At 39.6% G+C, this 130,642-nt stretch overlaps 3 protein-coding genes across 19 annotated transcripts in view; all 3 read left to right on the forward strand.

The window, feature by feature from the left end:
• FSD1L (fibronectin type III and SPRY domain containing 1 like) overlaps positions 1-553 on the forward strand; it is an 80,059-nt gene extending 79,506 nt beyond the window's left edge. For all 7 annotated transcript variants that reach the window (XM_045470438.1, XM_045470439.1, XM_045470440.1 and 4 more), the window contains one exon: positions 1-553. This exon is cut by the window's left edge and continues 5,483 nt beyond it. The gene's annotated coding sequence lies outside the window, so the exon portion shown is untranslated.
• A 5,778-nt stretch (positions 554-6,331) lies between these two features.
• On the forward strand, positions 6,332-90,184 carry FKTN (fukutin). Of its 4 annotated transcripts, none has more exons than XM_045467345.1 (12): positions 6,332-6,518; positions 18,953-19,140; positions 29,827-29,886; positions 35,693-35,896; positions 42,748-43,025; positions 43,679-43,811; positions 50,997-51,123; positions 55,985-56,118; positions 57,640-57,767; positions 76,217-76,314; positions 85,921-86,142; positions 90,136-90,184. In XM_045467345.1, the coding sequence occupies exons 2-11, from the start codon at positions 19,036-19,038 to the stop codon at positions 86,058-86,060; spliced, it is 1,407 nt and encodes a 468-aa protein (XP_045323301.1). In that variant the 5' UTR covers positions 6,332-6,518; positions 18,953-19,035; the 3' UTR covers positions 86,061-86,142; positions 90,136-90,184. The 4 variants fall into 4 exon arrangements, with proteins under 4 accessions (XP_045323301.1, XP_045323303.1, XP_045323300.1 ...); XM_045467344.1 differs by having other exon boundaries at positions 6,401-6,518; positions 50,994-51,123; XM_045467347.1 differs by lacking the exon at positions 29,827-29,886 and having other exon boundaries at positions 6,338-6,518; positions 50,994-51,123.
• Positions 90,185-90,568: 384 nt separating this feature from the next.
• On the forward strand, positions 90,569-105,475 carry TAL2 (TAL bHLH transcription factor 2). 8 transcript variants are annotated; one of them, XM_045468399.1, is made up of 3 exons: positions 90,569-90,644; positions 103,098-103,277; positions 105,206-105,475. In XM_045468399.1, the coding sequence occupies exons 2-3, from the start codon at positions 103,132-103,134 to the stop codon at positions 105,447-105,449; spliced, it is 390 nt and encodes a 129-aa protein (XP_045324355.1). In that variant the 5' UTR covers positions 90,569-90,644; positions 103,098-103,131; the 3' UTR covers positions 105,450-105,475. The 8 variants fall into 8 exon arrangements, with proteins under 8 accessions (XP_045324355.1, XP_045324356.1, XP_045324357.1 ...); XM_045468400.1 differs by lacking the exon at positions 90,569-90,644 and adding an exon at positions 97,289-97,358; XM_045468401.1 differs by lacking the exon at positions 90,569-90,644 and adding an exon at positions 97,309-97,375.
• Positions 105,476-130,642: the final 25,167 nt, after the last annotated feature.

Raw genomic sequence — 130,642 nt, forward strand, 5'->3', positions numbered from 1 at the left:
AAATGATTCAGCAGTTTGTTGACATGGGATAAATGATATCAGGTGTATGTGCCCACTTACCATTTGACAACTTTTTTTGCATTAAAAGATATGATGAAACATTTCAAAACTTTGCTAACCTGAATATCATTCAGTATCTCTCCTAACATTTGTTTTGCTTTAAATTGGATTTGTTAAATGGCTTACAGGTTATCTTAATCTGTAGATTATTTGGTGTGTCTATCATTTGGACATGGTTTTGCTATGCAGTTCTGATAATAAAAATTCTAATTCCTCAGGTTTAACCTTTAAGTTACGGATGAAGAACATTAATGGACACTTTTAATATACTCAGTTCTGCAAACTAGTCTTTTAATAAGCATATTGCCTCATTATCCTTGGAAACAAGACAAAGCCTTTTAAACTTTAAACTTTTTAACTTCAAAATAAAGTATTCAAAGTGGAGTAACTTGAATGTTGAAATGATTGTATGCTCTGTGTAGAATGACTGAGCCTAAGTTCTTACAAAAGCACCTGGAATATCTCCTCTAAAAATTAAACTTTTTCTGCTTTCCTTTGCTTCAGTGCTTGCATTTTTATCAATTTTCATTAAATATCTACAGTGTACTGTTGGGGATGAGAAGATTAAAAAAAAAGTCATAGTCCCTCTGCCCAAAAAGTTTATATTTTAGAGCAGTGCTGTTCAACAGAATTTTCTGCAGTGACGGGAAGTTCTATATTTGTGCTGTCCAACACAGTGGCCACTAGATCCAGGCAGCTGTTGAGCAATGTAAATATGGTGAGTTAAACGAAGAAACTAAAATTTTTATTGTGATTAATTTAAATGTAAAGAGCCACATCTTACTAGTAGCTATTTTACACAGTGCAGCTATAAATGGAAGGTGAAACATACTGTAACTATAAATCAAGCACTTACTTTTTCTGTCTTTGGAGCTTGTCACATTGTGGGTTACATTTTGGCAGATTGTAGCCAAAAAGAGACCAGAATCTAAATCTTTTTAAAATACTTTTAAATATTTTAAAATACTTTTAAAGTATTTCCTAACTTGAAATAAGTTTAGGAGAAAAAAGAAAACCAATCAATGACTAGATGAGACTGGAGCTCCTGTAACTAAGTGTTTTCACCAAAAGAATGAAGGGACACTGGATAGTCTTGAGTCCTAGGGAGAGGAGTGTGATGTAGATAGTAAGAAAACAGTACCTCATATAGAAGATGGAGTGGAGAACAGTTCAGCAATATCAAGATTTTAAATACACATACCTTTGAAAAGTTAATTCCATTTCTAGGTATTTCTCTTACATACCCACAAATAAGCCAGTACTCTTTGCAGCATTACAAGAGCAAACTACAAGCAACCCGACTGTTAATTGAAGAAAAGGATGGGCTACCACAATTCTGAAGTCTCCCTTTTTAACTTGCTGCACTGGCAAGCTACCATTGTTACATACTTGTCTACATATATTCTGCATGCCCTTTCCCCAGTAAATGCTATGAATATGTAGACCATTGTGGGAGTTGGTTTCCTCAATTAGAGTCCTTTCCATGGAATATCAGTCCTTCTGTGCCTGTCCGAATCTCTGTGGGATGAGAACTTGGGAAATTGCACTCTACTTTTCTGTCCCAAGTATTTCCCTTACTAAATCCTATTTTACATTTACGCTGCATGGTACTAGTAGTATGTTTATGCCCCTTTTGCACAAGGTCACCAGAATGATTAGATTATGGTGCTAAAGTAACCCTATATACCTGTTACAGAATATGCTATCAGTGGAAGGGTATTCATGATATTATGAAATAGAAAAAGCAAGTCCAGCAGTGTATATAGTATGACACCATGAGGGCGTGTGTGCACTTAGCCTTCGGAAAGAGGGGTCCCTGCACGGATCCTCACACTTGCTGTGCCTCTTCATGGAATGGAAAATTGAAGGAACCAAGGAACTGCACCCACTTGGATGGGTGCATGTTCTCTACCCATTGTGTACCAGATAGCCAGAGCCCTAGAATTCCCTGCCTGACCAGCCCAAAGCTTGATTCCAGAACAGATGCAGGCCTCTTCCCCAAATCATCCTGAAGACAGACTGTGCTACAGGTGTGTGTGTGTGTGTGTGTGTATAATATATATATATATACCTTTATATAAAGTATGTGTGTGTGTGTATATATATATATATATATATATATATATACCTTTATATAAAGTATATGCCTTTATACTTAAGGAGTGGCAGTTTTACGAGTAGTGTGGATGGACCTTGGATGTGCAAACAGGTGTGTACATGATGCATATCAGGACTCTTGTGGCAAGCTGAAGCTAGAAGTAAAAGAAGACAGACCCAGGACCTTGTGGGAAGAACAGGCAGACCTAGTTCTCATGCTGACTCTACAGTCTATGTCTGAGAATTCCAAATTTGACCCTAGATTACTGTTCCTTGAGAAGGAATATTTGCCAGGGTAGAAGGATATAATATGGTTAATTCTTTACTCAGACATTTAAAATATGTCAAACTCCATTTGTACTCTTGCCCCAGGACCCACAATATTAGGATGGGCCACAATGTGTGTGTGTAATCCCCCATCTGAGTGATTTTTAAAAGATGGATCTTTGCCTATAATAGAGGCTGTTTTACCCATTCTCATAACCTTTGTCCAACTGGATTGGCTGACCAAGCTAAAAGCATACTGACAGCCGAAGGCTTACAGCTGGGCTCCACTCTAGTACTGCTGGGAGAAGTACTGCTCCCACCAGTTTACCTGCAGTTAGCTATTTGTTCCCAAACCTGTTTGTACTGCTGGCAGCCATTGTAGTTCTATAAATATGACATAAACCAAAATGAAATACGAGTATGAAACATTGTAAAGAATGTAGAGGGAAACTTATAAAGAGCTTTAAAAAAGTCACAAGACAGTTGTGTCCAAGAAAATTGTAAATGATAGGGGAGTACTGCAAAAACAAAACAAAACAAAACAAAAAAAAACACAAAAAAACCCAACCTAGGACTGTTAAAGTTAAGATTCCTTTACTTAAGTTCCTGGTCTACTTTAAAATAATAAAGTAGGGGCGCCTGGGTGGCGCAGTCGGTTAAGCGTCCGACTTCAGCCAGGTCACGATCTTGCGGTCCGTGAGTTCGAGCCCCACGTCGGGCTCTGGGCTGATGGCTCAGAGCCTGGAGCCTGTTTCCGATTCTGTGTCTCTCTCTCTCTCTCTGCCCCTCCCCCATTCATGCTCTGTCTCTCTCTGTCCCAAAGATAAATAAACGTTGAAAAAAAAAAATTTTTTTTTAAAATAAAATAATAAAGTAGAAATAGTAGGTGATACAGTATGTCTGTGGCTTTTATAGGAGAAACAATGAGAAACTACTAATTGGTTGATCCATATTTTAAAAGATCTTAGCTGGGGCGCCTGGGTGGCTCAGTCAGTTAAGCGGCCGACTTCAGCTCAGGTCATGATCTTGCACTCCGTGAGTTCGAGCCCCGCGTTGGGCTCTGTGCTGCCAGCTCAGAGCCTGGAGCCTGTTTCAGATTCTGTGTCTCCCTCTCTCTCTGCCCCTCCCCTGTTCATGCTCTCTCTCTCTCTCTGTCTCAAAAATAAATAAACGTTAAAAAAAAATTTAAAAGATCTTAGCTGAAATCAAAAGATTGGCCAGTGAAATTACTTTGCTTTAACTGCCCTCCTCCCCGCCCCCCCCCCCCCCAGGTTTACATGAAACAAGATTAGTTTTGCATTTGAAAAGTATTTATTTCTCAACCTGATGAAAAATTTTCCCTTTTTTTTGTTAATTTTTATTATGACTTTTAAAATATACAGAGAAGTAGAGTCTATTAATAATGAACACTTTTAGGGGTGCCTGAGTGGCTCAGTTGCTTAAGCGTCTGACTTGGTTCAGGTCATGATCTCAAGGCTTGTGAGTTCCAGTCCTGCGTCAGGCTCTGTGCAGACAGCTCAGAGCCTGGAGCCTCCTTCGTATTCTGTCTCCCTCTCTGCCCCTTCCCCCCCCCCTCAAAAATAAACAAACATTTAAAAAATAATGAACACCTTTATGCTCATCACAGATTTACCAGTTATTAATATTTTGCCATATTTGTATCATCTTTTTTAAAGTTTTAAAACATTTCACCTTATAAGCACTGCAATATGCATCAATGATGACTTACTCTTTTAAACACAGCCACATTCCACTAACATTTTTAGCAAAATTAACAGCACTTCCTTAATATCATCTAATGGCTCAGTCTGTATTAAAATTTCAGTTGCTTCAAAAATGTCTTTTTATGGTTGCTTTCTTCATATCAGGATCCAGACAAGGTCTACACACTGCATTTCCTTATAGGTCTCTCAAGTCTCTGATGTTGTAGTAGTTCCTTCCCTCCCCCCTCTTTAAATACCATATACCATTAATGAAGAGACTGGGGTATTTATCTTGTAGAATACGGCACATTCTGAATTTAGCTGATTGCTTCTCTACACACTTTGTTAAATCTAGAGTTTTATTAAATGCAGGTTCGGTTTTTAGGCAAGAATCCCTCACAGGTGGTGCTGTGTTGTCTGTTCCATCCTGTCATGAAATACACGATTTCTGGTTGTCCCAGACTCAATCATAAGATTGATTACTGGGGTGGGTTCAGGTGGTACCAGCCTAAACCACCTATTCATAAGTTCCCCATCAAAAAAATAATTCTAAAACGTCCCCAGCAACATTTCACCTTAGTTTTAACATCTATTGATGAATGTTAGTTGTATTATTTCATTAGGAATAGCAAAATGGTGATTGTTCTATCATTCATTTATTAGCTAGAATTCTCATTAGGATTTTGGTTACACTGACATACAGTTCATGCAAGAAAGGATAAATATTTTTTTTAATGTTTATTTGTTCTTGAGAGAGAGAGAGACTGAGCACGAGTGGGGCCAGGGACAGAGAGAGAGAGAGAAAGAAAGAGACAGAATCTGAAGCAGGCTCCAGGCTCCAGCCTGTCAGCAAAGAGGGGACGTGGGGCTCGAACTCACGAATCATGAGATCACGACGTGGGCCGAAGTCGGACGCTTAACCGGCTCAGCCACCCAGGCGCCCCAAAAGGATAAATACTTGATGTTTTTCCTTTTATCAAGTTTTGATAGTGACTGGCAACCAATCACCCTGGAAACCTTCAATTATGACTAATGCGTTTCATTTTTAAAGAATTACAAAGAATTTTTACATATTTGCAGTGTTTCAATCGATAGCTCAATTCATTAGCTCAATCGATAGTTATTCATTTTGATGCTCAAAATTTCCCATATTAGGTCCATTAAGTTAGCACTTGTGTCCAGTAATCCCTTTAATCTTCGATAACTTCCTTCCTTTGGGTGTTACCTACTTTTTCGATTAATCTACCAACTACTAGTTCTAAGTCTATAGAACTAGTTCTAAGTAATAAGAGGACTTTTACAGAATAAGCTTGTATATACACAGAAAAGTTATAGAAGGAAAAACCAGAAACTTAACTTTTCAGGGCATTTGGGTGGCTCAGTGGGTTAAGCCTGGGACTCTTGACTTTGGCCATGATCTCACAGTTGGTGAGATTGAGCCCTGCACGTTGACGGCGCAGAGCCTGCTTAGGCTTCTCTCTCTCCCTCTTTCTGTCCCTTCCCTGCTTGCTCACACACACTCTCTCTTTCAAAATAAATAAACATTAAAAAAAAAAAAAAAAAACCAAACCTTTACATGCTGTTTCAAACAACAAAGTTTAGAAAACTCAAATATACAAAAGGAGTATTTTCAGTTTTCAGTATGGACTGATAATTTTGTATAAAGAACCTAAAATTACAGTAATTTATTTAGTGCTGTATAGTTTTTAAAATTCATGTCAAAATTGACATTTCTGGCCCTTAACAATTCATTGTATTACACTGTGAAGTTAAGAACTAGGCCGGAACTGTATGCGTGTATATTTCCAGACCTAAACCCGAGTGTAATAGTCCTATGGAGATGGGATGCCGTGCACCTCAACCTCGCGAGCAATATTAATCACAGCTGCTATTTCCCACTACATCCCCATCTCATCTAATGGTACCCAAACCAGAATTCAGGGTGTTATTCTGAATCCCTCTGTTTAGCCCACACGCAGTAAAAAAAAAAAAAAAAAAAAATTTGTTTATCTGAAATTCACATCTAATTGGCATTCTATATTTTATCTGCCAAACTCACACGCTTCAAGAAGCACAGCTCAGCTGGTGCCTGCAATTCTTGCTCCACTTCCTAAATTTTATGTCGCCTCGGTGCGCTACTGTAGTTGTTAGGAAGGCAAGCGCCGAAAGGGCTTTGGCTAAGTGGCCTGATACCAAAAGCTAAGAATCGTCAGGGATCAGTAAACTTCGGGCGGTGAAGTCGCAGGCGCCGCGGATACGCTGAGGTCCAGGACAGAACAGCAGGAGCGTCTCCCACAGCAACCAGAGAGCCACGGCTTTGCACTTGACGGCACCTTTTGCAGCGGTTGCTGTGAATGCCGTAAAGCGGAGTTGCCGCTGCTGTTGGGTAAGGTAAGGTACCGGAGACGCCGCTTGGTCCCGGTGGGGATGGGTGTGCGCCTTCGGGCTGGTATCGCCGGTGGCTCGGGTGCCGCCACCGGGCATTCCTCAGCATTCTGGGCACCTGTGTCCCCAGCCCCACAGTGGTCGGGGCCCGCCACGGGCTGAGCGTGCTCCGGGTGGAGGACGGAGGGCGGAAGGCGGGGGACGGGGGATGATACCCAGTTCACAGCCAGGGCGGTCCTTCCCACGTTCCTAGGCTTGTCAGCAAGTAGAAATCCGCATCTGGGGACAGGTTCAGTTTTGGAGGCCGATCGAAACCTTCGTAGACTCCGGTCGGGGTAGTGACGTTTGAGCAGGGTAGTGAGAGCCATCTCAGGATTTTGGGAGACGATAGGCATTGGGGGTGAGGGGTAGGGCGGAGCACTGCAGGTTGTGGGACCGATGTGTGCAAGGGTGCAGAAGCATGAAGGAAACTGCCAGGTTTTGGCAGTACCGCATGCTTACTGGGGTAGTGGCCGGAGCAATGGGTACAGGAAAGGAAAGGCCAGGAATGTGGCAGCAGCTAACGTTGGGTCTCAGAGGGGAAGTACTTTGATGCTCTGTGAGTGTGGTGTTCTCCCATGGGCAGTGGAGAACTACAACAGCCTTACAGAGAGGGATGATTTAATTAGCCAACTCTCTTTTTGATGCCTTCCCCATGGGTTCCACTTGTAGTTCATTTGGAGAAATATTTACTGAAGCGCCCCGGTTTTGTGCTTCATAATGAGTGAACGCAGCTAGCCATGCCCAATAAAGTTTCATTTGGCTTTGATGTCTGCCTTTTGTTTGCACTGTCAGTTGTGGGATGTTGGGAAAGACTGGATATATGTAGAAGGGGCTGTTAAACAAGCTTTGAATTGGAATGAGGAAAACAGTTTAGATTTCATCATCACCAGTTTCTCAAATAACATGAGGCAAGTCACTTCTGTCAGAGCCTTGGTTTTCTCAAGCATAAAGAGAGGACCTACATGATGTCAGGTTCTATTTTTGAAGATAGGTTTCCATAGAATAAACGTCAGCCTATGAACAGATACCAAAATGAGCGATGGAGCAGCACATTAGGAATTGGGAAAGAGGAAAGCCCAATAGAAAAGGCTGGTATACTCTGAGGATAGCTAGGGTTTGACCGTACCAAGAACCATCTCTGTTAAGCACCATGGATAAAGATAGAAAAGGCAGGAAGAGGCATTCCTATTTTAGAGTCTCTTAGGTTTCCAGGGCATAGAGGACTTGGGAAGGATGGCACTGGGTACCGAAGGAACCCCAAGTGGAAGGAAAGTGCAGTGTGCTCTGAAAAGGAAGAAAAAGGAATAAGAGAAATGTCAGCAATATATAGGACTTGGTTTCTTGGATTTAGGCGATCGATAATTTAGAACCTGGGTTTCTAAAAAGTGGATTTAAATGCGATTGACAAGACTGAAGAGTTCTGTCAGAATTCCAGCATGCAATAATGTATTGGAAGTGAGGTGATTCAGATTGTAGCTCTGGTGTTGCCAGTAATTAACCTCTGGGCTGTCATTTAATTCTTGAACCTGTCTTCTGTAAAATATTGTTGGATGAGGTGGTCTCTTTCCTCTAAAACCTATAAAACATGAATCTAAGAATGAAGAGCTACCTTCTGAAATGGGGGTGGGAGATAGTTGATGGCGAATAAAATTGTTAATTTTGAACATAACTAAATTTGAGGTGCAGGAAATAGACTTTAAAATATAGGCAGACGGAGTTCATAGATTGGAACTTAAATAGTAAGTTTTCTCTCAGAGGTGGTAGTTAAAATCTTAAATTTGCTTTGAGGAATGTAATAGAGTAGAGGATGTGCCCATGAATAGGAAGCTAGAAAAATGATTGACGGAGACGTGTGGCTCTCAGAGCAATGAGCAAGGAGTTCTTTTATAAAAGATTACATGTAGTAATGGTACATCATTGGGGTCGACATTATTGTTGAAGTAATTTAACAGCATTTGCAGCAAATATTAATCACCCGTTTCTGGGGACTCTGGCAGAAGACAAGTAACTCAAATAAATATAATCTCCACTGTCTTTCTAATGGTCCACTCAGAAGTGGTGAATATCACTAACGTATTTATTCAACAAATAGCATTTCAGCTACTGTTGGGTGCTAAGGATATACTAATGAACAAGGCAGATGTTGTTCCTCTTATTCCCGCATGTAAAGGCCTTAGCTTTGTAGGTCACTGTTTTTCAAATTTTAATGGACATATGAGTCACCTGAGGATCTTGTTAAAATGTAGATTCTAAATCAGTCTGTGGTAGGGCCTCTCTTTCTGTATTTTTGACCAACTCCAACATGATGCTGATGTTGCGGGTCAGAGGACCAAGCTTTTAAGTAGCAAAGATCTAGATCCTGTCTAGCAAATATGGCAATTATTAAGCCACTACTACTCCTGCTCCTCATCTGTTTTTGTTAATTCATTGCTTTTATGAAAATAACGTATGATCATTATAACAACATTGGGACAGTATAGAAAAGCATAAGGAACAATGTAAAAATCACCCAATTCCCCCCACCCCATTATTGATTTTCAGCGAATGTCCATTCAGATTAATATGTGTGCATATGTTTACACTTTATATGTTATCCCAAGTACTTGATACATTCTGAGCCCTGTGTTTGATTCTATTAGCTTTATAGTTTTACTAAGCTCAGTACCCAAGTGTCCTCAACCAAGCAATTAAGTACGTGCATTTCTGAGGGGAAGACTTTGCTCAGTTAAAAATAACTGGGTTTAACACCATTCTGTCACTCAAAAAATGGGTAGATATTAATATAATTGAAGCTCATAATGTGTGAGCTGTAGTAAATGAGTACTTGTTAATTGACTCATAGAATGAAAGACTTTTTAATTTTTTTTAAAACTTACTCTTTTTTTTTTTGTATTTGAAAATCAATTGATACTCCCGTAGGATAAATAGAAAAACAAAATACCTACACTCCACCCAACCCCAAAACAACCACTGTTCTTACTCTGATGTGTACGCTAACTAAGGGTGGTCTTAAATGAACCCATAGAATAGCTTATGTAAGTGTTTGAGGCAAAAGAAATCCTTGGTTCTTCCACGTTTCCACTGCCTTTGAAGTAACCATAATCTTTTGTCTATACTCTGTAGTCTTGTAACAGAGAACTGCTAGCAGCTTGCCCTGTGTCTAGTACCTAGGGCTCAGCAATTTTTGTGAAGTTAGTGGAAGAATGAATGAATGAGGTAGCAAACCAAACGGACCTGTGTGACATAAACTCTGGCTGTTACTCTTCATGTGCCGCAGCTTGCATTCGTCACTCATCTCAAATGCCTTTGTACTCTTCCAGCCACACACAACTCTTCTGGGGCAACAGAGGTCCATCGTATGTATAAAGTTGCTTTTTAACTCTAAATTTGTGCTTAAATTCTACTGTGGAAAAATTTGGAATGTGGAATACTGGGGGATACAGAAACATGAATGATAGCCTCCTGTCTCTGGGAACTATAATTTAAGACTGACTGCAGAATTAGTACAAATATACAGTGCTGTGGGAACATAAGGGAGGGGGACTTTAATTGTCCGAGAGCAGAGGGAATTATTAGTAGACCTTTAAGATGACTTATTAATGCTTGCTAGCATTACTGTGTACTCTGTGATGTTCTTAGATGCTATTCAGTGCTTTACATGTATTAATTTGTTGAATCCTCAGAACAACCTTGTGAGTTAAGTACAATTTATAGATCCTTTTTAAAGATGGGGACATAGAGACATAAAGTAACTTGCCCAAAGCCATACGGGCTGCAAGTGGCAGAGCTGGGTTTGAAGAGCCTATATTCTTAACTACTCAGTAGGCAGTGAGAGGGACCGGGAGGTAGGGGGAGAAAGCATTATAGATAGAAGGAGTAGCATAGGTGAAGACACGTAGATGAGATGGTACTGTACCAGTGGATTCATATAAAAGAATAGTACGAAATGAGCCATAGAAGGTCTTAAAGCAAAGGAAGTGACACCAAGAGGTATGTTAGAAGTAATTTGACGTTTACCCCTAAGATGGATATTTTGAGGAAAGCCTGGTAGTAGGACATTCATTCATGTAGGCAGAGGTAATAAGGCCGTTAAATTAGGCTAACTATACTGCAGATGGAAAACGGAAAAGAAATGATAGCTTTTAGAAGCACTGAGAAGGATATCCAGTTTGTTGACTCATTAGATAGAGAGTTAGAACCACAGAAACTGTTTTGAACATAAATCATTGAGAAATAGGGATACTATTAACAAGAATAGATGGTCAAGTCATGGAAGAGATCTGGTGTGAAGGTGGACAGTTACTTGTTTTAGGTGCTAGTGGAATGTTCAAGAAGACCTGGCAGCAGTCAGCTGGAATATTTATAAGTAATCCAGCATATTATGGGAAGTATAACTAATAAAATGATTAAGAGCAGGGGTGCCTGGGTGGCTCAGTCAGCTGAGCATCTGACTCTTGATTTTGGCTGTCATGATCCCAGGGTCATGGGGTTGAGTCCCATGTCGGACTCTGTGCTGAGCAGGGAGCCTGCTTAAGATTCTCTCTCTTTTTACCTCTGCCCTTCTCCCTTGCTCACTCACTCACTCTCTCACTCTCTAAAAAAATGATTCGTGCACCTGGGTGGCTCAGTTGGTTGAGCAGCTGACTTCAGCTCAGGTCATGATTTCACGGTTCATGAGTTCGAGCCCCACGTCAGGCTTGCTGCTGTCAGCGCCGAGCCCACTTCGGATCCTTTGTCCCCTTCTTTCTCTGCCCCTCCCTCTCATTCTCTGTCTCAAAAAAATGATTAAGAGCAAGAGAATGTAAATGGAACTAACATCTGGATTTTATATCCAGCAGAGAATCATAGGCATCTGAGACAACACCACTTCCTTCACCCTTTTCCTTTGCCCTTGTAATATCAGTCCCCTCCTATCTTTACTTCCTTTCTTGGCTAGCCTTTCTTATCTAGGTTACCAGACACTCTTTCCCAACACCTCATCACTCCATAGTCATTCTGTAAGGAGTCACTCACTATATATTTGCAACTTTCTGGAGCATCAAATGGAGAAAAAAAAAATTTATATCAGGTGTCAACATGTTGAGGTAGAGGTTATATTGCAAAGGGTTAAGAAGTGAATGAGTGATAAGCAGATAAAGAGAATTCTTAACACCTTGCAGTCTAATTTTAACTTCCAGGCTACTGATAACTCTCCAGAAGTTAGCTGTAAAAGGAAAGGAAATGAACAACATGAAGGATGGGCAGTATTTAGGGAAGATGGATAGCATCTACCAGGCCTTTTTTTTGCTTGTAGCAGCTGGATGTTGATTTTTTCATGTCTTCGTCTTGAATACATTTACAGAAGCATTTTCTCTTTATGCTTTCTAAAATGCTGCCTCATCTCTCTAATCATGCCTTTGCCTAATTACACTACCCTCTTCTCTGTCGGTTAGCCTCCTGTTTTATTTTGCAGTGCAAGCCACGTTTGAATCTCAGTTCTGTCTAATTCATACCACCCATGCCTCTCTCTTTCTCTCTAATGTCCCTGAATAAGTTGGGACATTGAGGGCATTGTCCCTAGCAGCAGCATTGAGGGGCTACATCTTATGAACCTAAATTAGTTATCAGGGCTGGTCATTTCTTGTTGGAGGGCCTCTGATGTCAAGAGAGGTGATCCAGAAGGCAGGAGTAGGGGAAAGTGGAATAAAAAAGTTAGGCGGTTAGACATCCTTTCAAACATCCCTAACCCAGATGATTCTCAAAAAGAGTGGTGGTGTTGTCATGGAATGTCAGGTAAGCCCAGGTGCCAAAGTCTTTCATTGCCATTACCTTCAAAGAACGAATGATGTGAAAGGGGCAAATGGGAAGCCAAAAGAGTATGAAATGCTGCTCTTGCCTTGTAGAGAGAGCCTTAGAACTGTCTTGAACTTCCCATTTTTCTGTCACCTTTGTGTATGGCTTTGATCTACCACCAGTTTTTTCCAACCTTTTTCATATCTTGACACATAGTGGAATTGATAATAAAGGATACAAATGTGTTTATTCTTGGCTGGAGGTGACCAGTCTTGGGCTCTGGCTATCCCAGGCCCAAAGACCGAGAGGATTGATGGCTCTGACACCCATAAGCCATGAAAGGCTCATTTGGGAAGCAGATCTACCCAATCCTTTCTTCTTCGTTGCCAAATCTTAGTTTATGGCACTAGTTACGGCAGGCTTCCATGTCATCTGAGACGAATCCTGTGCTGCAATATACCACACTCATATTAACTTCATGTTTTCATTAGAACTTAAAGATACTTGGTTTACTGAAACCTCATAACTCCCTTAGTGTCTGCATTATGTATTTTTCTGAAAACATTTGCTGTCTTTTTTTCCTTTATTCCCCCTGCCCCATTTTTATTTATTTATTTATTTATTTATTTATTTATTTATTTATTTATTTATTTATTTTAATGTAAGTAAAGTCTACCACCAACATGGGGCTTGAACTCACAACTCTGAGATCAAGACCCTCAGCTCTACCGACTAAGCCAGCCAGGCACCCCTCCCCTCATTTTAACTTATTATCTGTGCAATACTCCTTCTCTTTTCCATTAGAAATGATATACTGCCTTCTTTAGAAAGCTTTACCTAAGTAAGAAAATACATTACCTGTCCTCCCCAGAACTTTTATTATGATAGCTAAAATGTCCCATGTAAAAAGAAATGTATACACAAAAAATATTTTTATTTTGGTTCTATGCCATATTTCTCTCTGTTATTTTTAAATGTTTATTGTTCAGGAGGTGGAAAAAGTATGAGTTTTCAATTCTGAAAAAAAATCACTTTTTCATATTTCAGATTTTGCTTTATCATAAAAGTTCCTGCAGGACAGAGAACTTTTTAAAATAAAAACTTTAAAAAATGATTTGTGTGCTCTTGAGCACTGTGCCATGTATTTGAGTATACTTAGCACACATGTTACTTCTTGATATTAATTCAGTCAGTTTTAGGCTGCTAGAGAAGTGATTCGTACGTACTAATAGGTATAATTCAAAATGCAAAGTAGTAAAAGTGTTAGTGTTACTTGCCTCTCCTTGTGCTCCTATAGTCACTTGTGCTTATTCCTTCATGGCAGTTACACTATATACATTTCCTCCATGTTTGTCTCTGAGAAAGTCTATCACAAACTGGAGCAGTGGGTTTTTTTATTTTTTTATTTTTTTAATGTATTTTTATTTATTTTTGAGAGAGAGAGAGAGAGACAGAGTGTGAGCAGGGGAGGGGCAGAGAGAGATGGAGACACAGAATCCAAAGCAGGCTCCAGGCTCCGAGCCGGCGGCACAGACCCTGATGCGGGGCTCGAACTCACGAACCATGAGATCATGACCTGAGCCAAAGTCAGACGCTTAACCAACTGAGCCACCCAGGTGACCCTTGAGCGGTGGTTTTTAATTGATGTGGGGGTGGTAAGGAATGGGGCCTGTGCATTTTGGAAAACATTCCCCATGCTGTTCTTTAGGCATATCACACCTTCATCCCCATCAACCCCACCATTCTTCTTTGGGAAACTTATACTCATCTCTAAAGTCCTAGAAAATAGGAAACTGTACCTTATTTATCATTGTATCCCAGTGCTTAGTATTTTTGCAGCATCTATGCTGTTAAGATAGGCAATAAATGTTCCTTGCAGGAAGGTAAAACTAGGAGTTTGGAGGTAGGAGAAATTAATTGTGACTCGGAAGAGCATGATAGACTTTGTACGATGGTTACTTGAGAGGAGTTATGAAAAGAGGTGTAGGGCTGGTTTTATAGAAATGGGGGAAAACATTTCACATGAGGGAATGAGCAAAAGCAGACACAGGAAAGTGTGGTATGTATTCCAGGAATTCTTGGGCAAAAATCATAGAGTGTGTGAAGTGGAAGAAGCCTATTGAATTTGCCTCTAGAAGGCCATTGCATGGAATTTGAACTTTGTTTGTAGGTGGTGGGGAACCATTGAAGAAATTTTATCATGGCATAACTTGAATCATATGTCAGCAACTTGATATATCTGTCACTGTAAAGGTGAGATTATGGCTAGGTAGAAAGTAGAGATGGGGGCTCCAGGTAAAATGAGGACAATTAGAGTCTAAATTAGATTGATGGTGAAGAAAGAAGAGGGAGTTGATGCCAGACATATTTGAGAGGTAAAAATCAGTAAGCCACTCTTTTTTTAAGTACCACATTTTTCATTTTAAAGTCTTTTTTTTTTTTTTTTTTTTTTTTTAAGAGAGAGTGTGCATGCACATGTGCAGGAGCCAAGGAGGGGCAGAGAGGGAGGAAGAGAGAGAATCCCAAGCAGGCTCCATGCTGAGCCATGAACCATGAGGTCATGACCTGAGCTGAAATCAAGAGTTGGATGCTCAACCGACTGAGCCATGCAGGCCTCTCCTGCATTTTTCATTTTAAAGATCGTGCTAGCAAAGAAGAATGTTTTGACAGGCTAACACTCCTCCTTTGCAATTGAATTGCCTCGGCATTTATAGAAAATAATGAAATAAAGTTAATTAGATGTCATCCTGATAATATCAGTAGAGTTAAGTGATTGATGATATGTTGTGGAGGTTTATTTCATGTAAAAATTAATTGTAAATTATACACATGTCCAAAAAGAGAACAAGATATTAATTTGGTCTTTATGTTTCTGTCGTGGTTTACATAGGCCTTTTATGCTTTCTTTCTCTTTATGAATTCAGGCACAGAAGAGGCTAAGTGATGGTGCACTCTCAGTGCCACTTCAGAAAATTACATAGGAATCAGTAGACAATATGCTGATGTACTATTTACTAGAACCACAAGAAACTGAGCTGAAATATTGAAAACGAAGGACATTCTTCTTATTATCTTGTTAGCTGCCCTTATCAGAGTATTTGTTTTAGCAGCTTTTAGCTGACAGCAAAAACTAATACCATCATCAATGTTATTTTTTGTATGTTGCTAGTTTTCATTGTTTTAGGAGACAACATGATTATGACTTATTCAGTTGTTTTTGCTGTATACATCATCTGTAAATCAAGTGAATTATTCATATTACTGTTAGTATCATTTCTCTTAAGTAGTTTGTTGACTTTATATAATATAGTGCTTGCTTCATGTAGTCTTCAGCTCTGGAAGCTCATTTGTGTTGTTTTAAAACTCGAAACCAAGACTTTTAGTTTTTAAGATAGCAGAGTATAGGCATTTGTACCCCCTTCTGTCTGAAATTACCCTGAAACAACAAGGAGATTGAGAGACAGAGATTACATCTTTGGTGAGACCAGGAATCCTATAACCCAAATCAAAATATTTGAGAAAGTTTCCCGTAAGCAGGAAGAGATTGAAAGAGGATACTGTCGGGAAGAGATCTCAGATAGAGCTGGCAGTGCAGTCAGGGAGAGATCTTGTTTCCAGTAGCAACAGGATGCATAGGAAGGCAGTAAGAGCTTCCTTGGATTGTTTGGCAGCATGAACTAGCAGGAAAGGAAGAGGACATAAGAAAACATACAGAGAGACCCCATCTTTGCAGGAATCACTTTCTTGGTGAGGCAAGGAGTAACGGCCAAACGACTTTCTCTCACTTGTTCTCAGACACATTGTCTTTGTCTTTCTCTCACACACACACATGCACAAAACACTGTGTCATAAAATGCTTTCTTGTATATTAGAGACTACCTTCTAGTCCAGAACACAGCTTGTTTCTTCCTTCCACAGGCCTCTTGCAAATAACTGATCTCAGTAGAGTTCACATCATTTCACAGGTAAATAAGAAAAAGGAAATGAGCACAGTTATCTCCCCAAAAATGCTACCAGAGAAAAGGAAAAAAAACAGGGAAAAACAAGTGACAAAGAATCCATGAGAAAACTGTATTGGCCTAACAAATTTAATGAAACAGTCACTTCTTTAAATTTTTTTTAATGTTTATTTATTTTTGAGAGAGAGTAAGAGTCGGGGAGGGGCAGAGAGAGAGAGAGAGAGAGAGAGAGAGACAGAATCTGAAGCAGGCTCCAGGGTCTGAGCTGTTAGCACAGAGCCCGATGCGGGGCTCAAACTCATGAACAGTGAGATCATGACCTGAGCTGAAGTCAGATGCTTAACTGACTGAGCCACCCATGTGCCCCGAAATAATCACTTATTTAAAATAATAGACAAAGTTAATTAGCTAGGAAGAAATAATAAGACAACAGTATATGATAAACCATATACTGGCAGAGCTCAAGAAAGAAAGAAAAATAAAATCAGAGAAATAAAAGGCCATATGGGAAGCAAAAAGGAGAATTAACATTGTTGAAAAGTCAGTAAAGGGCATGACAACAAGCTTTTGGAAGTTGAACGAAGTGAAATGGGAATGAGAGGAGATGAAACATGCTCAGGTGTGTGTTCTGGAAATAAGAGAATTCAACATTAGAACAGAAGAATATTCAAACATATAACTTAAACTTCCCACTAAAAAAAGAAATCTTGGTTCTACAGATTGGAAGGACACATGATGAAGAAAAGCTAGTATACATTAACCCTTGAACAGTGTGAGGATTAGGGGACACCAGCCTCCTCATGCAGTTGAAAATCAGTATGTTATAGATGCCTCAGAAACTTAACTACAAATAGCCTACTGTTGACCTTACTGATAACATAAACAGTCAATTAACACATATTTTGTATATTATATGTATTATATACTATATTTTTACAATAAAGTAACCTAGAGAAAAGAAAATATTAAGAAAATTGTAAGAAAAAAATCCTAAGGAAGAGAAAATACATTTACAGTACATACTGTAAAGAATCCACGTATAAGTGGACCCAGGCAATTCAAACCCATGTTCACAGGTCAGCTGTACATTCATCAACATCATCACATAACCTAGTTTTGAAAAAAATTGGCTTTCATAGGTAAGGAATGCATTCTCTGCTCATCACATTAAAAGGGTCAACTTAAAAAAAAATTTTTTTTTAATGTTTATTTATTTTTGAGAGAGACAGAGACCGAGCACGAGCTGGAGAGGGCAGAGAGAAAGGGAGACACAGAATCCAAAGCAGGCTCCAGGCTCTGAGATGTCAGCACAGATCCTGACGCGGGGCTCGAACCCATGGACTGCGAGATCATGACCTGAGCTGAAGTCGGACACTCAACCGACTGAGCCACCCAGGGGCCCCTAAAAGGGTCAACTTTTTAATTGAAAAAATTTAAAGGGGAGTGCTAGGGGAAGGATCAGATATTGTCAGGGGATATTTAGTATTATAGCATTATTGTATAAAATCTACAAGTTGTCAGGGGGAAAGAAAGTGTGACCTCAGCACAACTATGAGTTGACAAGTGTTTTTGAACAATGTGAGAACTCAAGGTAAATAGTGTTTATAAGTTCTTTTTGATAAACTGTAACAAGATGAATATCAGCTATCCAGTAGATGAATAGAGAAAGCAGGAGGGTAGGTATAAATTTGCTGATTTCCCTTTATTTTTCAGCTGGAGAACAAAATCGTAGAAAGTTGAGATATCAAGGTGCACCCAGGTGGTTCAAGTCATGATCTCACAGTTTGTGAGTTCAAGTCCCACGTCGGGCTCTGTGCTGACAGCTCAGAACCTGGAGCCTGCTTCGGATTTTGTGTCTCCCTCTCTCTCTGCCCCCTTTTCTCTCCCTCTCTCTCTTCTCTCTCTCTCTCTCTCTCTCCCAGAAATAAACATTAAAAATTTTTTTTAAAAAGTTTAGACATCAAGTAATAGATGTGTTAGTCTATGTACAGGAATAAAGATAAACACTTGAAAAATTAAATGTAATATGTTTAATCAAAATCAGTGCAGAGGAGATACAAAGAAGTAGAACTATATTAAATTTCTTATCCTAAAGAAATAATCAGATGCAACCAAAGATGAAAGAACAAAACTTCTTGTCTTTACACTTTCTTTATATTTGCAAAGAACTGAAAACATGTATGGCATATTTATAAAAACTGGCCACATCCTAGATCACACAAAAACAACAAAAAGCTATCATACAGATGATGTTCTGTGACCAAACCTTTTCTCAGTTTCCTCTGTGGAAGTAGTTCTTAGTAAGGTCAGTAGCATCAGCAGAGCCTGCCAACTTGTCAGAAATGCAAATTCATAAGCCCCATCCCAGATCTACTGAATCAGAAACTCTGTAGGAGAAGCCCCCAACCCTGTATACGTCAGGTTTTTTACATATCCCATTTATGTTTGTTATTTGCAGTTGTTATTTGTAGAATTCCATGGTAAATATTTTTGTTTTTGTCATGTTTGGTCTCATATCTGATTATTTCTTCAGGAGAGAAAGTTAGCAATTCAAAGAATGTGCTATGGAACTTTAGGTAACTTTTTCTTTGTTCTGTTGCTAGTTATTAAAGGTGAAAAAGTAAAAATAAGTTTTTGTGTCTTTAGAAATATCTTTTTTGTTTACAGAAAACAAGATTATCTTCTTATCCAAAAAAGATGACACCAACTGGGTTACTCTCAAAGGACAACCAAGTGAGCACCACAGACTAATGAGTAGAATCAACAAGAACGTGATTTTGGCGCTTTTAACTTTGACAAGTTCTGCATTTCTGCTGTTTCAATTATACTACTACAAGCACTATATATCAGCAAAGGTAATTTTTTTTTGTGTTCCTATCTACATATTTTTCTGATGGTGTTGTCTTTCTTTAGATGCTGTGCATAGTTTTAAGGATGTTACACCTTTATCATATATATTTCAAACATTTTTCCTGGTTTATTAATTTGTCTTTCAACTTTATATTCATAGTATAACCCCCCACCCCCGGTACATTTGTATTTAATTTCTAGGTAGAAAAGATTTCTAAGTAGAAAACCTGTCAAAATCTTTCTTCCTTAGGGCATCTAGTTTTGTGTCATAAGTAGCCAAAGGTTGTGGAAGTATTCACCTGTATTTTCATCAAGTACTATTTATGTTTAATTTTTTTTAACTAAATAGAATTTATTTTAGTATGAGGTATGAATTAGATCTCTAACTTTAAAGTTTTTCCCAAATGGTTGACCATTTGTCCCAATATCACTTATTGAATTCCTCCATTAACTTAAAATCCCATCTTAATTATATGTGACGTTTCTACAAATAACTACTATTTTGACCCTTTCCCCTGGAATGCATTGTAGCTTTTTGTATGTTTTTAAGTAGGCTCCACACCCAGAGTGGAGCCCAATGCTGGGCTTGAACTCATGACCCTGGGATCAAGACCTGAGCTGAGATCACGAGCTAGACACTTAACCACCTGAGCCACTCAGATGCCCCAAATGCTGTGTAGCTTTAGTTGTAAAAAGCAGAAACACTACTTTAGGATTAAACCTCATTTATGCTGCGTATTAACTGTGGGATCTTGGGTAAATTACTTCTAAATGCTCTGTTTTCTCATCTACAAAATAGGGACGATAAAGATACCAGCTCGTAGACTTGTGAGGCTTAAATGAATTAATACACATAAAGCATTTGGAACGGTGCATGTCATAAAGAGATCAGTAAATCGGGGCACCTGGGTGGCGCAGTCGGTTAAGCGTCCGACTTCAGCCAGGTCACGATCTCGGGGTCCGTGAGTTCGAGCCCCGCGTCTGGCTCTGGGCTGATGGCTCAGAGCCTGGAGCCTGTTTCCGATTCTGTGTCTCCCTCTCTCTCTGCCCCTCCCCCGTTCATGCTCTGTCTCTCTCTGTCCCAAAAATAAATAAACGTTGAAAAAAAAAAAAAAAAAAAAAAAAAAAGAGATCAGTAAATATGAGCTATTATTATTATCTTCATATAGTGTGATCCTGGTTTCAGGAGTAGAATTTAGTGATTGATCACTTACATATAATACCCAGTACTCATTCAAAAAATTTATTTAAAAGTCACTGTTTGCTAAGCATTTTGACAAGGTGACAGAAACAATGAGAAATGTTTTTTTTCTTCCATATTTTTATAATTTGTTGGGGACAGATGCTAGTGGAAGTATAGATGCTTCCGGTATGTTATTAGTGTGAAGATAAAATGCTGTCTATAAGGAATACAATTAGTTTCTCTATCCCAGCCAGAAAAAAAATGCTTTATTTAAAAATAGTAAGTATAGTTAGAATAATAGACGTTATTATTTAAAAGCTCCCAACTTTTAAAATTTTTTCGATTTTGTTGAGGAAAATGTTTAAACTTTCAGCTTTTTATTAAACTTCAAGATCTCACTTAAACTTCAGGGAAATACGGATGGATCTCGAGTATTCTAGTATAGTTTCTTATAACATAGGAAGAGAATTCAGAATTCTGTAAACTTTGCTTACTGATTATATCTGAATTGCATTTCTCATTTGTTCAGTGTTCTCAATTGTGGGATATCCTTAGACAGAAAATTCACACAAAATGATTTCTAGTTCAATTAAAGTTGTTTGATTTATTAGCAGAAGAATGGAGAATGGTAACCTTGATCAGCACTAACTTACACATCAGCAGCATCAGCATAAAAACCATGATTTTAAGGACGCCTGGGGGGCTCAGTAGGTTAAGCATCCGACCTCAGCTCAGGTCATGATCTGACAGTTTGTGGGTTCAAGCCCAGCATCAGGCTGTCTGCTGTTAGTACAGAGCCTGCTTCGGATCCTCTGTCTCCCCCTCTCTCTGCCCCTTCCTGCATGTGTGGGATAAATAAAATAAATAAAACATTAAAAAAACAAACAAACATGATTTAGGTCAGGTTTGAACTTTCAGGCAATTCAGAAAGACACTGAGATTGTGTGTTAAAGCTAGGGCAAGAATGAAAAGTTGGTTTTATCTGTGATCACAGCCTACTTCTAGTAGTAAATGCCTGCAGTAGTAAATGTTGAGGACTACAAATCTTTTCACGCTCTTTAGGAGAGTACTCTAATATTTATCATAGGTTAGGGAAGAAAGGTTATTGATATCTTGGAGTTAAGGAGGCATATTTTTTTCCTAGTTATAGTATAGTATTGGTTTTAGGAGTAGAATTTAGTGATTCATCAGTTACATAGAATGCCTAGAGCTCATCCCAAGTGCCCTCCTTTTTTTTTTTTAATTAAAAAAAAAAATTTTTTTTTTAACGTTTATTGATTTTTGAGACAGAGAGAGACAAAGCATGAACAGGGGAGGGTCAGAGAGAGAGAGGGAGACACAGAATCTGAAACAGGCTCCAGGCTCTGAGCTGTCAGCACAGAGCCTGATGCGGGGCTGGAACCCACGAACCGCGAGATCATGACCTGAGCCAAAGTCGGATGCTTAACCGATGAGCCACCCAGGCGCCTCCCAAGTGCCCTCCTTAATGCCCGTCACCCATTTAGCCCATCCCTCTTCCCACCTCCCCTCCAGAAGCTCTCAGTTTGTTCTCTATAGTTAAGAGTTTCTTATGGTTTGCATCCCTCTCTGTTTTTATCTTATTTTATTTTTCCTTCCTTTCCCCATGTTCATCTGTTTTGTTTCTTAAATTCCACATATGAGTGAAATCATATGGTATTTGTCTTTCTCTGATGGGCTTATTTCATTTAGCATAGTTCCATCTACATTGTTGCAAATGGCAAGATTTCATTCTTTTTGATATTATATTCCATTGTGTATATATGTGTGTGTGTGTGTGTGTATGTATATATATGCATACACACATACCACATCTTCATTCATCAGTCAGTGGGTATTTGGGCTCTTTCCATAATTTGGCTGTTGTTGATAGTGCTGCTATAAACATTGGGGTGCATGTGCCCCTTGGAATCAGTATTTTTGTATCCTTTGGATAAATACCTAATAGTGTAATTGCTGGGTTATAGGGTAGCTCTATTTTTAACTTTTTGAGAAACCTCCACACTGTTTTCCAGAGTGGCTATACCAGTTTTCATTCCCACCCACAGTGAAGGAGGCCTACTTTTGACCACTTCTAGGGCCTCCCCACAGAATTCCTTTTGGCCCTAGCTGGTTAGACAAGTTTAGCCTTTCAATGATCTCCCAAATGAGGTCTGAATAATCCAGTTATTTGATAGCATTGAAGGTAAGGAATTTGTATATCTATTGGGTCAGCTAAAACTCCATAGATGGGTGGAGTTGACTCTTCAGATTCTACAACAACCCTCTAGATCTTTGAAATACAAACTCTTACAGGCCTTTGAAATACAAACTCTTGTGTGATGACCTTGTGAGCAATTTCTGTGAGCTCCGCCTTTCAAGCAATTGGCTGGCAGCTTACATCACAAAGGTTATCTCTAGGACCCCCTATAGAATGTCAGTTGTTCATTGTTTTTTGTTTTGTTTTGTTTTGTTTTTTACTGCACCAACCTAGACAATCTGATTATAATTATGTGTGCTCATTCAATCTGTATTTATTGATTACATGTTATATACAGGGCACTTTGCAGGAATACAGAGATAAATGGAACACAGGTCCTACTCTAAAGGAACTCATAATTTGGTAGAAGTGGCAACAGCATTAATTCTTAAGTTTGGGGCCTAGATAATCCTGAGTTTGACTCCTTATTTGGTTGTTTTTCTTAACAGCAAGTCACTTAACTTCTTTAAGCCTCAGTTTCTTTATTTTTTTATTTTTATTTTTTTTTATTTAAAAAAAATTTTTTTTTTCAACGTTTATTTATTTTTTTGGGACAGAGAGAGACAGAGCATGAATGGGGGAGGGGCAGAGAGAGAGGGAGACACAGAATCGGAAACAGGCTCCAGGCTCTGAGCCATCAGCCCAGAGCCCGACGCGGGGCTCGAACTCACGGACCGCGAGATCGTGACCTGGCTGAAGTCGGACGCTCAACCGACTGCGCCACCCAGGCGCCCCAAGCCTCAGTTTCTTTAAATGGGGCTACTGGCAGCTTTACTGGTTGAGATAATGTATGTAATGCATCTCACTTAGTGTTTGATATATGGTAGGTGCTCAGCAGATGGTAGCTATGAACAGTGCACACATTCTAGTCCTTTCAAGGTTTACATTGCTGCCTGATAAATAAAATTGGATTTAATTATTACAGGTTTCTCATTGCTCATTTTTTTCATAAATGAGTTATCTGGAGCCCAGATAAGTTAAGCTTCTTGCTGAAGATTGCCAAATTCAGGTCCCAAAACTTGTGTCCTCACTCATAGAGCTAGTCGCACATGTAAATACAAGTATGTTCAAACAAAATACCGTAACATTGATAAGATAGGAGATAGATAAGATGGCTCATTTTGAATCACAATAGAAAATTATAAAATATTGCTGCCTCAGTGGAAGGAAGACAAAGCCCATGAACTGTGTTTGTATAAAGCACTGGGTGAGCCAAACCTTAATAATGTCCTTGACTTAGAACTATAAGCAGCACTCAGTGCCTGCAGTATTCAGCTACTCTTACTACCTAGAAAGCCCCTTACAGGGTTCTGTGCTAGGATATCTTACTTTGCATTGTATGTACTTTTTTGCCCCTTATGACTATATTTATGTGTACACACATGCACACACACACTCGGCACTGAATGGGGAAGGAGTCAAAACAGAAAAGACAAGAAGCCTCCAAGTGGCACTGGCACAGAGGAGGAGGAGGGACAAAGGAGCGTTTGTCCCTACTCTGGCTCCCACCAGCAACCTCCTAATAGGAGGTGAACCTGAAGTTGGAAGAACAGGAAGTGCTTACTCTTTTAAAGGAAAGTGTCAAAAGACAGTCATTTCTCTTTAAAAAAGCCTCTTCCCTCTACTCTCTGCCCACTGCTAAAAGCCTGATCCCCTGAGCTGGCTGTCCTTAAGGCTGGGGCAGGACAAGATGGTGGGGAGTGGCCTAAGACCAAAGATCTGAAGTACCCAGGCCCAGAAGGGCTTATACGAAGTGGCTGCCGGGCTCAGGGGGTGATCCCCTCTGTGGTCCAACTGGTCCTGCCCGCGGGCAAACTTGGCCAGCTTGTTGAGCTCCTGGAACTGTCTGTCTTATGGCTGAGCAGTGAGCTGCAAAGTGTGTTTGGTTAGAAGGTCAGGAGGGAGTTGGAAGGGGAGTTTGGATTTCAAGTGTGGCAATAGTTATTCACAGTGAACAATTTCATATGCCATTATTAGAAATGGAAATTAATCTTGCAGCTATTTAGATCATGGCAACAAAGGTTTTTGAAATTTTTGAGTTGGTCAGTTGCTTGCTAAAATCATCTAAGAATCATGATTTTTAAAAACTCTCCTTTGACTACTGGCTAGTTCCCTTATATTCTGAATGATAATGTGCGGATCATTGCTGGAAGAAGAATATTCTATCTGATAATCTGATCTAGTGTGTAAACTTTGATAAATGCTATTGTTCCCCTCTTCTGATCCTTTCCCCCACATCCCCCGCCCCCATGACCACCATTGTTCAGGAGAATATGAAAGAATTTCTTCCATTAGAATTGAGGGATATTTAAAAAATACTTCTATGTATCCCCAGACTTTACACTCTATAGGTTTTCTGGCCAAGCAGTTTGGCTAATTAATAAGCAAAGTTTTCCCACTGTGTCAGATCATATTTATGAGTCCTATGCACTAAGAACTTCAGTGACTTGGGAGTAAGTAAGAGAGCAGTGCATCTACTATAAGGAAAGGCACTGAGATGCAAAAGGGGAATCTGCCTGGAGTGTTGGTGAATTTACCATGGTTAGTGTTTCTGATCCTTAGGATTACAAATTTATAAACAATTGAAAAAGATCAATTATTGAAAACTCAAACAGTTTTTGTAAGTATTACTGTTTGATTCTCTGTAGGCATGATTAATGATCATGCTGGATTAAGAATTCTGTTTTTGGGGGCACCTGGGTGGTTCAGTCAGTTAGGTGTCCAACTTTGGCTCAGGTCATGGTCTCATGTTTCGTGATTTTGAGCCCCACATCGGGCTCCATGCTGACAGTGCAGAGCCTGCTTGGGATTCTCTCTCTCCATCTCTCTCTGCCCCTCTCCCACTCACTCTTTCTGTCACTCTCAAAATGAATAAACTTAAAAAAAAATAAAGAATTGTTTTTTGGTTTCTGTAAGAAACGGATTGTTGGATAGTCTTTCAAAAAATGAAAGGATTTTTCCTTAAATCTTCACCTCCTATATGCTAAATACTTTCTCTTTAATGACATATCCCTTATTTTAACTCATTTATCAGTGGTGTTCAATAGCCACAAGACCTTTTCTACCCCTCCTTTTCGGCATCTGATTCCATCTTTCCATTTATTTATTCATTTCATTTACATTTTTACTCAATCCTATAGGAATATCTTTAGCCTTTAAAAAGAAAAACCACTTGATTTGATATAGCATTTCTTTTAGAACATTTGGTCATCTATTTGTCAAATGTTTGTCGAGTACTTACTATGTGCCCAAGTACAGTACTAGGCTATGAGATGAAATGAGAGTCAAGTGTAATCCTTGCTGTCTAGGAAGTCAGAAACTGGGGAAATTTGGGGTTGAAGAGAGAAGTTAAGAAACATATAAAGAGACATATAAGCAAATGACAATATGTTACTTCTTTAAAGCACATCTCATAAACCTTGTTCTGCCTACTTTTCTAGTTATAGTTTAAGAACTCTTCTTTAGTCTCTAGCTTTTGTAATCCTCTCTGTACAGCTGTCCCAGTTATTTTTTTTAAATATCTGATCAAGTTATTCTCTGCATAGCATACCTATGGAGTAAGATCCAGATTTCTTACCATGGTATGGTAGATAGTCTCTGTTTGCCCTTCCAAATCTTGTCTTTAATAGTCTGCGTCTCGGGGAGCTGACCTCAGTGGACTGCATTAGGTGAGCTCCCTTCTCTTTTCTAGTTGGAGGTCAGCCAAGGGGAAACATCATCTGGAGATTGAAGACCTGGAGGAAAGAGAGGTCATGTTATTTATTCTTTGGGTTCTCTATTTGTAGGATCATTGCTTGATAGGGACTACATTCCTCCTTTACAGCTATGGTTGTAGCCACTGGTTGCCAGTAACTGTACCTCACCAGAGGTAGATTAACCATTAAGATAAATGAAATTTATTTATTTATTTTTTTAATGTTTTCTTTCTTTATTTTTGAGAGAGAGAGTGAGTGTGCACGCGAGAAGAGGGTGAGGGGCAGGGAGAGGGGGAGAGAGAATCCTGAGCACGGAGCCTGATGCAGGGCTTGATTTCATGAAGGGTGAGATAGATCATGACCTGAGCTGAAATCAAGAGTCGGATGCTTAACTGACTGAGCCACCCAGGTGCCCCAGATAGATGAGATTTAAACCACAGGGCCCCTCACTTCCAAAGGCCCTTGAAGGAGGCTTAGGAATATGTTATAAAGCTATATATTTTGGTAAAGTTTGCAAAATATATTTTTGCATTCTGTTTATTAAAAAGGACCACCAAAATTGTATAATTGTCAGCCCCTATAAAACTGTATCCTCCTATGTCCTTATTCCTTGACCCTTCAAGCTTAGGTAAGTGCAAAGTTTGTAGGGAATGAAAATCTGCTGAATAACCCACTTAGGAAGGTTATGATTGAATATTTAATGAATGAAATAATATTTTGAGTTGGTTTTATAAAATGAGTGTAAATCCTCCAGGTATAGAAAGATGGGAAGGCCATTATAATAGAGAAAACAGGAGTGCCTGGGTTGCTCAGTTGGTTAAGCGTCTGACCCTTGATTTTGGCTCAGGTCATGATCTCACAGTTTCATGAATTAGAGCCCTACATCGGGCTCTGCGCTGATCCTGCAGAGCCTGCTTGGGACTTCCTCCCTCCCTCTCTCTTGCTCTCTCTCTGTCTACCCCTCCCCTACTTGTGCTCTCTCTCAAAATAAATAAACTTTAAAAATTATTTAAAAAATAGAGGAAACAGCATATTTGAAAAGAATGAGCTCTGTGGATATCTAGAAGAGGAGCATACTACCTAGAGACCAAAGGAAGCACGAAAGTCCCAAGTCCCAAGGCAGGAACATGTCTGGAAGTTTTAAGAACAGCAAAAAGATCAATGTGGCTATAGAGGAGTGAGAGTGGGGAAGAGTAGTAAGTAAAGTCAGAGAGTTTATATTGTTTAGGGCCTTGTAAACCATAAGGACTTTTGCTTTTGTTCTGAGTGAGATTGTGAGCCATCGTAAAGTTTGAGCTGATATGTGACATGATCTGATTTTTTTAAAAAGGTAGTAGAATGGATGCTCTGTTGAGAATAGATTGTAGGGTCAAGGGCTAAAACAGACTAGGTAGAAGTCTATTCTAATAATTTATACAGGATGGTGATGGCTTGGACAAGGGAACTAGTAGTAGAAAGTAGAGCTACCAGATTTTGTTCATGGGCTAGACGTGGGGTATAAGAGACATAAAAGAGTCAGGGATAACTTTAGTATTTGGGGCCTAGATAATTGGAAAGGGGAAGTTGCTGTTTACTGAGATGAGAAGCAAGCTTGAGGGATGGTTAGAGATCTGATGCTTTTTCCAGACATGTTAAGTTTCAGATGACTATTTGACATCCAAATGAAGAAGGTGAGTAGATAGTTGAATATATGTTTGGAGTTCAAAGGACTGGTGTGGTTGAGAATATAAATTGAGAGTGGTAAGCATACAGATGGTATTTAAAGCCATTAGAATAGATGAGGTACCAAGAAAGTGAACATAGAGTAAAAAGAGGGAGAAAAGTCTCATGATCTGAGTTTTGGGGGTCCCTCATACATCAGGGAGGTGGAAGAACTAGCAAAGAACAAGAAGGAGCAGCCAGAGAGAAATAGGAAAACCAGAAGTATGGGATTCGGAGAGCCATGCAACTAAAGTGTTTGAGACACAAGTGGTCAACAATTCTTGATAGATCAAATAAGACAAGGAGTAAAAATAATTGACCATTGGATTTAGCAACATGGAGGTCATTGGTGATCTTGATAAATAGTTGGCAGAGTGAATTTAAGCTCAAGAGCTTATAAGAGGAGAGGAATCGGATGCAATAAGAACAGACAGCCCATTAGGGGTTTTGCTTAAGGGGAAAATTGTTAGTTGGGAAAATTGTTAATTATTAGTTAGGGGGGGAAATTGTTAGTTGCATACAGTGGGTATGCAAGAGAGTTATTGCTTGTTTGTTTTAAGATAGAAATAATATCGTGTTTGTATACTGATGGGAATGATCCAGCAGAGAAAACAAACAGCTCAGAAATTCAGTCTAATTAACTCATGGAGGGCTATAATGAGTAACAAGGGCTATGTTATAGAGTTTGCAGTCTCTTTTCAAGGATGAAGATTACAGAGCTGTCTCTTTGTAGTTTGTTCTCAAATATCTCTTGCTATTAAAATGTTATTGTCTAAGTTGCAGAGCTTATGAGGAGAGACCACTTCTGGCTTTACCTTGATTACTCAGTATCTCTCTTCCTCTTTTCCATTCTCCTTCCCTCCATTTAGCAAACCACAATTAAGTATTTAGTCATTACCAAGCACTGTGCTAGGCACTGGCAATATAAAGAAGGATTGGACTTGGTCCCTGCCCTTGAGTTTGCAGTTTAGTGGGGAGATGAGTCTCCTTTTAATTTTTTTGAGTGTGATGAGTTTTGTTTTTTGTGTTTTGTTTTGTTTTGTTTTGTTTTGTTTTGTTTTTTGAGAGAGTGTGTGTGTGTTACGGGGGTGGGGAGGGGTAGAGAGAGAGGGAGACAGAGAATCCCAAGTGGTCTCTGTGCTGACAGCATCGAGCCCGATGCAGGGCTCAAACTCATGCACCATGAGATCATGACCTGAGCTGAAGTTGGACATTCAACCCACTGAGCCCCCGGTGCCGCAAGTCTCCTTTTTAGAAACTTGGGGCATATTTCATTTGTTGGGTAAGGCTATTCTTCTTGTTCTTTAGTATCCTCCCATCTGTCTTCTATGTAAAGAACACATTCAAGGCATAAGAAACTTCTTTGGATCTTCTTTGAGCTTGAAACATTCTTCCCATTGTCTCTAGACCATCAGACATTCTTTTTTCCTGTTACTTTCAAAGTATTTGGGGGCTTATCAGATGAAAACTGATAATGCTTTCTTCCTTCTGATTCTCTAGACCTGCCTTTTTTTCTTTTAATTGGAGTATAGTTCACACACAATGTTACATTAGTTTCAGATATACAACATAGTGATTCAACAGTTATGCTGTGGTTACCACAAGTGTAGCTACCACCTCTCATACAACAGTATTACAATACCATTGACTGTATTCTCTATGTATATTTTATCCCCATGGCTTACCCATTCCATAGCTAGGAGCCTATATCTCCCACTCCCTTTAACTCATCTTGCCCATCCCCCTCACTCTCTCCCCTCTGGCAACCACCAGTTTGTTCCCTGTATGCCAAGTAAAATAAGACAGAAAAAGATAGCTTTGAATTTATTAAAATGTTTTTTTGTTATCTTCTTAGAATGGAGCTGGTGTATCAAAATCTAAGGGAAACCGAATTGGATTTGATAGCACACAGTGGGTATGTAAGATAAGTATGAAATTCCTCATTTGCAATATTCTTTTAGTTCATTTGTGTATGTACTCAATAAGGATTTGTTGAATGATGACAATGATAATAACTACCTTGGTGGACAGTAGGAGTAGGTGTTGGAGGGGAAGAGGTAGGCCCTGTGTCAAGTACTTTACATGCAGTATCTCATGTAGTCCTTATGGAAACTCCATGAAGTCAGTACATATTGTTATCCTCAGTTCACTTAGAGGGTTTAAGGTTAGTTGGCTAATAAGTGGCTGGCTGAGTGCAGATTCTAACTGTTTGCCTTCAAAATCCTCACTCACTGAACTATGGTGCATCCCCAAATGAAAAAATATATGAATCAGAATTGAACTATGAATAAGGGAAGACAATGATTAGGAATTAAAATCTATTCAACATGTTTCCTTTTCTTTTTTTTTTTTTTAATATGAAATTTATTGTCAAATTGGTTTCCATACAGTACCCAGTGCTCATCCCAACAGGTGCCCTCCTCAATGCCCATCACCCACCATCCCCTCCCTCCCACCCCCCATCAATCCTCAGTTTATTCTCACTTTTTAAGAGTCTCTTATGGTTTGGCTTCCTCCCTCTTTAACTTTTTTTTTTTCCTTCCCTTCCCCCATGGTCTTAAGTTTCTCAGGATCCACATAAGAGTGAAAACATATGATATCTGTCTTTCTCTGTATGACTTACTTCACTTAGCATAACACTTTCCAGTTCCATCCACATTGCTCTAAAAGGCCATATTTCATTCTTTCTCATTGCCAAGTAGTATTCCATTGTGTATATAAACCACAATTTCTTTATCCATTCATCAGTTGATGGACATTTAGGCTTTTTCCATAATTTGGCTATTGTTGAAAGTGCTGCCGTAAACATTGGGGTACAAGTGCCCTTATGCATCAGCCCTCCTGTATCCTTTGGGTAAATTCCTGGCAGTGCTATTGCTGGGTCATAGGGTAGTTGTATTTTTAATTTTTTGAGGAACCTGCACACTGTTTTCCAGAGTGGCTGCACCAGTTTGTATTCCTACCAACAGTGCAAGAGGGTTCCCATTTCTCCACATCCTTTACAACATCTATAGTCTCCTGATTTGTTCATTTTAGCCACTCTGACTGGCGTGCGGTGATATCTCCATGTGGTTTTAATTTGTATTTCCCTGATGAAGAGTGACGTTGAGCATCTTTTCATGTGCGAGTTGGCCATCCGGATGTCTTCTTTGGAGAACTGTCTATTCATGTTTAACATGTTTTCTCTTGAAGATAAGGAAAACTAGCAATATGTACAGTATGTCCCTGTTTGGGTTTATAAATTTCAGAGCCAAACATTTACAAAATATGTTTTCTTACCTTTTTGTTAACCAAATTTAGAATGAAAAACAATGTTAGGTTACTTGTTACTAATAAAAAATTACATTTATCCTATTAATATACATTTTGGATATGACCAGTTATTTCTTGTGGATGCACTTCAGTCTTTGGTTTCTCCTTTTTTTTTTTCTTTAGAAGTATGCATTTCTCTTCTTGCCACATTTTAAGTTTATTTATTTATTTTTGAGAGAGAAAGAGAGAGTGCGGGGCATGGGGCCAGAGAGAGGAGACAGAGAATCCCAAGCAGACTCTGCGTCATCAGCACAGAGCCTGATGTGGGGCTCAACCCACAAACTATGACATCATGACCTGAGCCGAAGTCAAGAGTCAGACGCTTAACCAACTAAGCCACCCAGGCTCAGCACCCTTAGTCTTTGGCTTCTCTTTAACCAGAGACATGAAGCTTCAGATTGGAAGTGGGTTTTCAAAATTATGAAGCAGCAATAAAGGTGATAATTTTAGGTCATTGCTGGCACCAGTTGGCTTTGAACTACTGTGTAACAGGTAAGTCTGGGATATCCTATACCAGGCTCCTCAACTGTGAAGTATTAGGGTGAACTTTTAATTTATATAAAATAGCAGATGTTTTGCTCTATGAACTTAGGGTAGTCTGAAGGCAATGGAAAGACCCAACTTTTTCATTCAGGGAAGGATCTTTGAGGTGGGAGAAAAGAATGGATTTTTTTTTTAAAGGGTTTACTTTCAGGGTGCCTGGGTGGCTCAGTTGGTTAAGTGTCTGACTCTTGATTTTGGCTCAGGTCATGGTCTCATGATTGTGTGATCGAGCCTCCATGTCAGGCTCAGCAGTGGGGATTCTCTCTCTCCCTCACTCTCTGCTCCTTCCCCATTCACACTCTCTTTCTGTCTCTCAAAATAAATAAATGAACTTAAAAAAAAATAAATGGGTTTACTTTCAAGATCAGTGAGCAAAAATTAAAGAGCAGCTCACTACATCCAATGGGTTGTCTGTTAATTACATTGCATGGTACTAAGAATCACTCTTAGACATTTGCAGCATCACGTTAAAGGGGAGAAGTAATAAAATACTTTCGTTCTAGTATTTTAGAAGGAAGGTATAATGCCCCTGATTTCGAATCCGAGAGACCACCAAGGAGCAGGGAGGAATCCTCCCTGCAATTGGCGCGCAAGTTGGGCAGGCAAAAGTCGGGGTTTACATTCTTTAGCGGTTAGGGGTTCCGCAATCCTGTAGGAGCCGGTTTCCAGTAAGGGTGTGCTCACCGGCTTGACTAGGGTGGGGGTTATACTTGAGATGGTGGGTGTAGCACAAAATGGAGTTAGTCTTGCTCTGCTTGTCCAGGGGTAGGGGATTTTTGTTAAATTCCTTGGGTCCCACAGAAGGAAAGGCAAAATCTGATCAATAATGTGATACCGAGCCCTGACAAAATTTTAGAATGAGTTATTAAACAGATGCCTTGAGAGCACTTAGGAAATGAAATGATGATTATAAGGAGCTAGCCTTTCACTAAGAACGGGTCCCACCAAGCCCTTCTAGATGAACAGGCTATTAGAGTGTCAGTGTACCCTGTTTTCAACAAGACATTTTTCTTTCTTGTAAACAAAATGAATTACTAAAGGCCAGATGATAATAGTCATGTTGATTTAAAATTAATTGGCTTTGGAGTCAGTTGGACATCTGTTTCCAGGGATTACATTGATAACAATCTGGAAGGCATATTTAGAAGGTGAATTACAGAATTTCTCCTAGACCCTGCCCTAATCTATATTTACATCAATAATTATAATGAAGCCATTAACGTGTTCATCATGTTTGCATTTAACACTAAGCTGAATGAGATTTATTCAACAAACATTTAATAAGCACCTTATGTGTGCCAGTGTCGGTCATTTCATCATCTTTCTTCCAGAATCATTTCTTTTATTCTCCTGGTATAAAGCACAGAAAGCAACAACCATAAAAGAAAAATAAATTGATAAGTTAGCATATCAAAATTTAAGACTTCTACTCTTCAAAAGACACATTAAGAAAATGAATAGAAATGCCACAGAGTAGGAAATATTTGCAAAACATGTATCTGACACAAGATGGGTATCAAGAATTAATGAAGAACTCCTAAACTCAAAAACAGATACTTTTGTTCATACTCTTTATCAAATTGAGAAAGTATCCTAGTCCTAGTTCACTGACAGGTTTTAATCACTGATTAAAATAGGTATTGAATTTTGTTAAATACTTTTTCTGTATTGAAATTCTCATAGGGTTTTCCCCCTTTGTTGTGTTGATGTAGTAAATTTCATTGATTGGTTTTCAAATGCTAAACTGACCTTTCATTTCTGGGATAAACTCTACTTGGTCAGGATATTTACTCTTTTTTTTTGGGCTTTTTTTTTTTTTATAAAACTACTGGAATTGATTTTGTAGTATGTTGTTAAGTATAATTGCATCTGTGTTCATGTGGGATGGTGGTCTATAATTTTTTTTGTAATGTTTTTGTCAGGTTTTGTTATCAGGATTACACTGGCCTCATACAATGAGTTAGGAAGGATTCCTCCCTGCTTAGTTTTCTGAAAGAGTTTTTGTAGAATTGGTATTATTCCTTAAATCTTTGAGAGAATTCACCTGTGAACCATCTGAGTCTGGAGTTTTACTTCTTGGTGCTATTGTTTGATGGCAGTGTAAATAAATAAATAAATACATAAATAAATAAATAAATAAATAAATAAATAAATAAATAAAATATATACGAATATATAACAAATATATGTCAATACGTAACAAATATATATAAAAATTCAATTTTGTTCAAAGGTATAGGGCAATTCAGATTTCCTGTTTCATCTTGTGGTAATTTGTTAATTGTGTTTTTAAAGACATTTGTTAATTTCATCTAAGTTATTGAATCTTCTGGCATAAAGTTGTTTTTCTAACTAGCTTTTTACTTATAGATGTTTCTCCCACTAAGAGATAATAAACTCTAGAGCAAAGATTATTGTAGTCTTGGTATTTGCATACTCTGCCTTAAAAACAAATGGTAAGAGACTTATTCCTAGCTTTATCTCATTTTTTTCCTATCCTTAAAAGCCTTAATATCCTTATTTATTTATTATCTTATTTATGTTTTTACATATTTCTTCAGATTTGGGGAATAAGAGTTTACCCTTAATTCTATGAGGCACCTTTCTTTTTTTTTTTTTTTTTTTTTTTTCAAAGTTTATTTATTTTTGGGACAGAGAGAGACAGAGCATGAACGGGGGAGGGGCAGAGAGAGAGGGAGACACAGAATCGGAAACAGGCTCCAGGCTCTGAGCCATCAGCCCAGAGCCCGACGCGGGGCTCGAACTCACGGACCGCGAGATCGTGACCTGGCTGAAGTCGGACGCTTAACCGACTGCGCCACCCAGGCGCCCCTATGAGGCACCTTTCTGATGGGCATACATTCCCTTTGAAATCCTTGTTACTTCCATTAAAGTATGCTTTTAAGCAATGCTGTTATTCTATAGATCTTTGCTGCCCTTGGTGCTACTTACTCTTGAGTGTGATTATTGTGTTTCCCTTGTAATTTTGAAATTTGTTTTTTCAGTAGGGGACTCTACTCATTGCCCAAAAGAATTCTATTTTAAAATATTACAATATTGGGGCACCTGGGTGGCTGAGTTGGTTAAGCGTCCGACTTTGGCTCAGGTCATGATCTCATGATTTGTGAGTTCAAGCCCTGCTTTGGGCTCTGTGCTGACAGCTCAGAGCCTGGAGCCTGCTTTGGATTCTGTGTCTCATTCTCTCTCTGCCCCTCCCTACTTGTGCCCTCTCTCTCTCTGTCTCTCAAAAATAAATAAATGTAAATTTAAAAAAATTTTAAAAATATTAAAATATTATTAGAAAATCAAACTATATATGGGAATAGTCAAGCAGGCAAGATATTTTAGTTTGAATCTTTTGCTTATAAGCATTATTAAACAGTGTAACAAATATGAAGAAAAATGGTACATACGATTGATTTTGAATTTGAGAAGGTTGACATGACTGATTTTTAAAATCTGACAGATCTAGTATTTCCTCTTCCACTTTGGCTCAAAAAGTTGTAGCTAACACCAAGGGAATAATTTGTAAGCCCAAAGTTTCCATCTCAGATAGACTTCCTCTAATGAAGATTTTGTTATTCTTTTGATGTACAGTTACTTAGTAGCTGTTGCATATATTTTTATTAGAGAGTATTTTACCTTGCATTATACATATTTGTTCATGTTCCTCAGTCAATTGTGTATACCTTAAGAGCAGGGACCATGTATTATTTATTTGCTTATTTGTTGAATACAGTAATAAGCATGGTATCTATTGAGTAAACTTTCTATATATTCTTATAAAATTAATGAATAAAAATTTAATAAGGTAAATTGTTGTATTGGTTGAGAAGAATAAAGGGGGTTCTTTTCTTCTCAAACAGCGTGCAGTTAAAAAATTTGTTATGCTAACATCCAGCCAAAATGTACCAGTGTTCCTTATCGATCCTTTGATTCTGGAATTGATTAATAAAGACTTTGAACAAGTCAAAAATATTTCTCATGGCTCCACTTCAGAATGCAAGTTTTTCTGTGTTCCAAGAGACTTTACTGCATTTGCACTGCGGTATCACCTATGGAAGAATGAGGTAAGACGATTTGCTTTCAGATAACAGACTGTGTCTTTTACAAAATAGTATGGGATTAAACCAGTTAAAATGTAAAACATTTCAAAAAAATCTTTAAAACTTTTCATAAATTGTATTGGGAGTATTTTCAGCTATAAGTAACAGGAGACAATAATGTCCTAAGCAAATAGGGGGCTTATTTTTCTTGTGTAACAAGACTTTGAAAGATTGGTGCTGTTGACATTAGTTCAGCTGCCCACTATGTCAGGGCTGGCATTATTGAAGTTCTTTCTTCATTTTTCTCATCATTGCAAGACAGCTGTCCTGGTTCTGAGGCATCATATCCATGTTCAAGGCAGTAAGATGAGAGGAAAGGATGGTGATGCAATGCGTCCTTTGAAGCAAAAATTTTCTCAGAAGCATCTGGTAAACAGCTTCCAGCTCATTGTTCAGAACTAGACTCATATGTCTTCTTGTTGTGAAGGAGGCTAAAAAGAGCTATTTAGCACTTCCATCAGTGTAGGCAGGCAAGTAGAAAGGGATTTGGTGATGAACTTTCAGCATCTGCTAAATAAGGTATACATGAAGGCGATATCACTAGTCTACAGCACTGTTCTTTCCTCTTTGTAAGTGTGCAGTATGGTTTGATACTCAAATGGAGTGTGCTTCTTAAGCGTATCCAAAAAATTCAAGCGTCTGTTTTCATCCTGCTTAGTGGTTACAAGGCAAAAGTCAACCAAACATGCCAAAAATCTGCTTCCTTCTTTATCTGCAATACCTCTAACCACCCAAGTTCACTATTTTTCATTCTGAGGAATTATCCAAGTAAGAGTAAGAAAATTAGCACCAGATTAAATGAATTTAACTAGCTAGTCAGCCACCCATGGTAAGTGTGCACTAACTCTGCCGTGGGATCTGTTTAGTCGCCTTCAACCCGGATAGGTGGGCTTATGTCCCAGGACGATGGTGGGAAAGCAGTGTAAGCTGCACGGTCTCTTGATTGCCCTGGGCTTTCCCACAGGGCCGCTGAGACTGAGCTCCGACTGTTTTCTGACCTGTGGTTCTTTCCAGGCAATGATGCCAGTGATGAGACAGATGAAGTGTCCACATAAGTACCTGATTTTTGCTGGCATGGTTTTTTTTTTTTTCTTTCTTCCCAGTTTTATAGTTTGAAAATACTTAAACTTATGGAAAAGTTAGGATGTGGTATTTTCAATTTAATATTTATTTTTAATTAGACTACTGTGTTAAAAGTCAGATGGTGATGCAGAACTCATAAGGAAGAAGAGCAGTCTGCTCTTCTCTCTTCACCCCTTACTTCCCTTGTAGAGTCAACCACTCTCACCTCTTTCTACCTGCTTTATCTTCTCATTTACAGATGAAATTTTCTGCTTTTGCTTTTTTTTTTTTTTAATTTTTTTTTTTTTTCAACGTTTATTTATTTTTGGGACAGAGAGAGACAGAGCATGAACGGGGGAGGGGCAGAGACAGAGGGAGACACAGAATCGGAAACAGGCTCCAGGCTCTGAGCCATCAGCCCAGAGCCCGACGCGGGGCTCGAACTCACGGACCGCGAGATCGTGACCTGGCTGAAGTCAGACACTCAACCGACTGTGCCACCCAGGCGCCCCTGCTTCTGCTTTTTTAAATATTTCCTACTTACGTTAGGAATAACAAGAACTTAACTGATAATCTCTTCTGCCTCCATTTACACGCACATACACACTTTCTTCTCCCATCATCATTAATCACATTTTGTAGTTAAATTAGTAGTCAGTGTTGACCTTATGAATGTATAATCACCTGGATGCTACCTAGTTTAATCTCATCATATTCCTTATACAACTTTCTTCTCCTGTTTTGTTGGCTGGTTTTCTGTGTACCAATAACCTGTGTATAAACTCTGTAACAGAAACATAAAACTATGTTTTATAATCCATCACATCAGGTAATCTCTCAGTTCCATTTCTTTTCCCTTAGAGACATCCCTTCCAGAGCTTTTGCTCATTTTGCCTTACTACAGACTGATGTGCTGCGCATATATTGTTCCGTAAACCCCTTCACAACATTTTAGGAATTCCTTTCTGAGAACGGATGAATGGGAGGCTGAAACCTTGCATATCTGAAAATGTTTCTTTTTTACTTGCACGTTTGATTTCCAATTTGACTTATACAGCAGTTAGCTTCTGCTGTGTAACCAATCACACACTAAAGTTAGTGGCTTAAACAACAATCATTTGTGTCGTTTCATGATTCTGTGACAGTGATTTGGGTAGCATTTAGCTGGGCAGCTCTTCTGGTCTCAGCTAAGCTCAACTTCCAGTCAGCTAGGCAGCTCTGCTTCTTCAGGACGGCTGGCTGGCAGATGGGGCAGTGGAGTCCCTGGACTGCGTGTCTCTTTCATCATCCAGGCTAGTCTGAGAAAGCAAAAGCCTGAAAGGTTTCTAGATATTGTTAAAATATTAAGATTTCTTATCCATGAACATAAATATACCTCCTTTAATTCAAGTGTCCTTTGATGAGCTTTGTTAGAATATTGTAATTTTTCTTACAGATTTTGCACATTAAAAAAAATTTTTTTAATGTTTATTTGTTTTTGAGAGAGAGACAGAGACAGAGGCTGAGTGGGTAGGGGCAGAGAGAGAGGGAGATACAGAATCTGAAGCAGGTTCCAGGCTCTGAGCTGTCAGCACAGAGCCTGGCCCGGGGCTCAAACTCACGAACCGGGAGATCGTGAACCTGAGTCGAAGTCAGATGCTTAACTGACTGAGCCATCCAGGCGCCCCGGATTTTGCACATTTCTGATAAGATTTACTCCTTGCTATCTCATAGTTTTGTGTGGGGTGGGGACGGCGTGTGGGTAATGTGGATATTTTCCCTCTACCTTTTCTAATTCATTACTATAGGTGGATGGAAATGCTGCATCCTGTTTCCCAGCTACTGTTCTGAACTCTGCACTCTACAGATAAAGTCCAAAGTCTCTTCCTCCCAATCTCCCTTTCTCACCCCCTTTCCCACCTTCTCTTTCCTTTTCTCTCTTTGAATGCAATTGGTTGTATTTTCTGCATAAAAAGGCAATTTAGTCTCTTCCTTTCTAACCCTTACACCTAATTTCTTTTTCTTGTGTTATTGATTTAGGTAGTTATTGATTTAGATAGGAACCCCTCCAGGATAGTATTGAATAAAAGTGTTCTTTCTTTCTGAAAGAAAGAATTTTTTATTTCTTGGCTGTTGGACCTCTAGAATTGACTCTCTCATTTTCTTATCTTTGCTGTATGATTTTTCATCTTTTTCTAACTGTTCTACTTTTAAACAAAATCTTTAACAATGCCATTGATTTTTATCATATTCTTGCTCAAAATTTTTATATTTTTAAAAAAGTTTTGTGTATTCTTGTTTCTTATAATAGCTTTCTTGTTTCGCGGGTGCAGTTTTGTCTTTTTCGCTCTGTAGATTGTCATGTTTTTTGTTTTCTATTTAGTTTTTTTGCCCCCTGCTACATTTTGTTTTTCTAAATCCCTTGTGGGTGTTTATTTTTTGTTATGGTTGTTTGTTTTACTTGGTTTTCATGATACAGGCTTTCTGCAAGGTTAATTGCTCTTTGTTCAGTTCCAACTGAAAACCAGTTGGAAGCTTTTTGTTGTGGCCGTGTTTCATAAACTGGTGACTTTCAGCATAAGGTTGGTAAGGCTATGCCAACCTTCTCACTGACTGATTCCTAAACGTCAGTATTTGTTAGCCATTCCTACTGGACTAGGAATCGACATAGAAAAAGACTACAAAGCTTATAAACCTTTTCTACAAAGAGTATTTTATAGTGTTCCTTTATTTTCCCCAAATGAGGTTTATAGAAATTATACCCTACCTATATACATAATCCCCTAGATCAATATAATGTCTTAACTATAATATAAATTAGAAATAAAAGGAAAATGTGTATTTCAGCATATAAATGCTCAGTCATGACTACACTGGAAAACATAATGAAGTAATTCAGATGGTTGCACTTTTCGGTTAGATCATTGAATGCAAGTAGCTTCAAATATACAGTCATATTATGAATGATATTGTTAGTAATGTGGTTTTTTAAAATAGTGAGCAAGTTTCCAACAACAAAAACGTAAAATTGTCTCCCCTTTAACATGGCTATTGTATTCCTGGGAAGTAGAGGTCTCAGATGATTACGAATGAGGTTTTCACTACGGGACTGTCTGATAGAACACTTGAAATTACTCAGGACACAAGGCAGATTTTCATATTTTGGATTTTAGGGTGTCTCGTATTCTTGGCCTATGCCTCTAAATGCCAGTTGTGTCTTCCTCAATCATTATGGTAGTCAAAATATGCCCACAATTTTTTTAAATGACTGTTGGATACAGTAACACTGGCTTTGAGGACCAGTACTTTAGAAGAAAGGAAATAAGCTACAATTGGCAACACTAATATGACCACAGTCAGTGGAAGAAGCAGAAGGTCAGCAGTACCCAGAATAAGCACACAGGTTCACGTTTGTCCTTTTATACATATGACATCACATAGAGCCTTCCCAAACCCTAAACCTCCCTCAACCTTCTCCCTGTCCTCCCTAAACCTTCTCCCAAAGGTTAGATCTAGAACACTAGATCTAATTATTGTAGACATAAGTTGCATGTAATTATTCCTTATTATTACTATGACAATAAAGTGAACAAACGACTGCCAAAGGCAACTGGAAGTAGATTTGTGCAGTACAGCCTTGACCTAGGCCTTTGCTCTGTTTGATCAGAGCAACTACTTTGTTCTGACTTTTCTCTCACGATTATAAGATAAGCCGTTTCAGAGTTCCTCCTATCTTGTCTGTCAGTCTTTCTTCCCACAACCCAGGGTCTGATTCCCCTTCAAGGTCTGGCTGGCCTTTTAAATTTTTCCTGGATTTACCAACTTATCATGCATTTCTTTCATCCTGCACCATGGATTCCGTCTCTGAATTGGCTACTCTCACTCTCAGTCAGTACTTTCCACCTCTTAGCAGACCAAGTGAGAAAAGGAAAAAGAGGAGTCCCATAGTTGATCAATCTAATATAGGGATAATTAAGGTGAAATTGCATTAACGAGGGTAAGTTGCATTAGATGCTATTAAAAAACATCCCTAAAATCTCGTTGATTTAGCACAAGAAAGGAGTAATTGTCTTTACCTAAGTACAGTGTGGATATTCTTGGTCAGAGATATTTCTGGATGACTTCTCTCTAGAGACTTAGGGATATAGGCTGTTTGATTTGTGTAAACGGTTTTTCCACCTTGGAGTTCTTTGCTTCCCTAGATGCAGACGTAAGAGGGAACGCATGAAAGATTTTATGAAGATTGTAAAGCCAGGCCTGGAACTGTTATAGGATATTTCCTATATTTATATTCCTAAATACAGGATTTATATTTATTTATATTGCTAAATATAGGATTCCTATATCCTATATTTCCTATAGGATATTTCCTAGTCAAATTCCTTTGACTAGGGCACAGTTTAGTTCTTTATCCATAAAGGAGAGGACAGTTGTGACTGCTGTTAGCATTCTCTACTGAATTAATACTTCCTCTCATATAAGAGTATAAACACTAGTAACAACAAATATCTATTGAGCACCTCCTGGGTACTAGTCACTCTGTTGATTCCTATGGTTGAGGAACTTGCAGTTTATTGATGGAGTTTAAACAATTAAAAAGCAGTATAATCAATATTACGATAGGGGTCTATGTCTGCTATAAGAGCATGGGTGAGGATACAGCTAATCCAGATAACATTCAACAGCAGTAAGTGATGTGAATAAAGTACTCTTGAAGAATGTTTATGAATGCTGTGGCTTTTAAGACAAACTTACAGACACAGCTCCTTAATTTAATAATGTTAAAATCTGATATTACCACCTAGAAGTTTGTTTTCCTTAACTGTAGACTAGGTATAATAATATCTTCCTTGACGACCTCAAGTAGATTCTGGGGGCATCAGATGAGATAATGAATGCGAATGAGCTTCATACACATTATATAAATAGAGACTAGAGAGGTAGTATTAAGAATGGAAAGAACCTTGGATTTGGTTGCATAAGACCTAAGTACTGGCAGTGGCTCTGCCTGTTATTGTTTTTTTTTTTAAGGCTTCTATGAGTCTGTTTTTTAATCTATCATACCTATGCTACTTATTTTATATGATAGATGTCATGTAAATGCAATAATGTTTATTAAAGTTCCTTGGAAATTACAAAGCCTACTATTAAAATCTCAGGTGTTCTCAATAATTTATGCTGCTTAATCATCCATAGCACTGGTTGTTGGTCTTAGGACTAAAAATCTACCATATAGATTAATTTTACTACATGAGATTTATACTATAACTAATGATATTGGAAAATGCCTTCGTCTGTTTTCTGATGGTTTGCATCCTGATGGACTTCTATTATAGTAGCAGTTTAAGGCGTTGGGATACAAAGTATGAGAGGAAAGTACCACCCTTTTGAAGCACATTTGAAGATAGAAATTAATAGAAGTTAAATTGAAAATTACAAGTTTTATTTTAAGTGCTATCCTTACATTAACATTTGCCTTATAGATGCTAACCACAGAACACTAAAATGAGCATTCTCTCCAAGGAAGAAACTGATATTCATGTTCATAAAGGGTGTCTTTGAACATGTGTGCCGAGCTACGTAGTTTCCCTTTTTGATATTCTCCTTATTCTCCCACCACCACCTTCCCCGCTTGCCACCCTTAGTTTGAAATCTTTGGGCAAAGAGGAGATTAGCAAAATATGTGTATGGCTTGACTCAATGTAAGAATCCATTTAGTTTTGCTACCAGTGTTTGGTTTTAAATATTTAAGCTTGATGTTTCTTTGGTTTTAGGAGGGCTGGTTTCGGACGGCTGAAAATATGGGCTTTCAGTGCCTAAAGGTTGAGAGCAAAGACCCCCGGCTGGATGGAATAGACTCACTTTCGGGAACCGAAATTCCCCTGCACTACATCTGCAGATTGGCTAATCATGCCATCCACTTGGTGGTCTTTCATGAGAGGAATGGCAACTACCTCTGGCATGGCCATTTACGACTCAAAGGACGCGTGGACCGGAAATTTGTTCCTTTTCGAAAGTTACAGTTTGGCCGTTATCCTGGAGCTTTTGACAGGTAAATTCAGGATGTAAAGGGGAGTTCTGAAACCTGTATTGTCCAGTCATGAATTCTTACTCTTTTCCTACATTTTGTAATTAAATCTAACATGTAATTCACACAAATCAGTTTTGAAATGTAAATACCCAACAGCAAGAAACTCATGCACATGCGTGCTAGGAAATACGCATACGAAATACTAGAAACATTGTTTTTAATGCCCCCAGACTTTGTGTATTCATACCGTGAAGTATTGTAGAGCAGGGACATGAATGGATTAGTGCTCTGTGTAACAACGTAGATGAATCCCACAATGTTGAGTGACAGAAGCAATGCGTAAAACAATACAACTCTTGATTATATTCATAAAATGTGCAAACACAGGAGAAAGTATGTTCATAGATATATGCTTACATAGTAAAAATTGTCAAAACGTACAAACTTCCAGTTATAAGATAAGTAAGTTCTGGGGATGTAATGGACATTGTGGTGACTATAGCTAACAGTGCTGCATTGTATATTTGACAGGTGCTGAGAGAGTAGATCTTAAAAAGTGGTAACTGAGGAAAATATGCTTGACGTTTAACTTTTTTGCTTATGTCGTGTGTTTTGAAGAGGCTGCCAGCTTTCTGGGTTAAGTCCTAATAAGAAATCCTCACTTTTGTTTTCAGGCCAGAGTTACAACAAATTACTGTTGATGGACTCGAAGTTCTCATCCCGAAAGATCCAGTGCACTTTCTAGAAGAAATACCACACTCTCGGTTTATTGAGTGTAGGTATAAGGAAGCTCGAGCATTTTTTCAGGTTAGAAGTAATCAAATATTGTACTTTTTAAATTAAAAGAGGTATGTTTATTTTTAATGTTTCCAGGGAGGGGTAGGAAATGAAGGGACCTATAGAAAATAGGTAAGAAAACATCTTTTTTGATTCATTGTTTTTCTTCTAGATTGCTTTATTTGAATTTTTTTTTTTAAAGGAGAGTAAACATTAACCTTAAGAAACGATTTCTCTCCTAGTTGAATGGTGTGATGTTTATGGAGACGTTGTTTTATTGGGGTAGGCTCTGGTAGGTTTAGCACTGGCCTCTGCTTTCAGTTAGGATACCCCATAAACACTATCAAAGGTGGCGCATTCTTAAAGCGCCCCCCCCGTAGGATGAAGCCACTGTAGAAGATGGACCATGTAGATTTGGGAAAGGTTTCACGGAAAATGCAGTTTTTCTCAGAGGGCTGCCAATGCATATGAATGTTCTGTGTTTATGAAGGTTTTGAAGGTAAATGCTATGCAGAGACCAGTGCTTTTTGAACTTTACTTTATTCTGCTGCTCTCGCTTTCAATTCAATAAACATTTATTGAAAGCCATTTTCCCAGGAACTCTGCTGACCCTGGGGATGTAAAGATGATTTTGAGAGACATGAAGTTTCAGCTCTGAGAGATGACTTAAAACAGAAATACAGTGAAACCAGTCAGAATTTATGGTGGGGTTTTGGTACCCCGATCCTTCCACTTGCCCTTTTTTTTCTGGGGTTCCCTTCTAAGAAAGGTGTAGACACATGGACAGGAGTAGAATGAGGAGACGAAGTACCAGCTGTATAATCGCTGGCTAAGTGCCCTGCACCCGCAAATGCAAGATTTTTCTGGTAGGCGGTGCTGGTCCCTGGGACCAAGGCCTGACAGCCTTCCTGGTGGGTCTTCCCAGCCCAGTCTCCTTAGATCTGTAATTGTGAGCTGTGAAACATACCCAGTCAGCCTCATGGATGACAAGCTGGAAAACTATGTGGACGAATCTACTGTAGTCGACAAGTGCTGAGCATCATACCCCTACCACGAAGGAAGTAACAGGAAGCAGAGGAGATGCAGTCTGCTGCCTGAGCTTGACCACTTGCTCTTCTTGCCTTAAGGGAGTTTGCTCTGGTTACCACCTCTGTCAGAGCACTTCCCACAGTGAATTGCGAGTGTATGTCTTGTCCCCCTACTAGATTATGTGAACTTATTGATGGCAGGCTTGTTGTTCACTTCTGTAGCCCCAATATCTAGAGCAGCATCTGGCACAAAGAAAAGATCCTATAATTTGGAAAAATGTTTGGAGAATAAGGTGCTCATCTGAATCAAATGAATTTTCTAAGGACACTTATTAGGACTTCTCCATTCCCTAGCAAGCATTTGCCCAGGCTGATTTTGTCGATCTTTGTGAGAAGGCAATGTAAAATGTAAAATGATTCAAAATATTGGTACATCAGGGGCGCCTGGGTGGCGCAGTCGGTTAAGCGTCCGACTTCAGCCAGGTCACGATCTTGCGGTCCATGAGTTCGAGCCCCGCGTCAGGCTCTGGGCTGATGGCTCAGAGCCTGGAGCCTGTTTCCGATTCTGTGTCTCCCTCTCTCTCTGCCCCTCCCCCATTCATACTCTGTCTCTCTCTGTCCCAAAAATAAATAAACGAAAAAAAAAAATGTTAAAACAAAATATTGGTACATCATTAGGATGGTATCAGGTTTTTTAATTGTGTGTTTTCATTCTTGCTTTTGAAATTTTCAGCACAAGCCCTCAATCAGCTTTTGAGTAAAGAATATGGATGGCAGATGCTCAGAAGGCTTATCAGCTTATCATATATAGCCTCGTAGTTTTGGTGTTTAAAGCACCAGCACATAGCAAGACTACCATCCCGTCGGAGGTTTATATTTATAGTAAAATCGGGTGGAACTTTGTATTCATTCTTCATTACATTATTTGTGTCCCTTCACTTGCAGCAAGATATGCTTGTGATTTCTAATCTGCTTTTCTCTTTTTTATTGTATTGGTATTACTGATTTAGGGTGCCTAATTAAGTTGATAACTCTTTTATTCTTATTCTCTTAAATGTTTCATTCTTCATTATTTCTTACTATTAGAACCAAGGTCCCGTTTTCAAATTAAAGTGAACATATATAACTTTGAACACTTGGTGGCGCCAAACAATCTTAAATACAATGCCTGGTGTAAAGTAAGCAGTGAACTAATCTCACAGAACTCATAAAACAACCTTCTAACTTTCTATTTTTAATATTTTTTTTTTCTGGAAACAAACTTTCAGAAAAGTGGTAAATAAATACAAATAAATTTTTTCCTGAACCATTTGGAAGTAAGTTGTCGACCATATACCCCACAACCTCGAATAATTTAGTATTTTCCCCAAACAAAAACATTGTCCTACATTGTCTTAATACAGAAATCAGGATGTTAGATCACCATTTTAATCCCCATTCAAGTTTTGCTAATTGCCCCAGAAATAGCTTTTGTAATAAAAGAATTCAGTTCAGAATAAATTATAATAAAAGGATTCAGAATCACATGTTGTATTTAATTTTTTCATCTCTTCAGTCTCCTTCAGTCTGAAATGGTTTGATAGTCCTTTTTAAAGTTTTATGATTGATGCTTTTGAAGATTACAGGCAGATGTTTTGTAAATTGTCCCTCATCTAGAGGTTTGTCTGTTTCTCCTCATGTTAGATTCAGGTTATACACCTGTAGTAGGAACACCACAAGTGATTCTGTGCTCTTCTCATTACATCCTATCAGGTGCTGTGTGGTTGTGATTTGTCCCATTACTGCTATGTTACATTGATCACTTGATTAAAGTGCTGTCTGCTAGCTTCAACCCTGTGAAGTTTCTGTTTTTCCCTTTGTCATTAATAGAAATTTGGCATAAAGGTACTTTAAAACTATGAAAATATTGTCAATGTCATCATCAATCTTTTTTTCAATTTTATTTTAGAAAGAGAGCGTGCAAGTGGGGAAGAGGGAAAGAGGTAGAGAGACAGAATCTTAAGCAGGCTCCATGCTCAGCGTGGAGACCAAGGCAGGGCCCTGATCGCATGACACTGGGATCATGACCTGAGCCAAAATCAAGAGTCAAACGCTCAACTGACTTAACCACCCAGGTGCCCCTCATCATCAATCTTTTAATTATTCGTCTATATCAGTATGAACTCATGGTTTCCTATTTTATTTACTGCATCGTATTTTATTCACTACATTCATTATTTTCATTATCTTCAAATTGATTCATATTTGGCCAGTGGGAACCCCTTCATGATGACTTCTGTCATTTTGACATGTCTTCATCAGTTTTTGAGCACTTGTTTGCTCTTTGCCACAGGTGCTCTAGGTTCATCTTGTAATTTCCCTGCCACACACATGGAATCAGCCATTTCTTTAAGTCCTGGTTCCTTTTAGAAGTGAAGGTTTGGGGGCACCTGGGTGGCTCAGTTGATTAAGTGTCCAACTCTTAATCTCAGCCCAGGCCATGATCTCAGCATTCATGTGATCAAACCCCACGTAGGGCTCTGCACTAACAGTGCAGAGCCTGCTTGGAATTCTCTCTCTCCCTCTCTCTGCCCCTCCCCTGCTCACGTTCTTCCTCTCTAAATAAATAAATAATTAAATAAATAAATAAGTGAAGGTTTGGATGCCAGGTGTGCTCATTGCTACTTGGGTTTTGTTGCACACAGACCCTCTGAGTGATTGTGTGTGTGTGTGTGTGTGTGTGTGTGTGTGTGTATTTATTTCTATATCCATCTATCAAGATCCATGAATTCACACTGATACCACCAGCCAACTACTTTATGTTTCAGTTAAACATCATAGGGTTTATTTTCTTATTTGTGACTCCCTTCTCAAATAGTAAGAAACTTAACTCCTGTTATTCTTAATATATTTACTTACTTGTTTAGTCTCCTGTCATTGCTTCTGTCCTGTCTCCCACATGGATGCTGTCCTCACCCTGCTTGAGTGTTAATAATCTCCTACTGGGCTGCCCCCATCTACGGACATACTTCTCAAACTGCTCAGGCTCTGACTCCCAGCATTGGACACCTCCCTCCACGTGGTTCTCTTATCACTTGCTCAGGCTCTGACACCGGCCACTCATATGCATTTTCTTACTCTGCCTTACCTAATGGTTCTAATAGTGAATAGTTCAGGATGGGAGGGGGAAGAGAATGGGAAGTGTTCTCTTGACTTACTTACTTTTAATTATTTTCTCAAATCTACCAAGAAGTTTAGAAATAGGATAATTTACATTTTCCTCAACTTGATTTGTTTTAGCAGTAACCATCAAAAAGTAATTAATGAGTTCCAGTCTAGTCTGTTGAATTCCAGTGAAAAACCAGAGGGAAACATGGAAATATCTGGACACCTGGCCTAGAAATATCTACAAAACTATATTATCCTCCTCCAACTACTAATTTTTTTTATGAGACTTTGGGCAAATTTCTGAGCCTTAATTTCCTCATCTATAAAACGAATGGATAGCTTCTGTCATGTTACTTTCAGTCTATACTTGGGGGGAAGGTTTGTGGAAGGGTTGCCTGAATGGCAAAGATCAAATGGACATGATATTTAAATTGGGATTTTGTCTTTTTCCAGAGGCGTGGTAAGCCCAAGATTGATATAAGATATTTTTTTAAGTGGAAAAGATTATGCACACTCTAATTTTTAAAATCCATAACAGATGCAAAAGGTTGATAAGTGTATACACTTTAATACATATGAGAGTCAGTTCTGAGAAATGGGGTTTCTGGGAATGTCATGTTAGGAAAGGTACGTCAGAGATGGGAGTATGTCCATGCAGGAGGCAGCCTCAGTAGGACATAACTATCAGAGTAACGGGTTTTATCAATCACAGAGTTTTCATGTCTGTTATTTAGTTTGACCCTTACAGTCACTCTGTGAAATAAGGCAAGTATTTGCCTTTAACAGATTAAAAAAAAAAAAAAATGAGGTTTCAGTTTTGTGTCATTACTTTGTGTCAGTTTTCAGTCATTGCTGGCTGATCATTCACTAAAACCTGAGTCTCCAGTCTTTCCCACCACACCAAGGGTAAGAACATGTGCCCCTCATTCCAGTCATTTTTTAAAAATTTTTTAAATGTTTATTTCTTTTTGAGAGAGAGCATGTATGAGCAGGGGAGGGGCAGAGAGAAAAGGAGACACAGAAGCAGGTTCCAGGCTCTGAACTGTCAGCACAGAGTCCAACACAGGGCTCGAACTCATGAGCCATGAGATCATGACCTGAGCCGAAGTCAGACGCCCAAAACTGAGCTACCCAGGTACTCCTCCAGTTATATGTTCTAAGGGAAGCTATGACTCTGAAGATATTTTCATCTTGAAGGGATCCTGTATAATTTGTATGTTCTGGAGAAGGCAGTTTATCTTCTGGGAGCCCACTTTCTTCCTAGGGACACTTTTTTCTTAAGATCCCTAGAGTCCCAGGGCGCCTGGGTGGCTCAGTCGGTTTAGCAGCCAACTCTTGATACCGGCTCGGGCCATGATCTCACGATGGTGAGATCAAGCCCTGTGTCAGGCTCCCTACAGAGCGTGAAGCCTGCTTAAGATCCTCTCTCTGTCTCTCTCTCTCTCCCTCCCTCCCTCTCTCCCTCTCTCTCACTCTCTCCTTCTCCTCCACCTCTCCCCACTCTCGCTCGCTGTCTCTCAAAATAAATAAATAAAAAAAAAATCCCAAGAGTCCCTCCAGGAACCATATTTTCTCCTGTTATATTATGAAAGAATGACAGGATATTACAGGATATTATAGGCAGGGTTAGTGTAGGAGGGTCATATTCATTTATTTATTTACCCATTTTCCACTATGTGATGTTCACATATTATGTGCCAGGCATGATTCTAAATTTGTATCTACAGTGGTGGGGAGATTTAGTATGTGCCCTCCAGGAACCATCTTTATAGCCTAGCGGAGGAAACAAATAAAATAAAAAATGTGAATTAAATATGATAAGAATTATAGTCAAAGTATTTACACATGGTAACTATTACAACTCATTGAACAGATTCATTTGTCTTTGTATCTAGGACAAATACATTTTTTTCCCTGAAATGTTGAACAAAAGGGCAGTACTGGTAGAATAAATACATACATCTTCCTGGGAAAATTAGGGAATGTTTCTCAAAGGGTGGAACACAGACCTAAAAGATTTTGTTGGTCTGGAGCATTTCAGATAAAAGAAATAGTTTGTGTAAAGACACGGAGGCTCAAAAAGTTGTGGTATAGTGGGGGAGTTAGAAGTTACTGCTGTATTATGAAGTGTGAGGAGGGTAGAGATGAGGCTGGACAAGTAGACAGGAACCAGAACACAAATGTCCTTTTCTGCTATGCCAAGAAGTTTCCATTTTGACCCATAGGTAGTGAAGCATCACTGAAGAATTTATAGTGTTTTCCTCAGTCTAGAATAGTCTAAAAATGAAGAAACTTAGAAAAGCATGGCCAAGTAAATGATCATGATGATATTTGTATAGAACTTCATAGTTTATGAGACATTTTTCTGTCATCCATTGTCTTATCAAATCTTCACAGCAGTCCTGCAAAGTATAATTATTATCCTTCAAGTTACTGGTGAGGAAACTATATATAAGAGAGGTTTGTTCTCTCATTCCCTTGCTCATCAGGCACTGGAGATAAAGTGATAAAATGAAGTCACTTTCCTCATAGAGCTTGTGTTCTCTTCTGAGGTGAGATGCCCCGCATCACAACTGAGAAGAAGAGGGGCTAGACCTAAACACAGATAATCTGATTCAAAATCCCAGGCTCTTTCTACTACACTCTGCAGTCTCAAAAGACCAATTGAATCCATGAATCATGAAAACGTCACCGAATGCATTTTGCTCAGATATGCTTTTAGCTCTCAGAATTAGTCTTCTTTTCTCCTAACTGCCTAGTCTGCTAAATTGTGATGTGGAGGAGGGAGTGGATGAAGGTTTAAGTCTCATCCTTTGGGAATCCTGGTTATACTTCGTCCCCTTTTACTTGTCTTTCGAAGAATCTGCTCCTGTGGTCTTATAAAATAAATGTGCAAGTAACAAGGAACTCTGAAACTGGATTTTTTATAACAGAAAAATTTATAATATGGGGTTAATTTTCAAATTTAATTTAGATGTCACCAAAATATTTCTAGCAATTTAGAAATGGCTGTAATAGTTGACTGTTCTATCTGTAGCAGTACCTTGATGATAACACTGTGGAAGCCATGGCCTTTCGGAAGAGTGCAAAGGAATTGTTGCAGCTAGCAGCCAGAACGTTAAAGAAACTGGGAGTCCGGTTCTGGCTGAGCAGTGGAACTTGTCTAGGTAAAATTCTTTGTTGCTTTACATTTGTCTTTTTGTCATTTCATCCTCTTTGCCTTTAGGGATGATTGCTTGAGATGACACAACATCAGTGATATTTGAAGTGTCATATTTATAGACAGAATAAGCGTAGTGCATGGAACAGAAATTTATTGATTTCTTTAAAGACATTAATTTCAGAAACATAGAAGAGTTAGGAAGGCCATGTTGTGTTTACCAAAAACTGTAAGCCATGTATAAAATTTATATCAGAATGGGTAGACTGTGTTTGATCTCCAGGTAATCCTTAGGTTAGCATTTTGTTATTTCTATCCTAAAGATTGTTCTGCCTTTAAAAAAAAAAAAAACCCTCTATTCTGTTTCTTTACAAAAAAAACAACTTTTTTTAATGTTTATTTATTTTTGAGAGAGAACATGAGCAGGAGAGGGATAGAGAGAGAGAGGGAGACACAGAATCTGAAGCAGGCTCCAGGCTCTGAGCTGTCAGCACAGAGCCCGACACAGGGCTCGAACTCATGAACTGTGAGATTATGACCTGACCTGAAGTTGGACGCTTAACTGTTCTGTTTCTTTACCTACACCACACAAATGAGAGCAGGGCTAAAGGACATAGCATAAGGTATTCCCACAAATCTTTTCCAAGTCACTGATAGTATTACTGGTTGGGCATCACTGCCTTCCCACATTCTGTTCATTCTCAGATGGGAAATGTAGACTTTTCTAGAGTCCTCAGGCAAGTTGCTGTTAGAACCTAAGAAACATTTATGGGTCTCTTTCCACGATACATTGGATCAAACTCCTTTGCAATTTAGAATTATTTAAAACCTTAAGTTTTAATTGTTTTTATTTACTTGTTTATAACTGTAGTTGGTTGTAACTGTATTCTTTGATTATAACTTTATTTGTACAGAAATTAATTCAGCTCCTGTTTTTAATTATTTAAAAAAATTTTTTTAATGTTTATTTTTGAGAGAGAGACAGAGCATGAGTGGGGGAGGGTCAGAGAGAGAGGGAGATACAGAATCTGAAGCAGGCTCCAGGCTCCGAGCTGTCAGCACAGAGCCTGACGCAGGGCTTGAACTCATGAGCTGTCAGATCATGACCTGAGCCGAAGTCGGACACTTAGCTAACTGAGCTGCCCAGGCGCCCCAATTCTGCTCCCATTTTTATAGTGTTACTATATAATTTATTGTCCAAGAGACTCTTGAGAGTGAAAAGGAGTGCCATTAGTAATCATGTTGGTATGATAGACAGAAACTGGGATATATGATTAGGCTATCTGTTAGGCTCTATGGAAATTCACATGGTTCTTTCTGTCAAGGAGCTTGCACCAAGAGTAGCCAAGAAAAAGAGAGTACATCTCACACATTTATGTGATATATGCTTTAAGGTTTAACTTTTTGAAGCAAGATTGTGTTATAGATGATGTCATCAGAAATACCTCTTAATCACTTGCCATGATTTGTTTTGCATTTTTAGCCCCATGATTTTCTTCATTTAGGAGCAAAATGAGGGAGTTGGATTAGATGATATTTAAGGAGCCTTCCATTTTTAAGAGTTTATGTTTCTTTGCTAGATGTGGAGTATAGATTTTTCTCAACCTAGAGATAGACCCCATCCTAGATATTTAGATCTATGGTACAATGAAATTAAAGTTTAGAATTCCAAATAGTATTGCCCAATAGCAGTGCCTGTAAAGACAGTTGTAAACATTTATTTACTTTCTGAATAATTTGGATGAAAGAATTAGAAGGATACTAGGGGAGATCCAAGAGCGCTTAGTAGTAGTAAGGTTTTGGTTTTTTAGAACAGTATTATAGCACCTAATTAAGAAGTAGATACATAGTAAATATACCTAGAAATATATTTATTTATTTATTTTTTATTTTTTTTTCAATATATGAAATTTATTGTCAAATTGGTTTCCATACAACACCCAGTGCTCATCCCAAAAGTTGCCCTCCTCAATACCCTTCACCCACCCTCCCCTCCCTCCCACCCCCCATCAACCCTCAGTTGTTCTCAGTTTTTAAGAGTCTCTTATGCTTTGGCTCTCTCCCACTCTAACCTTTTTTTTTTTTTTCCTTCCCCTCCCCCATGGATTTCTGTTAAGTTTCTCAGGATCCACATAAGAGTGAAAACATATGGTATCTGTCTTTCTCTGTATGGCTTATTTCACTTAGCATCACACTCTCCAGTTCCATCCACGTTGCTGCAAAGGGCCATATTTCATTCTTTCTCATTGCCACGTAGTACTCCATTGTGTATATGAACCACAATTTCTTTATCCATTCATCAGTTGATGGATATTTAGGCTGTTTCCATAATTTGGCTATTGTTTAGAGTGCTGCTATAAACATTGGGGTACAAGTGCCCCTATGCATCAGTACTCCTGTATCCCTTGGGTAAATTCCTAGCAGTGCTATTGCTGGATCATAGGGTAGGTCTATTTTTAATTTTCTGAGGAACCTCCACACTGTTTTCCAGAGTGGCTGCACCAATTTGCATTCCCACCAACAGTGCAAGAGGGTTCCCGTTTCTCCACATCCTCTCCAGCATCTATAGTCTCCTGATTTGTTCATTTTAGCCACTCTGACTGGCGTGAGGTGATATCTGAGTGTGGTTTTGATTTGTATTTCCCTGATGAGGAGCGACGTTGAGCATCTTTTCATGTGCCTGTTGGCCATCCGGATGTCTTCTTTAGAGAAGTGTCTATTCATGTTTTCTGCCCATTTCTTCACTGGGTTATTTGTTTTTCAGGTGTGAAGTTTGGTGAGCTCTTTATAGATTTTGGATACTAGCCCTTTGTCCGATATGTCATTTGCAAATATCTTTTCCCATTCCGTTGGTTGCCTTTTAGCTTTGTTGGTTGTTTCCTTTGCTGTGCAGAAGCTTTTTATCTTCATAAGGTCCCAGTAGTTCATTTTTGCTTTTAATTCCCTTGCCTTTGGGGATGTGTCAAGTAAGAGATTGCTACGGCTGAGGTCAGAGAGGTCTTTTCCTGCTTTCTCCTCTAGGGTTTTGATGGTTTCCTGTCTCACATTCAGGTCCATTATCCATTTTGAGTTTATTTTTGTGAATGGTGTGAGAAAGTGGTCTAGTTTCAACCTTCTGCATGTTGCTGTCCAGTTCTCCCAGCACCATTTGTTAAAGAGACTGTCTTTTTTCCATTGGATGTTCTTTCCTGCTTTGTCAAAGATGAGTTGGCCATACGTTTGTGGGTCTAGTTCTGGGGTTTCTATTCTATTCCATTGGTCTATGTGTCTGTTTTTGTGCCAATACCATGCTGTCTTGAGGATGACAGCTTTGTAGTAGAGGCTAAAGTCTGGGATTGTGATGCCTCCTGCTTTGGTCTTCTTCTTCAAAATTCCTTTGGCTATTCGGGGCCTTTTGTGGTTCCATATGAATTTTAGGATTGTTTGTTCTAGTTTCGAGAAGAATGCTAGTGCAATTTTGATTGGGATTGCATTGAATGTGTAGATAGCTTTGGGTAGTATTCACATTTTGACAATATTTATTCTTCCAGTGCATGAGCAGGGAATGTCTTTCCATTTCTTTATATCTTCTTCAATTACCTTCATAAGCTTTCTATAGTTTTCAGCATACAGATCTTTTACATCTTTGGTTAGATTTATTCCTAGGTATTTTATGCTTCTTGGTGCAATTGTGAATGGGATCAGTTTCTTTATTTGTCTTTCTGTTGCTTCATTGTTAGTATATAAGAATGCAACTGATTTCTGTACATTGATTTTGTATCCTGCAACTTTGCTGAATTCATGTATCAGTTCTAGCAGACTTTTGGTGGAGTCTGTCGGATTTTCCATGTATAGTATCATGTCATCTGCAAAAAGTGAAAGCTTGACTTCAACTTTGCCAATTTTGATGCCTTTGATTTCCTTTTGTTGTCTGATTGCTGATGCTAGAACTTCCAACACTATGTTAAACAACAGCGGTGAGAGTGGGCATCCCTGTCATGTTCCTGATCTCAGGGAAAAAGCTCTCAGTTTTTACCTAGAAATATTTTTGATATTGTCAGGGTGCTGAAAATTGAGAATGATGCTGCTCTGTTTTTTTTTTTTAGTTGATTTATTTATTTTGAGAGACAGAGGCAGTGTGAGTCAGGGAGGGGCGAAAAGACAGAGAGAATCCCAAGCAGGCTGTGTACCATCAGTGCCCATGAAACCCATGAAACTGCGAGATCATGACTTGAGCCGAAACCAAGAGTTGGATGCTCAACCGACTGAGCCGCCCAGGCGCCCCTGATACTGCTGTTTTTTTATATGACCCATCAAACACAAGCTGTTCAGAGCTGTTAAGTTCTACAAATTACAGCTCAGAGAAAGGATACTGGTTAAGCAAAAGAATTAAATTATATTTTTTAGCATACCTTAAAGGCAGCCTTCATCATTAGGGGTTTCTGATCAAAATTCTCAAAAGTAACTTAATTTTTTTAATGGATGGCCCAGGTAACATTATTAAAGCCAATAGCTTATTTAGAAATTAAAATACATCATGAAAGTTTCTGAGGATGATGAGTGCTCAGGCCAGTAAAAATGAATGAAGAAGGAAGGAAGGAAGGAAAGAAGGAAGGAAGGAAAGAAAGAAGGAAGGAAGGAAAGAATGAAAGAAGGAAAGAAGGAAGGAAGGAAGGAAAGAAGGAAGGAAGGAAGGAAAGAAAAAGGTTCTTCAACAAGTGGCTTCTATAACCACAGATTTAATTTTTTAAAATAATTTTGGTAAAGCACTCTAAGTCTAATCTTATGAAATAAAATCCATTCTTAAAAACATCATACAGTTGTGACTAATTTTTTCTTAATTTAAGTTTTTAAAAAATGTTCTTGTTTCTCTTCTTTTTTATTTTTAGGATGGTATCGGCAATGCAACATTATTCCTTATAGTAAAGATGTTGACCTAGGAATTTTTATACAAGATTATAAATCTGATATTATTTCAGCATTTCAGGATGTAGGACTTCCACTCAAACACAAATTTGGGAAGGTCAGTAATAAAAATCTTCTTTACTTCATAAGTAATATGTCTTTTCAAAAGTAGAATTTGTATTAAACAGCTCAGAGATAACCGGTTAAGAATGTTGGATATATCATTTGATCATTCAGTATTAGCCAGGATGACTTCAGCAGAATCTTGTTATGTGACTTTCCACACTATTTAAGGAAAACTAGAAAATCTGTCTTTCTACTGACATTGAGAAGGAGAAAAGGATCTTGAACTCTTGCAGATGATTTTATTGCCATTGTATTCGATAACAGTATAACAGATAATTAATGTACCAGATAATATAAAATTAATACAATAATTAAGAATCCCACCTACCTTACCTGATGTTATGTTGTTTCTCATGAATCCTTTAATTTCATGTTCCCTTAGGCATTCTATTATTATCAACATGAAATGGTCCTTTGGTGGCTAAGGGTTAGAAATACAGAATCATTTCAAATAATTCTTGAATTTCATATTTACTTCATAGGTTCTGGGTCATAGCAATTTTCTCAGAGTTCAACTAGGAATAGGTCATCATGACTTACATGAAATCTCCTTTTAGACAATTTGATTTCTATGCTCTAAGCCCATGATTCCTTGCAAATGTCTTACTTCTTTTTTTTTTTTTTTTCTTCAAACATCTTACTCTTAATTTGCTTGTTCCCAGGGAGGTGTTGTCCTGGGAAGCAAGTAGAAGTATGGTTAGTCACTGAAAAATTACTTTTTCCATCATAATTATTCTGGTTTATTAAAAAATTTAGTAAAATATTTCCAGAGGTCACAGTCAAAGCAGGAGAACTCTAGGCGTACAGAGAATGTTTACTCAACACTCACTTTATGCCTGGCCCTGCGCTCTGCACCTGGGACCAAAAGATGCATATGTTATGGTACTTACCTTCAGGAGTTCACTGTCTAATTGGGGGAAAAACACATAATAATTATGTGATTAGTGCCATAACGGACAGATGCACCAAGTCTAATGGGAACATAATTATTTGTAGATTAAGTTTCTTTAGGGAAATGCTCCCAGAATTCTTTGTATCTTTAACTTTTATTTCTTCCTCTTTTCATGTACATAGTGTAATGATTTATGGGCTGTATATGAATTTCTATGATGTCATGTTTACTTAAGTACTCATTATTGATTCTGATGAGAGACTTATTTCCTAATAGTTTTACTTGGTTATTAAAGGGAATCATTTTTCTTTGGTTCCTTTCCTTCTTTAGTCAGAAAAGGGCTCAGGAACAGGATGTTGTGCAGAGTGGTAATTGGCTACTGTAAGTTATTTACTTTGAGTTGTCTTTAATTGTAAGAAGCAACATTATTTTGTATGCATTTAAGAAAGAAATCAAATGATGGTACGCTACCAATAAATCCCAATTTCAGAGGTGTTTGGCTTGAAGAAACATGTTCTCTTACGATCAATATTCTCCCTCTATAAAACACAATCTTTTTTTTTTTTAAAGAAAATATATTTCCTTCATTACAGTCTATGAAGGTTTTCATCTTCCCCTTAGGTAGAGGACAGCTTGGAACTATCTTTCCAGGGAAAAGATGATGTAAAACTCGACATTTTTTTCTTCTATGAAGAGACTGACCATATGTGGAATGGAGGCACTCAGGCCAAAACGGGAAAAAAATTTAAGTATGAACCAGATAAGTACTTATAAAAGGGGCTCTTAGAGATAACTTCAGAAGGTAGAAATAAGGAAGTAACTGAAAATGAAAAACAAGAGAATGTCAAGGCTTCGCTATTAGCTAATACTTTCTCAGTTTACCCATAAAGCCCAGTTATGTTTGGAAAAGTATGAACTACTTATAAGGACAGTGTAAGAGGAGGAAGTGCCCATGGGATGGGACCTCAGTCCAAATAGTCATTATGATTAGAAGTCCTTGAGTCATCAGAAAGGGAAAACCAAAACAAGGAACACAAAAACTAAGCCCAGAGCCTTAGCCAAAACACTGATTGGCTTTTAAAGTTATAGGAGCTTGTTAATTTGATGGAAATTGGTTAACAGTCAGTAAGAAGGAGATCGTCAAGGTGAAGTTTAAATGAGAAAATTGGGACTGAGCTGCGCTGAGGCCACCATACTGGGCAAGCTCTGGAATGTGCCTTCAGTATAAACTGAGGGCTAATCCTTCAAGGATACTCCTTGAGCTTAACAGCTGCCATATTTTGTCAAATGTAAGATGATATAGATTGTAAGATGCACTATTATTTTATGCGCTACTAAGAAAGGAAAAATACTGCCAATTATAATTCTAAAACACACGACTCACAGATGGAAAAATTTGGGTGGGGGGAAATGTCTCAGAATTGATGGAGTACAGTATGTCAGATTGACATTTTTAACATTTTTTTTTAATGCTGCCATAGTAAAACTTTGATGAGAAAAGACAAAAATGACAGTAGAGTAACTATGCTCTCCTTTGTGATGCAATCGACCTATTCTCAATTCTGAAAGAGAGAGAGAGAAGCGCAAATGAAGGGGAACAAGGACGAGCTCCCAAAGAGTTGGTCTTTGGAGTCATGCCGACCTGGGAGACCTTAGCTGCACCCTAACCCATGTGTGGCCTTTAGCTTTTCTGAACATTAATCTCCTAGTCTCTTAAGTTTGGGTAGTACTCCTGTGTGTTTGACTGTTATGAACATTGCACATGTGTTAACACATCTAATCATCAAAATAATCTTAGGAAGTAGGTATTCTGTGAGGCGCTGAAAACGTGAGTTCTTTGTTCAAGACCACACGGTCCATCCATCTCTTTAACCACTAACTCCCCACTGTCTCCCTAATACACCTGACATATGAGGCACTTGGCATAATGCTTAGCACTTACTAAGTTATCAGCAAATGGTGGTTATGACTGCTACTGTTTATTAGTAATATTATGATTACTAATGTGATTATTATCATTGCCGTCATTACTATCGTAGTTATATGAGCAGAAGCATAAATTTGCCTCACTTACCACTCAGATTGGAGCTTCTAACTTGGAATAAATTTGATCCATTGGGCAGATTGGGGAATATTCTGTAGCACAGAAGAGAAATGCCATATTCAGACTGCTTTCTCCTGGGTGTGTTGACACACCCTCTCGGGAGTGCTGAATCTTTATTTGCAGGCCAGGAGTCTTCACATAAGCTTAAATTCTGGAGGTTTGAGAGTAATCCAAACCTTTTTCTCAAAGTTGTAAAGTCTCCCCAAATTGACATTGATCCTGGTGCATATTCTTGAAACTTGTACTTAATATAAAAAATTATTTTGCTTTATGATAACAACACATTCATTCTGGGTTAAAGCTCTGATTAGAAGACAAATTAATGTTAACATATAACTGAGATTCTCACTTGTGGTTAGGTGAATGGGGGTGTTTATGACATTCAGCTATAGTTTGTTTATTCAAAATATGATGAAGCTGAATTTAATGTATAATTTAGAGGCTTCTTTAAAAACTGTAAAATAGTATAGCCTAGAAATTGAGGAGATGGAGCCAGTCTGGTTACTTTTGAATCCCAGCTTTATACTTTACCAGCTTTATGACCTTGGGCAAGTTAGTTAACCTCTCTGTGCATAAGTTTCCTCAAGTGTAAAATGGGAATAATAACAGAAATTGGCACATAGAATGGCGTTAAGGATTAGCTGAGTTAATACACAAAAAAGGGGGGTTTGAAGAGAATTAAGGATGTCCCGAGTGCCGAGTAAGTATTATTGCTATTATTAATAGTTATTATTAATTATTATTAATTACTACTATTATTAATACTACTAGGAGTAGCAGTTGTAGTGGTGGTAAAGAAAACTATTTCTCTTCTTAGTCTTATGAGAAATTGACAGATTAGAAGAAACCTATATAATTAAGTCAATATTAAACTGCCAAATCTATTCATAGAGAACTCATATGAGAATGTCACCTTTTTTCAAAGAAAGGTAATGTCTAGAGCCAGTAGTATAATTCTGTTATTCTTAGATTTCCTTCGGGGGCATAAACTTCTTTCTTCTCACTAACATGGTCTGAAACCCACAAACTTCAAAAGAACTCTTCATTTCTAACCGCTACATTTCTGCATAGAAAGAGCTTCTTTCATTCTGCTTTAGCTGCTCTTTATGGTAGCAGTGTTTGGGAAGTGTGAAATGTTCTGATTATTTAACAAGAGAAATGAGCAGTGATGGAACTGTCTGGACAGATGGTGTGAGTCCCAGATTTTCTATCCTGTTACTGTGACCTTAAAAGGCAGAGAAAAGAACAGGAATGGCTGTGTAGAGTAGTTTCTTTGGAAGATTCCCCCAGCCATATGCCATTTTCATTCTTTTCAGCACTATTTACTTGAAGGAACTATAGTATTTTCACCAGCACTATTCCTAGAGGAAAAAAAACTCTTAAAGCGAATCTAAAGGTCTTTTTATCTGTATATTTCACTTTGTATTCATGTTATTCATTCTGAGGAAAACTTAATATCATAGAATGCTTACGATTTTTTTAAATGTTTATTTATTTTTGAGAGAGAGAGAGCACGAGCAGGGGAGGGGCAGAGAGAGAGGAAGACACAGAATGTGAAGCAGGCTCCAGGCTCTGAGCTGTCAACATAGAGCCCGACACGGGGTTCAAACCCACGAACCCCGAGGTCATGACCTGAGCTGAAGTCAGGCGCTTAACCGACTGAGTCACCCAGGCACCCTGAATGCTTACAATTTTAAAAAAGGCTAAAGAGGAACTCAGGAAGGAAGAAAAAAGTTCCCCTTTTGAAACTTTACTCTGCATGCCTGCAGAATGATGTTTTTGGTCCTCAGATGTAATAATATTAACAGCAATGATAAAGGTATAGCTGCTAGGGCATCTTCTGGTTATCTGGCACATGATAGGTACTTTATGTTTATAATCTCAGACAGTCCTCACATTATCCCTGTGGGTTAGGTGTTCTCACTCCCAGGTAGATATGGGAAACGACCAGTTAGAGAAGTGAAGTAACTTGCTCATTAATGGCTGGGCCAAGATTTAACCCCAGTGCTATTGTACTCTTAATCCTAAATGCTTATTTCTAAGATTTAATAGGTTAAATGAACTAATACACGTAGTGCATTTGAAATAGTACCTGGCACACAGTAAGTGCTATATAAATATCAGCTACTGCTGCTACTATTGTTACTATATTATTATTTCCACTATTGCTATTGTGTTGCTCTGGCACAGAGCATAGTATCTTCAGCACAGTAGTAACTTGGATTCGTTACTCCAGTGGGTCTGGATTGTTTTATACTTATTTTTCTTCATCAGAGTCTCAATCACTAGCAATAAAAGGTGATGCATATAATAACTATGCCGCCAGGATGTGAAGTTTTTATTCTGTAACTTCACGGTCCTGTAGATGCTGCCTGGGTTTCTTGGGGTTGTTTTTTTTCCTTCCCATCTGAATCAGCTGTTAGTAGAGGCCAGAAGTTTGAGAGGTAATAATCATGGTAATAATAAAAATTAACTTTTATGGAATATTTACTACATGACAGGCACTATGCCAAACTTTGATATGCATCATCTCATTTAATCCTCACAAGTTTATAAGGGAGATTTTTTAAATTGTCACCTTCATTTTATAGACGTGGAAATATGGCAGAGCTGAGACTCAGACGTGGGACCATATCACTTCAGAACCTGTATTCTTACATATACATGATGCTAGTGTCAGCATGATCTATTATACTGTTAATACTCCCTCCATGAAAATAGCCCTTCTCCTCAATGTTATATTGTCAGGGTAATACAGCTACCTCTCTAACCTCTACTAGGAAACCTACTACCCAGTGGGCAAGTGGTGGCATCCTTATACCTTCTGATATTTGCAGTTGCTGCTTACTGTACAGATCTTCAGAAAATTTGGATTTGTTCTCTGTGGGACTAGACTCCCATCCAGGTGTGGCTCCTATATAACATTTCATTTCTTCAGACTTTATTTACTAACTGTTATGTGCAATGGATTCTAATGTAAACATACTTAGTTTCCTCTATCAGGGATCTCATAATCTGGACCATGAGATGAATTATTAAAGTACTTGATCAGCAGAACAGTAATTGAAGTCTGTGTCATATATAGTTCAGATACCAAATCAGAGTCTGTCCAGCAGCAACAACAAGGAAGCATGGCTTAAAAATAGAGAAGTTTGTTAGGTAGACTTGGTAGGATTGTGGAGAAAGGACTAATAGGTTTGCTTAACTATTTTTCTATTTAGACTATTCCTATTTTTTCTTCTTTTTATTTATTTATTTTTAATTTTTTAATTTAAATCCAACTTAGCTGACATTAGTGTAATAATGGTTTCAGGAGTAGAATTTAGTGATTCATCACTTACATATAACACCCAGCTTATTTTTTCTTCTTATTAAAAAAATCCTATGTGCATATTTTTACATAAAGTAAAAGCTTTATTAGAGATTGTTCCCTTGACTAGATTCCCAGAATTGAATCATTATTATTGTTTGTGCCGTTTGAGAAATAGAAAGGGTAAGTGAGCAATGTTCTGATACAGTAAAGTACAAGATTTTATTCTTCAGTCTCTTGTTTTTCCTTTGACTCTTTAGGACTCTTAGAAGTTATATGGACTTCCTTGTCAGCATGCTTTATCCTATCTTCCTTTTTTCCCCTTATTTTTAAAATAAACTTTATTTTATGATAATTTTATTTTTCATTTATTTTTTAAAAATTTTTTAATGTTTAATTTTGAGAGAGAGAGAGAGAGTGAGAGAGAGATCACAAATGGGGGAGGAGCAGAGAGAGGGAGACACAGAATCCGAAGCAGGCTCCAGGCTCCGCACTGTCAGCACAGAGCCCGACACGGGACTCGAACTCACGAACCACGAGATCATAACCTGATCCGACGTTGGTCACTTAACCAACTGAGCCACCCAGGCTCCCCTATGATAATTTTAGATTTATGGGAAAGTTGCAAAGATAATACAGAGAGTTCCTGTATACCAATTACCCAGTTTCCCCTAATGTTAACATTGTTACCATAGTACCTGGCTCAAAGCTGAGAAACTAACATTGGTGCATTATAATGAACTACATTCCAGATGTTATCTGGATTTCACCAGTTTTTCTACTAAGGTCCTTTTTCTATTTTAGGATCTAACCTAAGATACCACATTGTATTTAGATACCCAGCCTTTTGCAACCTGATTTTAGACCAAGATTTAAGCATGACACTGAGTTGTACCAGCTACGTCATCGCATGTCCCAGTTCTGCCCATTCAAGGGCATTGAGTTGCCTGTTTTTTTGATGTTGCTCCTCACTACCTCTAACTGGAAATAATCTCCCCTGACTCTGATTTTCCATAGATTTTGTTTTTGCTTTATTTTTCTCATGCCTTATTTGGGAACTTCTGCTGATTTGTCTGTCCTTTCTGAGTTCTAGATAGAATCAGGCCTGGTAAATCTGTTGGCCTGAAACCTGAGCCCCACTTGAAACTAAAATCAGTTCTTAAGTGCATTTGTTTTGTTAAGATGATAGGGTGATGATGCCACATTGATGTCTTGATCAAGATACCTTTGGAGAATCAGAGCCGTAAGGTCAAGTCACCCAGTTTTTAGTCACTCCATTTTACCAGAAGTTAAAGACCAGAGTTAGTTGTTGGATCAGAGGTTCTCTCAGCTTCATAGACTGAAGACTAAAAACCAGGTTCCCATGGTTTTAGCTCTCAAAAAATATATTTGCCTTTTTAGTACTTACAGCTGTGAAGCTAAAAAAGCAAATTTGAATAATTTCTTTAAATTAGTGTATTTAAGACATTGGCTTTTTAAAAAATGATCTCCTATTTCCTATTCTGTTTATACCTTCATATTTTACAACAGGTAGATTGTCTTAGGGTTCCTTAATTGTACTTCCAAACCTCTAGTGAGTAGCAGGCACTAATTGAATCATTGAGGGAAGAACTTTGAATGCATTTTATATGGTAATTATATACATATACAGTATACAGAAGTGGGAGTTATTTATGTAGTTAGCTTTGTTTGTTTGTGTGTTTTGAGAGAAGATTACGTCAGGGGTGCCTGGCTGGTGCCATCGGTACAGCGTGCAACTCTTGATGCCCCATGATGGATGTAGAGGTTACTAAAATAAAAACAAAATCTTTAGAAAGAAGATGATTACCTCAGAATGAATAAATGGCGGACCTTTCATTTATGTGAAGTAAATTATATTTCTTAAGACTGCCATGTGTCTTCTTGTTTGAATGTAATTCTTTGAAGTATTGTATAAGGTAGTAGTCCAAGAGATATAAAAACACTTTCACTAAACGAGTTGACATGAATGTGCATAGCATTCTTTTTTTTTTTTAAGCTTATTTATTTTGAGAGAGACAGAGACAGCAAGAGTAGAGGGAGGGGAAGAGAGAGAGAATCCCAAGGAGGCTCCAGGGCAGCGCAGAGCCTAGTGCAGGGCTCAAACCCATGAAGTCGTGAGATCATGACCTGAGCTGAGACCAAGAGTTGGATGCCTAACTGAGTGAGCCATCCCACCACCCCTGCATGGCATTATTTGTGGTAGCCAAAAACAAAAAACAAAAAACAAAAAACCCAACACAGAAACAACCCAACTGCATCTTCTGGTGACCAGATAAACAAGTTATAGTATGTTCAGACAATGGAACACTCAGCAATAAAGAGAAATGAGGTACTGATACATGCAATAACATAAATGAATCTCAAAAATATGCTCAGTGGAAGAAGTCAGATAGGAAGAGTTATACTATGTAACTGTACATATGTGAAGTTATAGAACACCAAAACCAGTCAAGGAAGTAGTAAGATCAATGATTGCCGGGGGCCAGGCTGGATCGATGGCCCGACTGCCCAAGAGCACAGGGAACTTTAGGAAGCAGGGAGGACGAAGTGTTCTGTGTCCTGCTTGCTGTGGTGGTTACACAGGTATATGTGTTCATCAAAACTTAAAGTGGCTGCATTTCATAATGTGTAAATTACTTCCCAGGAAAGTTTATTTAAGAAAAAAAAAAGTTTATTTACAAGGTTAAAAGAAAAATGACAACTTAGAAAACTGATGTGAAGAGAAAAGAGCTCAAGATTACAAATGTTGAAATAGAGAACTGGGACCAGAAGCGTTGAATTTGATCAAGGCAGGCCCAATTGCCGTGATAAACTCTGAGCTTTTTGCACCTGATTGGACATACTAGGTAATCTGAGTTCAAAATAAAAGAAGACTTTTTTATTTAGTATAAAAGTTGAAATTACAGTGTAATCTCTTTTTTAAAATTACCTGTTCTATCCAAAGAGAAATACTATTAAAATTGTCTGAGAGAAAGCAAGCACAGGTGAATCTAATTGGTTGTTGATTAGCTATAGATCAAATTTTGGGAAGTTATGCAGTAGAAATAAATGTGTCCTGAGGCTCTGTTTCTGGCATTAAAGAAAAGTTCTGTGCATGCTTTACACGGATGGTTTTTGATATAGTCATTATGCAGGTGCATTCAGGTGTTAAATGATAACAACTACCCATATAAGCTTTAATTTGTCTACTCACTGATGATATAAATTTGTTCTTGTTTCTCCTGTAGTACAGATAATCACTAGTTATGTCCTCTGGAGATTGCATAGCAGAGTTTAATAGTTGGTAGGATAGGTTAATCACTCAATTTATACTGGAAGTCAGTGGGAAAATGAGGTTCAGTGGGTAGAATTTTATTTTATACAACATGTGTATGCTGCATATATTGATTATATGTTAGAAGTTTGGGATAGCAGTGGAGTGTTGGATCAATAAAGACCTCAGAGATTATATTCTCGTTTAGGCTCTGAAAAGTATATTACCATTCCACTATTACCCTTTTTACTTCTGTATTATCTATAGTGGGATTGTGAGAAGCTTAGTGGAAGAGATAGTTTTAAAAAATGCTAGTAACCATACTATAACCTTGGCTTCTTTCTTTCTTTCCTTCTTTCTTCTCTTTTCTTTCTCTTTCTTTCTTTCTTTCTTTCTTTCTTTCTTTCTTTCTTTCTTTTAAGAGAGAGGGCACAAGTGACTACAAGGTGGAGAAAGAGAGAGAGAGAGAGAATCTCACAAGGGGCATAGAGAGAGAGAGAGAGAGAGAGAGAAGCTGGGCTCACCCGAACCAGGGCTCATGTTTTACCCGAAGCGGGGCTGGAGCTCTCCTGATTGGGGCTTGACCTCACCCGATATGGGACTTGAACTCAAAAACAGTGAGATCATGACCTGAGCCGAAGTCAGACGCTTAAAGACTGAGCCACCCAGGTGCCCTGTAACCTTGGTTTTCAAGAGTAGAGTGTATTTCTTAGAAAATTGGGCAAAATTGGTGGTGATAACTTAATGTGGCACAGTAATTCCTCACTTTGCCACATTCCCTTTGGTCCAAACACAAATCACTGATGAATATGTCTACAAGACATCGCTGGGGGCACCTGAGTGACTCAGTCAGTTAAGCAATCTCAACTCAGGTCATGATCTTGCAGTTCCTGGGATCAAGCCCCACATTAGGCTCTGTGTTGACAGTATGGAGCCTGCTTGGGATTCTCTCTCTCCTTCTCTCTCTGTCCCTCCTTTGCTGACTTGCTCACTCTCTCCCGAAATAAGTAAATAGACACTAAAAAAAAAAAAAATTAAAGACATCAGCATCACTCATCATCAGAGAAATGCAAATCAAAACCACAATGAGATATCACCTTACACCTGTCAGAATGGCTAAAATAAAAAACACAAGAAATAACAAGTGTTGGCAAGGATGTGGGGGAAGAAAGAACCCTCCTACGCTGTTGGTGGGAATGTAAATTGGTATAGCCACCGTTGAAAGCAGTATGGAGGTTCCTTAAAAAGTTAAAAACCAAAATATCATATAATCCAATAATTCCACTATTGGGTACTTACCCAAAGAAAACAAAAACACTAATTTGAAAAGATATTTTTGCACCCCTGTTTATTACAACATTATTTACAATAGCCAAGGGGTGTCTGGATGGCTCAGTCTGTTGGGCATCTGACTTCAGCTCAGGTCATGGTCTCACAGTCCGTGAGTTCGAGCCCCACATCGGGCTCAGTGCTGACAGCTCAGAGCTTGGAGCCTGCTTCGAATTCTCTGTCTCCCTGTTTCTCTGCCCCTCCCCGACTCACATTCTGTCTGTCTCTCTCTCTCCCTCTCTCTCAAAAATGAATAAACATTAAAAAAAAAAAAACAATTACAATAGCCAAGATATGGAAACAACCCAAGTGTGTCCATCAATAAACGAGTACATAAGGAAGATGTAATGTGTACACACACACGCACACACATATACACACACAGGAATATTACACAGCCATAAAAAAGGATGAGATCATGCCATTTGAAAAAAACATAGATGGACCTAGAGAGTATTCTACTAAGTGAAATAAGTCAGACTGAGAAAGACAAATACCATATGATTTCATGAATAAATGGAATCTAAAACAATCAAAACCAAATGAATGAACAAGCAGAAAGCAGAATCAGACCCATAAATATAGGGAACAAACTGATGGTTGCCAGAGAGGAGGGGGTAGGGAGTTCGGTAAAATGAGTGAAGGACAATGGGAGATATAGACTTCCAGTTATGGAATAAATAAGTCATGGGAATAAAAGGCACAGCATAAAGAATATAGTCATTGACAATGTAGTAGCAGTGTATGGTGATAGATGGCAACTACACTTAGGATGAATATAGCATGATGTATAAACTTGTCAGATCACTATGTTGTACACCTGAAACTTATGTAACATAGTGTGTCACCTATACTCAAATACAAAAAAAAAAAAAAAAAAAAAAAAAAGAATGAAAATAAAAATAAATAAAAAAATAAAAGACCTAGTGGAACTAAAACAGAATGGAATAAGTGATGAAAAGCAGTATTTAAACAAAATTCCCAAATTAAAGACAAGTGGGATAAATAATAAATCTACATCTAGATACTTCTTAAGGGAACTGTAATGTCAAAAACAAAAAAATTCGCAGGCTACCAGACAAAATAGATTGCTTACAAAGGAACAGCAAATATACCTCTGAAACAGTAGAGGCCAGAAGATAATGGAGGTTATAGCATCTTTCAAAAGCTGAGGAGAAATAACTAAGAAAGTTATATGTAGTTAAAACCAACATTCAAGAGGGAAGTCAAAATAAAGACATTTACACATATAAAAAGACTAAGAAAGTTTGTCTCAGAGACCCACGCTTAAAGATCTATTAAAGGACCCAGAAGGAAGACATAATATATATGAAATAATGGTGAACACAGAAATGGGTAAAATATGTCAGTAAATTTATGAGCCATTGCCTGTAAAAAATAAAATGACAATGTGTTAAAAAGAAAAGTCAAAAAAGGAGAACTGTTGGGGCACCTGAGTGGCATAGTCAGTTGAGCAACCGACTCTTGATTTCAGCTCAGGTCATAATGTTACGAGTTCGTGAGATCAAGCCCTGCTTCAGCCTCAGCGCTGGCAGCATGGAGCCTGCTTGAGATTTTCTCTCCCTCTCTCTCTGCCCCTCCCATGCGTGTGCTCTCTTGCTCTGTCTCTGTCTCAAAAATAAATAAATAAACATTAAAAAAAAAAAAAAGGAAAACTTTTTTTTGTTTTTTTATTTTTATTTTTTTCAATATATGAAGTTTATTGTCAAATTGGTTTCCATACAACACCCAGTGCTCATCCCAAAAGATGCCCTCTTCAATATCCGTCACCTACCCTCCCCTCCCTCCCACCCCCCATCAACCCTCAGAAAGGAAAACTCTTGATGATAAGTTGAGGAGGAGTTGATTTGTCAGTGTTCAAGGAGTAAAGTATATTTAAGTTCTGTGTGTAAGAAAAGGGTAGAGATTCTGCATACAATCTGTTTTTATTAGCAAATCTTATAGTGGCATATATATGTTAAAAGTAAACAGTAACTATTACAAACAGTATCTACTGCTAGTTAGAAATAGTATTTAAAACTTCCAGATAGGGGCATCTGGTTGGCTCAGTTGGTAGAGTATGGGACTCTCGATCTTGGGGTTGTAAGTTTGAGCCCCACATTGGGTGTAGAGATTACTTTAAAAAATATTTTAAAAAAACTTCCAAATAAACAGAACAAAAGGGAATTTATAAACATTTATCAATTAAAGGAAATTAGGAAAGGTGGGTCAAAGAAAAGGTATGGTAAGCTGAAAACATGTGAAGATAATCATAATAACAGCATTATAATAGCACTTACTGTGTATGTGCTAGATACTGTTCTAAGTGAGTACTTTACATTTATTTATTCATTGTATGCTGACATCTCTGTTAGGTACTGTTAGTACCCACATTTTATAAATGAGGAAGTTAAGGTACAAAGAAATTGACCAAGGTATTACAACTGATAAGAGACAGAGCCAGGATTTGAGCCCAGGGCAGCCTGGCTCTAGAATTCAAAAAATGTCCAAATATATAATTAACCACAGGAAATAATAGCAGATTAAGCTAATTCATATAAAGATTAAAATGCAATAGAAAAAAAAAACAAAACATACCTATATAATGCTTGGTAAAAGGCATACCTAAAGCAAAATCATACAGAAAGGTTGAAAAAATTAGAGATAGAAAAAAAGATATTCCCCAATACTATTAACCAAAGGAAACTGGTGCTAAATTAAAAGGCCCACAACACAATTTTACAGAGGGATGGTGCACCAAGAAGTGTTAGAGGACTTTAATAATGTTGTCTTTAAGTATATAAATCAAAAGCCGATGAAATTCTAATGAATATTGACATGTCCACAATTATGGTGGGAGATTCCGAAATACTTTTATTTTAAAAACTGCTGATTCAAGCAAAAAAGGAATTAATAAAACTATTGAAAATATGAGCAAAATCAACAAGCTTGATTTATCACATATATATATATATATATATATATATATATATATATATATGTAAAAGTCTTTACCCAACAAATGGTGGATATACTTTCTTCTCGGCTATAAATGGGACATTTACAAAAGTTGGTCATGTACTATATCATAAAGACAATCTTAATAAATTTCACATCATTAATAAAAATCTTCCTCTGTGTGTGTGTGTGTGTGTGTGTGTGTGTGAGAGAGAGAGAGAGAGAGAGAAAGAGAGAGAGAAATTCTGTTAACAGGTTAAAGGGAGAAAATATACATGTTTATTTCAATAGGTGGCATTGTTTGACCACAATGGAATTAAATTATAAATAAGCAATTAAAGACCTCTTTAAGATATATGGAAACTTTAAAATGCCCTCATTAATAACTAATGAGTTTAAAATGGAAGGTTGATGGGGGTTGGGGGAGAGGGGAAAGTGGGTGATGGGCATTGAGGAGGGCACCTGTTGGGATGAACACTGGGTCTTGTGTGGAAAAAAAATAAAAAATAAAAACCGAAAAAAAAAAAAGGGAAATAATAGTGGTATTTATAAAATTTTTAGGACTGAAAGATAATGTACTATACATATCAAAACTTGTAGGATGCAGTTAAAAGGATAGCGGTAAACCTGTAGCCTTAAAAACATTTAAATATTAAAAAATAGATTAAAAAAGCAAATTAAGGGGCACCTGGGTGGCTCAGTCAGTTAAGGGTCCAACTTCAGCTCAGGTCATGATTTCAGGGCTCGTGGGTTCAAGCCCTGTGTCAAGTTCTGTGCTGACAACTTACAGCCTGGTTCTGTGTCTCCCTCTCTCTCTGCTGCTCCCCTGCTCACATTCTGTCTCTCTTTCTCTCAGATGTAAACAAACATTAAAAAAATTATTTAAAAAAAACAAATAAAGCATTTAATTGAAGAAAGTAAAAGAATAATGCTGTCAGCCTAAGCAAAGTGAAGGAAGAAAGCCAAGAGAAAAAAAAATTAATAATGAAATAGAAAACAGTATCAAAGATCAACAAATCCAAATGCTCGTTCTTAAAAAAAAATAAAAACTAGCAAATTAAACTAGACATCTAACAAGATTGATCAAGAAGAAAAGAAAAAGGGCGCTTGGATGGCTCAGTCTGTTAAGCATCTGACTTTGGCTCAGGTTGTGATCTCACAGTTCATGGGTTCAAGTCCCATTGTCGGGCTCTGTGCTGACAGCTCAGAGCCTCGAGCTGGCTTCAGATTCTTTGTCTCTCTGTGTCTCTCCCCTGCTCACGCTTTGTCTCTCTCTCTCAAAAATAAACATTTAAAAATTTTTTTAGAAAAAGTAAAATTAAATATTGACTACTCTAACCCGAGAGCTTTAGAGTTTATGCTCTTAACTATGTTACACTGACTTCCAAAGGAAAATGTTAGGGACGTTAAATCATTAAATTTGATAATAAGGTGTAATACAAAAATGATAAAATTTTCTGGGCAAAAATAAATGTCAAAACTCAAGAAGATCTAGGAAACTTATACTCATGAAAGAAATTGAATTAATAATCAGAAATTCTTCTTTCCAGGGTGCCCGGGTGGCTCAGTCGGTTAGGCGTCCAGCTTTGTCTCGGGTCATGATCTCACGGTTCATGGGTTCGAGCCCCACATCAGGCTCTGTGCTGACAGCTCAGAGCCTGGAGCCTGCTTCAGATTCTGTGTCTTCTTCTCTCTCTACCCCTCCCCTGCTCATGTTCTGTCTCTCTTCTCTCTCAAAAATAACTAAACATTAAAAAAAAAAAAAAAAAAGAAAAATTCTCCTTTCCCCCTCTTGTCCCAACTGAAAGGCCAAGAAAGTTTACAGGAAAGTTTTCCATGCCTTCACAAAGTAGATTATTCCCTATATTATATCTCCTATTTCAGAAAATTTAAAAAGGAAAAATATGAAAAATATGCTTTAAGCAACTCATTGTCTGAGATTGATAGCGAAACTGGACTTGGACAATGCCAACAAAATTTTTAAAGGGAAATTACAATATTGTCAAACAGATGAAAATATCTTAAATGAAATACAACAAATCAAATTTTATAGTATCTATATATTCGTGTAATTCTCAACATTACAGGATTAAAAGATTAAAGGAGAAAAACCTTTGATGATTGTTTCAATAGATGACATTAAAAACTTTTGATAAATTTCATAATTAACCAGAAGGGAGGGGAAAGATCTTTTAGCAAGTTTGAAATAAAAGGGATCTGGAATTTCCTTAACCAGATAAAGGGAATATACCAAAAACCTAGAGTGAACAATCATATTTGATGGTAAACTTTTTAGAAGCTTTTCTATTAAAATCAGAAACAAACAAAAACTGTGTGCTATCCTTGCTTCCATTAAGCCAAATGCTAGAGGGCTTAGGCATTGTAATAACTCAAGAAAAAGAAATTAAGAATTAAAGAAGAGGCCAAACTGATACTGAGAGTAAACCATTTGTGGTGTTTTACAGGAAATTCTGTTTAAGACCATGGCTCTGCTGTTTTAACTTCAGAGTCTAATGCAAATTATGTTTAAAAAGGTCAGATTCAGTTACAATTGATGGTGTCTCTGTCTCACTTAGCCTAGCTACCTAGTAATAATAACAGCAATGTTTTCACTTAGCAATAATGTCTATAGGTTGTACAATTAAACTGGTGAGATTACTTTATCCCACCACCAGTAAGTGGTTTTACAGATTGTAAGGATGTCTGTGAGGAGAAAAAAATGGAAACGGTCTACTCCAACTAACTCTCTCTCTCTCTTTTTTTTTTTTTAACTCCCAACTAACTCTTAATTCTAATTACTATTTTATGCAAAGATAAAATGAATGTGGTATGAAATAGAAATGTGAAGGGAAGGATTTTTGTTTATGTGAAAAGATCCCTTGAACTTACTAGGTTCGAATTGAAATCTGTTCCCATTTTAGATCCTGTCTCAGAGCTTTCAAGTGCAAACTGCTTAGCCAAACCGAATCTTAGCTTTCAAAGTTAAGGTAAGGTCGCAGACCCATGGTGTGGTCCAGTCGTAGTGTTTACTGGTAACCTGGACAGAGCCCATGGCATGTGCTGTTCTCTGTCACCCACCCCCCCCTTCCTCTCCGCAGTCCCATTTCACAATCTGTTTTCACATTTTATGGTTTGTTTATCTTTCCTCTTCTCCTAGGAAGCTGGAATTTTCTTTTTGCTGATCGAATTGAAAATTATTTAAGTGAAAAGAAAACCACAAAGATTTAGGGGTATTTCCATTCAGGAACAAAAATGAACGTTTCGGTTAAATTGTCTTTGAATTACTTTTAACATCGCATACGTAGTTTTAATGTTTTGGTTTTGTTCATTCGAACATTTCGTTGTTTAAAATATTGCTGTTGTAAAATTTGTGGTATTCTCATCCACCCTGTGTATCCCAGACCTGTGATTTTTCTTATGTCCGCTTCTTTGATAGACTGTAGAGGCTAATATTTACGAGAGGTATTTCCTGGACTAGGTTACAAAATAGACCGTAATTTCTGCCTCATTTCAACCTCAGTGTGTCAACTTGATAGGAGGGGACAGGTGGACATTCTGGTGACCAGAATCTGATAGGGGAGGGTGGAGGCCAGTGATGGATGGCTGTGTCTGATGACAAAATAAGCATTTCCATGAATATGAGTGTGCAGAATAAAATTGGGACCAGCAGATGGTAGAGCTATGCTGTATCTTATTTCTTCCTCAGCTCTGAGATTTTCTGTGGCCGTTTTTTCACAGAAGCCAGCTGGGATTGTCTATTAACTGCCAGCACCCATGGGTTTGGGTAGAAGGAACTTGTTGCTTTCTTTAGAATTTGTTCAGCCTCTCCTTTTCATGTATGGCTTTATGTTCATCTGGTGGTAAAACATGATATTCAACCGCAGAATACGTGAGAACTGACCTTTCCTTGGAGAACATCCCAGCTAGATCCCATTTCTACAAAATGATTATGCTTTGACATCTGCCTTTTTTCCTGTTCCTTTTTTCTTTAATCCTCTGATATTTTAAATTTCTGTGATCTCTGCGATTGCCACTTCAGATCTCATTACTGAAAGTTCTTTTCATGTTGTGAAGAGAAGAAACATTCCTCAGAAAACATCAACACAGAATATAGGGCTGTAATATAAACTTAAACCTAATGAACCTGCTCATTTTAGCTTTCCTTTGTAATATATTGAATTTAATTTACTGATCCAGAGTTCACTTAAGAAACGTGTTTTGGTTTGATTTCTCAAACTTACCTGCTAGTTAAAATAGTTCTGCTATAGACAGAGTAAGATTCATTATAAGTAACATTGCCTGGGCTGGTGTCGAGATGTTCTTTAGCATTTGAGATGAAAGAAAGGCAGAAACTACAGATAGGTTTAAGGGACAGAAGCCTGGGAATGCATCTTGGAGTCATGCTTGCTGTATATCCTCGGGAAATCCAGGCTCTAAGAGAAAAGAAGATTCACCTCACACATGTGTTGCTTATTTTAGTGTTGTATAGTCGGCTTCTTTCAGTAGTAGTTTGAATTGGATGGGGATTTAATGATGTGTGAACTATTAAAAATAAGAAAGTAGGGGCGCCTGGGTGGCTCAGTCGGTTGGGCGGCCGGCTTCGGCTCGGGTCATGATCTCTCGGTCCATGAGTTCGAGCCCTGCGTCGGGCTCTGTGCTGACAGCTCAGAGCCTGGAGCCTGTTTCAGATTCTGTGTCTCTCTCTGTCTGACTTTCCCCTGTTCATGCTCTGTCTCTCCCTGTCTCAAAAATAAATAAAACGTTAAAAAAATAATAATAATAAAATAAAAAAAAATAAGAAAGTAAGTTTGTGGCTGAGAACAGAGATTTAAAAAAAAAGGAGGGGGGCAAGTGGTAAAATAACAGCAGGGCAGGAAGAATGGGTCTGTACAGCTGTTGTTAAGAGAGAGATTGTTGAAGTGCAGACAGCCAAGCATTAGACCTCGATTCCTGCGTTTGAGGAGGGGGCTGGTGTGTGAAGTTTTACTCAGAAAGCTGTCTTAAGTGTGGCTTGATTCAGGTTGTCTGGCTGACTAGAAAGGGTTTGTTTCCATTCTCACTTCTGTACATGCCTCCCCTCCATGTATGAAGAATTGCAAGTATTGGGGTGCCTGGTGGCTCAGTCGGTTAAGTGCCCAACTCTTGATTTCATCTCAGGTCATGATCGCACAGTTTGTGGGATCAGGCCCCTTCTCGGGCTCTGCTTTGACAGCACAGAGCCTACTTGGGATTCTCTCTCTGCCTCTCTCTGCCCCTCCCCACTGATATACACTCTTTCTCTCAAATAAATAAATAAACTTTAAGAAAAAATGAAGAAGTGCAAGTATTAGAAATGTTGTAAAAAAAAAAGGAATAGTTAACTAGAATTTAAATAAAACTTTGAGGAAACAAAGAATATCTATATATTCACGGATTTATTTACCTGAGATGTTTAACGAATGGCCACAGCTAAATCCAAGTCCTTCCCTGGGGTTTTCTGAGCTCTATCATTTTTCCTCCACTTTTTGGCAGCTTTTTGCTTTGACTTCATTCTCAGACAGGCTCTTTCTGCTAATAGATAACAAAGATGCTCAGCGTCCATCTCACCAGCTTAGAAACCTCAGCAAAAAAGAATGCCTGTTTCCTCCAGTAGTCCCAACGGAAATCCCAGAGCTGACTTTTATTTGCCTAATTTGTGTATATTCCCATCCCTGATCCAGTCACTATAATGTACTGGTTACGCCTGGGTCTTTGTATCTCAGGGGCCTGGGGGTTGGGTTAGCCCCTCCTAAACCATAGAGAATAAGGAGAGGGAAATGGAGGTGCTGTCAACATTAGAAGAGGAATGGGAGGGGCGCCTGGGTGGCTCAGTCGGTTAAGCATCTGACTCAATATCAGCTCAGGTCATGATTTCACGAGTCGATTCGTGAGTTCCAGCCCCTCGTCTGACTCTGTGCTGACAGTATAAAGCCTGCTTGGGTTCTCTCTCTCTCTGCCCTTCCCCTGCCCACACACAGGTGCTCTCTCTCCCTCTCTCTCTAAATAAATAAACTTAAAAAAAAATAGAAGAGGAAGGGGATGCTGGACAGTCAGAAACAACAAAATACCCACCATGTATGTCCCCAAAGCTATTGAGTGGGAGAGGCCTTTCCTTCAGCCCAAAGTGCACTAGCAACTGGGTTCCTGAGATAAACTTTTACTCTTGAGCCTAACCCCTCTCTGCATTGCCTCTGTTTTGCCGCAGGTACCTGTTTCCCAAGTTTACACTGTGCTGGACTGAGTTTGTAGACATGAAGATTCATGTGCCCTGTGAAACCATTGACTACATTGAAGCCAACTATGGTAAGACCTGGAAGATTCCCGTGAAGACGTGGGACTGGAAGCGCTCTCCCCCCAATGTACGGCCCAATGGAGTCTGGCCTATTTCTGAGTGGGATGAGGTTATCCAGTTATACTGAGACAGCAACTTGAAATGGTAGAATTCCTCGTCTGAAACAAAGGTGGATAACTGTTTAAGAAGATACATCTCTATGTGTCAAACGTAAGTAGGAGCCAAAGATATATGTCAAGTTTGAAGACGCAGAGAGTCTTAACCTCTGAGCCATCTGATTTAATCCTCTCATTTTACATTTGTTAAGGATCCCCCATGTGCCAGGTGCAGTGCTAGGTTACAGTGGAGGAGCAGAGGTGAGTGAGGCACATGCCTGTCTCTCTTTCCCTTCCCTTTGGTAAGCACCTCAATTTTCCTTGGAGGGAAACACCCTCACCCTTTGAAGAGCTCATACAGAATATGATGTTCTTTCAAGATTTTAGATAATGCCTGGACTGGAACACAGGTTTATTGGGCAAAGCTAAGGAGGGATATACTCATAGAAAAGAATAGCCCGTTGCTGTTATCAGCAGTGAAGCTTGTATGTTAGTGCTGCTTTTAAGGTTGTAGAGTCTGAGTTAATATTTAAGTGATCACACTTTAGATGGCCTCAAGAAAAGATGCTAGCAGATTCATTTTACAAGCAACCTGATATGGAGTTCATCTAGAGCACAGGGCACCATTCTATAAGAGAACAAGAGCTTCTTTTTAACTTTGTCAAAGATATGCAAATTTCCATACATTTTCTATTTTTATGTTTGAAATGAAAAGAAAGCTTATGCTTGTGTGAAGCTTAAATTTCCAGCCATTGTGAGAATATTTTCACTGACCTCTATAGCACTTGTTAACAAATCATTCAAGTGAGATCATGCTACCAGACAGGATTTTGAAAGGGTTGTCATTTCATGAAACTTATTTTCCTTATTTCTTTCCCAACCATCTGTTAGGTGGAAATATGAGCTATTCATAGAGTTTAATATTTTCTGAACTTATAATCCTTGTACTCCCAATTTTAATGTTAACACTAAAATATTAATAGAAATACCTCTAATTTTTCTAATTGTACTCTTCATTGTACTCATTGATCAGTTACAGTTCCATATCTTTCATTCATGGCCTATAAACAAATTTAAATGATATGTAAACCTACCTGTTCCTTTTCCTCTTCCAGTACTCTCTCACATCTCCAAAAGGAAGATAAATGGCAAACCTGAGAAATGCTTTCTCCCCTGTCCCACCCCCACATCATAGTGTCTGTAAAGTCTGTGTCCATTCTAATTCTATCTCAATGTTCCATCTGTTGCTTATTGATGGGACAAGAGCACAGACTTCCCTGCTTTATCAAGTACCACCCATTCTGAGACCCTTCAGGTTCCTTTTGCGCCCTCAGGATATGTTTCTGAGTGGGCTAGGATGACTCAGTCTCCCTCATCTCTTCATGGGTCACTTTAATTACATATTCCAAGTGAGAGGTAAAGGTGTACATAGTCACAATAAGCACTGCTCGCTTTTTCTTTGTCCAGGAAGGAGGCTGAGTCTTACATTTTGTCTAGGCTGCTTAGGACAACTTTCTGGGCAAGATCACAGATTTTCTTCTAAAACCAGAGAATAATAGGAGTGTCAGAAATGGAAACCAGAGGTCTGAGGGAATGGGCTTGACTGAGTTTTCCTAAAACAAAGTTGGGAAAAGTGACCAGCAACCACCCCACTCTATACTTTCAAAACATCAAAACCTTTTTTAAATAAATGGTAACCACTGACCTTCCTCTCTTGGGATGAGATTTCCATGCATCATCATTGGATCTTTTCATAACTAACATCATTAGGTTTTCAGGGACACGTATAGATTACCGGTAAACTTGTCCCCAGATGACAGGCCATTGTAATCAACTTTCCCTTTGCTGGAAAACCAGTCCATAGAAATCGTACCCAAATTCTAAATAGCTGAACCTAATTTAATTTTTCATGGTTGAAAAAATATCAGATAATAATAATAACGTTCCTGGCCAGAATCCACCCTGCTTAGTGAGGACCATTTGCTTGTGCTTAGCATCTAGAAGTGCATACAAAAGTGCATACTCATTTCTGCCCATTTCAAATTGGGGCTTCCACTGTTTGCCAGGGGCTCTTACCCGCTCCTATTTAGGTTATTTTTCTTTTATCTGTCCCTGGAGTCCAAGGTCTTAAAGTATCCAAAATCTAAGATGTCTTGGCCTCATTGACAGAGGTTCTATATCCTTCCCTCCATAGATCACTGGCAGCTAATGTACCTTTCTTGGCTACCTTCTGGTTTCACAGGCTTCAGCTCTTGGGTCCTACCCTAGTTTGAGGGAATGAGAGCTTTTCCCCATACTCTGAACGCCAGGCTTGCTTCTGATACAGATTCAGCCATACTTCATCCTGTGTTTCTTGACAGTTCTTAACTGTGCTGAGTGTCCAGAGACCTTGGTTTGGGTGAATCTACCATCACACCTCATCAAATCACTTTTTTTCCTTCACCTTAGTATTCCAACAATAGTTCTCCTAATATGACCACTTTGAGGTTCACTTTGTCTTACCAGGAGAAAACCTCTTATAGTAACTTGGAGGTTAGGCACCCATGGATGTCTCCAGAGAGATCCTGAGAGGTAAGATTGATAACCTCCCACTTGACAACAGGTGGCCACTCTTCCTTCTCAAGGCAGGGAGTACTTGGCCTTCTCCCCTCTGCTGCAGCTACTGACACCTGGCCCCTGGAATTAAACTGCAGTTCTCAAAATCAGGCATCCCTAAGAAGCTGGGCAGTGGGATGGCCAGTTTCTTTGATTCCCTAGCTACAAACCCTGAAATATGACCACTAGCTGGCAGAATGTCTACCATCCTCCCCAAACAAGTTAACTCTTGAGGGAAAATCATCTTGCTCTTGAGTCTTAAAGACTAGAGGGTCACATTCATTTTCTCCTTATTTTATAGCTAAATCAGCAAGCTATAGGAGTGATTTGATAAACAACAGAGGCTAAAACTCAGGAGTGCCATGACTTTGGGCCCTGTCCCTGTTTCAGTGCATCATGGCACAGCATCTTAACTCTGATTGAGATATTTGGCAGAGAAGTCGTCCCGTGCCTAGGGACTCGGTTTCAGGGTGTTTCTGCCATTCCTCACTTTAGTATCTTTCTGCCCAGATTGAGAACCCGAAGTGACAAAGAGATCAAGAAGGAGTGTTTCTTTCTTGTCCAAAATACTTACACTGCTTTCATACCTTTATCTGCAAAATGCCGTATCTCCAAAAGGTAAAATAGTTCATGTTTGGAGACATCAGCCTTTGGTCCTGATATTCTTAACATCCAGGAGTACCTGATCCTCTTAAGTTCAAGATGCATCCCATTGCTGCTTCACCCCATCCACCTCCCCAGGAAACAACACCAATCTGCTAAGCACCCACTTCCCAAGAGTCCTTCCTCCTTCCCTTATTGATACCCTCTTCTGGATACAAGTAGTTGAGAATAATTCGACTGTGCTCATTCCTCTCCTTCTTTGTGACCCCAAACCATTGTATCCAGTCTTACCATGGCTGCAAAGCTTCTGATGGCACATGGGACAGCAGGGTGTTGCATAGAAAAGCGGGGGTTTGTAGATTGGGGACCAGAGCTGCATCTGAGAAGCACACTTGGAACGAATTTCCACACTCCAGCCTAACACCTCACCCAGTATCACAAGCCTAAGAAAGTCTCCCCCAAGTTTCACCTCCTGGAAAATGAACGATTCTTTCATCCTCAGTATTATAAATCGCCATGGGAAATGTTCCCTCAAAATCTAGTCAGAGAAAGTGCCACATTCCCAACTCCTGATACTTAATTATCATGGGAAAACTCCACTTCCTGACCAGACAAAAGGATATCTTTGAAAAAGTGTCCCAGCAGGGGTTTCTCTTTCCTCCTCTTCTTCCTCTGTCATTAAGACCTGGGCTAGGACACCTCTAACATTTCACTTAGGGGAGTCAGCATGTTGGTTTAAAAAGACCACAAACTTCTGAATTAGGCCCAAGTTTGAATCCTAGCTTCATCATGTGGGATTTCTGGCAGAGAACCTCTCAGCCTCATTTTCCACAAAGTGAATTGGGGAGATGAGGTATATTTCTTAGGATTTTCACTTAGGATAAAATGAAATAAAGTGCTTAGCACTGGTACTAGTATTACTCAGGAGATGTTCCATTTCCTACTTCCAAGTCTCTTTTCTAATTATTTTTCAAATGGGATTGAAGTAACTATGGTTCAGAATATGAACCTTACTCAGGAGGTTGGGTGACTGAATTTGCTTAGGAAAAAAAATTGTTTCATTGTATCAAGGCATTAAAGGACAAATTATATGGCTCATGAATTCAGAGGCATTACCGAGTTGTCTCCTCTAAATAGAACTTGTATTTTCATTTTATTTGTCAAACTTTTGTCTCCTAAAGACTCCTTATATGATCCCTTCTGTTATCTAGTTCCTTCGTCCCAAGCAATTTACTCTCTCTACCTCTTTACATTTGGTACTTGCTCTGCCCCGGGCTTCTTCTTTAATATTCTAGTATATTCTAGAGATGAATTCTCATCTCCTTGTTAGTAAATCTCTACCCAGCCAAAATCAGATGTAAGTCATGATTTACAGAGGGAAAGAATTTGGAATACTTAGTTTCATATAACTATCAGTGCTGATGAATGTCTCTATCGGTATTTTAATAAAGGAGAGATGAAAAATACTCATTTCCACCTTTTTCCATCAAATTTGTATTTCTGTCCCAGGCAAGAATCAACAGGGTATGTGATGCTTTTGTAAGCTTCTCTGCACAGGCTAAAATCTAATGATAGTTTATAAGTCATACAGGCCAGTTCAATAGTGATACCTCTTCACAGGACCAGTACTAAAGTAGGCAAGTCTACATTTTCCTAATGACAAATCTCTGCTTCTGTATTTACAGAACTTCTAGGTTAGGATACCCCCCTTGGCCTCCCCCAACCCAACCCAATGTAGAGATTATGTGGAAACCCGTTAGCCAACCAAGCTGTTGTATACTTACAAGCAGCTCTCACAGTGGGTTTGAAAGGGAGCATGAGGAGAATTAGAAGTACTGTATTTTGTTACATAAAACAATGTACTGTCTCCCACACCATTAAGAAGAATTACAAGATTTTTTCGTCTTTTGATGACTCATTGAAAGCATGGGGAATAGTTCATGTGTTTGTTAAATGAAAATCCTATGTAGCTATTTGTGTGTCTGTTCCACTTTATAACCAGAAAAACATGATTGTGAATTTTTTAAACAAAGTGATATTTTAAACATGGGTAAATTTCAGTGTATGCTTACCAGTTTACTATTTGGTTTTATTTTCAGGTACAGGTAGTTTGTGGTACTACTGAAAATACCTTTAATATTATTATTTTGATCAGAATTTGTAATATATAATCGGTTTGGGATGATGAATAAAGTCTTTTTAATCACATGAGATATTTGTGTTTATTCTTGAAGTTTGCAGTAGATATTGTTACAGCCACTAACATTCATAAGCAACCTGGCAAAATAGTCCATCTTGCCACCAGTATAGTATTTCTAAAATTAAGGTAAAATGAAGTCATATGGGTGGATCCTAATCGAATATGACCGAGTCCCATAAGAAGAGATTAGAATACAGACAGGCATAGAGGGAACACTATGTGAAGATTAGAGAGAAGGTGGCCATCTATAAGTCAAGGAGAGAGGCCTGCAGAAGAAACCAACCCTATCAACACCTTGATCTTGGACTTCTAGACTACAGAACTGTGAGAAAATAAATGTCTGTTTTAAGCCACCCAGTCTTTATTAGGCAGCCCTTGATTAATGCAGTAATCAAGACAGTGTGGTATTGGTAAAGAGATAGACACATAGATCACCTGAAGAGAATAAAAAAGCCAGAAATTGATACACAAATGTGCTCACCAGGATTGTTGATCAAAGAGCAAAAGCAATTCAGTGGAGGCAAGGATAGCCATCTCAACAACAATAACAAAAATAACCTCAACTTGAAATTCATACTTTATACAAAAATGAACTCAGGTATAATGTACTAAAATGTAAAACTATGAAACTTTCAGGAAAAAAAATAAAATCTTAATGATCTAGGATTAGGCAGAGCTCTTTCTTAAGACTTGATACCAAAAGCACAATTCATAAAAGGAAAAATTGATAAGTTGGACTTCATCAAAATTAAAATTCGCAGCTCTGCAAAAGCCTACCAGAAAAGGATGGAAAGTCAAGCTACAGACTAGGAGAAAACATTTGCAAACAACATGTCTTACAAAAGACTGGCATCTAGAATATATAAAGAACCTGAACCCTCAACAGCTTAGAAAAATCCAATTAGAAAATGGGCAAAAGACATGAATAGACATTTCCCTGGAAAAGACCTACAGGTGACAAGCACGCTAAAAAGATGTTCAACATCATTAACCAAGCAGTCAAAAGCAGTAGCCAAAGCAATCCTGAGAAAGAACAAAGCTGGAGGCATTACACTTGCTGGTTTTACACTAAATTATAGTGCTATACTAATCAATACAGTACTAGCATAAAAATAGACACATAGACCAATGGAACAGAATTGAAAGCCTAGAAATAAACCCCTGCATAAACAGTCAACTAATATTTGACGAAGGAGCCAAGAATACGGAACAGAGGAAATACAGTCTCTTTAATGGGCTGGATGGAGTGCCTGGGTGACTCAGTTAAGCGTCTGACTTCCGCTCAGGTCATGATCTCCCAGTCCATGAGTTTGAGCCCTGTGTGGAGCTCTGTGCTGATAGCTCAGAGCCTGAAGCCTGCTTCAGATTCTGTGTCTGCCTCTCTCTGCCCCTTCCCCACTCATACTCTGTCTCCCTCTCTCAAAAATAAACATTAAAAAAATTAAAAAATAAAAATAAATAAGTGGGGCTGGGAAAATTTGGATATTCACATGCAAAAGAATGAAACTAGACTTTTATCTTACACCACTCACAAAAATTAACTCAAAATGTATTTGCATAAATGTGAGGCTTGAAACCATAAAACACCTAGAAGGAAGTGGGAAAAAAAACTTCCTTGACATTGCTCTTATCAATGATTTTTTGGATATGTCACGAGAAGCACCAAATGCAACAAAAGTGAAAGTAAACAAGTGGGACTACATCAAGGTTAGAAGCCTCCACAAAGGAAAGGAAACAACAATGAAAAATAACCTATAGAGTGGGAATAAATATTTGCAAACAATATATCTGATAAGAGGTTAATAGGCAAAATATGTAAGGAACTCCTACAACTCAATAGCAAAAAGTAGCATAATCCAGTTAAAAGTAGGCAAGGAAACCGAATAGCCATTTTTCCAAAAGAGATACTCAGGTGGCCAAAAGGTACATGAAAAGGTGGTCAACATCACTAATCATCAGGAAAATGCAAATCAAAACCTCACATCTGTTAGAATGGCTGTTACCAAAAAGAAAAGAGCCAAAAAGTGCTGATGAGAATGTGCAGAAAAGGGAACACATACGCACTGCTGGTGGGAATGTAAATTGGTGCAGCCACTAGGAAAATGGGATGAAGCTTCCTCAGAATATTAGAACTAGAGCTACCATACGATCCAGGAGTTCCACTTCTAGATGTTTATCTGAAGGAAATGAAATCATTATGGCAAAAAGATTTCTGCATCCTCTGTACATTGTAGCTTTACTTACAATAGCCAAGATATGGAAACAACCTAAGTATCCATCAAGGTATGAATGGATAAGAGGATGTGGTATATATAGAGAGACAATGGAATATTATTTAGCCACAAGAAAGAAGGAAATCCTGCCATTTGTGGCAACATAAGTGAACCTTGAAGGCATTATGTTAAGCGAAGTATCAGAGAAAGACAACTACTGTATGATCTTGTTTGTATGTGGAATCTAGAAAAACAAAACTCATAAACAGAGAAGAGATTGGTGGTTGCCAGAGAAAGAGGGTAGGGACAGGGATAATTGGGTGAAGGTGGACAAAAGGTACAAACTCCTAGTTATGAGATAAGTTCTTGGGATATAATGTACAGCATAATGAGTCCAGTTAACAATACTATATTGTATATTTGAAAGTTGCTATGAGAACCGATGTTAAAAGTTCTCATCATGAGAAAACAAAACCTTGAGCCATGTGAGGTGATGGATGTTAACTAAACTTGTCATCATTTCACAATACATATCATCTATCATATATTATGTTGTACACCTTAAACTCAAACAGTGTTATAGGTCAATTACATCTCAATAAACCTGGGGCAGATGTTGCCATTTCTGTTTGTCATAATTTCTTCCATGAACACCGCATGAGCTATTACTGAAGCAAATATTAACAAACCAGTCCTTGCTCTGCTGATAATTAGAAACCATCTTCTGTGCTGTCACTGGTATGAGAAGTGACTTCGGTCAGAGCTTGCAGGTGTTTCAGCCTGTGCCCCAGCTCTGCCTCATCACATTTTGTGTCTGGAGCTCTTATCTTTTTCTTTCTACACAAAAATGCAAAGTCTGCTGAATTTCAGCGTTTTCCTCTTCCGAAATGTATACTTTTCCAGAAATCTTGTGGAAATGCCCATCTTTACTAAAAGTTACTACTGCTTCTATTTCTAACCTAAATTTACACCTTTGCTGTTTAAGAAAGTTTCCTTTTGACTGTTCTTCTCCCCTCCATGTAACATACCCAACCTTCATATAAACTGCTGACCCAAGGTGCTAAGTGTACCAGCATTTTCTGAAGGGGGTAAAAGTTATCATTGTTAATAGAGGAGTAAAGACAGAAAGCTATAATACTGATTATTAATATAACGTTTTAAAAAGATGTTCAGCATCATTAACCATCAGGGAAATGCAAATTACAACCACAATGAGGTATCCACTGCACACCTGTTAGAATGGCTAAAATTTTAAATCATGGTAACACCGAATCCTATAGTTGTCTCTAATATGGTTTTCTTTTTGGATGTGTACTGTACCTCATTGTTTGTACTATGATTTTCCTAGAGAATGTCCTTCCACGTTTTACAAAAATTAATAATATATAAATAACATTCTTTGTTAAAGATTTAAAGGAATAATCTTGTCACAGTTTTTAGAAGACAGATTTTTAGGTTTTTTGCTTTTTCTCCTTCCTTTCCTCCAATTCTTCTTTGATTTGCTCTGTAAATTTAGTAATCCTCTTTAAAACTTATTTTCTCACTTATTACTCATTTGTATCCTTTATAGTTGACCATTCCCAATTTGATTTAGCAGCAAGAGCCCTTTAGCAGCTGGTATCATTATTCTTAGGCTTCTGCAAGTTTAATTAATTTCATATTTATCACCAGTTTTTTTTTCCTCATCTAAAACTCCTAGATTCAATCTTTCCCTCTAGTTTCAATAATTTGGAGAAAATTTTCTAGTGAATGAATATTGCAGGAAGGGTAATTGGGTGACTAATTTTCTGAACCTATATTACCACCATAGTCTGTCAGCTCTCTTAGAAGAATGATAGTTGGAGGGTGTACGAGTTTGTTTTGGAGCTTAAACTGTGCAAACCTCTAATCCAACCACATCCTGTTTAACAGAAAAACCAAAGGGTGACTTCACAGACCAAGGGAAAGCCTTTGCTTTTAGGAAGCTGTCCTCGCCTCGTGTCATGCCGGTTATCATTCACCATGAGCTGTCTTTCCTCCATAATCCTGTTGGAAGACGAGAACATGTGTAGCAGTACTGTCCAAATAGAGTATCCGGTGATGCTGGGAATGATCTCTGTCTGCACTGTCCAGTGCAGTAGCCACTAGCCACATGTGAGTATTGAGCACTTGAAATGTGGCAAATATAACCAAGAAACGGAATGTTTAATTTTAATTAAATTAAATAGCATCATGTAGCCAGTAGCTAGCAATATTGGATAATGCACATTGAGAGCGTTTGATGAGACCAACAAGGGCTTAGGAGTTGTACAAATTGAGACTCAAATCCAGGAGCACCACTTTCTAGTTTTGTGATCGTGGGCTAGTTATTTAACTTCTGAGTTCCAATTTTTTTCCAACTAATGGGGCTGAAGTTAATACCTAACCTCTAAGGGTTATTATAAGAAATACAGGGGGGCACCTGGGTGGTTCAGACTTGGGTACAGTTCTGCTATCAGCACAAAGCCTACTTCAGATCCTCTGTCCCCCCCTCTCTCTGCCCTCTCCCCTACTTGGCGCTCTCTCTCTGTCTCTTTCAAAATAAATAAATAAGTAAATGTAAAAAATATATATATATAGGAAATCTACAGCTTCTGGTAGATACTCAATAATGATAGATATTGGTAATATTATTATCTTGCTTTTATTTCTACTTTTGAAATAAATCCTATGAACATATTTTCCTAATAAACCCAAGGAATAATTTTTCTGTGAGATTAGATATTTAAGAGTTCTCCTGGTAGAGGGTCCTCTCCTGAGATCTGGTGATAACAAATGACCCTGATCTCAAAGGCACAGGTACATGCTTTGTCTTCTAGGGAGACAGGACATGGGATTAAAACAATACTTAACAGAATTGAGTCTGAAAGACCAAGTTTAGAAAAAGGGACCAAAGGTCCCAGACTTTGTGGAAGGCAGCCTGAGCATCCAAAGCTAGAAAAAGCTCTAGGAAGGAGGGCAGGGGAGGGACAGTGAGGTGCAGCTGGATCTTAAGACTTAATGAACAGAAAATTTGCATGAAGAAAGGGAAGAAAGCATTTCTGAAGAAAGGAAGTCAATAAAATCACAGAATGGGCTTTATAGGACACTACATAACACTGCCTGGCTGTAGTCTATGGCCATACTACCCTGAAAGCTCCCAGTCTCATCTGGTCTCAGAAGACCACCTGGCTATGTATGGATAAATAGTTTAAAGAAATACAACTAGAAAAGTGGGCAAGGAGCAGACTGGGGTGGGAGGGGGCCCTGAATATCCTGCTGTGAAGTTTGGATAAGAGAAAGTGTAGACACGATATTTGAATAAGAACATGATGTCTTTAATAAACACTCCTGGCTAAATTACTACTCGCAGGTACTGTGCTGAGAACTGAGGTTCATTTGTTGTCTCAACAAATATTCATGAAGCACCTCCAAGGCCAGGTGGGGATTGGGAGAATTTAGGTTCACTGAGACTGATCCCAGAAACCCTGGGATCCCTACAGTTGCAGGGACAGAGGACAGAGGCTTACCCAGGTGGACATAAGATGCCAAGTGTCTCAGGTAAGGTCACTACTAGAATTCCCAGCCATTGCCAGACACAGACCCAGGGCATCCAGGGACAGGAAGTGTTTGAGGCTGAGGGGCACTTGGTATTGGTCTGGGAAATGGGGCTGCAGGCCACAGAGAAGAAGTATTATGGGACCAATGTAGGGTCTTATCCAGAGGGTTCAGGGAATTAGAGAGCCAAGACAAAAGTGTAGATAAATTGGGGCAGGAGAGTTGGTAGTGAGGTCCTGGGTTCTGGAGAAGATTTGAAAGCAATTTCTGGAAAGGGGTAAAGGAGTGAGGACACACTGGTCAGTGTTAGACCTGAGGCAGCACAATCCAGCAATGTGAGAGAAGTGGGGAAGAGGCTGGAGCCATTTCTACACCTGTTGCTTCAGCTGGAAACCAGGACCGGTTGCACTGTCCATGTGCATCTTAGCTATGGGAACTGGGGAAAGCAGAAGTCAGGAAAGGAGATGTGCCCAGGAGAGATGTTAAATTATAGGTCTTAACTTGGTCCTCATTTCCCTGTTGTCTGTCTGCCTCTGGAGACTCTGGTCTCCAAAGTGGGAAGAGGAACTGTTCTAGTTGTACGACTGGGCAACTTGTGCTAACAACTGACTTTACTCTCCTTAGTTCAGGCAACTTGCAAGGAAGCCAGATCTCCACCAGCTAGGGAAGAGAGATGTGCTCTTGGGTAGTGCAGAAGTATGTTTGTGGCAAGAAATCAAGGTCTCCTCTGTAGGTTTTTTATTGGTTACATTTAAAATAACACCCTCTAATTGTCCTAAGAAGCCCCAGTGGAACCTCCTGAAAACATCTGCTCAATTTGAGGGTGAGGGGTGCATCCCTCATCCCCTCGATGTATGTGTTTGGTTCGGGATTTGTCAGCCTGGGAAGCTGAGGACTCTGGGCAGCTCAGGCCTGGCAGATTTCCCCCACCTGCCTAAAATATGACCCAGGGGGGCAGAGGCCCCTTCCCAGCCCAGTCCTGCGCCTCCACTCTCCAGCCCCTGGAGCTGTGGCCTTTATTTCAAGTCTGGTCCCCAGGGGGCTGAGTAAGGAATGAGGACAGCTGATAAGCCTGGCATTATTGACTTTATGGGGAGTATTCAATGAATTTACTTTCTGCGAGAAGGCTGAACTCTTATCTGCTGCCCACAGAGCGTCCAAATCCTCATCTAGGGGACCCATTTGATGAGTCATGTCTTTTATACAAAGACCAGAGAATATAAAGAGGAGAAGGAGAGTCCCACCCCACCTCTTTCTTTTCTCCAGTACTTGGTTCTGCTCCCCCCACCCCCACCCTTGCTTTCCCACTGCCCTTGGGGTTATTGGCCGGAATTAGCACTCTCCGCTCCAGCCCTCAGAGTGAAGGCCAAGCCAGCCTGATCCTGAGAGTGTCAGCAGCTGGGCACACCCAGGGCTGCGTGTCCCTCTAATTGTCACTATGGGAAGAAAAGCCCACTTGCCTGAGGCAGTTATGTGCCCTGCTTTCTGCTGCAATGGTCAACATTTGCTCTGGACAGGCCTCAACACCAGGTGTCCTGATGGAGATATGTGTGTGCATGTGTGTACTGGGTGTTACTAAGAGGTCCTCGGTCTGGGGAACTGGAGAGTGGAAATTAATTCTAAGAGGGATCCTGACGCTGAAGAGAGACTCTTCTTTCCCCTCCTTGGTATCTCCTTCATCCAGCTCTGGGCTCTGTTTGATTCAAATAGTGGAAGGAAATGAATGCTTCTTAGCAGCACAGGACCCAAAGCAATTGGAAGGAGGGAGGTGGGAGCCAGGATAGCTGGGTTGGGCAAATGAAAGAAAAACAGGAAAATGCCCCGTGGAGGATATTAGAGGCATGTGTTCAGACTCTCAATCTAGTTTTAGAATAGAGTTTTTCCTGGTAATAAAAATGAAAACAATTATTTATTGAGCAACTATGATTTTATTAGTTGCCTGTTATCACCGTTTTTAAGAAGCATTTACTCCAAATCACTCACTGAATTTTCACAGTAAGCCATGAAGCCTCGGCTTCATGAGAATGTTTCCAATTCGTAGCTGAGAAAATTGAAGCTGGGAGACTTTGAGTAACTTGCTCAGGATGGCAACGAGTGTCAGAGCAAGGATTCAAACACCAGTCAGTCTGCCTCTGCAGCTGATCAAAGGCCTTCTCTTAGCTATTACCCACTTGGTATTTCTTAGTACTATATCCCACTTAATTCCCAGCAAATCGGTGAGTATTTGTGATTCCTATTTGTTTAGAAAACAGCCTCAGAAGGGTGAAAAAAATTTATTTTGCAATTATTTCAGGTTTTTGTTTCTTCAATAAGTAGCCAGTTTAATTGAGAAAGTGACACGGCAGTATGGGCCTCTAAAGCAATTAATAAATTCCTCTACTTGCAATCCGGACCAGTGATCTTATCGTTGTACTTACCCCAGACAAGACACAGGATTAGACAGCAAACAGAGAAAACAGAGGAAATGAGAAAAGGCATCCAAAAGATAGTGTTACAAGAGTGCAGGAAACTTTGCAAATCTGATTGTGGATGGATCATTCAACACCCACCCCCCCTTCTCTATTCAAACAGGGCTTCACATTTGGATCCAGTTGAGGACCATCCCTGAGATTCAATGTTTTTTTTTTGTTTTTTGTTTTTTTTATAATATATGAAATTTATTGTCCAAATTGGTTTCCATAAAACACCCAGTGCTCATCCCAAAAGGTGCCCTCCTCAATACCCATCACCCACCCTCTCCTCCCTCCCACCCCCCATCAACCCTCAGTTTGTTCTCAGTTTTTAATAGTCTCTTATGCTTTGGCTCTCTCCCACTCTAACCTCTTTTTATTTATTTTTTTTTCCTTTTTTCCTCCCCCTCCCCCATGGGTTCCTGTTACGTTTCTCAGGATCCACATAAGAGTGAAACCATATGGTATCTGTCTTTCTCTGTATGGCTTATTTCACTTAGCATCACACTCTCCAGTTCCATCCACGTTGCTACAAAAGGCCATATTTCATTTTTTGAGATTCAATGTTTGATGCTTCTTCAATGCAGGATGTCTGCTAACTCAATGAGGCAGGCTGTGGCCACCTTCCAAGTAAGGATAACTGTGTTTACAGAGTAATATTGTTTCTCTTCCTTGGTCAGCTAAAGTCGCTGTATGCTGCAGGGGAAAAAACCCAATGTAAGAGTGTTTTTTCCCTCCTAAATCAATTTTTTCCTTTATTGTTCCTGTCTGTGAGTATGTCCAGGGCCACAAAGCCAGTATACATCCGAGATTCTGGTCTGCAGATTCTAGCATCTTTCCTTTTCTGTCATGACTAGGGAATGACTCAGGAGAGTCCAGAAATGACGATAAAGCAGCCAGATCTCTCTTTCCTTGTGAGAGAAGACCAAAGCTCTCACCCATCCAGCACCCTTCCCAGTGTTCCAGTAGAGATGTGGGCCGTGTCAGCTTATTTCTCCTTCCAGATGCCCTGGCTTTCTCTGTAGCCACTTGCTTTATTACTTTTTCATTTGGAGGAGGTTAGAGGAGAGGAGGCAGGAAAAGCCTCTAAACTAACCTCTAAGTGACTCTATGGGTCCTGTGAATGCAGTGACATTAACGTCCATGAGAATTTACAGCCTCCACTGGCTCTGGAATGACGTTTGTCTGAGAACCACTAGTAAAACAGCTGCATGGGAAGTCTTGCTTCTTTGGGCATACTTTTTCATATTTAACTTCTTTGGGAGCAATATTTTGTTTTGTCAAGGATGATAACTCATTATATAACTTTATAATCAAAATATATAATTTCTCACAATAAATGAAAAAAATTGGGTGTAATACCTTGCATGACACCTAGTACTTCGTGCTAAATAATGGGGTAGACGATTTGGCGTCTGGCTCCCCTAACTGGTGCTCAGTATTACCCCCAGGTCAACCCAGCACCCTCTCTCTTGTCACAGCCTGCTAGGTAGTCTCCTCACGTCTCTTCTCTCCCTCTGCGTACAGCAGCCAGAATGCTCTTCTCTTCTTAAAAATAAACAATCACCAAAACCTCTCCCGTGGCCTGGGAAGCATTCATTTCACAGCAACAAGCTATGTGTCTTCTGACAGAAAGCAGGGGAGGCTGGAGGCAGCCATTTGGAGAAATGAGTCCGAATGAATGCTGTCTTGCATTCATTCAACAAATGTCTTATCAAGCAGCTTTCATGGGCAGTGAACACAGCTTGTGGGGTTTAGCGAGTGACAAAGTTAAGTCCTTGCCCTCTTGACACTTAGTGTACAGCAGGCAAGCCAATAAGCAAGTAAACTAGAATGAGATTTGCCGTGGAGAATTCATCATGGCGATGGTGCCCCTTTACAAACCAGGGTGGCAAAGGAATTTCAATTTGCCAAATAAAGTTTCACAGAAAGATAAAACCTGTGTCACACCCACACAATGACAAATTCACTGTAAAAGAATGGACACTGTTTTATTTTGAGAATGCAGGGTAGGATGTAATAATATAAAATTCATGACGAAAGCAAGGCAAAGAGGGCCGTTTCACATCGCTATGGGGTACAGTTCTCTAAATCAATAAAACCTTCATGAGTCTTCATGTGTCAAATGCACCGTATCTTAAAATATAAAGATCTAAAGCAAATACTCCTGGACAAACCGAAAGGGAGGAACAAACATGAAATAGTAGAGGGAGATTTTCATATAACCCTGTCAAACAGATTAAAATAGACCAAAACTCCCCAGAAGAATGCAAAGGATTGACTTAGTGGATGTGTATAAAGACATTTTATTTTTCAAACAGAGCTATACCTCTACAGCTTATGGATTATTTGTAACAGTTGATCATCTATTTTACCAAAGAGAAGCTCTCAATAAATATCCTGAAGCAAAAAATGTATGGAGCATATCCTTGACTACACCACAATAACATTTGAAATTAATAGCAAATGGCTAACCAAAAGTACAACAACAAAGAAAATTTTGAAGATTTTCTTTAAAAAAGAAAAATTAAAATAAACAACAGATGTTAGAAACTAATGACAGCGATAGCATAAATGGAAACACAGGATGACACAAAAGGTATATCAGAAGAAAAGTCATAGCCTGAAAATTAATAAAATAAGCACTCAATCTAAGAATGGGAGGTGGAGAGAGAACAAAATAAATGTAAGCAAATGAGAAAAGCAGATTTAATAAAGATAGAGTAGACATTAATTGTATCACAGAGGTAGTTATCAAAAAGAACAATAAAATGCATAAGCTTCTGCAAAGCTAATCAAGTAGAGAAAGAAGTCATGAGCACATAACATGGGAATGAGAAAGGCAACACAAATACAGATATTTTTTTAAATCATTGAATATAATGTGTATATATATATATATACATACATATGTATATATATATAATATATAACACTTTATTAATGATTTTGAAAATGTCAAAGTTTATATGTCAAAGTACCAAAATTGATTTAAGAGATACAACACTTGAAGGAACAAAATCCACCTAAAGGGATTTACTAGTGAATTCTATTAACTTCATTCTATTAACTTCATTAACTATGAAGAACCAGCTAATTCATGTGATGAGTAAATTGATGGGTGCATACATAATAGGTGGATGGAAGAAGGGATGGATGGATGGATGGATGGATGGGTGGGTGGGTGGGTGGATGGATGGATGGGTGGATGGGGGGGGGATAGGTGGATGGATCAATGGAGAGATGGATGGTTGGATTGGGGCCTAGATATGCAGAATTGGGGATTGGGAAGGGAGCTAAGAATGAGGAGAGAGGAAAGGAAGTTTAAGACTGGATAAAGCTGATGCTTGACCTCCAGCCAAAATGACCTTGGCCCCCCAACAACCTGGGCTGACAGAAATCCCTTCTGAAAACCCCAGGTTTGGTCTTTCCTGAAGCTGACACCCCCTGCACATAGGACTAGAGGTCCAGTATTCACAGGCTAATCCAGACAGATCAATTAAGCCAGCAGAAGCAGAGAGCCTGACAATGCCCAGGCTCTCCTAGCGACCTGCCCTTCCCTCGCCAGGAGCCCGCAGGTGCAGTCTCTCCAGGGGGCAGTGAGAGCCATGAATAGTAAGGGTTTTAGCTTGAGCACACAGAGGCGTTTAGCTGCCCAAACTTAATCCTTCAATAATCGGATTATGCAAATTTCTCCTCCAACCCCTTCCCCTGGGGGACCAGGACCTAGCCCCTAACTTTCCACATTGGGAGACTGGAATGGGAGAGGGCCCATCATCTGAAGAATCACCGCTAAGTGGAACGGTACACCAAAATTGTTTCCCAGTTTTAAAAATGATAAAAGCAACAATAACATGTAAGACATTTTTGAGAAGAGAACAGATGTCAACCCTGGTCCCCATGTGCCAGCACAGCTATGCCCCTTTCTCTGTAATCTTCGCCTTTCTGTCAGCCCTTGTCCAGTTGTACACAGATCCCACTCTATAGCTGATTGTTTCATTTTGCATCACACATTTCTGATCATGCTACCCAGGTGCCACAATTCTTTTTTTTACAACCACAGAACACGCCATTAAGCAAATACATTACCTCACAGGTTTTTGGCTAAGAGGAAAGGTAATGTAGGTTCATGCTTTAAAATACAACATGTGGTCTATGAGAATTGTGACCTAACAAGGCGTGGCAGAAAAGCACAGGCCCTGGGAGGCCTCAATTCCCCTTCCACGTACATAAGACAGAAGGTCAGAAAGAAGACAAATTGGGAATGTTTGTTGGAAATATTAGGTTGTGTTTTTAGAGGTGCTTTTTGTGCACAAATTGACCAATTAATTCTCCCCAACTCACCCTCCAATGCACCCTTTGTGCTGCCACCAGAATGAGCTTTGTAACCTGTAAATCTAAACATATCGCTCCAGTGTCCTGTCCACCACTCCTACTGTGTAATTCCTACAGCTTTTCCCACCTTTCCAGCCAAGCAACTGGGACCCCTGCCTTGGGTCTGTGCTTTAGATGGCCCTCTACTGGCCCTCCAGTCCCCATCTGGTGCCCATTTCCCACATTCTGTGAGACTAACGCACTGCCTGCTGTGCTAAGGAGGCACCTCCATTTCCCACATTCTAGATCACACTCTGGGTATTCAGGACCCCTGGATTTCTGCTCAAATGGCCCTGAGCCCATTTCAGAGCCTGCACAGGGCTCTTTCTTGGGTCCGTGTGCACTGGGAATCCACATCATATACACAAGGCCCTTCACATAGCAGGACAGAGCTGGGCAGGGGGAAAAAAAATGAGTCAGGAGTCTCCATCTGTACCCTTGTCCTGGATCTCACAAATGTCAGAGGCAGCCTATGCCTCAGGGCTGGTTTAAATGCCATCCCTCTCACAAGCTGTCTCTGATCCTCCAGCTAGAATCTTTTGCCTCCCCAGCTCCAAGTTCGCACCCTCTGGCACTCTGGACTGTCTTGTATTTAGTCATTTTTGTCATGCCTCTCCCTCCCAAGGCCTGCGAACCCCTTGAAGCCAGATGTAGAGTTTTCTTTACCTTGTTGCCTCCTGAGAAACTAGCAATTCATGCAACAGATTTTTAAATTTATAATAATAACTGATTTTTTTTTTCAACGTTTATTTATTTTTGGGACAGAGAGAGACAGAGCATGAACGGGGGAGGGGCAGAGAGAGAGGGAGACACAGAATCGGAAACAGGCTCCAGGCTCTGAGCCATCAGCCCAGAGCCCGACGCGGGGCTCGAACTCACAGACCGCGAGATCGTGACCTGGCTGAAGTCGGACGCTTAACCACTGCGCCACCCAGGCGCCCCATAACTGATTTTTTTTTAAGGAGGGGGACAAACAACCACAAATTCTCAGTGGCTTACAACAGCAAAGATTTACTCTTCACTCATGTTACATGGGGGCTGTTGTGGTTGGTTATGGGTTTGCTCCATGGCTTCCAGGCTGAAAGAGCAACCCCAAACATAACCTTCTCATAGCTGAGCCCAACCAAGAATGGCTCTTAAAGCTCCCATTCCACAAACTGAGGGTAGATGGGGAGTGGGAGGGAGGGGTGGGTGGGTGATGGGTATTGAGGAGGGCACCTTTTGGGATGAGCACTGGGTGTCGTATGGAAACCAATTTGACAAAAAATTTCAAAAAAAAAAAAAAAAAAGGGGGCGCCTGGGTGGCGCAGTCGGTTAAGCGCCCGACTTCAGCCAGGTCACGATCTCGCGGCCCGTGAGTTCGAGCCCCGCGTCGGGCTCTGGGCTGATGGCTCAGAGCCTGGAGCCTATTTCAGATTCTGTGTCTCCCTCTCTCTCTGCCCCTCCCCCGTTCATACTCTGTCTCTCTCTGTCCCAAAAATAAATAAACGTTGAAAAAAAAAATTTAAAAAAAAAAAAAAAAAAAGCTCCCATTCCATCACCGTGGCTGTCAGGTCTGCTCACATTCCATTGGCCCATGCAAATCACGTGGCCAAGCCTGGACATGCAGTCCTCTCCCACCACCTACAGGGAGGCACTGCCAGTCACATGGCAGTGGGTGGGGCTATATAATTCTCTCCTAGGAAAGGGAGCCAGTAGTTGCCCTCACAATCCTATCACTGACCATATTTCACAGATAAGGAAACTGAGGCAGGGAGAAATAATATAATTTGCCAAGGTCAAGTAAGTGGGGTGGACCAGGGATTTCAATCTGAGTAATACAACTCCAAAGTCATTTACTCTTATCCACTAAGCTGAATTGCACTGTGAATTTATTGTACCAAATCCTATGCTGGGTCCTTCAGAGAATGTGATGTGTATAAATTCATTACTTACCCATTCATTAATCAACCGATGTTTGGTGAAAGCCTATTCACTGGGGTTGGGAGGAGACAGAATAAATAAGTAAAGCATTACTAAATGGAGATGAGCACTAAAAAGGAGAATAAATGGGGCGGGAGGGTGAAGAGTCCCTGTGTGTGAGAAGGTGCAATTTTAGATATTGTGCTCAGAGGATCTTCAGGAGAAGGTGACATGTGACCAAAGACCTGAAGAATGTCAGTTCCCTGAGGACAGGGATTTGTGTCTGTTTTGTTTGAGGTTGTCTCCCTGCACCTGAACAGGTGCTGCACCTTAGTAGGTGCTCAGTGACGACTGTCGAGTGAATGAAAGGAGGTATGTGTGAGGGGGAGCTATGTGGATAACTTGGAGGCAGAGTGTTTCTGGCAGAGAAAACAATGCAAAGGTCCTGAGACAGGAGGGTGTTTGGTGTGTTCCTGAAACAACAAAGGTCAGAGGGACTACAGTTGACTAAGCCACAGGGAGAGAAGGGACAGACAGGTCAGGTAAAGGGTATTCTAGGGGCCATTATGAAGACTTCAGGTTAGTTCTGAGTGAAATGGAGAGCCACCTAAGGGTTTTCATAGGATCATTCTGAGTGATGTTGGATAGTAGATGGAAAGAAAAAGCGTAGAAACAGAAGACCGGTTAGAAGGCCACTGAAATAGCGGAGCTCTGTGCTGGGCACCGTGAAACCTGAGATGCATAAATCCAGGCGTCTGCCCAGTGCAGTGACTGCTGTACTTCGCAGTGCGTCCTCATCTCCTGGAATACTTAGTTAAAACGCGGGTTTCGGACCCCCACCCCCAGAAAACCCGATCTAGCGGGTCTGGGTCGTGGGCCTGGGAAGCGGGAGCACGGGGACCCGGGAGGGACGGGCGGGAAACCCGGGCAGGAAGGGGCCCCGTGGGGCCTGGAGACAAAGGCCCGGGTCCTATAAAGGCAGCAGCGGAGGAGCGGCGTCCAGGCGAGGGCGCACACGGCCAGCGACCGCGACAACGACGGCGCGGTCTCCCGGCTCTTGGCGAGCAGGTGCGTCGATCCTTGCGGTACGTGGGTGCCGCCGGGGCCGGACTCATGGGTCGGCGGGTCTCCCGCGCAGCGCCGGGTCTGAGCCGTGGTCGCCCTGGAGGACAGGGATGTGGAGGCGACTTGGCCGCGGCTACCAAGTCGACTCAGTGAGACCTGGGGGCTTTCCGAGCGGTAGGGGTGGTGGCGGGGCTCCGGGGGAGCAAAGCGGTCCCCTAGTGCGTGTTGGCCCGGCCGCTTCACCTTGATACGGATGCTGGAGACACCCGGGAGCACCTCCTGGGGCCGTTTGGGTAGCTTCTGCATACCGGTGAGCTTACTCCCCCCGAACCTGGTAGGTGTGAAACTTGAGCACCAGATGCTTTCCGGGACGCCTTGTTCACACGGCCGGGCTCTGCAGGCCAGGGGGAGCGAAGGTTAAGAAGAGAAAAAGGGGGAAAGCCAGGAAGTGAAGTGGGCGAGGGCAGCAGGTCGGGCGGGGTGGGCAGGGGACGCAGGTGCATGGGGCAGTGAGGCGCGGGTGGAACTCTCCCAGAGCGCGGGGTGCCCACCCAAAGACTGTGATTCATGGTAAATGTAAGTATTTAGAACATCAACATGCGGGGTTATCTCATGAGAAAAGTAGCTTGCATAATAGTGTGTGTTCTGATTTTTAAACGACATACGCATGGTATATAAAGGATATACATCATTTATACACACACCAAACTGGCTACTGCTGGGAGAAAAAATTCAATAGATAGATAGAGAGCCTTGTATTTGTTTACCGTATGCACTTGTGTACAGCTTTGTTTTCGTTTTCGTTTTTTTTTTCTTGGATGAGCATGTGTTACTTCTATAATAATTTCAAAAGGCAAAACCATATCCAGTGTTGGAGGTTAGGTACCTTACCCTAACCCAACTCTATAAACTACCTTTCATCTCTCTCTTTCTGGAGACTATTTTCACTTGTTTTCAAGAAAAAGATGAAAGAAGAAACCAAATGACAGGAAGAGAAATTTAAAGTCTTATGAACAAAGAGCCATATGAATCTGAATGTCTGGGACAGGCCACCGCAGGAATGTTAGCTGTGACCCTTTGCTGCACCCTTTCCTGTGGCAGGGGTGCTCTGTGTCCAGACGCCATTGGCACACAAAAAAAGCAGCAACCCCTTTGGGGGCATAGGTCACTTTCTGTGGGGGCATAATTATCATTCTTTTCTCTGGTAACCTGTGACCTTCAGTGGTGGCACCATAATAGAAGTTTGTGCCCACCTATGTTCCTGTTATATTTACCATCACACTTCTCCTGCCTGGGCATTTTTAACCCCAGGTTCGTGACACCCACTCACCCAGAGATATATGAATAGAAATCAGGGTTCTATATATCTGGACGGGGAAAAAATTACATCTTTATTTCTAGTCACCTTTAATCTAAATTTTGCATTTTCTTTACTTATGGGTGATAAAAATTAGTACTGGTGACAACATCACCAACAAAAATCATAAATCCCTTCATCTCACAGATGTTGCAGATCTTTTGAAAAAATCGTTTACGTATCACCGTGTAGAAATTATGGTAGTAAATCATTTAATGTGTTTAAAAAAAGAAAGTGCATTATTACTGTGTTGCATTTTTAAATTATTTTAATAAGTATTAATTATAATTGGTCATTTTTATGTGTCCATGTATTTCAATTCATGCATTTAAAATAATTATTTTGAGAAGGGAACCAAAAGCTTTTTATCTTATGTATTTAAAATTATTGCTCTGGGGTAGAGTCCTTCCCTAGACTTCCCCAGACTGCCAAAAGAGTCCATGACACAAAAAAGGTTATGGACCCTGACCCATCAGGAGTCAGTGGTGATAAGATGCATAAATACAGAGGCATGGGACACAGGCTGTGCCACTGATTCCCTGCGTGACCTTGGGACAACATGCTTTACCTCTGTTTTGACATCTATCAGATGTCTTCTGCTTCTGTGGCATCTGGTGTATTTTTCAAGCTCTTAAATTATTCTGAAATCAAGCTTAGCAGTAATCAGTCCTCACAACTGGGAAAACACTAAATGCAATTTTCCTTTGATTTAATAAGTACTTTAGTAATTTTCCAGTGACCGCTGCTTTGAATTTTTCCAGCTTGTTAAATCGCTGATTTCAATTTCCCCCTGTGGAGGAGAGTAACACCCTTGAGGATAAATCAACAAGGAATTATTAAGCGCCTTCCAGGAGGGCAGGCTACATTTCTGAAGCCTATCTTTTCCTCTCCTTATTTCCTCTGTCTGCTTCTAGCACAATAGGATTGAGCCCTCTTAGAAGAGAACACCAGTTAGTTTATCCTGCCTAATCTTTTTCTTCCCAGCTTGAAAAAGATGGCCCCTGCCCCCCACCCCCGCCCCCGCTCCCCCAAGGGACTAGAGTTGACTTAGTGAGTGAGCTAAACCCTGTTTTGACAAGAGAAGCTTGAAAGTAACTTTGCTCCCACAGTCCTGGCTGCAAAGCAGCCGGCCTCGGTGTGAGCAAAAATGGATAGTTTTCTATCTTAAAATCCCGTGATTTAAACTCAGACTGTCATATTTCAGTTTTAGTTGGTTACAGTTCTGACAACACTGCTATTTTCATTGTAGGTGAAAGACTAGGTTATTTAGAAATAAGGTAAGTTAGATAATAAAAAGCAATAGGCAGGTCATTGTGGCACTTCAGAGCAGAAAGAGGCCTTCGGTATCACCTTGTGCACCCCCTTGGTCGGTCGGGAATCCCCCTGGAATGCCTGGGGTAGGTGCTGTTTCTCTGCCCCTACAGCCCCTGTGCTTCTCTCTCCATTCACAAGGCATTGGTTTCCTCGGCATCCAGCAGCCAGCACAGCGTCCGGCACACGGGGTCAGTAAGTGTTGATACCTAAGCTCGGAGCGCATATGATTGTAATTGGATCATGGGTCCTACTAAGAGTGTCTCCACAGAGAAAGGAAGTAGACCTGAGTGGCTGCTGGAGGGAGCCTGAAGCCAGCCAGTCAGCGTGGGCCGCCATGCTTCCCCTTACCACTGGTTCTCAGCACAGCAATCTGTCTCCAACCTAGGCAGAAACAGTAAAGGCAACAAAAACAGGGTTGGGGAAATGTCCTGGGAGCATGCAGGTAATTGAAAAATGCTATTCTTTGGAGTAATGACACTTCCCATCTGCATAGGGAAGAGAATCCTTGTATTTATTAGGCACCTATGTAGCAGGCACATACTGTCTCATTCATGTATTCGTATGCATCACATAATGTATTATTTAATCCTCACAAGAACCCTGATGATGGCTTTATTTCCATTTTCCAGAGAAGAAATCAGTTAAAGAAGTTAACTGATTTTTACAGACTCATATATCTAAGAAATGGAGAGCTGAGATTTAAAGCCAGGTCTTTCTACATTAAAGCCCATAAGCTTTCTTAGTTTTTTCCTATTATGAAGCAAATAATATATGAATCTTTTCTTATTATAAAAATGTAAAATGTTACCCAACTGTATCAAATAACACACACCCATCTCCTTTTTCTATCTTTTTTTTTTTTTAAGTTTATTTATTTATTTTGAGATGGGGAAGGGGGTAGCGGGGGAGGGAGGGAAGTGCAGAGGGAGAGGGAGAGAGACTCCCAAGCAGGCTGCACGCTCAGTGCAGAGCCAGACTCGGGGTTCTACGCAGGGCTGGATATGGGGATTGAACTCAACAACTGTGAGATCATGACCTGAGCTGAAATTAAGAGTTGGACACTTAACCAACTGAGCTACTCATGCGCCCCACTCATCTCCTTTTTCTGTCTTCCCCCAACCCCCTGCCCTCCCCCAAGGAACCATGTCAACAGTTTGGCCTGAATCCTTCTAAGTATTATGTTCTACATCCACACACACACCTGTATGTCCATATACTCTTACAGAGCACAACAAACAAATACGTAAATCAGGCTCAGACCTTTTCTATTACACTGTAGCTTCTTTATTAGGAAAAAAAAAATTGCTAAATTACAACGAACATTTACCTTACCCTGTTTTATTTGTCGAGATAATAACTGTAATCACTTAACATTTATTGAGCACTTCCTGTGTGCCATTTTGCTAAAGTGGTTTACGTGGATCATTTTATTTGTCCTCACAGGTAGTACCTGGAGTCACCCTTTACTTATGAGGCATTTGATGGACAGAGAGTTGAAGTAGATTGCTCAGGGTCACACAGCTAGGAGGAGTAGAACCTATAGCCAAACCGGGGTTCTGGCTCCAAAGCCTATGTTTCTAACCACCATGCAGATGCTTCCATTGGCGACTGACCCCTATAGAGTCAGGGCTCGATGGTAACAGTGTGGCTTGTTCTAATGAACTGAGACCATCATTTGGTCCCTACAGAAGGGCAGACGTGCCAGCACACGTGTAGTGAAATGACACCTGGGACATGTTGGCCTCCCTCAGCCAGTCCCAGCAGTGTCTATAGTACTGTCACTACAACCAACACTGCTTGTGTATGTATGTAGCGTGAGTACCTGGCACGAAACAAATGCTCTGTTTGCTCTTGTTTCCCTTAGTTTATAGTTCACAGAATGCTTTCACATGCAACATTCCCCTCAATCCTTACAGCAAGCTATGAGGAGAGGATGGTATAATTACACCCATTGTAGACAGCTAAGGAACTGAGGCTCAGGTTGGTGAAGTGACTTAGGCAGTGCCTCACAGCTGGTTGGTGTTTGGTGCTGTGATGAGAACACACACGCTCTGAAGGGAAGGGTGGCTCTTCCCCTATGCTAAACTCCTACTCTACCTTCCCCCAGGATTGCAGGGATCTGGGGAGCGTTCTGCTTCTTTATCGTACAGAGTTTAGATAGGGATGAGGGTGTTCCTACTTGGAGAGTAGAGCAGTGGTGTTCAAAGTCCGCCACATGCCAAGGTCACGGAGAGGTTTGTTTGTTGATGCGCCATCCGTGTTCCCATTCACACATGTTTATCCAAGCTGTCTGCAAAAAGGGGACCATGCCTCTAAGAGTTAAAAATGGCAAAGTAAGATTTGGCAGTAGATGGTGATAATCAACTGTCCTGGAGTTGAAAAGGTCACCTGAGTGCCGGCTCGTGGAGGCCCGAACATCTTCTACGGCATCCATGGTAAATCGTCACCCTCACTTTCTCTTTGTCCTTTCTTCTTGTCATGCTGAATATCCCCACTGTGTTTTTCATAAAAGAGGGTCTGAAGACTCTTCACCACTCTGTTCATACTCCCCTAAATGTGGTCCAGTCTGGATATTTTAGCTTTTGCACAGTGAGGTCCAACCCTCCAGGTGAGGTCTGCCAGCTAAGAGGAGAGCTGTGCTATCATCTCCATTCCCACAATTATCTAATTAGTGGAATCTAGAATCACGGCTTTTACTTTTTGAGAATCCATATTCGACTCCCTGTTGGCTAAATATAGATTTTATTTGCACAAGTACTTAAACCTATACTGTACCTGGTTCTGGACAATTAGGAAGAGTTGGTTATAAAAGCAGTAGTGAGGGTTCTGGGGTAAAATGACCTTGTAACAGGGGGCTTTGAAACAGCTAGGAAGAAAAAGGCCGAAAGGTATTGTTCTTACCCTGTCCTTTCTTCTGCCACATTTTCTTCCCTTACCCAAAGGAAGACTCAGAAAAACCTAAAAATGAGGAAGTGAATTTCCTAAAACCCGGGTCAAGAAGAACTGACATCCCAAATTCTTGGCAGGACATGTGATGCCCAATAGCCCTCTTATCAGGTATTGGCCCTTAGGGCCCTTTCTCTTTCCTGTCTCAGGAACTCGAACATGACCAGGAAGATCTTCACAAATAGCAGGGAGCGGTGGAGACAGCAGAATGTCAACAGCGCCTTTGCCAAGCTGAGGAAGCTCATTCCCACTCACCCTCCGGACAAAAAGCTGAGCAAAAATGAAACCCTTCGCCTGGCAATGAGGTATATCAACTTCTTGGTCAAGGTCTTGGGGGAGCAAACCCTGCAGCAAACGGGAGTGACCGCTCAGGGAAACATTCTGGGACTCTTTCCCCAAGGATCCCACCTGCCGGACAGGACTCTGCTCAGTGACTACCAGGTTCCTTCACTTGACCCAAGCCACCACATTGCATAGTGGGGCTCTGGCTGTCATCACCCAGCGGGGCACTTGCTCAGAAGCCACTGGCTAAGTGACCGCCTTTTGCATGTTCCAGAGTCAACCTGATGAATAAATTTGGGAGGCATGAATTTAACCCTCATAGAAGGTAGCTTGGGGCCAGCTGCAGGGAGCCAAAAAGAGACCATGAGGAGTGTGGCTTTGGAGTCTGTCACCCCCAGGGTGGGGGAGGGGGGGGGTGGGACACTTCAGGCGAAGCAGCCTGCCTCTATTTCATTTATCCAGGATCTGCATAATGTTTGGAAAAGAAAAGCATCGGTTAAAAACAGGTTGGAAAATCACTGTTTTACTCAATATGTTTTCAATTACAAGGAAGAAGTTTTTCCATAACAGATCTCAGGCCGATGAATAAAAAATGCTTCCCTCAGAACATATTTTAAAGTTAGTTTTGAGAAATGAAGTCTGTTTGATGGAGGGTGAACAAAATAAGGTTGATGAATGTGAAGACCGCCCTCACAGAAACGAACTTGGAGACTTGTGGGAAACTCTGGAGAAGAGATCCTCCTGACATGCGAGGCTTACAGGAACACAGCAGATACATGTGGAAGAGCTCTGCATCCTTTATCTCCATGGAAATGTGAGGTGTTGCTCGCATTGAGCCATTTATATATGTGTTATCTCTAAAGCCAAATGGTGGATTATATCTGTGAGTGGAAAGGACTGGATAATTTGTGATTTAGAGTTCATAGTTTTCTTATGAAAAATAGTTAGCTAAAATAGGTTACCTGCCCCCTTAGTTTCGCATGTCAGGCATTAAAACTTTTGATGTAGCCTGAGTTCCTGCTGATTTAAGACCTGTGAAATTCAAACATAATTATGAAAATCCAAACATTGCCATTTAACAACTCATTTAACAGAGAGCTTAGTTTAAACAAAAGATCTAGGGTAGACAATAGGAATGTAATACCAGATTTTAGTGAATTAATGAATTTGTAATTTGTCTTCCTTGCTGTGGAGCGTTAGCTCAATCTTATGCTGGGAGGGGTGGGACCCCCTAGTCAATGAAACGGCATGGATCTGACAGAACTACTCATAAGCATGTGCCACCCTGATGATTGGATTCAAAGATGGACTCAAAAATGAATCCCATAGCTGAGCCCAGAATACAAATAATGTCATTTGATTGTCTCTGGGACATTTTATTTCCCTAAAGTTCTTGACGGTACGTTGGTTTTAAAACATTCTGAACCACAGGTAGGAAGTTGCTGGATTTGCGATTACAGATTTCCAGTGTACACACAATAGGGGGATTTAAATTTCCTCTTACTCTAGAAAGAAGATATTTGATTTATGGAAGGTTGAAAAGGTTTAGTTTGGTGATCAGAAGAAAGCTAGATGAGGCTCCCCCCAAATCTCATTCCCCACAAATAGCAAGGTCATAATATCATTAACCTCTACCCAGCACTCACGCTCATAGTCCAGTGCATTTATCAGAAGCAATATGTTTTCCTTCTAGGTTCTTTCTTTCAACTGCATTCCATAAACTTCCCTATGGATCCAGAATAGTACAGGGAAACACAGATGCACAGAGACTAGGCTATTTCCCCTGAATGTGCATTTCTCTCTCATGAGGTTATGTGGGCTTAAATGTGTCAAACTACCAACTGATAGTATATCTCAAAGCTGCGATGACAGTTGTCAACTGAACAACATTACATATTCTCTCATCTGGCATTAAATCAAAATAACAATTTTGACAATATTTTTTTATTAGCTTCATTGTGACATGTTGCCGAGGAAAGTACAGAAGACTTCTTTGCGTGAATGCAGGATTTTATTGCTCTTCTCAGAATGAGTGCACTTTTCTGCTGTTGGGGCCATGTCTCTGTGTACAGAAGGCCTTCTCACTGAAATGTAAGAGAGTGCTCCTGAAAAGTCATGAGGAGATTGAGTTATCATTAAACTATATGGGGGGGGGGGGTAATGATTTAAAGAAACTCTGCAGGAAATTCCATTGAAAAATGAATAAACACTTAAAATATTACTTGGTGTAATTCACCTCTTAAATTATGTTGCAAGCTTAGATTTTGGTCTATCAGATTATGCTGGATTAAAGTGACTGTCAAAAGGAATTGTAGGTACACATGGATCAAAATGTTTGGCAAGGTATCCATGAGGCCAGATGCTAATTGAAAAACTACTCTGTGGTCTTCCTTTCTGTCTTAGGCTCAAGGCTTGGTGATTGCAGTAGTAAGAATTTATGGTTAAAACACATTACAGTTCACTGATGGTACATCTCTTTATGGATGATTTGAACGCAACAGAAAAAGTTTAGACAGATTATATCATCTATGCTACTCTGTTACTTGGAAAAAATGTTTGGTCTGCTATGGATACCACTGGAAACTTTTGGAAACCAGGCATAAACGGGGCCATTGATTTATAGAGATTGTTAGATTGGCTAGTTTTACTCCTCATTTTACAGAGGACAAAACAGGTCCAGAGACTTGTGAAGTGACTTTCCAGAGATCCCATGGACAGTTAGTGGAAAGCTGGGACACAGTGCCTGATTTCCTGGCCCTGTGTATGACCTTTCTACAGCCCTGTTCAGCCACTACGTTTTTTAGGATTGAAAATGGATAAGCACCTTATTGTTATGCTCATCTCTTTTCAACAGTGTTCAGTAATCTTCTTCATATGCCTTTTTATTCAAATTAAATTATTATGCTTTATAGAATGTGATTAGATGTATTAACCAAAGATTTTTTTGTTGATGTGTTTTATGAGTTTTTAACCATTGAATTTGCTATTTAACTATTAATTTATTGCGAATAAATTATTTAAGAAAAACTGTTCTTTAAAAAAAAGAATTTAATAAAATTACTAAGCACATCCACCTGTTCTCTCCATCCTCACAGCCACTGTTCTGGCTTTGACACCCCCCACCCCCCGCACCATTGTTTTCAGTCTAGAAAAAATCTAGCATCCCCTGCTTAGTCTCTCTCTCTCTCTCTCTCTCTCTCTTTTTCTCTCTCTCTCTCTCCCTCTGGCTCTCTTTACTTCACCTATCACACAGCTCCCCCATTGTCCTTCTCAAATCGCAGCTGTGGTCAGATCACTCCCCAGCTATCAAACCTTCAGTGTCTCATCCACCAGACTGAGACATATGCCTTACCCCAGTAAACCAGGCACTCTGCAATCTGGTCCTTCCTTGTACTTTCCACAGTCCCCTAAGTATATTGTACATGCCAATGAAACTACTTCACTTGATGGTCCCCAAACATGTCCCACTTCTTAATACCTCTGACTTTTCTCTTGTGACTCCACTTGCACACATGAATGTTCCCATTCTCTCTTGTTCTTTTTTCTTAAGTTTATTTATTTTTTTGAGAGAGATAGAGACAGCATGAGTGGGGGAGGGGAAGAGAGACAGGGAGAGAGAGAACCCCAAACAGACTCTTCAGTGCAGACCCCGATGTGGGGCTCGAACTCGTGAAACCATGAGATCATGACCTGAGCTGAAACCAAGAGTTGGACGCTTAACCGGCTGAGCCACCCTGGCACCCCCCATTCTCTCTTGTTCTACTTGTCCCTCCACCCGCACCAAATTCCACTCACTAAAATCCTTCATGACTGATCTTAAACACCACTCCTTCACAAAGCCTGCCTCCTTGTAAACACCATCTCTTACATGAAGTCCTCCTAGATTTCCACCATTTAATCTGATCTCTCCTTTCTTAGAATCCCCTTTTGTGCTTCATGACCCTTATTTCCTCTAGTCAATGTTACAGACATCTGTGTATATGCTGTCCCCCTTCCCAAGTAAGCTAAGATCTTGAGGAGAAGGATAGTTTCTAATATTTACTCCTCATAACAGCCCTGCAAGAGACTTCACTTTCAAAATGAGAAAACTGTAATCAGGACTGCCTCTGTTAAGAATATTCCCCTAGCCTCTCCTAAAAGACAACATTGAAAAAAAACTTGATCAGACTGAATTTTCCTGAGAAACCCAAAGTCTAATGCCCTTCTTAAATGTTTGTTTCTCATCATTTCTATTCAATATACCCCTTGTAGCACCTGCCTGAGGAAGTTTCACCACCTAAGAATGGCTTGAGATGGCCGAAATATGTATAAGTTATGCACAACCGGCTTTGTCCTTAAGAAGGCAAAAGATGAAAAGCGTCCGGGAGAATGGACAGCTTAACTGCTGACCCACAGGTCAAAGGTTGGTTAAAAGTCACATCCTTAAATAAAAAGGTCAGAGATAAGGAGGGAATCTAAAAGTCCAATGGCAATGCAAAGCAAGGGATTTAAAATGGCAGGTGTTAGAAAGGAACACCAAGGAATGAATGCACTCAAGGGATTGCAGGAGGCCAGGAGCACAGTCTCCTAAAACACTGTCACTTCTGTGGCCATTACGTTTCCCAGAAAGAGGGAAACTTTGCCTTTTATCTTCTCTTTCTTGCCAAAGACCTATCACAAAGAGATCTTAAAGAGCACTAGATTTTAACAAAATAGACATAAATTTATTTAGGTTTGTAATCTACCAAATAAATTTACTCTAAGAATTTAATTTCCAGAGCTCACGAATTGCTGGTAGTCAAGTAAAGCAAGCTGTTGAATTGTGTTATCTGGAAAAATCTGAAAAAACAGGATTATTATCCAATATGTTCATACACTTGGACCTAAGTAATTATCCTTCTGGGAACCTGTCACAAAGAATTAAGCAGAATCATGGCCAAAGAAGTATGTACATGGATCTCTATGTCAGAATTTTACAAAGTACATAAAATGATAATAATAAGAGTAAGAGCTAAGTCTTGCTGAGTGCTTACTATATTCCAGGCACTGTGCCAAGAGCTTCCAATGTATCAGCTCACCTGTCTTCATAGCGATGTTGTATTGTTAACATTATATTAATTACATGTGTCATTCTCACTTCCCAGCTGAGGAAACTGAAGTTTAGGAAATTACTTATCTTGTTCCAGTTTTCTCTGCAGAGTTAGAATTTGACCCTCAGTCATTTTTACTCAGAATTACTGCTTTTCATGGACAGACTTTTTTTTTTTTTTTTTTGCGTCAGAATTCTTACTTCATCTTTATTTTTAAATTTTAAAAATTTATAGGGGCACCTGGGCGCCTCAGTCAGTTAAGCATCCGACTTCAGCTCAGGTCTTGATCTTGTGGTTCGTGAGTTCCAGCCCGGCATCGGGCTGTATGCTGACAGCTCAGAGCCTGGAACCTACTTCGGATTCTGTCTCCCTCTGTCTCTGCCCCTCCCCCACTCATGCTCTGTCTCTGTCTCTCTCTCTCAAAAAGAAATAAACATTAACAATTTTTTAATTTATTATTGTTTTATTGAAGTATAGTTGACACACAATGCTACATTAGTTTCAGGTGTAGGAATTCCTAAATTTTTAAAATCCTGACCACCATAATGGAGCATCGTGGACCAGGAATATTACCCAATAACACTACTGGGTAATCAAACACAACCCCAAAAAACGAAGGGTCCTGTTTAGAAGCACCAAGCTGGGGATAATATTATGATAAGGCTCCACGAGGACACTGTCCTGCAGAAGCAGGCTGGGGTGTTTGCCTGCAGGAGAAACTATTTGTTCCTCTGTTTGGATTTGCTTCCCACCTCTTCCTCCGCCCAGGCTTAAGCATGCCGATGGTTCAGGGCATTGGTACTTGTGTGTGTGTGTGTGTGTGTGTGTGTGTGTGTGTGTGTGTATTTGCTCATGCACAAGGTAGGAAATCTGCTCCTCCACATCTCCTACCTGTCCTCCGTCTGGTTTTAGCTCCTCTGGAATTGAGGAAGAAGGAGGGTCTAAGGAAATGAACAGTGTTTTTCTTCACTGGTTTGGGTTGCATTCTTTTCCTATATTCCATTTAGACTGTTTGTATCAATTCTTCTTAACTGGTGATAGAAGCCCCAGGTTTAGAAACACTGTGGAACAGCAGAGAATTAAATCTCTCGGATTCATCAAGACTCTATCTTGCACGTAGTCTTATGGCCACCGTGGCCCTTTTCCCCCAGTCTGGGAGAAGTGGAGTGCTGTGCTGAACATTTTGCATTGGCTCCAGTAGTCAAATCACTTCAGTGTATTTTTTGTATCTTTCACTAAATAAACCAAGATTTAATTTTACCTTATGGTGTGTGTATGTGTGCGTGTGCGCGTAAGGATATGTGTACACGCTCCTCTTCCCACCAACCAGCAGAACACATGAGAGCGTACAATTATGTCAACAGTTGGGAAGCATCAATCCCATTGCACCCCATACAGGCAGTGCACAAAGAATGGATTTTGAAGGATTTAAAAAATGCAACAACAGTGACCGGCAAATATGTGGAAGGGGATGAGCTAATTAGTTACATGAGACTATTGGGTCTCTAAGAGAAGTTTTCAGGGAAAGGTTGTCCTATTAGTGACGTCTTTCAGTCTTCCCTTCAACGCCTTTCAGTTTGGACCAATGGGTAATCAGATAAAGCTAAAGGTGAGGATCTGAGGTGCCTGGGTGGCTCAGTTGGCTAAGCATCTGACTCTAGATTTTGACTCAGGTCATGATCTCATGGTTTGTGAATTCGAGCCCCACAATGGGTTCTTCACTGATAGAGTAAAGTCTGCTTGGGATTCTCTCCCTCTATCTCTGTCCCTTTCCCACTCATGCTCTCTCTCTCTCTCTCTCTTTCTCAAAATAAATAAATAAAATTAAAGAAAAAGGTGAGGATCTGTTGGCCTGAGATCCAATTTCTTGGTGTCTCTTTAACACTCTACCCAAGGAAGTAGAGGTCATTGATCACAAGATCTATGTGATCAAAGAGATCACAAAATGAGCCAAATCCCATAAGGAGAAGCCTGGGGTTAAGAACTGTAACCAGGTGTCCTGGGAGGTCCTCAGGCTTCTCACATGGTATTGTACTATTCTGGATGGGGCAGGCCCCAGAGATGCCCCTCCTCCATGCCTGCTAGACATTCTGGGCAAAAACTGCATACCTGTTTAGCTTCCAAACAGTATGTGAGAGGAGAGCCCTAGATGTTCTCTGAGCTTGCTCTCCCTGCATGACTAGATTTATGCAATCAAGTAAACAAACAAGAAAATGTAGCATTTGCCAAATTGGGATCTGAATCTTCTAAAAAGCTTTCACCTTGGAGCCCTAATTTGGGCAAACATCGTAAAATATTTTGGAGTAAAAATGAGTTTTCAGAAGGTAGTCACATACATAGTTGAAAAGAAAACTTTCTAAGCAAAACTTTAAAAATACAAAATTCTCAAGGCATAAACATCTTTTTATTAAGTACTTCTGTTTAAAGAATAAATGTGTGTTATCTGGTCAGATAAAATGTTAGGCTAAAGTGTAAAAAAGTGAAAAAGCTTTACACTTTTTCATTTGTGGCTACAGTATACTAAAATAAAATGGTCTCAATTCACTTGCCATATTTTTATAAATTGACAAAGTGTCTTAAAATTTATAGTTTTTGTATTTTAGAAGTAATATTTCTAAAGATAGGGTTGAGATAATGGGGGGGGGGAGATAATAATACACCTAGAAAACAGTTATCAAAATGTCACTTTCCAAGGCTATTTTTTAAAATAGGTTCCATGCCTAATGTGGAGATTGAACTCACCACCCTGAGATTAAGAGTCACATGATCTATCAACGGAGCAAACCAGGTGCCCCACCAAGGCTATGTTTTAAAGAAAAAAAAATGTGAGGGGTTAGTAAGAGCAGTATTTTTTCTTTTAAAAATATTAAGCTCTGTGAAAGACAATGTCAAGAGAATGAGAAGACAAGCCACAGATTGGAGAAAAAATATTTCCAAAAGGATTGTTATCCAAAATACTCAAAGAACTCACTAAGAAGAAAATGAAAAACCCAATTAAAAAATGGGCCAAAGACCTGAACAGCCACCTCACCAAAGAAGATATACAGATGGCAATTAAGCATATGGAAAAATGCCCCACGTCTTATGTCATCAGGGACACGTGAATTCAAACAATGGTATTCAAACAATACCATTACACACCGATTAGAACAGCTGAAATCCTGGACACTGACAACACCAAATGGTGGAGGGCATAGGGAGTAACACACTGCTGGTGGAAATGCAAAACAGTACAGCCGCTTTGGATGAAGGTTTGGCAGTTTCTTTCTTTCTTTCTTTCTTTCTTTCTTTCTTTCTTTCTTTCTTTTTCTTTCTTTCTTTCTTCTTTTAAATTTTTTTTTGTTTTTGTTTCTATTTTTGTTTTTATTTTTGTTTTTGAGAGGGAGAGAGAGAGAGAGAGAGTGTGTGTGTGTGTGAGAGAGAGAGAGAGAGAGAGAGGGAAAGAGAGAATCCCAGGCAGGCCCTGTGTGACAGCACAGAACAAGATGTGGGGCTTGATCCCATGAACCGTGAGATTATGACCTGAGCCGAAATCAAGAGTCAGATGACTCAGCCACTGAGTCAACTGAGCCACTCAGGTGCCTCTGGCAGTTTCTTATAAAACTAAACATGTCCAAGGGGCGCCTGGGTGGCGCAGTCGGTTAAGCATCCGACTTCAGCCAGGTCACGATCTCGCGGTCCGTGAGTTCGAGCCCCGCGTCGGGCTCTGGGCTGATGGCTCAGAGCCTGGAGCCTGTTTCCGATTCTGTGTCTCCCTCTCTCTCTGCCCCTCCCCCGTTCATGCTCTGTCTCTCTCTGTCCCAAAAATAAATAAACGTTGAAAAAAAAAAAAAAAAACTAAACATGTCCTCCCATACAATCCAACAATTGCTCCCCTCAGTATTTACCCAAAGGAGTTGAAAACTTATGTCCACACACATACAGTCACATGGATGTTGATAGCAGCTTTATCCATAATTGCCAAAACTTGGAAGCAACCAAGATATCCTTCAGTAGATGAATGGATAAATAAGCTGTGGTACATCTAGACAATGTAATATTATTCAGCACTAAAAGGAGATGAGCTATCGGGCCATGAAAAGACATAGAGGAATCTTAAATGCATTTCACGAAGTGGAATAAGCCAATCTAAAAAGGCTGCCTACTGTATGATTCCAACTACATGACATTCCGGAAAAGGCAAAACTATGGAGACAGTGAAAAGATCAGTGGTTGCCAGAGTGGGAGGGGGAAGAATGAATAGGGAAAGTACAAGAGGATTTTTAGGACAGTGAAATTATTCTGTATGATATTATAATGATGGATACATGTTGTCATACGTTTTTTTCCCTCCAGCAATCCAACATGTAACATTAACAAAAACTAGATTTTTAAAATCAGTGACATTTATTTGTATGGGTTTAACTATGTAATATCTCGTGATAATCAATGACAACAAAGAAGCTGTTTTAGTGAATCTAAAATTAGAATTTTTTAAAATTCCAGCATAGTTAACATACGGTGTTAAATCTCAGGTGGATAATATAGTGAAACAATTCTGCACATTACTCAGTGTTCATCATAAGCATACTCTCAATCCCTTTCACCTAAGCAAGTATCCTCCTATTCTTCCATCCTCCATATGGCATTATGGATTTATCAAAACCCTTAGAATGTACAACACCAAGAGCGAACCACTATCTTTCAACTAATGTATCTGTATCTTTGTGCAAACGCAACTATATATTCTCATTTCCTTCTTTTTTTTTTTTTCTCATTTCCTTCTTATACCAACTTGCTTTCCTTCTTAACACTATATCCTGGAGATCCTCTAATACCAAAGAGAACTTTTTATTCTTGTTAACATCTGCATGTATTGTATCATATGGATGTACCTTAGTTACTGTGGGACACTTGGGTTTTTTGCAGTCTTTTGCTGATACTAACAATACTGCGATGAATAGCCTTCACCACACAAGATTTCCCAAGTTTGTAGATAAACCTGTAGGATAAGAGCACTCTTAGTAGCACTGTGTGGGCATTGTTGTTTACACAAAGAGTCACCTACAGAGCATGTTGACAATTGTTGGGATACATGCCAATCTGATAGGTGCAAATGTTATCTGGATGCAGATGTAATTTACATTTTTATTTTCATGAGGGAGGCTGACATCATATGCTTATGAGTCATTTGTGTTTCTGTGGACCGTCTATAGATATTTTTAGCCCTTTTTCTGTTGGGTTGTTGGGCTTTTTCTTTCCAATTTCTAAAAGCTCTTTATATATGAAGGAGATCAACACTTTTTCTGGGATGTGAGTAACAAATATTACCCCCCAATTTTTCCATTTGTCTTATGACCTTCTTTATGATGTTCATTTGCCATGTATAGGAATTTGATTTTTATGCCATACAGTTTATCTGTTTTATGCATCTAGATTTTGAGTCAGAGTTAGACTTCCTCCACTCTGAGGTTTTTGTCCTTTTGAATTCACTTTAAAATCTTGCTGTGAGGCCCCATCTTTGAGGTTCTGGAGGCAAGAAATGGTGGGGTACAGGGGTTGCTGAACATTTCCTCCCCTTTAATAAAAAAGACTTACTAAGACATTGAAAATTACATATTTGACATAAATTGAAATAGACAAAATTTCTCCCTCACCAAATTCTAAATTTGGCTCTAATAAAGAGAAGTTTCAAAAACTTGCTCCCTGGAACTCTGACACAAGAAAGTGGGGGGACCTAGGGCCCACTAGGTCTGAGATAGATCAGCACACTGTATCCTAACCTGGCAGAGCTAAGAGGACACATGCTCCTGGACAGGAGGAGAAAGAAACATCCAAAAGGCAAAACAAAAAGAAAAGGAAGGAAAAAACAAAACAAAACAAGAAATTAAAGTTCAGAAGAACAATTTTCTCAAATATTGGATTTCTGGAAAGGGATAGCTGGGCAAAGGCAGGATTGAAGTCTCCCACTACTGTCCAGTATCCTCAGTGTTACTGGCCGCCAGCAAAGCTGTGATCATGAAGAAGGGCTGATAGGAGCTGTGGTTGTGGAGGAAGGGGCAGGGTGGGTGGGTGGGGATCAGTACCTTGACCTCTTTTTCTCCTGCTCCCCTCTGTTCTGCTCCTGCCTTCCATTTGTGAACCCAACCAGAAGCCCAAGAAGAGTAGGGAGGCCGGAGTGATGGAAGCGGAGGTCGTACAGATCTATCTCCCAGGGCATAGAGGAAGACGGTTTTCACTGCCCCCCAAAGAAGGACCAGGTAACCCATTGTAATAAAAGATTTTTTGATGTCTATTGAAACTGATATGGGGTATATAATATTAATATATTTCCTTGCACTGTTTGGATAAATCTTTACTTGATCATGATGTAATTAGCATGATATAATTGTATATACAGTAAAACCTTGGATTGCACGTAACTTGTTCCGTGAGTGTTCTGCAAGACGAGCCAACATTTCTAATATACTTTAACTTGACAAAAGAGCTGTATCTTGCAATATGACTAGTGCATGACGCTGAATGTCCCATGATCACAACTGAGCCAATGGTTTCTTTCTCTCTCTCTCTTTCTTTCTGTCTCTCGCTGTAGGATTGTGGGTGATCTTCAATACAATATCACATTTCTGTGAAATCCTCAAAAGGAAGCAACAGCAAGGGTCATTGGATAAGTTCCTTGTTAAAGTTGCATGAAAAGAAAAAGATTCCACTGAGTCAATGGATAGCAGTGATTCCATTAATGATAGTGAAAATCATCTTACACAATAGCCCTCCACTCTCTTGTCTCCCTCACACCAGCCACGAAGGTTTTCAAAGGTAAGTGCACATTAATTTGTTTCGTTTTCTTTACATTTTGTATTTTATTATTTTGTGTTATATTACAGTATTGTAATCATTTTTATATGGATATTTTTGGGTTGTAGAATGAATGATCTGAGTTTCCATTATTTCCTATGGGGAAATTCACTTTGATATACAAGTGCTTTGTATTACAAGCATGTTTCTGGAACGAATTATGCTCACAAACCAAGGTTTTACTGTAATTTCATATACTGTCAAATTATGTTCCCAATCTATCTCTTGACCATGATGTAAAATATCCCTGAAAAAGTCAGACTTACAAAAGGTACCTTTACTAAAATCTACCTGGGAAGGCAGAGCGTCTTGTCTGACTAAGGACACCTTGTGCCACTTACCACTTCCTTTTAATGCACCCGACCATCTCTTACCCGACCATGTAAGAGATGTATGAAATGCAGTTTCAACCCACAGCCTAAGGGAGAAATTGGCTGTCAGAGTTAATGAGCTTCTCAGGCCTTCCCCTGATCACCTTTTCACCCTCCTCTCTACATATCAGGCCTCCGGACCCTCATCTCACACGCAGGGTGTTGTGCAGTCTCACGTTGCCATCTAGCAGATAGAAATTATTTTCCTACCTGCCCCCCAGACTAAAACTTCCCCCTAGGCTCCAGAGCTTCTGAAAACAACCTTCCAGTGTCTCCTTCATCCTCTCTGAGAGACTGAATGGCTCTAGGCTCCAAGAGGAAAGATGTTCCATCTCAGAAATTGAAAAGAAAAGATGTACTGGCCAAAAGATGGGGGAGACAAAGCAGAGAAAAGTCAGCACTTGGGACTAGTCGGCTCTTTGCACCGTGTTTGAATATCCTGATACACCTACTTAGGCATACAGCCTAAACACACCTGATTATGGCAAGGTGGGGTTGGGGAAGGAAAGTATAAACACCTCAAGGAAGGGTCATTAAAATCCATCAGGGCCTATTTTGTGCCAGGCGTTTTATAAATGCCATCTTTGATACTTTTAATAACCATCTAATGGCAGTATTTGCTCCAGTTTACAGTTGGAGGAATTGTGGCTTAAAAGAGTCTAAGAGACAAACTTGAGATCACACAGCAAGTTCCTGCACACATGGAGTCCCTTTCTTAGTTGTCAAAATAATTAAAATTTCAACTCTACCCATAAACCACCTATATAGCAGAGAAAGGTGCACTCATTCAAAAGTTTTCTGACTTCACTTGTTATAACAAGTTGATGGTTGAGTTTTTCTTTTGTGGCTTCTAAGCACATACTACCCCAAAGCCTAAAACAACTACCACCACCTAGCTGTTTCCCCCTTCTTTCCCAGAAATAAAGGAAAGATGCAGAAGTCCAATTCAGAAGGTACTGAAATCAAGCATCCAATGAACTTTGTTCCCTACAAGTAAACCCCTTATCAGTCTCTTGCAGAGATTCAAAAACGCTTATCTCGATAGAGCAGATTATGGGGCTGACCCACTCTCAATTCTGAGTAGGAATCAAATAGGCATTCTCTTCTGTCAGCAACTCCCGCTTTGCCAATCCAGATAAATCAATTAATGGGATGCAGAGCAGCCGTCTTGCCTTTCTCTCCCCGGATGCTTGCCTCCCTGAGCTCCCCCGCACTCCTCAGTGCCCGGTTTAATACCATCTGAGAGTCCTTATTTACAAGAGGGCTTGCGCAGGTGCGAGCTTTCAGGCCGGCAGCACAGGAGCAATTGTCGCCCCTCCCCGTGCAAGCTCCAGGCTCCCCTCTTTGTGAGATACTTTTGTTTTCTCTGCTTTTCAGACCAAAAACGTCCCTCAGCAGCTCATCTAATCGGATTATGCTAATTTGTACTTCATGAACCTAAACAGCATAACTAGATCTGCAGAGGGCTCAGGCCAGGAAGAGAGGGACGACGACTTTGTTGGTAAACCTACCCCCAAAAAAGTGCAGAGAGAAAACACATCCTGTGTTTAACTGCACAAAGCTGCTACTCTGGAAAGCCCACAGAGCTCTTGACAATTTAGAGTGCCCAGAAGCCTTCTGTGTTCAGAATAGAAAAGGGGGGCGGGGGGGGGGACAGTGAAGGCACAGAAATGACCACAATGACAGGCTGTTTTCCCTCTTAAAGAGTAAGGTTCCTCTTCTTCCTTTTACAAGATTTACTCACATTTACCCTCTTAGCTAATCGATACATAAATTCAGAAGCTGAAGCTGGGTGGCACAATTCAACAAACATCTATCAGATCGTACTACTCATTAAGGATGACGCTTCATGTTATGGTCTGCATGAAAGTATGTAAGACTTAGTACTTGCCTCTCAGAATTTATACTCTGGCAGGGAAAGACATCCAGGCACAGAAATCAGAAAACATCTCGATGAGGGGATTGCAATTCCACGATTTGTTTTCTCTGCCTCATGCTTGATGACCCTGCTAGTAATCTTCCACAGATGATTTTAGAAATAACTTATGGGGCACCTGGGTGGCGCAGTCGGTTAAGCGTCCGACTTCAGCCAGGTCACGATCTCGCGGTCCGTGAGTTCGAGCCCCGCGTCAGGCTCTGGGCTGATGGCTCAGAGCCTGGAGCCTGTTTCCGATTCTGTGTCTCCCTCTCTCTCTGCCCCTCCCCCGTTCATGCTCTGTCTCTCTCTGTCCCAAAAATAAATAAACGTTGAAAAAAAAAAATAGAAATAACTTATGTTCAGGGGTGCCTGGGTGGCTTAGTTGGTTGAGCATCTGATTCTTGATTATGGGTCAGATCATGATCCCAGGGTTGTGGGATCGAGCTCTGAGTCGGGCTCCATGCGGAGTGTGGAGCCTGCTTGGGATTCTCTCTCCTCTCTCTCTCTCTCTCTCTCTCTGTCTCTTTCTGCCCCTTTCCCCCACTCGCACTCTTTCTAAAACGTTCATGTAATGCTTTGTGTTTATTCAAAATACATAAGTATATAATTTGATCTTCATAACAGACTGTGAGACAAGTAAAACTGATATTTCCAATTCCATTTTCAAGTGTGGAACTGAGAATTGGAAATATTAATGGCTGATCCAAGATGAGCCCTCCAGTTAATAACTGGGCTTCTGGTTCCCCGTCAAATGCTTTCTGCCCCATCCCCAGCATGCTGCCTCATGTAAGTAAGGCCAGAGGGGACCTGAGAGGCCAAGTACTCCATTCTATTGTGCATGATGAGTAGGACTGCACACAAAATGTTAACATGTTACACTAATAACTTTTAAAAAAAACAACGATCTTTATGCATTGGGAATTGGCAAAACCAATTTGAATTTTCAAATGCATAAGTGAAATTGTTCACCTGGAATAATCTAGACAAGCATTTTTTATAAACTTCAGCTCATTTTTAGCCCTTACCTATGCTGTCTCTGTTCTTGTGTAATTATACCATTCCGTTTCTTCCTTTCTTGGTCTAGACATCAGTCTGGTCTCTTCCACCCGTTTTGAAGTGAGGTCCTTTCACACATCAGGCTCTTGCTGCCCCAGATGGTTAGCACTCAACACTTTTGCTAATTAGTTTCTAAGCTGAGTGTACCCTTGGGTGAGGAAGCCCCAGCAGCTGCAGGTATCTTCCCTGGAGATTGCCCCATACCTATCTCTGTTACAACTCACAGAGGAGTATCTTCTTCTTATTCCAAAGTCCCCACCTGCTCTGGGATCTGACACTGAATTCCTGTATCTGATCTGAGAGACTCTTATAATTCACAGTTCACTTACAAAGCTGAAATGTTGACTATCCTAAAAATGAGTGGAGGAGGCCTTCTCAGTTCACATGCTCACTTCACCACTTCCCCCACTCCATCACCTCCAAAGCAGCCTAAATATGCAGCAGTAATCAGATTCCATCAGAAGAGCAGAAATGCATGTTTCATCTCTGCTGTCTGTCCCCCCAAAATGATTCTTATAATTTCATAGTTTCAGATCCTGGCTAGAGTGGAAAGTGGAAAGGCAGAGGGTTAGAAATGGAAGATTTCAGGTGTGATTAAATAAACCATTTCCACCCAACAGTTTGTCTAAGATAGTTTTTTGTCTGAAGAGTTTCCACCAGTAGTTTTAATTTCTTTGTACAGTTGAACATCATAAGCCAATCTCAGACTTTTGCTGAGTTGAATATTCAGCAATCCAAGCAATGATGAATATTTAAACATCTTAATCTTTGTATAATTTTGCTGCAAGTGGCCTTCTTCTGCCACTGTAATGATAACCTACTGGATTTTTAGTGCTCATTTAGTGCACACTCTCGTGTCAAATTCTAACAATGAAATAAGGCCTGGGGGCTAGGGTGGATGCAGGCTGAAGTCTTGGGACTTTCCCAAACTAACTGCCTTGACCTCATTCAAATCAAGTATTATGGACATAGTTCTGTGAAAAAGATGACTTCTTTACGAAAACTGTAGTAATATAGATTTTTTTAAACTAGAATTAGAAAAAAAAATTGCTAGTGTTAGAAAAGCCTGAATGCATAAGAATTGCTTATTTTTTTTAAGTTTATTTATTTATTTTGAGAGAGAGACAGAGAATCCCAAGCAGGCTCTACACTGGTTAGCCCCGATGTGGGGCTCGATCTCACGAACCATGGGATCGTGACCTGAGGCAAAATTAAGAGTCGGATGCCGAATCAACTGAGCCACTCAGACACCCCGAGAATTGCTTGTATTGTATGAAGTTAGATATTTCATATAATACAATAATATACATTATTGTTATGCTAGAAAATGTATGATAGAATTCATCCTGGCAATTTTTTCCACATGTGTGATATAGCCCCCAGGATATTCCAAAGCCAGAACCCAGCAAATCCTTGAGTGTAGGATATGGTGTGAATGATCCTCTCACTCCATGATACACTAGAGGGCAGTGTCTAAGAGTTGCTGCTATTGAGGCAAGCATACTAAAGACAAAACTAAGAACAGGAAAGGAGTCCAAACTCCTTTGGGTATTTTGCCTAGGATCAGTTTCTATGGTAGCATAATGGAAATTGGTAAATGCACATGCAACATAAGAATCAAAATCCACTGTCACACCTGGGATCAGAGTCAGAGAAAGTTAACAACTAGAAAAGCTCAGAGGAATAGGATCAGCAAGATAGCAAAAATAGGAAGTTCTAGCCATCATTTCCTGCATGGAAACACTGATTTAACAACCATCCCTGGGTGAGAATATTGTCATTAGAGCTCTGGAATCCAGGTGAGAGGTTATAGCACCCCAGTGGAGCACAGAAATGAGAAAAGGTGCAATGAAAAGGTAAGAACAGTTTCACTTTATATACGTAACCCCATCCCCAAGCCAGCACAGTGCAATGCTGAAAAAGGACCCTTTGACTTGTGAGTCCTCCATGGGGGAAAGAGAGCAAAGTGAGCATTCAACTTCCTCTGCCTTTCGGGGTGCTACTTGTGAGCTCTCCTGTCATGCTTCACCCAGAACACTGAGAGAATCAGCAAAGCTAGATCCCTGGGGAGCAGTTAAGAACAAAGAAAAGAGGTGGGGGCTTTGACCAACAAGGGCACAGATCTCAACAGCTGGCCTGCAAACTGCAGTAGCAGACTGCCCTTGACCCCCTGGGATCAGGCCCACCTGCCAGTACACCTTGGTAGCAGGCACACACACCTTGTGGACTCTGTCACCTGGCACACCTGGGAACCCCACCAATGAGCCCATACAGAATCTCTGGCTGAGCTGACTGGTGGAAGGCTTTCCTTGACAAAGCCAGTGTGTAAAGACTGGAAAAGGTAACTGCTTTTTCAGCTGTACAGGCACAAATGAAAGACTACAAAGATCATGAAGATAGCAAAACAAATACTACAGAGAAACAAAATAAAGTGCCAGTAACTGACTCCAAAGAAATGGAGATCTATGGATTGCTTGACAAAGAATTCAAAATAATCATCTTAAAGAATCCTAGTGAGCACAAGAGAACACAGATAGACAATAAATGAAATCTAGAAAACAATACAGGAACAAAATGAGAAGTTCAGCAAAGAGACAGAAATCATTAAAAAGAACCAAACAGAAATTCTAGAGCTGAAGAAGAATACAAAGACTGAACTGAAAATTTCAATAGAGAGCTTCATTAGCAGACTCAAGCAGAAGAAAGAATCAGCACACTTAAAGACATGTCATTTGAAATTTTCCAAAAAAAGATTGCAAAAGAATGAAGAAATCCTGTGGCATATCTTTAGAACATGAATATATGCATTGTGGAAGTTTCAGAAGGAAAATAGAGGGAAAAGGGCAGAAACATTATTTAAAGAAATATGGCCGAAAACTTCCCATTCAATGGATAAATAGATAACAAAAATATGGTATATGCGTTCAATGGAATATTATTCAGCCTTAAAAAAGAAAAAATCTTGCCATTTGCAGCAGCATGGATGAACCTTGAGGACATTATGCTAATTGAAATAAACCAGGTACAGAAGACAGATACCACATGATATTGCTAACATAAGGAATCTATAATTAGTTAAAATCATAGAAGCAGAGAGTAGAATAAGTGTTGCCAGGGGCTGGAGGGAGGGAGATATAGGGAGGTGTTAGTTAAGGAAGACAAAATTCCACTTAGACAAGATGAATAAGTCCTAGAGACCTACTGAACAGCTTAGAGCCAATAGTTAACAATATAGTATTACATACTTAAAAATTTGCTAAGAGAGTAGATCTTATCTTACTACACATAAACACAAAATAATAATAAATAAAGAGAATGGGAGGAAGCTTTTGGAGATGATGGATTTGTCTATGGCATAGCTTATAGTAATCATTTCATGGGTGTATGCTTAACACCAAACTCTTCAAGTTGTATATGTTAAACACGTATAGCTTTTTGCATGTCAATCATGCCTGAGTAAGGTGTTTTTTGTTTTTTGTGCTTTTTTTAAATATGAAAGATCAAATGGTTATTAGATCTAGTGGTTTGGTGTACTGGGGCTTCTTTTAAAGATACAGAGTCCTATCCCTGCTTTCATTATTCATAAAGATTCAATTCTCTGGACTGGTATGTGATACTAGTTTCCTCTCATTGTTCTTTCCTGCAACTCTGCACCAGTTCTCCAGTCCAAATAGTGGCTAGTCTTTGGACTTTGTGGGGAGGTGGTAGTGGAAGGATGTCATATGTTTGAGGTATTGCAGAATTTGGCAGCAAGTTTTCAGTTTCACTCTTTGGCTATTTTCCCAGTTTCCAAGCCCCATCCAGTAAATGCTGCAATTTCCCTGAGAGTAGTGGGAATCCTTGATCTCTCTGCCCTTCTGAAAGATACAAAAGATTATCTGCTTTCGGAGCTTAGTCTTTGGTAGATGAATATGTCATGGAGCAGGGGTCACATGTGGTACCAATAGACATAGCAGTGGGCCTTTGAGACTATGATGCTCGTGTGTGTGTGTGTGTGTGTGTGTGTGTGTGTGTGTGGAGTGCTTGGCCTATGCTTCTGTGGATGGATATATAAACAGGAGCAAGAGAAATAGATTGCTATATAAAATAGTCTAAAATAGTCTATTGAATAGTGGCTGATTTGCCTGCAGGACAACTGCTTTTCTACTTTAAACAAATTGCTTCATCAGTTCATGGACTTGTACTTGGGCCTCTATGAGACAGCTGTTACAAATCCCGGACTTGTCGACCAGACTCCTGGTCAAGTTCCAAGTCTGTTCTTTTAGTTGGAAGCAGAACACACTGTGAATTAAGATCTGGAAGAATATCTCCTATTCAGTGGCCTAATTTGCTGCAATGTGATTGGCTAACAGCCTCCTGAGTGAAATCCCCTGCTTCATAGCCAGAGATAGCAGGTAAACACTCTGATGTCCAAAATGGAGTTATGACTCAAGTGCATTAACTAAACAGCTATTTCCCAGACTTTTTTAACCTCTTGAGTTTGGGTTAGGAGTTGATCTTCCAAGAGCTCTCATAGTACCTTGTGTTTCCTGCTGTTATAGTAGTCATCATGCTATACAGTCTTTGTTCATTTGTCTGTGCACCATCTACAGCAAGGCTCCCAAGAGCCTGGAAGTATTCTTCATCTACACACAAAGTTGAATAGATGCATGAACCAGCCTATTGGAATTTTCTCACAAATATCTCACAAGAGTCTAACATAGGCAGAGATGGTGGTGGTCATTTTATAGGATTATTGAACCATTCGCTATTCTTCTGAATGGCAGTCTTTAGGGGAGTTGATGTATTCTCATCCCCACTCTCACTGGTTCTCATGATCTAGCAGCCTGGTGGAGAATAGATGTTTAATGAATTTGAGCCTGACTTCAGGTACCCTTTCCACTCAGCTCTAAGTTCTAAGTGCCCACTAAAATTGTTATATATGGAGCCCAAAGTATATGTTTGTTCAAGCAACACCATAAGAATCTTACCCCTACTTAGCTGAAAATACTTCCCTTTCAGGAAGGAAAAGAGAGCTCTTGTAGCATCCAGAGGCATACAATTGAAGGGCCCCACAGTGGACTTGGTATCTGACCCTTCCCCCTACTTTTTAAGTATCTCTGCTCCTGAATATATATTTAAAAAGTAGATGTTATAAAGAATGAACCATTCTTAAGGCCCAAGATTTTTGGCACCTGAAGATTAACTCCAAGATGATTATTAACTTCATCTTCTCTGGAGGGAATTCTTTAGGAAACAGACTTCAGGAGAGTATGAATTAAGAAAATTGCATGCAACTTAGCTATTTTTTTGTCAGGGTTCCAGAAGAAACCTCTGACTCATCTGGTAACATAATAGTGCCTTTGACTGAATTCAGATAGACTTATACCTTGGCTCATCGTGCTACTCCCACAGAGATTGGGCTTCTTCTGGAGAATAGAAAACACAGTCAGGGCCAGCCTGTGGCCCCAAGGTGCCTTGTAAGTTTGTTAGAAAATATCACTCTTCCTCTTTAATTGAAAAAAATTTTTGAGGTGTAAAATACACATTGAAAGTGCACAAATCTTAAAAGTGTAACTCTATTTTCAGTAAAGTGAACATACCGATATCATAATAAAAAATTAGAACTCCAGAACGCTCCTTCTCCTGCCTCCAGGAGAAACTACTCATCCTGACTTTTAACTCCACAGATTAGTTTTGCCTGTTTTTGATCTCCGTTAATTTTATTATTTTTTAATTTAAAAAAATTTTTTAATTTATTTATATTTTGAGAGAGAGTTAGAGCATGTGCAGAGGAGGGGCAGAGAGAGAATCCAAAGCAAGCTCTGCACTGTCAGTGCAGAGCCCCATGTGGGGCTTGAACTCACGAACCATGAGGTCATGACCTGAGCTGAAACCAAGAGTCAGATGCTTAACAGACTGAACCTCTCAGGTGCCCCTGAACTCCATTTAAATGGAACCATGCAGAATGTACAATTTTTTAAACCTTTGGCTTCTTTCTCTCAACATTATGTTTGATATTCATGATCCACTGATGTTAATGCAAGTAGTAGTATTCCATTCATTTTCCTTGCTGTACAGAATGTTGTGTGTGTGTGTGTGTGTGTATGTATGTATATATATATATGTATATATATATATATATGTGGCAAGTGTGTATCTGAATTTATTCATCCATATTTTCTTTAAAAAATATTTTTAATGTTTATTTATTTTTCAGAGACAGAGAGAAACAGAGCGCAAGTCAGGGAGGGGCAGAGAGAGAGGAGACACAGAATCCCATGCAGGATCCAGGCTCTGAGCTGTCAGCACAGAGCCCAACATGGGGCTCGAACTCAAGAACCATGAGATCCCTGATGGTGATTAACCAACTGAGCCACCCAGGTGCCCCATCCATATTACTTTTGATACACATTTGTGTTGTTTTCAGTTTTATGCTATTTTAAATAATGCTGCTATGAATATTTGTGAATGGAATTTGTAGGTCTGAGGATGTCAGTTTTCCAAGGTGGTTGTGTCATGTTAGATTCTTACCAACAGTGTATGTGAGTCCAAGTGGCTTTATATTCTCACCAGCGCTTGGTGTTGTCTGTCTTTTAAATTTTGGCAATTTTAATAAGCAGTTTTAATTTGATTTTTCATGATGACTGTTGAAGTTGAGCACCTCTTCATATATTTATTATTTGGTTAGCCTCCTTTGTAAATTACCTGTTCAAGTTTTTCCTTGGTTTTGTCCTGAACTTAGAAAAAAAACTAATTGACTTCTATTAATTTATATGAATTCTTTATATTTTGAGGGTAAGATTTTTCTGTTGGAGATAAATATATATAGTAAGTATCTTCTGTCACTTTGTGTTTGCCTTTTTATTCTCTTAATGGTATCTTTTGATAATTGGAAGTTCTTAATTTTAATATAATCCAGTTTATCAAATTTTTCTTTTGTGGTTCGAGCTTTTATTGAGGAGGTGTCTTTAGGAAAGGAAATCCTTTTCGGTCCAACTCTTCACCCACGTGGGAGAAATCCTTGTGTGGCTCCTGCCAAGTGTTAGCATCGGTAGGGTTACAATGGCTGGTCATCTATACTTTGTCCCTGAGGTGTTTCTTGCTTCATTGGCTTAATGTTTTTCACCTGACATTTCTGTTCTGGTAATGTTTGACTTTGTTCCTGCTTATGTCAGCTGACTAGTCCTCACCTGGCCCTCAGGTTGGATTTCTTAGTCTCAGCTATGATCTGACTGACCACACTTGCCAATTATCCACTCTATTACCTAGTCTCAATGTCCCTAAATCTAATTTTATCCCCAGCCTCTCTCCCGGTTATGGATATGCAGCAACTGTTGGCCTAGTTGTTCTACCTCTGTCTGGTAGGGAATGTTCCCAGCCCTTCTTTAGAATATGCCCTGGTTAACCCCGACTTTTTTCTTTTTTCTTTTTTCTTTTTTTACTTTGGCACCTCAAAGTTAGGTGAGTTTATAGGATTGGAAGCCCTGTTAAAGACTTTTCTGACTTGAACTGGTAGACTCCAATGTAGATGGCTTCTAGCTGAGAAAATGTGATAAGAGAACCCAAGAAAACCTCAAAAACATGACTTTAGTCAAAGCAATAGCATTGCCTTCATATATTCAGAAAAACATTATTGTTATTACTATTTGGGCACACGTTATTATTACTAGGTACAATGCTAAGGAGAAGGAAATAAGGATAAAAAACAAAGCACAAAACCAAAAGGAAGCAAATAAAGGAGGAATGCCTATTTTTTTGTCGTTGTTGGAATGCTAGAGAGAACTTCACTGAAATTTGTAAGTCTGTTACCTAAGCATTCTTTTTTATTGCACACAGATGATTTTGTTCATTATTTAGGTTAATATACTAGATCACAAATTTGAGAGTGTTTTTATGTGGTAGGTATTTTTCAAATAAATTAGGTCCCAACTGAATTATATACATGATAAGAGAAAGTTATTAAAGTCCTCATAATGCTGGTTAAGTAAATTCTGAATAATAACTGACATTTATTGAGGGCTTTCTATGCGCTAGGCACTGTTCTTTGCATGTATTAATATATTTAATTCTCACAAAACCCCATGAGGTCCACAGTATTATTTTGACCATATTAGAAATGAGAAAACCAACGCACAGAGAAACTTGCCTAAGGTCATTGAGCTAACAAGGGTCAGAGCCAGGATTTGACTCAGGATATCTGGTTTCAGCACCTGCAATCTTAACTACTATGCCTCTGCCTTTGCCTCTGCCTCTAAACTTAGTAGAATCTATATAACTTCAGTAGTAAAGAAAGCAGTAGGAAAGAATGTCTAAGTTCCTTCCAAGAGATCTGAATATCATAAAAGAAGACTAATAGCTAAGATTTATCAAGTAGGTACCCATGTGTTGGGTACTACACTAAGCAAATTATATGCATGTTTTCATAGTTTTGAAAGCAACACTGTGAAGTAAGTACTGCTAATCCTAAATTATAGATGAAGGCACAGGATTAGAGAGATTTAGCATGCTTTCTATAAGGTTACACAATGAGTAGTCAGATTTGGGAGACTGTGTGTTTTATGTTACCACTATGCTATACTGTCTCCCAAGATGAAAAAGTTTCCCAGGTGAACTCCTTGGTATAAAACCAAAAGTGCAATTTGATATGCTGCTACTATCTGGCTAAGCTTGATAGAGAAGTAGCTAAAGAGGTGGAGGGAAAGACTTTGCTATTATGATTTGATAGGCCCCATTTGAAAGAGGAGATACATATTGAGTGAATGAACATTATAAATAATCTGATAATCCAACTAAGTGTAGTAGAGACAGGAAGAGATTTATATTGGATTTTCCATGCTGGATTTCTAGTTTCATGAACTGCTTGCAGGGCAAAAAAAAAAAAAAAAATACATTTCCATGTTTAAATCACTTTGGGACATTATTCCCTTCTTAGATCATCATAATGCCTGTATTAAGTTGTGCTGTTATTAAAAATATTCTCTTACCTTTTCTTTTTTTTTCAGACTAAGGAAACTTGTTACTAATTTTTCCATGCAAAACTGCATAGAGTATGGATAATATATACTAATAGATCTTCACATTTTACAGATTTTACATCTAACATGACTTACACAGATTTACAGATATTTAAAGAACATTCAGTGATTAAAGCAGTACCTGGAATACATATTCTGTCCACAGAAACATATAAAATTTCACTAATTGACATGGACTTTAAAAATAGACCTGGAAGATATGTAATGTAGATACATGCTATATGAAAGCTAGACATCTTTGGGCTCAAGCAATGGAATATGGATTTATTGTCAATTGACATATAAGGGCAGCATTACATTGGATTGATTTGCCTCAGTGATTGTTACTGGACAGAGACCACCTGCAACTGCCTTTACCCTCTCCATTTGTACTTATGGACCCTCCTCATCATTTATTCCCTGTTTGGACACATTCATTCCCTGTTTGAACACATTTCGGAATCTCTAGGTAGGATTCCTTTGGTTTGCTCAAATGTCAGGTGCACATTATGTTCTCGTTGCTAATGTTTTGGTTTAATCAACCCATCTACACAGATCACTTACAGTTTGTGGTTTCCTAGCTTTAGCTACATGAATTTTCTTTCAAACCTCACTCATTGACCTCATTTTCTAATCTCTCTCTTTTGTCTGTCTTCTGGTATAACAAGATGTTAATTGGGACTTTTCATCTTGGAATTCCAACTAACGCCCCTAAGACAAAAGATGTTACTTTCATATTCTAAAAAGAAGAGGTAGACAATGTAGCCAGGACTTAATTAAAGATAATAACTGGTCCAGAGACTTTCACTCCCAACACGCCAAGATGTCAACAATTTGAAAGGAAATTCATAGAAGGGAATTCAGAGGATTAGAGTGCTTGCTTTACTACTCTTCTATGAGAAAGGAGATACATTGCTCTCCTGCAAGCCAATTCAGTCTCTATTTAAACAGATAAAGGATTACTTTTTCTCATAAAACAGTAAGTCTGAGATAGCTGATATCTTCAGTTACCTGCTATTTTCTTGACCTTTCTCCCATGGTCACAAGATGGCTGCTCTAGCTCAAGGCAGAAAGAAAGAAGGCCCACCTAAAGGGCATAGGTCACTCTTGTATAAGAAGCCACATTGTTTTCATTGATCTGTTTGTTCTTTTACCAGTACTACACTGTCTTGATTACTGTGGTTGTATAGTTAGGTCTTAAGGACAAGCAGTGTCAATCTGCTAACTCTGTTCTTCTTCACTTTGTTTTTAGAAGCACTCCAACAGACTCCCTCTTCAGTTTCATTTGCCAAAATTCTAATACATGGCCACCCGTTGCCTAGAGGCTGTAAAAGCAATATTTAATGGTTTAACTCAATGTGCAGCGTTGGATATACCTGTTGGGTTAGTCATCTGATGGTGTCTGCTGTAACCGTAGATGTGGGGAAACCTTGCTATACAGAGGTCCATGGCATCATTGTGGAGTACCCAAACATACCCCATGAATGAGTCAGCACTGGGAGCCTACCTTAAAAAAATAGCAATAGCCAAAACAAAACCCAAAAGTATAATGAACACTTGTTAACTAGAAGGCCTTCGTTTCTTTTCTATAATTTCCCTACCTTCTGCCTTGACCTTGAAGGGCACAGAAAATGGAAGGGGCAGAAGATGAGGAAAGGTAAAAGACCATACCATACCCTTTTCCGCCAGTGCAAGTTTCTGGGCTAGGCAGACCTGAGCTGATAGAATGGGAAAAGCTCTGAATTAGATGCAAGATTGACAATTCAACTGCAGCAGGCTTTAATTTTTCATTTAATTTTATTTTTTTAGTATCTTTAATGATAAGGAAGCAATGGGATCTGCTGAGATAAAGTTAAAGGATGGGAAGGGAAGATCTGACATAGGATCATAGTTGGGGGGGTCTTATATGAAGGAAGGTAAATCCACTTCCTGATTGTGTTCCACTGAGTTCAGCCCCTTCAACAAACTGGTTTTGCTAGAAACGACAAACTCCTTTAATCCTGGCTGTTGACCCTGTGCCCTGACTCCTAGTAAGTCTTCCTGACTCTTATCTGGTGGCCTTTTCATCACCGTAGAGATGTTGGGTCTGTTAGCAAAAGTCAACTTTAAGAGAAATATCTCCTGTGGGACAGGAGAAAGCCTAGGAGGAATACTTAGGAGAGATTGTAACAAATCCTGGTCTGTCACTGACTGTCTTTGTCATCTCTGTGTAGCCCTGAGTTTCCTACTCTGTAATAAATGGGCTAAAGAAAATGATTGTAGAAGACACCTCTTGTGATGGTTGCCTAGCTCCCTTTGTTCTCAGGACATTGCCTCTGATACCTAGGGATGCTGTGGTTCCATGTGACCCAGTGTTTCTCCAGAGCTGATTAAGCAGGAGGAGACCTCTGTACTGGCCTGGACAGGCTCTCTCTCCTGCAGTATTGATAGGGGGACACAGAGATGGAACAGTGTTGACATTGACTATCACTAGTAACTGAGAGAAACCCACCCCCACCTGCTGCTGCTGGCCCCAGAAATGCCAGCTTCTTGCTCTTCTTGGGGTTTAATGGCTCAACTCTTCCTTGGCTTACATGAGATTCCTGGTAGTTTTTCAGTAAATCCCCCACTTTGTTTAAGCTACCCAAAACTGTTTTCTATGACTTACAGTCTAAGGTAATTTTTTTAAAGTTTATTTATTTATTTTGAAAGAGAAAGGGGCAGGGAGGGGCAGAGAGAGAGGGAGAGAGAATCCCAAGCAGGTTCTGGGCTGTCAGTGCAGAGCCTGATGCGGGGTTCAGATTCATGAACCATGAGAGCATGACCTAAGCCAAAATCAAGAGTCAGACGCTTAACCAACTAAGCCACCCAGGTGCCCCTCTAAGGTATTTTTTTAAATTTTTTAATGTTTATTTTATTTTTGAGAGAGAGAGAGAGAAACAGAGCATGAGCAGGGGAGGGGCAGAGAGAGACAGAGACACAGAATCCAAAGCAAGCTCCAGGCTCTGAGGTGTCAGCACAGAGCCTGATGCAGGGCTTGAAATCATGTACCATGAGATCATGACCTGAGCTGAAGTCGGCACTTAACCTACTGAGCCACCCAAGCGGCCCCCAATGTATTTTTTTAAGGGTCCATTCAATTTCTACAATGTTATTATTCCTTGA

Source organism: Leopardus geoffroyi, chromosome D4 (genome assembly GCF_018350155.1).
Source record: "Leopardus geoffroyi isolate Oge1 chromosome D4, O.geoffroyi_Oge1_pat1.0, whole genome shotgun sequence".
In the NCBI taxonomy this organism is placed as follows: domain Eukaryota; kingdom Metazoa; phylum Chordata; class Mammalia; order Carnivora; family Felidae; genus Leopardus; species Leopardus geoffroyi.

What these genes read in the sequence shown, in the direction of transcription:
- FKTN (XM_045467344.1), top strand. Translation starts at nt 19,036, where the DNA reads ATGAGTAGAATCAACAAGAACGTGATTTTGGCGCTTTTAACTTTGACA. An exon ending in GATTTGATAGCACACAGTGG is followed by an intron (nt 29,887 to 35,692) that starts GTATGTAAGATA and finishes CTTCTCAAACAG; the next exon opens with CGTGCAGTTAAAAAATTTGT. An exon ending in GAGCAGTGGAACTTGTCTAG is followed by an intron (nt 51,124 to 55,984) that starts GTAAAATTCTTT and finishes TTTTATTTTTAG; the next exon opens with GATGGTATCGGCAATGCAAC.
- TAL2 (XM_045468394.1), top strand. Translation starts at nt 97,404, where the DNA reads ATGGGTCGGCGGGTCTCCCGCGCAGCGCCGGGTCTGAGCCGTGGTCGC. An exon ending in GCGGCTACCAAGTCGACTCA is followed by an intron (nt 97,505 to 103,097) that starts GTGAGACCTGGG and finishes ATTGGCCCTTAG; the next exon opens with GGCCCTTTCTCTTTCCTGTC. An exon ending in ACCCTTCGCCTGGCAATGAG is followed by an intron (nt 103,278 to 105,205) that starts GTATATCAACTT and finishes TTTTTTTATTAG; the next exon opens with CTTCATTGTGACATGTTGCC.